The sequence below is a fragment of the Vulpes lagopus genome, chromosome 24, assembly GCF_018345385.1.
Source record: "Vulpes lagopus strain Blue_001 chromosome 24, ASM1834538v1, whole genome shotgun sequence".
Classification (NCBI taxonomy): domain Eukaryota; kingdom Metazoa; phylum Chordata; class Mammalia; order Carnivora; family Canidae; genus Vulpes; species Vulpes lagopus.
The window spans coordinates 24832313-24976491 of record NC_054847.1 but is presented as its reverse complement, the minus strand read 5'-3'; the positions used below and the strand labels follow the sequence as shown (position 1 = coordinate 24976491).

Genomic DNA, 144179 nt, shown 5'->3' with positions numbered 1-144179 from the left:
TATAATATAATATAATAAATATAGTATTCTCGATAATTTTACCCAACCTAGACAATATAAAATTCAATGAATTTACACAACTTTGTGTTTTTTAAGAAAAGATGTTATGGGCCACCTGCATGTCTCAGTGGTTGAGTTTCTGTCTTTGGCACAGGTCTGATTTTGGGGTGCTGGAATCGAGTTCTGCATCAGGATCCCCACAGGGAACCTGCTTTTCCCTCTGCCTGTGTCTCTGCCTCTCTCTGTCTCTCATAAATAAATAAATAAAATCTTTTTTAAAAATTAAAAAGGAAAGATGTTAAATGCAGTGCAAGATACATGTCACAGGGATCCCTGGGTGGCGCAGCGGTTTGGCGCCTGCCTTTGGCCCAGGGCGCGATCCTGGAGACCCGGGATCGAATCCCACATCGGGCTCCCGGTGCATGGAGCCTGCTTCTCCCTCTGCCTGTGTCTCTGCCTCTCTCTCTCTCTCTCTCTCTCTCTCTGTGACTATCATAAATAAATAAAAATTAAAAAAAAAAAAAAAGATACATGTCACAACATCAAACAAATGCATTTTTTAATTCTGATTAAGCATTTTACATTCCTTCACTTGTACCAACTTTACTGTTTTGTGACTCTTGTCTTAAAGATTTTTTTTAAATAAATTTAAGTGTCCCACTTGTTTAAATTAGTCAAATTAGTCCATCCAGTTGAATGTTCAGCTGCATTCTAAAAAGAGCTAGAAGAAAAGTAAAATACATAACATTATATCACACTAGTATTGTATAAATATGTTTTTCATTAACGATTCTTCCATTAATCTGGTACATATTTATTACAAATATATCTCTGTTAAGTTCTCAGGCTATGCAAACTCATACAAGCATAGTATGTTACTTTTAGTTAGGGTGATTTATTATTTTCTTATTTTTTTCCTTCCATATAGAACTTGTAAAATAGAAAAGACCAAGTAAAAATTTGTGTGTCAGTTACCTGAAGGTTCCTGCATTAAATCAATAATAAATATGATGAAGAAGTTTAATATGTCAGGTAAACAAGCATTCTGTGAATGTGACTCTATTCCAGATCTCTGTCCGATACTTAGTACGTGAGGACCAATACGAGGTGGATAAAAACAGGGAAATACAAAACTTCCATGGAAATACATGGGGGAAAAAAAAAAAAACCACTTAGTCTGGCTATGAGAATATTTAAATAGCTCACATAAGCCTGCCACAGGAGGAAGGATGATGCCCATTAACAAGGATTTCATTGTCAAGTCAAGCAAGACTTAACTGAGCTTGAAGGAGGAATGGAACAGGAAAGAGAAATGTCTTCTCAGCAGATAACAGCAAATATCACAAAGCAAGAGAAAACTTGGCTAATTCTGGCTGAAGAGCAGCTTGGAAGAAGAGGTGAACGTGAAATATGGCGCTTGAAAGGTTATCAGAGTTGCATGTGTACTCTGTCCCCAGATTCCTGGAAAGAAGGACAGCTTATAAAAAGGATCCAACCAGAACATATTTTCTTTTTAAAAGATATTTTTGGCTGTAGTGGAAAGGACTCAAAGGATAAGTTATGATCCAAAATAGAGAAATATGTAAAGGTCCATTTTCGTTAATCCAAGGCCAAAAAAAAAAAAATGAAATACTGACTGAACTATGATACTGATGGTAGAAATGGGAAAATTTAAAAAAAGAAAAAGAAAAAGAAAGAAGAGAAAAGAAGACACTCTAGGAGTGGTAGGAAGTAGTGTCAATAGAATTTGGTGATTGATTAGAGATGGGAGCTTAAGGGAAGAGAAGTCAATATGTGGCCATCTGGCTTAGGCAAATGAAGATAGAAGGTGATTAAATGACATAGAGGATTCAGGAAGAAAAGCAGGAGACAAGGATTATACAGGGCAGTTGGGGAAACAGTGAGTTTAATTTTAACCATGTTGAGAATGAGATGTTAGGAAAGCTCCACTGTAGACTTATTTTAAAAGAATGGGGAAGGCTGCCTCTTTCTCTCTCTCTCTCTCTCTCTCTCTCTCTCTCTCTCTCTCTCTTTGTGTTTCTCTAATGAATAAATAAATAAAATCTTTAAAAAATAAAGAAAGGGGGGCAGCCTGGGTGGCTCAGTGGTTTAGCACCACCTTCAGCCCAGGGCCTGATCCTGGAGACCTGGGATAGAGTCCCACGTCGGGCTCCCTGCATGGAACCTGCTTCTCCCTCTGCCTGTGTGTCTGTCTCTGTCTCTCTCTCTCTCTCTCTGTCTTTCTCTGTGTGTGTCTCTCATGAATAAATAAATAAAATCTTTAGAAAGTAAAAGAATGAGTAAATAAAAAAGAATAGGTAAGGTATCACAGGACAGCTCTGAGGACCCTCTGAGTGATAGAAAGGATTTACATGCTTAGAGGGTAAAGTGTGCTTAAAAGGTGGGGTGGGAAGACATTTAGATCAATTTGGTATATTTTTCATTTTCTCAAATGACTGGACCAGTCTGAAAGATCTTACATTTAAATCAATTTTGTTGAAGAATACAGGAACCTTGTTAAAAGGGTTCTATGAAGAATGTTCCGTATTGTGGTAGGAAATACTTTCATCAATAAGCAGCTTTCACTGCTTACTTTATGATCAAAAGAGAAGTTCCTGCCTTTTGTTGCTGAAATCAGACATAGTAGGCCCCAAAGTCTGGCCCTGATGCTTACTTGATTTTTATCCTTTGACAAGTTTCTTAACTTCTTTAGTGTCTCTACAGCAATGATAGTAGCAGTAATACAAATGCTCTTGGCGGGTTGTGGAAAGGCTTGAATGAAATAAAGTACGTGTATATGCCTAGTGTAGAGCAGAACAAAAATATATATATACCTATTTAAAGGGTTTATTCCCCACTGTCCCAGCTAAGTATCTCTGGGTTTAGCAGTAAATACTATAAATCTGTGTTCTTTTTGATAGTTGTTCTATTTGCCCAAGTCATTCAACAACTGCTTTTATAGCACTTACCACATGTTTGGACTCATGCTTCACGTCACGAAAGAATTCCAAACTATGTAAAACATATTCCTTATCTTGGAACAGCTTCAAATATACCTGGTAATATAAGCCCAGCAAAGATGGAAGGGTAAAACAGCAATAAAAGGGCATTTGTGGAGGTAAAAGGAAAAGGACGGTGTAAGACGTAGTGGACCCACTGTGTAACAAGATCTGAATGATCCGGTTTATACTGATCATCCTTTCCTGGTTGCCTAGGGCACTCATCCAACGCTAAAGTCAGTGCTCATATAGAATAGAGGTTGAGGGGCACCTGGGTGGCTCAGTCAGTTGAGCATCTGCCTTTGGCTCAGGTCACGATCCCAGGCTCCCAGGATCAATTCCCACATTGGGCTCCCTGCTGAGTGGTGAGTCAGCTTCTCCCTCTGCCCCTTTCCTGTTCATGCTCTCTCTCTCTCACCCTCTCTCTCAAATAAATAAATACATTTTTTTAAAAAGAAAAAAAAAGAATGTAGGTTAAAAGGGCTGCCCTTGTAGGCTATCACATCTGATTTTAAATTCTGTTCCACCAGTATTAGCAACATAACTGTAGCATAACCACAAGTTATTTCTTAGTGTCCCAAAGCCCTGGCTCCAAAGTGGGTATGAGTATCATCCAACACTTAGCATTGTTGAGAGGTTTCAGTGGATTAATATAAAGCTCCTATTGTGGTATCTGACCTTTAGTGAGAACACAGAAAAGGCTAGTTAGTAGTTGTGGTTAAAAAACAAAACACACACACACACACAAACAAACAAACAAACCAGCAGCACTAATTCTTTTACAAAAAAATTTCCAGGAGCCTAATTTAGAATTCACAACAAACATGTGAGTTGGATATTATTATTCTTATCAATACAGAAAACCTATAGTGATCCCTGAAAAACTGCTTTTCTGCTTTTTTTTTTTTTTTGTACTTTTTCCTACTTCTATTCTTTCTAGGACCTACGCCCTCACCTTTCACACACCTTATAGAACAGATAATGTAAATCCTCCTTGTAAAGTCAAGGGGTTAATGATTTTTTTTTAAGTCTCCCAGCACCAAAGGTAACATCTAAGGAGTGACAGGGGCTGGGCTGAGTCCTCTTGAACAGTTTTCAAGACCACCGACTCATCAAGACCCCAGGCTCCAGGGCGTGGTTCATCCACCTAAACACTGGATGCCTGAGAAAACATAAGCATTGACTACAATTCTCAAAAACCCAAGACCCTAGGCTAAGAAAAGACTCACTCTTCTTTCCTTTCTCCGTCTCCCAGACACTCTCTGTGTCTGTGCTCTCTCAATGTCTTCAATAAACTTACTCTCACTTCCTCTCAGCTCAAGTTTGATTTCTATCCTGTGCAAAGACAAGGACTTTCTTGGCTGATCTTGTGGGATCCTCCTCTGACTCCTCAGCCTGCATCATTATGAGGAAAATAAAACTTGAATGGGCACTGTTTTCAGAGATGAGAGGTAAGAAGTTCAAGAGTTTAAAGAGAAAGGATAGTCATAGATGACCTTGTAATTTATATAATAATATATGATTGATGTCATTTTCATATCTGCTAAAGTTATATATGATACTAAGATAAAGTGAGAATCCTTTAAGCTCATGAGTCTTCAGACCTGGAATGGAGACACCTATTCCATAGAAAGAAATGCAAAATCTAACCGAATTTAATTCCTAGTGAGGATTACAGGTTTTTGTTTCATTTCAAAATTAAACAATGATATGACTCAAATCTAAGTCCACCCATTTTAAATTAGGAAGACTCTTTGGATTCTACATATATGCTTGGGAAGTCCATTAGAATCCCAGATAAGAATCCATTGCTACTTTGTCTATATATTCTGGTCTCTGATAACCAGAAAAGTGAAAGCATTCCCAAAAACCTCATGGGAAAATAATCCCCAAACCTATTGAACATCATAATCATTTCATTATGTGTAGTTTTTTTTTTTTTTTTTTTTTTTTTTAGAATGAAAGTATGAGCGAGGTGGGGAGTGGCAGAAGGAGAGGGAGAGAATCTCAAGCAGGCTCCTTAAGCCCGGCTCAATCTCTGGACCCCGAGATCATCACCTGAGCCAAAGCCAAGAATAGGAGACTTAACCGACTGAGGCACCCAGGCACCACTAGCATTAAAAAAAAACCCAAATCCTGGAAAGATTTAGAATTAAGTATTAAAATATTTAAGAAAATCACATCTATATATATATGTTTATTTTGTTGTTAAGCCAACTATGCATTCTTGGTATTTTAAATATTTGAAATGCTCTGTAGAATTTAGCATATTAAAATAATAATAGCATAATATAATCGTGATAATAGCATATTAGAATAATTTCGCATATTAGGATAATACCTGAAGTTTGTACCTCCAGTTTAAAACGTCATTGTGAAATCAATTTCAACTTGGAATCTTAACTTGCAATCTCAGTAAGTATATATACTGTATTAGAACACCTACAGGCATATGTTTATTCTATTTTTTAATTTAATTTATTAAATTTTATAATAGTTATGTAAGTACTTGGAAAATTTTTCAGACAATGTAAATATTTAATAAATAAATTCAAGTGTTAAATTCATAACTATAGTTTAAAATGGTTAGAGAATCTTGTTTCTAAATGAGACCAAATACCAATAATATACTTTATATTTGAAAAAGGGTTTTGTCTAGGAAATTAAATTATATGCACTAATCAAATTTTATTTCCAAATTGCTGTGATCCTAAATTGGACAATTTCAAGCTTTCTCTCTCTCTCTCTCTGTCTCTCTCTCTCTCTCTCTCACACACACACACACACACACACACACACATATACACACAAGAGTGGTTAAGATTTTTTTTTTTTTTAGACTATAAGCAAAAAGGGGGAAATAAAGATGTCTGGTGAAAGATCGTTGAACTCTTAGCTATCATTCAGCTGAGTGGGATGACAACTGGTTTCCCAGAAGAGGTCTTAATATCTTTAAAAGTTTATCTGAAAATTGTCTAAGCAGTTTATCAGGAATGCTAATTTCTTCCCAGAAGGTTATTTATTGAGAATTAAAAGGTCTGTCTTACACCAGGCTAAGGACAATTTTTCTTTATAAATCTTTTAAATCATTAAACTTGTTAAATTTTTGGACTTATACATAAAAAATTAAATTTAGTGAGCTGGTTCTAGTAGTTACAAAAGCACTGTTTTTTTTTTTTTTTTCCAACAAAAGCAAATTCAGATCAGACTTCTAGTTGCTCCCAAAATCACCTTTAAGGATACTGTCTACCCCCAAAATGACACATTTATCAAGCAAGATTAGCTATTTACACAGATTTCTATGTGTGTGTGTTTAATACATATTTGTATATAGGTACACTCTCACATATATGTCATGATTCATTTATATTTTTAACATTTCTGCATTAAGTGTGGACTTGTAATGACTTGTCATAAAATACATGCATATACATGTACCTAGGCTCATTAGATTAAAGATAAAGATAAGAAACCATTCAGCAAAAGGGGGATCAACGTGGTAGGTAGTACGAATAAGATCATTACCCGTTTCCTTCCTGATAGTGGAGCCTGACATCTCACGTAGACCGGGATGTACAAACAACAGTGAGTAGAAGTGATTCTTTTAGAAAATACTAGGCTATGCCACCTTCATTTGATCCCCAAACATTGATTCTTTTTTCTGTATTTTTTTTTATTGGAGTTCAATTTGACAACATATAGCATAACACCCAGGGCTCATCCCGTCAAGTGCCTGCTTCAGTGCCCGTCACCCAGTCACCCCAACCCCCTCCCACCTCCCCTTCCACGACCCCTTGTTCATTTCCCAGAGTTAGGAGTCTCTCATGGTTTGACACCCTCTCTGATATTTCCCACTCATTTTCTCTCCTTTCCCCTTTATTCCCTTTCACTAGTTTTTATATTCCCCAAATGAATGAGACCATATAATGTTTGTTCTTCTCCGATTGACTTACTTCACTCAGCATAATAGCCTCCAGTTTTATCCACGTTGAAGCAAATGGTGGGTATTTGTCACCCAAACATTGATCTTTTCCTGACCCCAGTCTTTCACCTTGTTCTCTGACACCAGCCCAGTGAGGCTTATGCTGGAGTTCTAACCTACAGAACCGTACGATAAATGAGGTTTGTTTCTAAGCTACTACATTTGTAGTAATTTGCTACAGCAGGAACAGCAAACTACTGCAGAAACCTAGGGAGGAACTTGAAGAAAACAAAGGCCCATTGAGGAGGTGGTGAATCTCAGTCTCAGAAGCTGATAGCAACTTGAGGAAGAAGCAACAGCTTGGGGAAGGAGCTGAAGTCATTTCTCATATAAGTGACATCCTGGATATTGGAGAACATCCTGGAAATTGGATTGACATCCTGGAGATTGGAGGAGATTGAGATTCTCCTCAGCTGGCTGCTTATAAAAGATCTGAGAAGACTCTTTTACATTTCTGAGGCTGGCAGATTCTTAAAATACATGACAAGGACCTGCTTCTCCAGTTAGTGGAAAGGGTTATGTCTGGATACAATAGGCAAGCAGGTAACCCAAAGAGACTAAATAATGTACGCAGGCAAAATGAGGTCTGGAAACCCAGTGAACCCAGCCTAGCCCTGCTCTTGAAGGGTGGTTAGGTATTTCAGGGCCAGGAAACAGATGATTTTCACAAAAATTATTTTCAGTATTATTAATCACAAAATCTAAAAAGTATGTAGCTATCGAGGAGGAATTGATATCCTAGTTAAAGAAGACAAACTGCTTCTGTGAGAGTGCCAGGTAGATGGGTTAAGGGCTAAGACACTTCCTTTGTATTTTTAGTATTAATTACATTAGTTAATGACCTATTATTGTAGGGGCACCTGGGTGGTTCAATGGTTGAACATCTGCCTTTCACTCAGGGTGTGATCCTGGGGTCCCGAGATCGAGTCCCACGTCGGACTCCCTGCATGGAGCCTGCTTCTCCCTCTGCCTCTGTCTCTGCCTCTCTCTGTGTGTCTCTCATAAATAAATACATAAGATCCTTAAAAAATAAATAAAGTAAAATATATTAATGTGGATTGGATAAAAGTTTGTGGGTAGAGTGAGACCGATTTGCTTCCCCTAACTTCTCACTTACATGTTTGCTTCAAAACTGTTGGGTTAGCAGGAAAACAAAAGAAAGCAAAGTTATCCAACTGGGATAACTCCCATGGCAGTTATCTAACTGAGGGAACTTTGACTTAGTAAGCTAAGGGTCAAGGGGGTCCTGGTACTCAGAGAGTACCCCCTTGCCACAGGCTGCAGGAGGTTGAGACTACGTTAGTTTCAAGTATCTAGTGAGCGTGAGAGCAGTGCAAGCAGGTATGGAGAGAGCATAAAGTAAGTGCCCCCCAAGGGGGACCATCTCTTCCCAGCTGAGATGGAGGTTCGTTTATGCAAAAGGTTGCTCATACTTCCTGCAAATCAATGACTAGATCCTGCTTTGAATTCTCCATCTCCCATGCTTAAAATAAGTGTGTAGTGATTGCAGCCAGAAAATCCTCTGATGTACTATTCCATCTCCTGACAGCAGAGAAGTGTTTCTGTTAGCTGAAACAACTAACAGAATCATCAGCAATCCCCATGGAAAGGGACAGAATTGTGGAATCCTCACAGAAACACAGTGGAGGAGAGGGAAGGGAAAGAAGGGAAAGTAACAGGCAGAGAAGGGGAACTTGAGAGTTCTAGAGCTTGACTGTGTTTGTTCTGAGTTTCTGCATCTGTAAGTTATGGGGATATAAGATGTTTTTTAAGGTTTTTGTTGTTGTTGTTGTTTTGTTTTGTTTTTAATTCATGAGAGACACAGAGAGAGGCAGAGACATAGGCAGAGGGAGAAGCAGGAAGAAGCTCGATCAGGGACTCCATCCCAGGACCCTGGGATCATGACCTAAGCCAAAGGCAGACACTCAACCACTGAGCCACCCAGGCGTCCCATGGGGATATAAGATTTAAGGGGTCCAATGACTCTAAACAAACCACAAATCTACAAAGGAGATGACATATTGAAGACCTAGCCTCTTTTAAAAAAAGTTCAGTGTGAGTAGTTTTTCCTCTCTTATCGGAAAACAGGAAGCTTTGGTTGATTTCCAGATAAAGCATCTAGTCTGTATTTTGGGAAAAAATGTTATTTAAAAAAAAAGATATCCTCGTTAAACACTATAATCCCATGCAGTGTGGGACATGCTTGTATCCTGAGAGGCATCTGAGAAATGAGTAGGAATTTGTGTCAATCTTGTCACACTCACTTGGGTCCTCAACTCATTCGATGGAATGGAGAGCTGCGTAGGTCACACACACACAATTTAGGCTATTCTTTATTTCTAATCTTTTTTGACTGAGCACCTTTAATTGAGTTTTTGAAAGTGAAACCTGCTATATGCAGTAATGCCACTGTGCTTAGATGATACTGTTTCTTCCTTGACTCACTTACTCCTTTTCTTAAAAACAACCCACGAGGTTGGGGCTTCTGAAGATTCCTTTTCCTTTCCTTTTCTTTCCTTTTCTTTTCTTTTCTTGTCTTCTTTTCTTTTCTTTTTTCTTTCCTTTCCTTTCATTTTCTTTTCTTTCTTTTCCTTTCCATTCTTATCTTTTTTTTTAAAGGTTGATTGATTGATTGATTGATTTAAAAGAGAGAGAGAGAAGGCAGAGAGAGGGACAGAGGAAGAGGAGGAGAGAGACTCCTTGAGCAGACTCTTGGCCAAGTGTGGAGCCCAATGTGGGGCTCAAGGTGGGGGGCTTAGGCCCAGGACCCTGAGGTCATGACCTGAGTTGAATCAAGAGTTGGACGCTTAACCAACTGAAATGCCCAGGTGCCCCAGGACTTCCGTAGATTTCTAACAACTAAAAAGGAAAGTCCTCACTTATCGTCTTAGTTGGGATTACAACTCTTTTTTCTCTATATGCATAAAATGTGGTAAATATACCTGTATTTTGCTCATTCTTAAGTAGATTTAATGATACTGATGTATATTTCTGGTTCTTGTTTTTCGGGGGGGGGGCGGTAAGAATGGTGTTTTTTCTATTTTGATACCAATTTACAGTGTTGGATGTAGTGCATTCTAGGACTTAATTTTTTTTAGATTCTAAATTAGAATTTTAATGGTGGCTTAATTAAACCATTCCCTTATGGTTGTGCATTTGAGCTACCTCCAGTTTCTTACCCTTATAAATAATATTTGTTTAAGCCTTATGAATATGTTTGCATTAAATTGCTATCCTCATTTTACAGATAGGGAAATTAAGGTGCAGAGACTGAGGAACTTGACCATGATGATCTTAACTTGTAAGTGGCAAAACTGAAAAATTAAAGCCAGCAGTCTGACTCCTGAAATGACATGTGTAACTCTATAACACATAGGCTTTCACCCCTTTATTTGAAAGTTTTGGGTCCACTGTGATTTAGAATTTAGAATTTTTCTGAGTTTACAAATTAATATGATACATACATCACAGAAGAAATACCTAATAGTCCCAGTGGGGGCTAGGACAGCACTGCTTAACTGCATTAACATACCTCTAGCAAAATATACAGATAATCACATCAAATGTAATAAATAAAAGCAATAAATAGCCTTATGTAAATTCACATCAAACGTGCTTGGACCAGATCAGGTTTTCTATCAAATGAGTTAAGAATGCCTTTAATTAGCAAATTAGAGTATCCTCTCAACCCTACTCCCAGTTGCTTCATTTGGCTTTGGAGACAGAAATTTATCAGTAGTTGGGGATAAGGACATTATATTTTTGCATAATTGAGTACTAGTGTTTAAATTATACTCTTTCACTCTATCACCACATTGTACGTTACATGGCAATTTAAGGCTTTTGATATCCTCTCCATGGAGCCCACAACACTAGGGAGTGTCCCAATTGTACTGATTGGGACTTGCTGTTTAATCACCCCAAAATTTAAAGGTTCAATTCAATACACCTCATGAGTTTTGGTCCAGGATTTGGGTAAGGTTTGGCTTAGTGATTCTTCTATTTTGTGTGACATCAACTGAGGGCATTCAGTTGTATCCAGATGGCAAATGGGCTGGTCCTTGAGGGGCCAAGACTTCTTCACTCACATATCTGAATTTTAGAAGGAATCACAAGATGATTAGGTTCAACTGGGTCTGCTCATAGGACTGCCTACATGTTGTCTCCAGCACGGTGCTCTGAAGATAGTGGGGCTTTTTTCATGGCAGTCAGCTATCCCTTGAGACAGTGTTCCAAGAGATGAATATAAGTTGTAAGTCTTCTATGACAGTTTCAAAAGGCACATATCCTATTGGTCAAGCAAATCATTAAAGTCCCCTGAGATTCAAGAAAAAAAAAATTAGATTCCATTTCTTAGTTGGAATAGCAACCAAGAACTCTTAACCACCTTTATTTTTATTTTTTAGTAATTTTTTATTTATTCATTCACGAGAGAGGCAGAGACACAGGCAGAGGGAGAAGCAGGCTCCATACAGAGAGCCTGATGCAGGACTCCATCCCAGGACCCAGGATCCCGCCCTTAGCGGAAGGCAGACGCTCAGCCACTGAGCCACCCAGGCATCCCTAGCCACTTTTAATCTAATACAGTTGTTTAAGAAAAAGAAAAACAGATAATCATTTTTAGCAGTTAGTTATCAAACCTTAATGTTTCATTTCTACTTTACTCTTTATTCCTGGGGTTGAACATTACATTAAATATTTATTGAACATTGTAATACTGTTTGTGTGTATTGTTTAATCATGCTCTTTGCTCTTTGTTGGGTGTTGATTTTTCCCTTACTGATTTATAAGGGTTCAATATAGTTTTGATATCTTTAGGAATCTTTTATACTTAGATATTGCATATAGCTATGCATGCACTATAAGGAACTCAGACTAAACTATTTCAGATTTTGAAGTTATGAAATAGATTTGATCTTATTTAATCTCTGATTATTTGGGAAATTATTTGAAGCTTAGCGATACGAACACAAATAAAAGACATGAGAGACACGCACTGTAAGACACATATACACAGAGTGACAAGACTGCAGGATTTAAGTGATTAGAGAAGAGAAAGTTTCTATTTCTTGAAGGCCATATGCTAGGTCTCTTTTATAGGTTATATTAATCCACTTACTCAAAATAATTCAAAGATGAAAGAAACATAGGAGATGGTAGGAGGGAAGTGCTATCCTTTGTGGGTTGTCTATGGAGCCAGCCACTTTGAAAATTGGCTGTGGATAAGTGTTAGGGTATTTTCACAGCAACCCTGCAGAGTAGAAACTAGATAATGTACCCTTGTTACCTACAATGATATAAGTTAGAAGTTTAAGGAATAATAGTCATGATGCTGTAAATAATAAAGTTAAGGTAGGAATTCAAATTTAGTATCCTTTCCCCTTCCCTATAATGCCTCTCTAGTATTTCTCCTGCAAAGCCATCCTGCCACTAATTGGTCTTTATTTTGAAATTTCATCTAAATTATTGTAGAAGACATTGAAAAGATACTTCTTAGTACTATGCTACTACCTAGTCTCACAGACATATATAAAAATGAAACAGTAGACACCTAAAAATGATGAAGAGTTTCAAAAATTTGGTTTGTAGGTATCATAAAAAATAATTTCATTAATACACAGAAACCAAAAATAAAGGAAAGAATAAAAAGGTAGACCAAGCTTTTTAACAGGAGCTAACATTTTCTAATGCTCTCTAATAATCCAATACAGTTTTTTTCATTGCCACACACTAAATAATATGTAAAATACTGACACCTAATGTTAACTTCTTGTATTATAATTTCAGAAACTTCTTCAATATCCTAAAATAAAACTTAGGACGTTACTAAAGAATTAAGGTTAAACAACAACAAACTGATCATATCGTTTTTTGAAATAAAGTTACTGGTTGTCTGGTATGTTACTGGGATAATATTCCTGATAATTAAAGGTAGAAAAAGCAGTTCATCTACATGTCGGACTTACAATAAAAGCCATGGACATACAGTTGAATCAAATATTAGTGGCAGGAATGTGTTATTGATAATACCTCAACAAACTAATACTTTTTTATTTTAAAAATTTTATTTATTTATTCATGAGACACAGAGACATAAGCAGTGGGAGAAGCAGTCTCCTCAAAGGGAGCCCCATGCAGGACTCGACCCCCAGACCTGGGATCATGCCCTGAGCCAAAGGCAGATGCTCAACCCCTGGCCACTCAGCGTTCCCAACAAACTAATGCTTTAATGCAGGAGTCAGTAAAACGTTTTCCTTAAAAGATTAGAGACCAAATATTTTAGACTTCGAGGATGATAAGGTCTTTGTCACAACGACACAGCTCTGCCCTTGCAGCGTGAAAGTAGTCATAGATACTATGTGAACAAGTGAGCATGGCTAAGTTCTCCCCCAAAAAAGATGGCAATTTTCATGGAATTACCAAATGTCATGAAATATTATTTTTAGCCATTTGAAAATATAAAAGCCATTGTTAGTTTGCAGGATAAACAAAAAGAGATGACGGACTGGATTTGGCCTACAGGCCATCCTCTGCTGACCCTGTAGTAATGACTTAGTTGAACAGTCAGTGTAGGACAAAATGGAGAACCATTTCTTTTCCTTTGGGAAGGGAACAGATTAAATAAAAGGAACATTTAAGGATCAAACAGTTGCCTCAGTTCATTTGATTACCACTCACCTTCCACCTATGTTGCCCAGTAGGCTGTTTTATATTAACTGAACTAGCTACAGGAACTTTAAAGCTAAGTTTTAAAACAACACTTGCAAATTCTTGTTTTCTTTTATTTCATCAATTTTTTTTTTAATTTTCAAACTGAAAAGGACCTTAAGAAACTTAGTAAAAGTTTGTGAATCTTTAAATAGGAAATCTTGACTATTAATATATTTCTCAAAAATTTTTAAAGCTCCTTTCCCCATGAAGCCCTTTTACCCCCCATGGACTCTTCCCTGTGTTTAGAATACTGTTTCCCAGACCCTCTGCTTCCTATTACTCATCCTTCAGGGCTCATTTAACTACCACCTCCTCCTTGGGTCCTTCTCTGACCTTCCTATCAAAAAGTTTCCCCTGGTCAGTCTTCCTTTATGCATTCTGTTCTTTTTCTTTACAGCCCTTACCAAAACTCATTTAATATCTGCCATGTGTTTTACATTATGTCTGTCTCCCCTGGATTCTGAGCTCCTGCATCTGGGATGATGGTGCCTTTTTTGGCTTATCACTCTATTCCCTCAGCCTGCAAAGGACAGTGTTTGTAACCTGGGCTCAGTTAATATTTCTGAGGGATGAGTATGTAAATCAGATGCCATCAGATAATTTTTAGTTGAAATACTGTGATGAGGGTCCCGCACTTTTTCTGCTCTGGTTGCTGTCCTTCCCTCAGTGCTTTCAAGGAAACTGTAGAACTGTATTTTAAGATGAGGAGACCAAAGTCCAATAAATCTGTATCTATTATGCAGTTACTTAAATATCTTTCAAAATTATGTTCACTTTTCCCTTTAAGGAGGTAGAGTCTGGAAAACTTAGTTTAATTAAGACTATAGTAAGTAGGAGCACTGGGTGGCTCAGTGATTGAGCATCTGCCTTTGGCTCAGGTCGTGATCCTGGGGTCCTGGGATTGAGTCTCGCATCAGGTGCCCCAGGGAGCCTGCTTCTCCCTCTGCATGTGTCTCTGCCCCTCTCTCTCTCTGTCTCTCATGAATAACTAAATAAAATCTTAAAAAAAAAAAAAGACTATAGTAAGTAGTACAAAGAAGACAGTTGAAAAATAGTAAGACAAGGAAGTAGTAAGATGATCTAAGGACAGAAAATTAACTACTGAATATCACTAACCTGTGACAGAAGGTCTCATGCTAGAACCCCAGATTTCATAAACTACTTCTTTGTTTTTCTGAGAAACGAACCAGGTAAGGAGTATTTTAACTTAATTTACATTTGAGAAAATGCACGTACAGAGTTAACACTTGATGGGTTTACCACACACATTGTGAAAGGTGAATAATTAAAATAAATCAAATTATCTGTGTCCTACAAGAGAAGACAGATTATACATCTGCTAACCATGTGAACCCCAGAGCCAGAATGACAGTTTTGGATCCCAACTCTTCTACTTTCTAGCTTTTTGATCTTGGGAATATCACTGAAGCTCTCCTGCTTTATGTATAATATGAACACAGTAAATTATCTATCTCACAGAACTGTAAGAGATTCAATACAAAGTGTTGAGACAAATGTCCGGCACACATTTAGCAAACAGTTAACTATAGCTTTTATTGAGCCAGTATTTGCCATGATACCTGTTATATAAAACAATGATACTAACTAGAGAAACACTTGAAATTTTTAATATCTAAGAACTCAATTGAAATGATTAAAAAAGCAACAAAAATAACTCTTGGTTGCACAAGAGTTTATTTTCATTCATTCAACTTTAATTGTTTCAGATGTTCTCCACACCTCAGAGTTTGGTCATCAACCCTAAAATCATTCATTCATTCATTCATTTAATATGTTAAGCCTTGTGTTAAGCTTAAGGGATATGAAGACCAATCAGCCATGATTCAGTAGTTACAGGAATTAAATTACAAGACTGATACAAAAGCATTAATAAAGGTATTCCCAAGTGCATAAATATACTGTGGAAAAGGCTTGGCTTGGTAGAAAGGGTCAGGGAATCTTGCAGACAAAGTAAAATTCCTATTGATTTGTGAGAGTTAATTGAAATTAAAAATTAAAGTAAAAATTAATTTACAAGTTTGTATTTTAGAAATATTTCAGTTGTCTATTTCTACATGAAACATTATCCCAAATTTAGTGGCTTCAAACCATAAATTATGACTTCCATGTTTCTGCAGGTTGACTGAATAGTTCTTGCCCTCCACATTGTGGTGACTAAGATGTTAGGCTGACTAGAGGGTCCAATATGGCCTCACTGTTTGTCAGGTTTATGCTGACTTTTGTCTAGGAGCTCAACCATGGTTTTGCTATAGTCTTAGTTATCCTGGGTGGTTCCACGTGTCTGATTAGGCCTCTTCAGAAAATGGCAGTTAATTTAAAAAGGATTCCAAATGGCAAAAGCCAAGCTGCTGTTCTTTTAAGGCTCAGCCTTGAAAGTTGCCAAATGACATTTCTGATGCATTTTATAGATTAAAGAGTCTAGGATTCTCCAGATTCAATATGGAAATGGACCACACAAGAGTATCAATATCAGGATATATCATACTGAGACTAGGTATTAGAATCAATTCTCTGGTCCCCATAACTCAGGTCTCTTGCAAATGCAAAACACACTTACTTCTAAGACTTCTAAACTTACTCCATCATGGTCTCAGGCTAAAACCTAGGGTCTCATTATCCAAATCATGTCCTTATTTGGTTAATGCTCCTCAAATATGGTTCTTCTTCATCTAAAAACCTGTGAATTAAAGAGACACATACTCAACTCCACATACTCAACATAATACAGTGAGCCAGGTACAGAAAAACCACAACAGATATGCTCATTCTAAAAGGAGAGAGGAAATGATGTAGGAATCACTGGCCCATAACAATTCTCAGCTGGCATAGGCCACCAGTCCTCTATTAGGGCTCGGTTCTATTCCCCTGGAGTGGTCCTCTGTAGTTCTTGGCTTCACTTTCTGTTCTCTTGAATCTACATTCTGGGTCTTTACTTCTTTTTCATGAGAGATAGACCCTGCCTGAAGCTGAGTAGCTTTCTCAACCTCCTTCCTGTTTACATTAGTTATCTATGGCTGAGTTACAAATCACCTAAAAATGTAGTGGCTTGAACCTAAACATTTATTATCTTATAATTTCTGTGGCTCAGAAATTCAGTAACAGCTTAGCTGGCTCCTCCGAACCGGGGTTGCTTGCGCAACAGTGATCAGTGTGTTTACTGACGCTGCAGTCATCTCAAGGATGGAACAGGAGAGGCTCCTCTTCAACCTCACTCAAGGATTGTTGATAGAATTCAATACCTCATGAGCCATTGGACCAAAGGACTTCATTCCTTGTTGGCTGTTGGCCAGAAGCCTTCTAGTTCCCTGACACATGGTTCTCAGGGCAGGTAATGACATAGCATGTAACTTCCATCAAACTGAGCAAGAGAGAGAGCGCAGGATGGGGTAAGCAAAATAGAAACAGAGGGGTTTTTCTAGTCTTGTTTTGTTTTGTAACCTGATCTTTGTAGTGACATTTCATCACTTTTGCCATAATGTGGTCATTAAAAGCAAGCCACTAGGTTCAGGCAATACCCAAGAGGAGGAAATTACATAAGGGGTCATTGGGAGACGTCTTAAGAGCTGCCTGCACATTACCCACAACACTTTGGGACCCAATGGAACTATTTTCATTCTGAACTGTCTTTGTTTTGTTTTTTTCAGTCTGACTGATACAATTTTTTAGAAAGTATAGGGGTTTTTTTTTTAATCAAATTATAATGCACTCCAGTAAATAGAATTATATAATCTACTCCATTAGATAAAACACCCAAAGAGGTTACATTCTGTATTGGGCTAAGAGTTATAATGCTGTGAAAAACATTCTAAGATCTTAGAAATGATTTTGTCTAGCTGAGAGGTCTACAAAATCTCAACAAAAGGTTTAACTGCTGTACCTGGCATTGACCTTGAGCCTGAGATTAGGTTTAGTAGAGAGATTTGATATATACCACCTGGTTTAATTCTGAATATCTTCTTCAAAATGGAGAAGTCTGTAATTGAGAAACAATTTTATTTCCCAACCCTGGAAGTCCTGGTTTAAAAAATGTTTCAGCTATATTCAGATTGAAAATTGAACAGCAGTCCTTTCTTTAGTTCCTCTATCTCTGATTCTTATCATATGAAAAAAAATTCAAACTGCTAACACTTTTAATGTTCTGTCTGGAAACTTTAGCTAGATATACAGATTAATTAGATATTTTTTTTCCTACCTTTCATGTTACCTCATGGCAACCGCTTTGCCAAATGCCCTATCTCTGACTAAAATGGGTCACCTTTTCTCAAGGCTCCAAAGTCAATGTACTCTTGATACTTCCAACTTCTGTTAAGTCTTTTAAAACCCTTCCGACTCTGCTAGCTTCCTGGTCCTAAAGCCAATACCAGATGTTTTTCAGTTTTTGTTACATTAGCACCTCCCTACTAGCTACAGATTTTTGTTTCAATAATTTTTAAGGGTGTAAACTACCTACCTCAGAATGAGCCTTTTGAAACAGCAATAATTTATTTTTTTAGATTTTATTATTTATTCCTGAGAGACATAAAGAGAGAGGCAAAGACATAGGTAGGGAGAGAAACAGGCTCCCTCTGTGGAGACCAATGCGGGACTCAATCCCAGGACCCCAGGATCATGCCCTGAACCAAAGGCTGACGCTCAACCACTGAGCCACACAAACATCCCAACAATTTATTATTTTTCACAGCTCTGTGAGTTGGCTAGGTGACTCTTCTGCTTCATATGATATGAGCTAAAGTACTGGAACAAGGTAATACTCCAAAATGGTCTTACTCAGGAGACTGGTAATTGGTGCTACCTAGATGCTAGAGCTCAGCTTAAGCTGTTGGCTAGGGCTTCAGTTCACCTCCACGTAGAATTCTCCATAGGCTTCTTTGCTTTTCCACAGAGCATGGTAGCTGGCTTCAAAGAGAAACATTCAAAGTGGCAGAAGAGTGGAAGCTGAAAACCTCTTAAAATGAAACTTTGAAAGGTACATGTCACTTCTGCTACATGTTATTGATCAAAGCAAGTTACAGGACAAAGCCATTGCTTTCTCTGCCAGAAGCAAGGTCACAGGATCCCAAACACCAGGTGGCATGGCTCATTAAGGAACATCTTTGGCATCCAGCTCATGCAGAAATGTATTTCCAGTCAGTGTGGAGTGTGAATATGAAAGGGATGAGATATAAAGCAATCCAGGAGTCTAGGACCTATAGAAGTCTAGGAACTACCCTGGGCAAAAAATGTTTACAGCCCAAACTAAGGCATTTGTGAGTGGGTGGACAGAACACAGACACAGGGCCATTATGGAGGTCACCTGTGGATTGAGAGATTAGAGTAATTGAGAGAATCCTAGGATAAATTAAAAGTTTCTACTAGAGTAGTGTTAATACACTGGCCTCATTTAATGAATCGGAGGTGAGATAGCTTGACTGGATATTTAAACCAATGTAGATTTCTTATCTCTTGCTGTTCTGAATGCTCCCACTCTCTATTATTTAATGGTACCCATTCCTATGAATTGTTGTCTGTCCTACCAGCACTAATGAGACCCTGTAGTGAAGAGCATATTGAGCTACTACTTACTGTTCAATGTAAAAGACTGTCAATGACAATCTCCATTGCAATGAGCTCATATTCTCCTCAGCATCTGAACAACCAGAATCTGCTCTTCCCAACTCTATAGACAATGTATCATTATGTAATTCCACAAAGGTCTCAGAAATCTGCAATTCTCCTTTACTACTAAATCAAGAATTCAAAATGTCCTCCATCATTACAAAAGCAGGTTTAACTTGAGACAGAAACATTTGCTTCAACAGAACTCACTCACAAGAATATGTTGTACGCATATTTTATCTACCTGGAGCCCAAAGGAGGGAAACCAAGTCCCGACACTGAGGAACCTGAAAGAGACAAATAGATGGCTTCCTGCTACAACTGCAAGTCAGAAACGTACTGAGAGCCTCTCCTTCCCCCAAAGTAGGCCAAGAATTCTCTTTCCTGGCAAAGCTATGACCAGGTAATTCCTGGCCAGTACCTGAGCAGAGGTTTATGCCCTGAAGAACTGTATATATATTCTGGCCAACCAGAGCCATCACTAAACCTATCCCAGAGTTTTAAGTGGTCCCTAATACCATTTATGTGCCTGGAGACTACAATAGATAATCCATGATACTTAGGTGGGCAATTTCACATGCAAAACCCCTACCCAAAACACAGTTTGCCCAATTCACATATATTTCATTACAATTCCATACATGGCTCCAACCACTCCCTTCTTGCTGTCCAACGTACTCTAGAACTACAGAATCTTAAATTCTAACACTGACAGCCAGATCGTCAGTTTTATTACTTACAATAGTATATTGTAGGTTCTTCCCGAAGTAGGACCACATGATCATGCTAAGCAATGATATTCTGGTAAATGTTCAACAGCCACCAATCTGAGTATACTTCTAGTATGAATGTTAGTATATATTTTTATTTATAATAATGTGTAAGCTGAAGGTGGGAAAAACAAAGATGGAACTAACTCATCCTCAATGATATGGAACATTTTGCTAAAACATCATAGTTTTTGAATATTGAAAGGACATTCCTCAGTTTTTGGTTATTCACAATGTAGAACATACTGATATAATACACTGACAAATTTTGTCTGTATTATTTTCTCAAGTCTAGAAAAAAATACAACAATAAAACCAAAACCTGATTTGCAGTGTTTGCACCACTTCCCATGGTATAAATACTTGCCACCATGGCTAATTTCAACCTACCAATGTAATGTTTATTCATGAAAAATTGGAAAGAAACACCTATGCCATTATTGATATTTCTACTATTCAGAAATCAGACGCAAATAAAGTAAAAAATGTAGATAGCAGTAAAATGGGTAGGCAGTAATAAGTTTTGAATATTTATTACCATGCTTCTAAAAAAACTTTTTATTTTGGAATAAATATAGATGCACAAGAAGTTGCCAAGAGGCAACAGAGAGGTCTGGTGCCAAATCATCTACCTTCCTCCAACGTCAATATTTTGCATAATTATAGTACAATAAGAAACTGGAAAACTGACACTGACACAATCCATAGAGCCTATTCACATTTCATCAGTCATATATATATTCCTCTGTGTGTGTGTGTGTGTGTGTGTAGTTCTGTGCAATTTTATCGCATGTGTAGCATCACATAACTATCACAATAAGCAAGACGTAGGACTCCTCTATTATAAGGCTACCTCATATCTACCCTAGTTATTTCTCTTGTTATTTTTAATCCTTACCCCCATGGTAGCCACTAATCTGTTCTATCTATAAATTTGTTATTTCAAGAATGTTAAGAATTTTATATAAATTAGAACTTACAGTATGTAACTTTTTGAGACAGACTTATTTTACTCAGTATAATTAATTCCCTTGTGGCTCATCCAAGTTGCTGTAAGTATCAATAATTTATCTTCTTTTTTTTATTTTAAAGTAGTATTGCATGGTCTGAATGTACCACAGAATGCTTAAGCACTCATCCATTTATTTTTTTTTTATTTTTTTTATTTTTTTTAGCACTCATCCATTTAAAGACATTTGAGTGTTTACAGTTTTTATCTATTATGAATAAAGTGATGAATATTTGTATACATGTTTTAGCATTAAAATAAGTCTTCATTTTTCTGGTATACATTCCCCAAAGTGCCGTTACTGGATTGTGTTGTAAGCACATTTTTGGTTTTAGAAGAAACTGCTAAACTATTTTACAGAGTGCATATACCATTTTACATTATTACCAATGATGTATAGGTGATTTTATTTCTCTGCATCCTTACCAGAATTTGGCAGTAACACTATGTTTTTTTAATTTTTGCCATTCTGCACATATTTTTACATTAACAATGGCTACCCAATATACAGTGATTTTCAATACAGTGAACTTTTAAAAGTACCTACTGTATGCAGGATTCAATATTAAGAAATGATTCTTTATTAAATTCCTAAAAACTGTAAATAAAGTGAATTAAGTTTTCTTTATGATAAATATTTTAAAGGGAAAGCAGAAATGCATCATTTCAGTCTTACTAAGTCATAATTCTTTCCCTTTTTCCTGTATTATTACTATCTTTCTTCATTTTCTCTTTTGTAAAAAAATTATGATTTTAATTATGATTTTAATTATGATTTCAAAATCTTCCTAAGCTATACATAACAAAAAGCTAACTACAATATGAGTTGGATGAACAGAAGACTGTAAAGATCATTTTTTCTCTATTGTATAGTTTCCCTATATCCAAACTTAGTCCCTACTAGAAATGTTTTGAAATGCTATCATATATCTGGTAGTAATGACTGGATTAAGCTTTGTCCTTTGGATAACTTATTCTCTCTTTCAGTCATCACACACATATGTACAAACTCACTGGCTTTAATTTTTTTCAGAAGATTCAAAATTTCCAGGGTTATCTAGATTTGCAGAGATAAACAGGTCTCATTGTGATTCTTTCTTGAGTTTCTGATATTCAGAATAAAAATACTTCTGTATCTGCACTCGATGTATGGTGCTGTACATTGTCATCTGAGAGCTCTTTTCTTTTTCAGATTATGTATGTTAACTACATCAAGGGAAGAGCAGGTTTCTATTTATATGACACCATTCTTCCTCGACTTGCTCAAGCCTGGATTACAGTATGTTGTCTAGCTTCTCCAGAAATCTTCCTTTTTCATTTACAATAATAAAAATTCAATTTTTTGTCCACATGTTTAAAATGTTTTAAAGCTGCCATTCACTAACAGCCTTAGTTTAGTTACACACAAACTGTTTGAATGCCATCAGAACTTCTTAAGCTACAGCTTTCTCCCTAATTATGAGCCATACATTATTGTCTATATCATCTGTCAAATAAACAGCTTTTGTGCTTGCCAAAAGAATATCTGGAGGTGCTCTTATTTATATTGTATGTTGAAAATATAAATAAAAACACAAGCATGGTTTACTGCATGTTACAATTAATAAACCACCACAATCCAAACATTACCTGTTTTTCCCCCATATGACAGAGTTTCTTTAAACCACAGTTGATTTTTTTTTTTTTAATCTGCATCCTTAACCTCTACTAAGGGAGAAAAAGAATATTGTATATTAAACAGTGGGGACTTATGTTTAAAAAAAAAGTTGAGAATTTAGGATTTTTAATTTTTTTTTAAGATTTACTCATTTATTTTAGAGGGAGAGTATGGATGCAGTCAGTGGGGAGGGACAGAGGAAGACAGAGAATCCCAAGCAGACCCCCCACAGAACACAGAGTTGATGTGGGGCTGAGATCATGACCTGAACCAAAATCAGGAGTCAGATGCTTAATCTACTGAGCCTCCCGGGCACATCTAGGATTTTCTTAATATTAAATTGAAAATAAAGGGTGTACCTACTACCATAGGAGCATATCGAAAGCAGATATAGGGCTAATGTCCAGCAGAACAGAAGAAACACTAGCTTAAGTATTAATTAGCCTTCAGACAAACATTATCAGTTTGAAATCGATTTTGCTGTCTTCATTCCTATCAGCAAATGAGATTCCGATTTTCTAAAAGTCTATTTTAATTCCTATCTTAGACAGAATGTTTATATTCTGTTATAAGGGACACAAATTAGTCTTTCATGATTAAGCATAATTAATGAAATACTCTAGTTTAGGATTAGATAATAAGAGACATACCGTAGTAGGTAAATACAGCTTTCTTTCTTAAGTGACTATTCATCAATTTTTCGTTTATTTATTTATTTTTTTAATTTTAAGTTTTTAGATATGATTCTTCTTTCTTGACTGCTTTAAATGTACCACACAATGTGTTATGTTTTCTTTTTAATTTTTTATTAAAGTAATTCATGTTAATAGTTGGCAGTTACATCATGCTGCCAGGACTAGTAGTGTGTGCCACATATTATTTAAGTGAAATCATGTAGTTAGCCAGTTAATCTGTAGGACAGCCCTATGAGGTAGCACTATTATTATCTGGTGTTATAAACAGAAATGAAAGCATTGAACACTTAAATCACAGGATTACGTGAATGGTAGGTATACAGCCAATATTTGAACCTAGTAATTTGGTTTCAGAGGCTGTGAACTTCACACTTACAGTTCACTTTTTTGCATATTTCAACTTTTATGCCTAAAATAGTAGTCTTCTGATCCACCCACACCTACCTATAATTCTTGCAAAACAAGACCTGATGGCTTTCGACTACTTTAGCTATTTCTACTTATATTTAGCTCCATATTTTTAAATAATATGGGTTTATTGCTTTTCTGTATCTTCTGTATTTGCAGCTTTTTTTTCTACTGCAGAAATTGAGGCTTTAGTTCCTGTAGATCTCCTTCTCCCCATGCACACGAACTCATAGACGCAAATATACTTTCTCTTCACTCATCCTCCAAATATGGTACAATCATGATTTAGATTACAGCAATGCTCATTGTTTGTATGTTTACAATTGCATAAAGATTATTTACAGCTGGTGTTGTGTATGTATGCTAGAATAGGAGCATATGTTAAAAATATTGAGAATGTAGCATTTTTGTAATATTGAATTGAGACATAGAGGATATCTATTCTATTTAGCTTACTCTGATGTTTCTTTTATTTTATCATCTTATTTTTTATATAATTGCCTTCTTTAAATTTGCTCGATATTGTCTCAGTACTTTCAAATTAGTTCCGACAGAATTTAAAACTCTTCTCCAAATTCTGAACTATAACAAGTATTAGGTATTTCATCAGTTTGTGGGGAAGCGCTCTAAGCATTTGCTTTAGTCTGATGTGATTCCTCTTTATGGCTGATGGACCTATTCATGCTCATTTTGGGAATCTTGTTTTTTTTTTTTTTCTTTATTCCTTTTTGTGGCTCAGTTTTCTCAGTAAATACGGAGAAATAATACATGGAAAGAAAATATCCTAAGACCTTGCCTACCTGTAAATATATTTATCTTCACATTTAATTGATAATTAGTTTTGGAAATTGGAAATAATGTGTCATCCGAATCTGAAAAGCATCCTTCATTATTCTCTCTTTCACATTTGGTGATGAGAACCCCCCTATTATTATGATTGTTGGTATTTTAGCATAACTTAATTTTCTCTGTAAAGTTTTGGAGTATTCTTTTTATCCCCAGTGTCTTACGTTTTTCCTTGATGTGCTCTACGTGAAAAAAAAATAATTTACTATGTTTAATATTCAATGAGCATCTTTGTTCTGAAAGTCTATCTTTGTTTTGGGATGAGTTCTTGAAGAGTTTCTTCTTTTTACATAATTTCCTCTTTTTTATTCTATCTGTTCTCTTAAAGTACTCTTAAACAGGTGTTGACCTCTTGTATTGATCCTGTAATTGTATAATTTGTTTGTTCTACTTTTGAAATAGTTCCTCAGTTTCACATTCCAAAATTTCCTTTCAATTTTTGATATATTTTTAATTCTCAAAAGCTTTCCCTTGTTCTCTGCTTTCTTTAAGTACATAGTTTACTTGTTCCACAGTTTTTAAATTTTCTCCTCTAAGATATTAATTATAACTTTCCCCACTTTTTCCTCTTTCTTTTATTTTCCCATTGTATTATTTGTTTTCTGTTTGTTCTTTTGGATTCTATCCTGCATTTTAAATGTTATTGTCGAATATGTAGTGATACTTTGTGTTCATTCATTTTTAAAACTGGAACTCTAAAAACCAGGTGCAAGCATTTTGTGCAGGGGCAGAACTTTTTGATTGGTGGGCAGCATCATACTGCAATGAGACCCAATACAAGGATTTGTAGCCCTTATCATTCGGACTGGACAGTTTTCCCGGAGAGATATCTATAATCATATTTTCCGGCAGACTGGAGGAATGGTGGAAATGATCCTGAGTGCATTCATAATTTCTTAGGAGCCAAGTGGGGGAAGTGAATTAGGACTTTTATCATTTAGAATGCAAAATCTCGCTGAATCACTCCATTTTCAGTCAAATGGTTCATCCATCTCTTCAGCTGTCCTCATGTCCCTAAGCCGAGAATCACAGTAGCTCATCCTCTCTAGAAGTAAACTCTTGCCTTTGTGGGTGTGGGAAAAATGCAATCTTGTGATTGCACAGGCTGGAGGAAGGGATCTGGGGTCCAACAATGAATCTTACAGTCTTTCAACCACCTGTTTGCCATCTGGCCTTCAGAAATAACTGGTGCCTCCAATGACTTATCATTTCAACAGTTCTTTGACCTGAGTCAGACTGCTACTCTTTGATATCCTTCTCTGTCACACAAGGTATTATGTTTGAGGTTCTTGTTGAAGGTTTCCTATATTATCCAGACTTCAAAGTGTGTTGACACTTTCATGCATTCTGGTCTCTTATCATTGTGCGGGTCTTTCTATGTTTATGCCACTTATATTGATTTATCATTTTTTGAGTTAAATGTGTAATATTACCTAGAAATATGGATTAGAAATATAGAACAGTAATTTTGTTCCCTTAACTGATTATAATTTACCCAACTTTCCCAGAAGAAGTACTTGAAAACATTGAATTTTCTTATTGCCTTGTTTTTATATTTTTACACTTTATCTTTAAAGGATTTGGGATTTTCTAATAGACACTTGTCTATTATCACACAAGTACTTGCAGAAGTGCATAAACTGATTACAACGATGTGTCATCTCTGACTGAACTGAAAGCCATTCAAGGAAATATTCTAACTTCGACATGCTTTTCTTCAAATCTAAGTATTGTTGAGAGAAGGAAATATAAGAAAAAGATAACAAATACATTTAGGCTATAAAAATATATGTAGCAAGTTTGTTATGAAATTTTGTTAATATGGCCATCAATACAACCAAGTAACAGTTATAAAATAGCAATATTATTTAGAATTCAGTGAAAAATGTGACATTTGGAGTCAGTTACCAATTTCAAACAGTCTGGTTCTGTTGTTGCCTCCTAAAAAAAGACTGTCTGTGATTCTCTCTTTCTGTTCTTTTTTTTCCTCTTAATTGCCATTTTTTCCTAGACCAGCTGTAGCATCTATGTCCTGACTTTGATCCAACTACTTACTTTAACCCATAGAGAAAACGTCTCCCATAGACTCTTGCATATATCACTGCAATGTCTCCATTCTTGACAAGCTTGCTGTTTTAACACAATAGAATGCAAGGAGAGCTGCATAAAGTAAAGCTTTCACAAACTGGGGAAGAGAAAATTAAGACCTCTGTTTACTAAATACTGGCACAAAAATGCAGTTCTTTTCGCCTAAAGTAATATTGTAAATATATATGATTGGAATTTCAAGAGATACCTGTGAACTCATTGTGAGTTTGTCTTCTGTAAAGAGTCGTGCTTTAAAGTATTATTCTTATTTGATATATGACGGTGAATTCATTCTCAATGTTGGTTCTGGGTGGGGCACTGGAAGAGGTTTTTGAGGGCCTTTAAAAACAAAGGAAGGTGCAGTGTGAGAGTAAACTTAACATAACCAGTGGTGACCTCAAGGTAAAAATGGATAGCATTTAGACTTGTTATAACTGTACATTTCTCATTAATTACCTGCTTATTAGACACTAACCATATGTTCAATACAATGGTAAGTACTGAGGGGCATACGAAAACAAAATAAAAGAAAGAAAAAAAAAACAAAAAATCCCCACACAAAATATTAACCAAGTTATACTAAGGTAGGGAGAAAAGACATATACAAATATAATGTAAGATATAAGATTCCTTTCAAAATTTATCATAAGAAAATTACAGATAAATTATTTTTGACACATGGAGACAGAAGCGATTGTTTCCATCATAATTTGGGTGGAAAGCATTACATACATGATTTTGCTAAAATCATGACTTTTGAGTCGGGTATCTTGGATTCTTATCTAAGTAATCACAATTTATTGTTTCTTTGTAGATGTCAAATATTAACAAAAGCAGAGAGAATCTTAAAATTCTTTAGAATTATTAATATTGTCATACATTTTTCTCCTTTCCTTTCTTCCCATCCATCATTTCTTCCTGTGGTGTGGAGAATAATGACCCTCAAGAATGTTCGTATCTTAATACCCAGAAAATATGAATATTTTTCATTACATAGCAGAGAATTATGATTGCAGGTGGAATTGAGATTATTAATCTATTGACTTTAACAGAGAGATAATCCTGGATTATCTGGTTGTGCCCAATGTAATAACAAAAGCACTTGAAAGTAGAAGAGGGAGACAGAAGAGTTAGAGCCTATGTGATTATGAAAAAATGTATCAGAGCCATGCAACATTGCTGGCTTTGAAGATGAAGGAGATCAGAGCCAAGGAATATTGGCAACTTCTAGAAGCTGATAAAGGCAAGGAAATGGAATTTCCCCTAAAGCCTCCAGAAAGGAACCCTGCCAAAACCTTGAGTTTGGTCCAGTGAGACCTATCCTTACACTGTAACCTACAGAACTGTAAGATAATAAATGTGTGTTGATTTAAGCCACTCACTAAGTTTGTGGCAACTTGTTAGCATTCTTTTGGGGGGGAGAGAGGCCGCGGAATTTCAAAGCCAACTCCAAACTTTGTATCATCTCATTCCCATATACTGAGTATATCTATTTAGAAATATTAATATCTTCTTATATCCAAAGTACAGTTATTATAGCTAACAGGTTGAATAAAAATTCTTTCCCCATTAAAATGTCCTCAATTCTCTCAGCAGTGTACTTTTATTGATACTATACTGGTGCTATAACCATACCAAGAAGTCATGGCATTGCCTTTAAAACACAATAACTTAAGATGCCTGAACAGCTGAGTGGTTGAGCGTCTGCCTTTGGCTCAGGTCATGATTCTGGGGTTCAAGGACCAACTCCCACATGGAGCCTGCTTCTCCCTCTGCCTGTGTCTCTGCCTCTCTGTGTCTCTCATGAATAAAATATTAAAAAAAAAAAAAAGTAACTTAACTTACTATTCCTAGAGAGATGTAGTTTGTCTTTGAATCAAGATCCAAAGAAAGTCCACAAACTGTATTTGTTTATTATGTCTCTTTGGTCTCACTAGGAGAGAACAGTTCATCTCCCTCACTTCTCTCCTATTCATGTCCTTAATGTATTGGGAAACCCAATCAGCTGCCACGTAGAATGTCCCACATTTGCTTGTTTGTGGTGTCATTTAACTTGTTTCTATATGGCCCATAGTTTTTATAGACTGGAAAATAGCTCTAAAATTTATTGGATTTAGGTTTGTAAATCCTTAAGAATATTGCACAAGTGATACTGCCTATTTCACATGAGGGACACAGTTACTATCTATTTTTAGTGATACCAGTTTCATTCAGTGAGTTCAGATGGTGACAATCTGATGCTCCACTATGTAGTTTTTCATCAACTTTTCCCTTAATGTTTGGTCTTTGCCTGAATCAATTGCTATACTAAGAGTTGAAAATAATTATTGTCTAATACCATTATTCCTTCCTTACATATTAACGGTAATTTTCTGTAAAGAAATGTTTTTCCAAAGTGGAAGAACATACTTATAATATGCTACTCTATCTATGCTATCTATTTATCTGTAATTACATTATAATACATATATACTTATATCTTATATATAGATGTTATTTATATACTTATATATAGGTATATACACCTAGTGTGTGTGTGTGTATATATAGGTAATATGCACATATACTTACCCAGATTTTATCTATAGGCATGACCTCTATTGATATTTAAAGAAGGATAAACCAAAACATGAAAAAACACTATCACTAGTGGGAGGGAATAAAACGCAATCAGTAGAACAGAATCTAGACTTAGTATATCTTGCTTTGTAGATTTTAAATTTAAATTATCTAAGTATTTTACACAATTTTGAATTGTTTTAAAATTTAAAGAAAATATATAAAAAATGAAAAAAATTCCCAAGTACTAAACTTAACTATGAATGTGACTGGTGCTATAACCATATAAAGAAGAGTTATTACATTGCCTTCAAAACACAGTAATTTGACTTATTATTCCTAGTGAGATGTACTGTAAGGACATTAAAAAAAGAGCATCAAAAATTTAAAATGCTTTAATCATATTGTTCATAATATGTTGGTATTAGTTCTAAAACTATATGTACATATGATAATTGTAGTATATATTATGTAAAACCAGTCATTAATATTAGAACCAAGATTTTCTGCATAAGAGATGAAAATATAAAATTAAGTTAAATAAAAATCCTGCTGTCCTAAATTGAATTTAAAATATGAATGTGAAATACATAATTTCTTTAAAATATGTATTTCCTAACTCTGCCAACTGAAAATCCTGGAAACTATGATTAACTCAATTATAATGAGCACTCTTACTGTTAAGATTATGGTTTCTAAATATCATTTTCTCCCAAGAGGAACTGGATATTCTTAGAGAAATAAGTGATGTCAAGACTGAGGTAGGAAATATATGAAGTGAGCCTGCATCTTCTCACATGGAAAGCAATAAAAATATCAAGAAATAGTAAGGTAATATCAAAAGGACTCAGGAGCAATATTAATGAGTCAGAAATTAGAAGACTAGAGCATTAATAAAAATAATAATTAGGATAAACCAAAACACATCATAAATTCTTAAACTATTAGTTCATAATAATCCTCTTTATTATTTTGTTCTTTGAAAACATGCCTTGCTGAGATTAAAATATTACTAAAGGACGGAAAACAAATTTTATCTTTCGAAAACACATAATACAGATGCCAATGACCCACACAAGCATCAAACCCATCATCTCAGTCACAGGACACTCTAATTTGGGGATTTACAATCTTGTGCTTTGTGATATGATGCTTTCAGGGTGTTTGTAGATTTCTTTCTTAAGATGATGCAAAAATCCATTTACTTAAAAATCATGCTCTAGTAATTTGAATTTATGGGACAAAGAATAACACAATTGGAATGTAAACTGACATAGTTTTGACCTCAAAAATAAGTAGAAAGTTACCTAGCAGAAAATCATAATGACCTTGGCAAACTGGCAGAAGCAAAAATGAATACCTTTGGAAAGATATACTTTAACCCAGTTTCCAAAGAATTCCAAGAGGGTCAATAAAATGAGTGGTTTAAAGTTAAGAAGTACAGAAAAAAGTTAACAAATACAATACACAAAAGGAAACAAGCATTATTTGTGAAAACTGACAGAAACAAAACTGAAATTTATCATATACTGGATATAGAATATAAAAGGTTTATGGTTATTAACACTAGATGAAGGAATGCTATCTTAGATTGGGTTTCCTAGAAATAAAGCTTGAGACTGGGATATCTATTAATATGTTTTATTTAAAAAGGTTTATTTGAGAGAGGAGGGAGGAGCAGAGGGAGAGAATCTTCAAGCAGACTCCCTCTTGAGCTAGGAGCCCAACAGGGGGTTTGATTACACAACCCAACCCACATGATCATGACCTGAGCTGAAACCAAGAGTCTGACGCTTAACCCACTGAGCCACCCAAGTGCCCCTACATTAATATGTTGCATTGAAGGGATGCTCATCATAAAAATCTTTGGAGAATATGAGAAGGGAAAGAGCTGAGCAAGGGTAAAACTCAGATAAAATTCTAGTCTTTGCTCAATCCACAGATTAAGGATGATTTCTGAAGCCTAAACTGCAGTATGGGTGTGTATGTCTTCTTTTTGTTTCTTCTTCTACTTGTCTGGAAGTTATACATTCATTGTTATTTTAGTGGCTATTTTAGCTAGCATACATGACAAAGGCAATCAACAGCTACTATTGACAAGGATCAAGAGAACTCTTATTTCCTACTGGTTGGATTGGAAACTGGTACAACTTCTTTGGAGAAGAGTTTGATATTATATGGTGAAGTTGAACATGTCGTGTGTCCTGTGACCCAATATTTTCAGAGCTATATGTTGAGCAAACATTTGAACCTGTGTACCAAGAATGTTAATAGCAGCATTGTTGCCATACTAAAGATATTTGGAAAATTCAAGTGTTCATTAGTAATTGAATAAATGAATAACTCCAAAAATAAATAAATTAATCAATTGATAACTCCAATGATATGCTAGAACACTGAGCAGCAATGAAAATGGATAAAAATCTGTATGTAACAAACGGACGAATTTCAAAAACTTGATGTTAAGCAAAGGAAGGAGAATATATACAATCATTTACACAAAGTTCACACACAGGCAAGCTCACATATATATTTTTATGGGTACATACATAGATGTAAAATTTCAATAAAAGTAAGGGAATGATTAACACAGAATATGATTTGACGGTTAACTCTAGATTTGGGGAGGAAGGAGAGATGCAAACAAGGAGAAAGGGAATTTCTAACACTCTTTTCCTAACCTGCATGGTGAAGACGTAGTGCTGATTATTCTTTGAATAATTTGTGTACATGATTTTATATAATTTTAATGTGATTAGCATATTTTATTTTAAACTTTTTCTTAGCATATTTTAGAACTTAAACTTATAAACTAAACTGCATGTTCCCTGAGAGCTGAAACCATGTCTCTTTTGCTTATCTCTGTGAGATTCAAAATGATTTCTTCTACATGAAGTTGTATATGGATGAATTTTAGGGTTTTGAGAACTTTTCCTTCCACAAAGATGAGTTTTGGCAAAAGTTGGAGGGGGAAGCTTTGCTACAGCAGTTCTGTAACCAGTCAAATAAGTAAGATAACATCTGAATAGATCAGCACTATACATGGTACATGGTGTATTGAGTACTCAATACATATCACTAGGTGCTGGTATTGGTGTCAGTTCTGCATCTTTTGATTTAACTCTAGTGGTTGTCTAAGTTAATTTCATTCAAATTTATTTGTCATGGGCACTAATTATATTGTAGTAACTCTTTCGTGCTGCTCAGGTATATAAATGTAGACTCTTTTGCCATTTCATGAATAGTGGTTGTAACATCAACAGCTGAAAACCAGGGAAGTCCAACAGGGCTGAGTGTAACTGTAGCTTTTCCTCCTATGGAGGGAAAGGTCCATAGACTCACCTTAGAGGTTGAGAGATGAAACACTATTTGCTAATTCTCAGTTCCAAGTGTCTTGGAATGATTTGTTTTACTATTTTAGAGACAGGGTTAACATCTAAAGTTTTCTACTAGGGCAAGTCCCCATTAAAAAAATAAGAAATTATGATAACCAGATATAGGAACAGTGTAAAATGGATTAGGACCTAAAAGTTGGTGGAGAAATAAATTTAACGAGTTTTAATCAACATTTGTTGTAATGAGATAAAATGAATAAATAGCAGAGCACAGATAAATAATTTATGACTCTTCTGCTTTTGCTACATCTACGATTTTTTTAAAAATCATCTATTCATTGTGAGAAGTATGCTAATATCAGTGATGGTAACATGAAAGAATGGTCAATAGCAATTGTAAGAACTATTGATTGAGAATTTTAAAAGAATTCTTTCACATATTTTAAAATGATAAAAATGTATATATTAAGATCAATAAAATAAGACATAAACATATATAAATTCTAATCTCTGATATTAGATATATTTCTTAGTGTGGACTCTGGCCAAACATTTGAAAGCTACTGCCCTAGAAAATGTATTTTCTCTTCCTTGGATTAGAGTTGGATGGAATATTGCAAAATCATACATATATCAGGCTGTGAAATTACAGTGACTATAAGAAACTCTTTGGTAAATTAAATCTAAAGCAACATTTCTAAAATTGACACAAAAAATTGCACATATATTATGAAGTTGTCAATCAAATTATAAATTAAATCAACATAAAACATTCACTGACCATGAAATGTGACAGCTAGCTAAGACTGTGTAAATAATACTTGGACCAGTGAAAACTTTGATCCACCAGCACGGAGAAATTAGACAGACATGTGGACTCCTCAGAATCACAGACTCTTGGAAAAAATACATCATATTTTTCTGTAAAATATATAATTCATTGCCAGTTACATGTGATGGGTTTTGAAAAACTTCCAATTATTAAAATTTGAAAATAATAATAAAATAACCATAGAAGGTTTCAATATCACTTGCTTAAGCTGTTCTAGAAAACACTGCTATTTGGTTTCTGCAGAGTCAAGTGTAGAAGTGAGCAGATTGATAAATTTATAAACATCATGAAAAGAGTTGTAGAGAGGAACTGGAGCCACTCGGATGCCATTTGGTTCTCGCTTGTCACACTATGGGCGGGGAAGAGGGTGGAAATAAAGCCACAATACTGTTAAAATTAATTATTCACATAATGAAAAATATACATTTAAGATAAACTTACATAAAGCAATCATACTGATTTCCCTAAAACTTAATACGTAAGCCTTTTTTTTTTTTTTTAACTTGTCATGGATATAATTTATCAGTGGGGAGATTGGAATGACTGGAACCCTTGGGCACATTTAAATGAATGAGAACTTCACTGAGATCTGGAGAGTTTTAGCCAATTATCTTTACATTTGATCCTTTAATGTATAATGTAATAAGGAGTTGGCTGTATCCTTGGAATGTCATGAAATAGACCCAGATAATTTGGTCTAGCCTGAAGATCACTATGGCTAATCCTTAAGAAACGCCTACTATGAGTTAGAGAGTGCAGTAAATGGTTTATGTGTAACTAGACCATTTAACTCTCATAATCACTTTTGGAGGGAAATATTTTTGTTCCCAAAATCCAGATGCAAAAACTCACACCAAAAGACATGAACTATCTTTCCCAGGAGTTCATAGCTTACAAATGGTAGAACTTGATTTGGAACACTAATATACGGATTTGTGCCTCTGGAATCTGAGATAACTCTTCTCAGGTGTGAGAAGCAAATCCTAAATTACAGTCACTGGAAGTAGATACATGACCACCATTTTTCCTGAAATGACCTGATTAACACTTATTTTCTTCAAGAGATTAAACAGATCACTTAGGCCCAAGGGTTAAAAAATATATATACATACACATATATATTCCATACAATGTTAACATCCCTGAGATGTGTCTACAGTTCTTTTTTGACTAAAATGACAAGGTTGAAAATGACTTGGTTCAAACAACTAATAAGACTGACTTCTTTACTTCCTCTCCATTATGTTATGTTCTTTAATTTTGTTTATTCAATAAACATACATATTTGGGCTTTCACTAGTAAAAACTAGTGAAAACATGTCCTAATTGATTTTGATGAAACAATTTTTTTTCTGCTCAAGCTGTAATGACAAGAATGAATAAATTATGAGAGCCTGATTCCTAAATTCAAAATTTGTGGTTTCTTCTTTTTTGTCAGAAATGACAGATCTCTATGCCTTCAATTAACACGGTGATGATTATCTAGTTGGCACTTAATCTATCCTCACTAACTGCCCCATGTGAAATAACGTGCAATTAGCCAAAGAACCCAAATTTTACCCCCAACATGCAACCCAGAGAGAAAACTAGGTAGAGCAAAGCAAGAGATATACTTACAACCACTCCTCGTTTTTCTAGTTCTTGGAATACATATTTCATTGGAACAGAAAATGTGAGTGTAAGCTGGCAGCCACGCTCCTCTATGCAGGATGGAGTAATTATGTTCACAAACGGTTTCTTGGTATCTGCTGTATCTTTGTTATAGTAATGCTTGATCAAGTATTCCAGATAGCCGGTTAGCAAAATAGATTTTCTCCTCAATGCTTTCATAGTTGCTTGCTTAAAGATCTACAGAATGGGAAACAATCAGATTAACAGTGTCTCGTTGATTTACAAAGAAGCAGAAATTGACTGAAAATCATGTTAAAAAAGGAAATGCCCGATTTTGATCTTTCCAAAAACATCCCATTTTAGGTAATCCTTTGTAAAAACATGTCCTCTTTTAAATGCTTGGCTATTAGAAGCCATATGCAAAGTTTCCATACAGAAAAAAAAAAAAAAAAAAAAACAGCCTTTACAAATGTCATTTAAACAACACTTGCAAAAGAAGAAAAAAATGTTAGTATAACATTCCTTTGGAATTTTTTTAAATTGGCTTAGTATAATTAATATAAGTAAGGCATATCTTGACAAATGCACTTAAAGATCATGAAATGCAAAGCTTTTCCTCACAACCATTCTAATATAACCATAATCAAGAGGACTTTTCTATTCTGATATAGTTTTTGGTCCACACAAAAGTATAAGAGCTAGCTACTCGTGTAAATATAAAAGGCAGTGTTACCACAATTATTTATACTTGTTTTGCCAGTTCCTGAATCTTCCCAGTAACAATAAGCAAAGAAGCAGTTAAGTAACAAAATGAAGTTTTGTCAGACAGGGAAGCAAGTAATGTTATATAACATATATGTTAGTCCCGGGGCAGTTAGGCTTGTGTGTGTGTGTGTGTGTGTGTGTGTGTGTGTGTGTGTGTGTGTTTCTCTCTCTCTCTCTCTCTCTCTCTCTCTCTCCCTCCCCCTCCCCCTCTCTCTTTAGCTTTCCTTCTTCTTTCATCATCTTTTCTCCCTGCTAAACTCTCCCACTGGTGTGAAAATACTGCCATTTGCTGCCTGAGGTGTCGTATATTAAGATGAGTGACAAGTGCACACAATAACTGGTGTTGGAACATTAGAGGTCAACACAGACATGCTTTTCTAGCTTATCTCTTAAGGTCAAGTAGAGTTTAAAAATATATCCTACATATAAGAACTGAATGAACTGCAAACAGAGCATGGTGCTCTGGCGTGTCACTTAATATCCCTTTTCTGTATCGCGTTATGCCACAGAGCAAAGATAGGGTCATTCAGTGACATCTAGACTTGATGAAGCTTGTTATTTCTGTATATACATGTGGCACATGTGAACAGGCATTCTAATAGAACTCAAACCGTGTGGGCAAAGATTTTGACCTATCTTGCATGGAAGCTATGGCTTTGGCTGAAGGAGATCAACAGATTGGTATTGAAGGTAAGGATACCCCAGGAAGACCAGAGGGACAGGCTAGGATGGTATCTTTCTCTCTCCTCCACCAGACATCACTGATTAGGGAAGAGATTGGGCGCAACTGGAGTTGGATGTCTGTTTCAGAAGGTATCTGAGATGGGCGGTACCAGCAGGTAACCCTAGTTACTCAGGTAACCCCAGGTACATTGAGTTTGATGGGAACCATCTCCTCAATGGCCTGTGTAAACTAAAATGTAAGTAGAGCTAGCACAAGGTGGACTCAAGGGAACCCTGCCCACTTTTGGATCAAGAGATCCTGGATGGAGAATCAATTCTCAGAAAGGGCAGCAAGAGGGAGAGAGCAAAGCATGACCCCACCAGCGGTTTGGTTGTCAGGATAGGAATAAAAGGAGAGGAAATCTTTCCAATCTTCTCTTTGGAGATTAATAGTAATTCAAGGAATATTTAATTTATAAATAATTCTGAAACATATTCTGCTTCTGCTATAAGCCCCGTGAGATGCAGGTAAGAGCAACGTGTGAAGTACTCCTTCTAATGATATTTCATTTGTATTCACAGGTTAGTAAGACTTTGGGGAATATTACTTAAGCTTACAGGTTTTTTAAAGGAGATTTCGTTCTTGCAGGTTTCTCTGATAACTAGAAACTGATTTTTTTATGACAAATAGTCTCAATTTTAACATACTGTTACTCTTTGATAATAAAATAACTTTTAAATATGAATCCATTTTCCATCATTAAACCACAGAAAGGGCAGCTGCATTGTGAGGCGCTCAAAATCTTGTCAGAGGGTATGAAGGTCTCTTCTGAGGACTCACATGGAAATATTAAGAGGGGATAATGGGAGTTAACGGGCGAATAGAAAAAAAAAATTCTTTTCTTTTTGGCTTCTCATTATTTCTATGCTTTCAATATTGAGAAAGAATATTTTTTTTAAATTAGAAAAAATGAAAGCTGTTTGAAAATATTCAGCTTATAACAATTTTTGGCAGAGTTTCAACTACGTGGGTTATTTTTCTTACTGAGCAAAATGAATACAAAGCTAGAAAAGTTAGGGAAGTTTAAATGGGAAAAATAAGTATACTACAATGTTTCGATTGTTGCATTTTTTCTCTTAAATTCTTAAAATTGGCTGCCTAATAACTTTCTGAGAAAACACATAGTACATTTTTTCCTCCTTGCCGTATATTTTAATTGAATGTTCTAATTTTGTATCTTGGAGCTATTTATTTCATTATAAATTCATATACTGAAAAAAATCTAAACATTATCTACCTATTGCTGCATACAAGTCTGACCCTTCAAAATACAATAGATGTATTTTTTAATTTCAAGTTAGTAGTTGGCAGATTGAGATTTCTGAAGGAATTTGGTGTAAGTATATTCATTTTAAAAATGAGACAAATGAGGGACACCTGGGTGGCTCAGTGACTGGGCGTCTGCCTTTGGAGCAGGTCAGGATCCCAGGGTCCTGGGATCAAGTCCTGCATCAGGTACCCACAGGGAGCCTGCTTCTCCCTCTGCCTATGTCTCTGCCTCTCTCTGTGTCTCTCTTGTGAATAAATAAAATCTTTTAAAAAATGAGACAAAGGAGGGATGCCTGGGTGGCTCAGCGGTAAAGTGTCTGCCTTTCGCCCAGGGCATCATCCTGGAGACCCAGGATCGAGTCCCACATCGGGTTCCCTGCAGGGAGCCTGCTTCTCCCTCTGCTTGTGTCTCTGCCTCTCTCTCTGTGTCTTTCAGGAATAAGTAAATAAAATCTTTAAAAAACGAGACAAATGAACTTGAGTACATAAAGTGAAGAGACAGTTGTCACCTAAGGTCACACTTAGTGTCCCAATGAGGGAGACAGTTTATGCCTCCTAGTTTCCAACCCTAGATTCCTTTGATCCACATTTTTTTAATAATAAAATTTGTACCATAATTGTACTATATATATATTTGTATTATATGTATTTGTACTTGTACCATATTGTACCATATAAATAGGTGATAAAAATTATTAAGAGCTAATGATATAAAGAAAAGGACAGTTTGAAACTGATTATAAGGTACTATTTTTCATACTATCATTCAATTGGATTCACATGTAATTACAAACATATCAATATTTTAAAAAATCATATTGTAAAATAGATACCATATCCATGTACACTGATTCTTATGTTTAGAATCTCTCTTCCAGTTGCTATTTGACTATGTAGGACACTTTTTGAAAGAGAAGTAACTACAACAAGGAAAGGCACTTTGATTCATGTATCTGTTTCTCTTTTATTCAAGCTTCAATCACCTGACTCCTACAACGTGACAACGCAAACAGGAGAAGGAACAACATGAAGGCAGCCCTGATGCTTACTCCCATGGCCTCTGGGGAGTAGAACATTTTAATGGTTAGGTAAGGAATAAGAAGTAGTAAAATGCATTATTTTGTAATTTCAGAATTTTGCAATTTATAATGAGGAGAATTTCAAAAACACTTTCTTTAACACAACGTTGGATTGCATAAAGATATTTTGGCTAGAACAGAGCATCAGCAGCTACCAACCCCAGTAACGTGTTCCTAAGAGGCTCAAGAGAAATACTTCAGTGATAAGATGCTCCAGGGAAGTATATATCCCACTTCTTGGGGGCTTTTAGGGTCTTTTTGCTAAGTTTAAATGGTAAAGAAAAAAAATAAATCAATCCTTAGATTCCAGCTGAAAATAAGAACCTTGTCTAGGTGACTGTAATACTGTGTGATGCGGTGGTAAAAACTTCTAAGCTTTTTATTATTCAAGACTAGCCTAGAGAACTGGTGGTAGGAAAACTGAAAATGTGACTTTTTTTCATGGCAGGAGGGTTAAATACTTGAAATCAGTCAACTTGCAGAAACATACCAAAGTTAGAGTGTCTAAAATTTCCAGATCTGACTGAGAACTCATTGGCAAAGATAAGGAAAATCAGTGGAAGTGGAAGTACTAGTTCTTCCCAAAGTACACCTTGGTGCTTTTCATATTGCAATTTATCCTCTCCCTGACACAAACTTGCAAAGTGAGCAAAATTTTATTTCATTTTAAAAACATTTACAGAACTGTTTCTCTGAATAGACATCATAAAAACAATCCAAGTATCATTACCTGACTTGCTAAGCAGATTCCCTCACTACTCTCTCACCAAAAAATAAAATAAATAAATAAAAAAATCAAAAAAAAATTTTCACTGCCTGAAAAATCTTGTTACTGGGTCTATTTTCCATTTAAAAAAAGAAAGAAAAAGAAAACAAAAAACTGCCAAAAAGCGAAAACAACACAAGCTCCATCTAGTGGTCACAGTGAGTAGGTGCTCTTTAAATTGGGATGAAGTGAAACAGTGTTGATTATCACTATCTAGTGGTGAAGTTGTATAAAAAAAGAACTTTACATTGCCATCCAGTGGGCAAAATGAGAAAATGCTAGGCGTGTTCACAGAATCCTAGAATTTAGGTTTAGAAGAGATTTTGGAAGTTGTTATACAGTCATTCATTCTGGAATACTTCACAACAGGATTTCCTAAAATACCACGAACTAGATGATTTTAAAATACCTTGAATTAAAAACTTCAAATTCTCTTTTGAATTGCTATATACTTAAGATCTGTTAGAAACACATATTTACCTAAAAAAGAGAAACACTTATTTACCTAAAATATTTTACTCTGATATATTCATATAAAATATATTCACTTACTATATATAGGTATTAGTCACATGGCATATATTTACAATATATATTTACTTAAATAAATTTAGTCTCATCTTGAAATTAATGAATATCCAAATAGTTAAGTTATACATGTGAATATAATATAGATATAAATGGATAGATAAAATAGATTAGTATCTCTATATAAATAGATGAAAAGGTAGATATGCAGGTCTAGAAAACCGAATTGATTCCTTGGATATTACTATTTAGAGTGAAACTGATTTTAACTAAAAATATGAATTTACTAAAAATATATATCAAGTCAGTAATAGTAGAGATTATACAAGAATATAATGGCATGGACACTCCAGAAAAAAAAAAAATCCAAGTATCTCATGAGACAATCTTGCTCAATCATTGGTTTATCCTGATATTTTCTTTTCTTTTTCCCCTTAAGGCCTGTCTTCCTATAGTTTTGTGACATAGTTCATCAGCTCACAGAACCAAAAGAACAGAGTCCCCAGTAATCACAACAGTGTCTGGCACATAATACTTTCTTAATAGATAAATGTTGGATGAGTGAATTAATCAAGAATTAAATATTACATGCTTATTGTGTAATAGAGAAACCATAAGAAGATTCAACAACTTATTTAAGTTCATACAAATCCTAAGTGGAACTAAAAATATGTATACGCTGGTCAGTTCCCAAACATTTATGAAGTGCCAACAACATCGATGACGTGCCAAGCACAGTGCTGAGGGTGGAGATATAAATTTAAAAATGGCAATTAGCACAGTCTCTGTTCTAAAGGAGAGCACTGGCCTTTGACCATTGTTTACACACAGGGCACATTAATCATGCTGTTTAGAGGAGAAGGTCTTACAACATGTCACAGTCAGGTAAAGAAATAGGTAAAGATATGGGAAGGTCGAAGCATAGATCACTCACCTCTAAACTAGCCTGTAAGGAACAGACCAATAAAATGGGAGGATTTGAAATTCGAAATCCACTGACTCCAGGGCTTAATTGCAGTTCTGAAAAATGAACATCATGCCATTTTTATAAAACATACCTTAAAAAGAGTCCGTTATGGATTTTTTTATGACAGTAAAGTAGTAGAAAAAGAGTAAGATTTAAGAACTTTCATTCCTAAGCTTTCTGAGATATTTAAGAGAAATTGCATGTACCTAAAATACTGGCGTATTTCCCTTTCATCTACATGTCTGTCTCCCCTGCCCCCACTTTGTTAGCCCCCTACCAAAGTCTACAGCCCTCAGACACATAAAAATGGCCTCTTAGAGATTTCTGGACTTCATTCTCTGTTCTCCCATTCCCAAAACAGCATTCCTTAGCCTGCCCCATGCTTTGCTTTTCTAGTATGAAACCACATCAATGAAAGAAAAACATCAAGATTTTAATGGCTTATAACTGTAATGTTATCCAAAGGCAGAAATAAGAATGAAATCACCTGTGAAGGTGACTTTTAGCACTAGGATTATTAGGGCAAGTGGCTTCTCCTAGGGGGAAAGAAAGGCTTTTTAAAAAATGATCTGGGTATGCCTGGGTGGTTCAGTGGGTTAAGTGTCTGTCCTCTGTTCAGGTCCTGATCCCAGGGTTCTGGGATCAAGTCCCACATTGGGCTCCTTGCTTAGCGGGAAGCCCCTCCCTTTGCCTGCTGTTCCCGCTGATTGTGCTCTCTCTCTGACAAATAAATAAAATCTTTAAAAAATAAAATTAAATAATGATCTGCCTAAGAATGACATATTTAAGAGGTAAATTAATAGCAAATCTTATCCGGGACACCTAGGTAGCTCAGCAGTTGAGCATCTGCCTTCATATGCAGGGCATGATCCTGGGGACCTGGGATAGAGTCCTGTGTCAGGCTCCCATGGGGAGCCTGCTTCTCCCTCTGCCTGTGTCTCTGCCTCTCTTTCAGTGTCTTTCATTAATAAATAAATAAAATCTTTTTAAAAATATCAGATCTTACCCTACTTAGAATCAATTAGATTGAATAGTAGCAAGTCAAATCCAATAGAGAAGATCGCAGGTTGGAGATTGAATTAAAACTAAACCTGACTAAAAGAGCATCAGAATATTCCCCATCTCTAGAGATGCATCTAACCCAGGTCTCAAAAAATGATGTCCTAGGGACAAAATCTGGCCCCCAACTTGCTTTTGTAAATAAAGTTTCATTGGAACATAGACACAATCACTCATCTGTCTATGATTGCTTTAGCACTCCAAGGGAGGAATTGAATATTTGCCACAGAGAATATAGTCCCAAAAGGTTAAAATATCTCATCTCTGGCCCTTCACAGAGAAACTCTGCCCACTTCTGATCTAGTCCAATTCTTTCATTTACAGATAAGAAAACCCATCACAAAAAATTTAAGTAACTGGCATAATAACGGAGCTAATTATTCCAGCCGCCAAGATAAAATACAGATTTCTTAATTTGACTGGAACAGCCCATCTTGATCATTTGCATCTTGGTTTTTGCAAATGTAAATTTATTTAAAATAGCAACTCAGGTTGGTAGCAGTCTGAAGGATCAAGCTGAACTGAAACTCTCAAAAAATGTATGAAGCTTTCTATATTCCATGTGATTGAAGAATAGAATCACTCAAGAAAAAGAAACAAGACAGTTTGGGAGTATTTTGCACAGGTTGCACTCTCATTTCTACCTGCTGGGGTTCAACTTCTATTGTTTTATGTGTGGCAAAAGCCACAAAAGGGAAAACTGAAAAAAGAGAGATAAAAACGAACATTTATAAAATAGCACTGCTGTGTGCTACTAGTTTACAGCTTTGAACTTCTCACTCTCAAATCAAACCCTGACATAGATTTTATTATTCACATTAGATATGCAAGAAGGAAAACAAAACAGAAAACAAAAAAAACCCAAGATGATATAATTTGTGCAGCATCACAAAACTATTAAGCAGCAAAGTGGAATTGACACCGAAGTCTCTTTGGGTCTAACTACAAGCCAGAAATATCTTTCTGTCCTCACTGCCTGATGTTTTGGGTACTCAATATTGATGAGATCTGAATCCTGTACATTACATTTCACTTCCACTTATCTCCCTACAAAGGGACAGACTCAAATTCATGTTAAAATCTACAAACACTTAGTCTTACACTCTGGAAATGTCATTTCTTATTTTAAGAATTCTCAGTGGCATTTTCAAAGTGCACTCTCCATGAGGCATGTATATTACATATCATACAAAGACAGATGAAAATTGAAATAAAGGTAGAATAAAATGACTTGGGAAGGGAAATTGAATACACTTACTGTTATCCATCTTAAATCGGCTGCTGAGTTCATGGCCAAACCACCCCACTAACCTAAAACATAAATAAAGACATTAGATATTTTGACCTACAAAAGTAACTGCAATTAATATAGAGATCTGGGGCTTATATATCAAAACCATTTGTGATGTGAGTTATTAAATATCTAAGCATATATGTTATATAATAAGGCAATTCATATTTATAACCTTATCAAGAATGAAGCTTAAAAAATCATTTCATTCATATTGTTTTTTGTGATGTTAAATCATATATATTCAAGAATCTTTTCCCTTATTTAAAATAAAATGAACAAAAATATTGAGGTTTTTTTTTTTTTTTAGATTTTAAAACAAATGTATAAGCTCAAAAAGAAAAAGCAATTAATGCCATAATATACTTTTCACAGTAGGCTCCCCTAATGAGAAAGTGTTAGAATAACCTATATAATTGTTGAAAATTTTGAATAATTTCCAAATAGAATTGATTATTTTCATCCTTTAGTGAGATTATACATAAATAGGAAAAGTCATAAATGTATGTATGTGTGTACATATTAGAGGAAAACAATTATAAAATAAAGAAAAAAATTTGAGAAATAGGAATTCAATATTCCTGATAATATGTTATTCCTTTTTTTTTTAATATGTTATTCCTAAATAAATTTTTAGTTTCAATGCTGCCAAAATAAAAAATTCCAAGGCACTTCATTAGAACTGGGCAAAATATTCTTTAGTTTACACAGAATATATGAGTGAAAATAATAAATTTTGAAATAGAAGGTTATAACGATGAGTATGCTGTATCTTACAGTTTCTGCATGTTATAAAATTAATGAAATGAATATGCGTAAGACTGATGAATGAAGCATCAGGGGGACAAATGGAACAGAAAATATAAAAACAAGGGTGCCTGGGTGACTCAATCAGTGACTCACAGTTTCAGCTCAGGTCATGATCTCAGGATCTCAGGATGATGAGATCAAGCCCCAGTTGGGCTTTAAGCTCAATGTGGAATTGGCTTGAGCTTCTCTGCCTTTCCTTCTCCCTCTGCCACTCTCCCTACTTGTGGGCATGCTCTCCCTCTCTTAAATAAATATATAAACAAATAAATAAAAATTAAAAAAAAAATAAAAATAGTCCTCAGATCATGTAACAATTTAATGTGATAATTGTCACATTTTGAAAACTCAAAGATAAAAGATACGCATATATTTAAGGTTTTGGAAAGAAAAAAATCCTTTGTTTTTAAGATTTTGTCTACTATTCATGAGAGACACACACAGAGAGAGAGGCAGAGACATAGGCAGAGGCAGAAGCAGGCTCCATACAGGGAGCCCCTTGTGGGACTCCATCCAGAGACTCCAGGATCGCACCCTGAGTCAAAGGCAGACACTCAATTGCTGAGCAACCCAGGTGTCCCAGAAAGAAAAAATTCTGACTATAAAAACGAAAGGAAATACAGAAGCAAATATCAATAGATCCATAAACATTTAAAATTCTGTATTAAAAAGACAGATAAAATGAAAAAGCAAACCAATGATGGGGTGAAGGCTGTTACTTGCCACCTATGAGTTTTCATCATGTTTTTTCACCAGAGAAAGGATAATGCCCCTGAAGCTACCCAGCCATCAAACATGGACATGGGCATCATTATAAAAGGATAAATGCAAATGTCCCACAAATTCAGGAGGAAGAAAATACATGGGATTCCAAGCAAAAATGGTGAGGACAGAATAAAGGAAAAAAATATTAGATTTGTTTCAAATTTGGCAAATGCAATCACTCAATGAAGAAATATCTATATACTATCCTCCCACCAAAGAAAGGAAACATACTGCATGAATATTATGTGTAGCTAAGTCAAATAGTATAAAGATTACTAGTGTTGATCAAGCAAGAGATCAGCTAATATTTGTCATGAATTCTTTTTCTTTTTTTTTGTTTTAAATTTTTAAATTCTAGTAAGTTAACATACAGTGTAAAATTGGTTTCAGTCAAATTTAGTGATGATTCATCACTTATATATAACACCCAGCGCTCATCATAACAAGTGCTTTCCTTGATGTTCATCATCCATTTAGCCCATCCCCCACCCACTTCCCCTTCTGCAGCCCTCAGTTTGTTCTCTTACTGTTAAGAGTACCTTATGGTTTGCTTCCCTCTCTTTTTTTTTTCCTTCCTATATGTTCATCTATTTTGCTTCTTAAATTCCACATGAGTGAAATTATATGGTATTTGTCTCTGACTGACTTATTTTGCTTAGCATAATGCACCCTAGTTCCATGTACGTTGTTGTAAATGGCAAGACTTCATTCTTTTGGATGGTTGAGTAGTATTCCATTATATGTAGATATCTATATCTGTGTGTGTGTGTGTGTGTGTGTGTGTGTGTGTGTGTGTATCTTTATCCAGTCACCAGTCAATAGACATTTGGGCTCTTCCCATAGTTTGTCTATTGTTGACAATGCTGCTATAAACATCAGGATGCATTTGCCTCTTTGATCCCATTAATTCTTCATGAAAATATACCTGAAGGTAAAGTTAAGTCAACCAAGAGATGCCTGAGGACATTATGACAGAAAGATATATGGTGACTATTGAATATATTTAATTATAGGACCAGGATTAAACAAATGTGGGGATGAAGGTGACAGAACAAAATGAAAGAGAATGTTATATGACAGTGTGAAAATGCATAACTGGCAAAATGAAGAGAAATGAAATAATTTCATTGAGTGTATTTAAACTTGATGAATCAAGTAACAAAATATAATCAGATCTAAGATTATGCACTAAACACCAAGAAAGTCAAAATTGACTAAGTCACAGGGTGAAGGGAATTTGGTCAGAAGGGAAAGGACACCTGCTAAATCTTCCATTGCTCATGAAAGGAAACTAATAGAAGAAAATAAGAAAGATTAAAATTCTAAATTAAAATATGAAATATCAGAACTATTTGCTAATAAATAATGAACAAAAAAGCAAAACATATCTAGTGTTGAAAGACTAAAAGGATCTAGAAACAGAAAATATGACACTGAATGGCATTGAATTAAGACCAGAAGTAGCAAGGCAATAAAATTTAATGGGTTTAATTCAAATACTGAAAGACAAAGTGATCAGATTGTACCCATAAATCAAAGAGAATCAGTTAAAATGAGTGTTTCAGAAAGAAACAGACAAAACAGTTATGAATTTCTAGACATCACAAAACAGGACAGCAACATTTATAAAGCAGATGTTACAGAAATAGAAATATCCTGTGGTTTCAGCATAGTTTCAGTGACCTCATTGAGTCTATGATGGATCAAATAAACAAAATACTAATTAAGAGGTAAATCTAAGTGACAATTGTTTAATGCTTTGTCCCGAAAAAAAGATTATAGGTTCTTTAGAAGTGCTCATAAAATACTGACTAAAACTAACTACAAAATAATGTGATATTTCCAGTCAATATATTGCTGTGTCTTCTGATTACAATCCAATAAAATAAGCAACTAAAAGAAACTAAAAACAAAACAAGAGGATTCAATTACTTGGGAAGTTGAAATAAAATTTATTTCAAATTACTTTTCTGATCAAGTTGAAATAGTAGATTTTCTTTAAAACATAATGAAACATTATAGATCAATGTCTTTGGGATATTGCTAGAATAGTGCACAGAGAAAATTTCCTAGCTTTAGATATCAGATCAATAGAAACATTTTTTTAAAGAAAAGGAAGTAAATCAATAATAAGATCAAAAAGTCACAGAGAACAAGAAAATAAACTGACATAAAGTTGTAATATACATTAATTAAGATAAAAGCTAGAATTAATTATTAGAAAGCATAAAATAAGTAACAATGATATATAAATTAAAAAATCAATTTTGGTGAGAGTGAGAGATATCAGTGAATTGATAAAACACAAAACAAGTGTAGCTATAAAAAATAATATGGGGAGGAATAATAACAAAATAGAAAAAAATAAGATCATCATAAGACAAATTACTAAAATTAGTTTATTTTTTAAGATTGATTGAGTGATTGATTTGAGAGAGTGACACATAGAGGGAGAGACAGAGAAAGAGAGAGCAAAGCAGGGGGAAGGGCAGAGGGAGAAGCAGGCTCCCCACTGAGGCTCCCTACCAGGACTCCAGGATTAAGACCTGAACCCAAGGCAGACACTTAAGGGAATGAGCCACCCAGGCACCTCTAAAATCAGTTTTAAAACTTACATCAAAATGTATAATTTTCTAGGACAATTTATAATCCAAAGGAATTCCAGAAAAGAGAATCAAAACCTGTAGATTTTAATAGAAGAAATAAACATCTCAAATACCTAAAGCTCCTAAAAGAAGGTGATAGCATAGAGAAATTCTGCAACACTTTTCAGAGTAGATAACTCCAAGGCTATTTAAACTATTCAGGGGCATAAAAACAAACAAACCTGACAAAAAAAAAAAAAAACTAACAAAACAACAACAAAAAAAGAGTATGGGAAAACTTCACACTTTTGGGGGAACAAATATAACATTAATATCAAAACAAAAAAAAAAAAACAAAAAAAAACTAACAAAACAACAACAAAAAAAGAGTATGGGAAAACTTCACACTTTTGGGGGAACAAATATAACATTAATATCAAACCAGATTAGAAGTGCACACATCTGACTTAAGAATATTATTGACTTAAAAATATTTCAAAAACCATAAATAGATTCAAATACCACATAAAAATATGTTATGAACAGTCTAGTTCATTTAAGAAATGCAAAAATGGCTTTATATTAGCAAATTTATTATATACAATTTATTCTATTAATAAAGCTAAAAAAAGAATCATAGGATGATCTCTATAGACCCTATAAAAACATTTTCAACATTCTGCAACTGTTGTTAATTAAAGAAAATCAAAATGAAGCAAAATAATAATAAGAAGATACTTATTGCAATGGAATATATCTTTGTCATCCTAAGAGTCAAATTTGCACTTAATGGAAAACACTAAACATGACTGCAATTAATACTAAAACTTCGCAGCTATACAAATTGAAAATGAGGAAGTATCACTACTTTAAAATTATAGATTTTATGCTGGTATGAACAAAAAGATTATTAAGCATGGTAGTCTGGCACAAAGTTAATATGAGAAATAAATATCCAAAATTTTAAACAAATGAATATAGCACCAAGAAATGTTCCAGACCTACATAAAGTAAATTTTTAAAACACTCTTGAATCTGAAAAAAAAGATTTGAATAATATTCAACAACATTAAAAAAATCAATTCTCCTCAAGGTACTGTGCAAATTTAGTATGATCCCAGCAAAAAATACAAAGGATTTATTTTATTTTTAAATGGGTACTAGACAGGCTGATTTTAATGCTAAATGGAAAAACACATCATACTAAGAAATAAGAGCAATGAAGTTGAATATTTCTATAAAATATTACTATATTACAAAACCTCAGAATGAAAACAACGTGGTACGGTGTCAACAAATTAATTCGCTACATTTAAAAAGCTAAAGAGAAAGTCATAGGATTATCCTCATAGATTAATGAATCATAAGAGAAAGTTCTATCAAACAACAATCTATTTTTAAAAATCATTTACAACCCATGTCACAGGAGGTTACTTAATCCTCTTAGTATAAAAATATCTAGAGATCAATAATCTAAAAATAACCCAAGAAAAAATTACCAGAAGATGTGGATTGATCACATAGACAAGGAAAAATGCCTCTTAAGTGTTAAAAAGAATTCCTCTCCATTTACTAAAGATAAGAAAAATAAAAAACTAAAACTCTTGAGATACCACTGTTCACCTCTTAGATTGGCAAAAATTTTAAACTTAGATTATACATTCTCTTGGTATTAACATGGGTGATGAATAACTCATGTATTATTGTGGGAGTATAAACTGGCCTCACTGGAGAACAAGTGAATAATGTCTATAAAAGTTAGAAATATATATACTCTTCAACCGTACAAATTCACTTTTGGGAATTTATTCACCAGAGTTTGTACAAATATGGAGTGAATTGTGTAATAGTCATTGCATCCTCTTAGTTTAAAAGAACCTACAATTCCTCCCCCCCCCAAAAAAATAAATAAATAAATAAATAAATAAATAAATAAATAACCTACAATTCCTTCAACAGAAAGTTGGTTTCCTGATTCTTGGTAAATCTATATAATAAAATGCCATATAATTGTTAAATTAAAAGTGAATGAGGAAGATGTCTATGTCCTGAAGATGATTATGAGACATGAAACAAACAAGTAAAAGACGTAGAATAGAATGTAGATTGTCTTTTGTGCGTACTAAATACTTGCTTATTTTTGCTTTTCTCCCCCAACTAGAGCATAAGCTGATAAGCTCAGGTATTGCCTCTTTCTGCTTATAGAAGTGTGTTTGCAGCGTGGGTGATGTGATGTGCGATAAGCAGCCAATAAGTGAAGCATTGGTTAAGGCAGCTGAACCAGCATGGTGGTGGTCAGGTGAGACTCTGCAGAGGAAGCCGAGTACAAGAATGAGCCTATTTTGGCAAAGAGGAAGGAAAGACTCTTCCAGATGGTCAAAGCAGCATATGCAAAGATGAGAGCTGAGAAATGACAAGGTTCCTTGGGAGTTAAGTGGCTTTCCAAAGCCAGACTCCTCCATGTTCTACAGTGGACATCATCCCCACCATGAGATGTGACCGGTGTGCATTGAAGAGGTACTATCTGAAATTTAGTCATCATTTTAAAAACTTGATTTCTTCCCACTTTTAAAATTTCTCATTTAAACTAGAACCAAACTGTAACAGGATACTTATCAGAAGTTATTATTTTTTAATGGTTAGAATACAAGGCAGAACTTTCAAATCTAATGTAAATACTAGCTCATGTAACAGTTTTAACTCCATCTGTGGGATAAATGGAGAGAAAATAAATTTTATGATATAGCTGTTTATAGGAGATTCTGAATTTATCGTAATGGATATTTACTTTTGGAAGCATTACGCATTGATTGAAAAGACAGTTATAACAAAATACCTGAGACTTTTCTGGAAATGATTTATAAAACCCATATAGGCTGAGAAAATTCTCAACTTATGTTGCACAGAAGAAAGGAATGATTTAATAATCTTATTAAATATAAGCAGATATTTTTCTAAATGGTATATTCACATATTGAAAGATGTATCTGGGGAGATGGGGGAGTTGGGGTGATGGGCACTGAGGGGGGCACTTGGCAGGAGGAGCACTGGGTGTTATGCTATATGTTGGCAAATTGAACTCCAATAAAAAAATTAAAATAAAAAAAGAAAATAATAAAGATGTATCTATGAAACAATAGAATTTTAATTTTGGCTGCAGCTGAGAGGCTGAGCCTCTGTTGTGAAGAACATATCTTGTTTCAACTGAAATAATCATTAACTCTGAAATTTTATATAAAGGTAATGAACCTAATACTTTAACTACATAAGATGCCTACTTTTACTTTTAAAAGCCTCAGGGCAAGCTTTATTTTAAAAGTTCACTTGCCAAGAGCATGTGGATGGTTCAGTCAGTTAAGTGGCCAACTCTTGATTTTGGCTCAGGTCATGCTCTCAGGGTCCCGAGAGCAGGCCCCATGGCAGGCGCCAGACGCAGCGGGGAATTGGCTTGAGATTCTCCTTCTCCCTCTCCATCTGCCCCTCCCCACCCCATGCTCCCTTGCTCACTCTCTCTCTTTCAAATATTTTTTTTTTAATTAACTTGCCAAAATATTTCAACAAAGTAAATTTTGATAGCAAAATATATTCCAGAATAGGATGGTGTTTAGACTGATAGCTGAATGATAGATTTTTGAATGGTCTGAAGGGAAAAAAGCAAAGAAGCCAGGATTTATTTCACAGTGCAGAAAATAGGAAAGGCAATTCCTCAGTTTTCACAAACCATTGATTGGACATTACGCTAAATTCAACTCAAGCCACTGAGTTTAATTCAGAGTCCAATGATGAATTTCTCATCCTCTGAAGTTGGCATTCTATCTAAAATGACACTATTCACTACTAGTAAAATCCGAATCTCCAATTTTATATGACATATTCTTGTCCATCCCAAAAATATATCTTGTTGTGAGGGGAAATGTTTTAAATGGTCTCATTTGTGTGCTCAAAAATCTATGATTATATTTCAGTGATACTACATTTTGCCAATTCTCATCTCCATAAACAAACAAACAAATAAATAAATAAATAACAACAGGAGGAATCTACTTAGGAAATAAGCAGGAAAATTCAATAAATAAATAAATAAATAAATAAATAAATAAATAAATAAATATCTAAGCTTACATTTATTTAGTATGTCATCGTGTCTCTGGGAACATGAGAAAGTCTGAGCATTAAGAGGTCACTGTTTGTTCTTTATCTAGTCACTGGTCATGAAATCTCTGCACTGGAAAACCGGTCAGATTTTCAGCTGCCTCCATTGACACTGTGGATAATCATCACATACAGATTCAGTCTTTTGGTCCCACTGAAACTTTTGCATGATGTTCCTGGCATATCCTCCACCTCTAGCACACACACATAGATTATATGGGCTCATTTCCCCCTACCTCCCTTATCCACCCCTATTTTTCTTTTTTGTACTATGTTGTTTAATCTTAGATGAATATTTATTTATTTATTTATTTATTTATTTATTTATTTATGATTATTTATTTGAGATAGAGTACAAGTCAGGGGGAAGGGATAGAGGGAGAGGGAGCAGCAGACTACTCACTGAGCAGGGAGCCCAACGAAGAGCTCCATCCTAGGACCCTGGGATCATGACCTGAGCGGAAGATAGACTCTTAACTGACTGAGCCATCCAGACCCCCCTGAATTATTATTTTTTAAAATAAGTTTACCAAATTTCTAGATGTGCACTTAATATTTAATTTCAGTATTATTGTCAATGATTTTTTCCAGAATGAAGTACTAAATCTGTTGGGAAAACTGATTGTCCAGTTTGGGTTTTCTTCCCTCTACCAATGATATTTTTAATCATATATTAATTGCCAATTTCCCTGACATGAAAAATCTATAGATTGTGGAACTACTAATAATGCATTATTGCTTGGAAAAAAATGTTCAAGGTGGTAAACCTTTGCAGAAAATAAAAATTTGTCTCATCATTTTCAAATAGTCACCTATAACTTTCTTCTCCATGGACGATCAATAAATTTTATTGTTTTAGGATCGCTTGTTTAGTGGAGAGCACCAAATGATATATATAGTACTAAAACATCTTTTAGTTTTGAGTTCCAAAATGAGCTTTTTAAACTTATAATAGAGATATAGTAGTCTTTAAAGGTCAAGACTTCTGGTTTGCAATAGATAGACATTTTAGAATTCTAGTCACAATGTGTCTCATATAGCCTAGCATAAAGTCTATACCGTAAACAGCAAAGAGAAAAGAGAATCGAGGAAACAATGAACCTAACTCATGAATAAAATAGTTTGATCATGCTAAAGAAGGAGAAGCTTCGGAAAGGGAAAGGAAAAGATTGGATTCAGATTCCTAATACGGAGCCCTGATGGACTCTTACCCCTTGTTAAGTTCAAGGGGATGGCTGTTGGGGTGTTGTGAGGTCAGTGGGAACTCGATACATTTGGAAAAAAGTGATGATAAGAATTGCCTGAACAACGTTCTCTTAGCTTTAGAAGGCAATTTAGAGGGTTTGTATAGAATTGCTCCATGCCAGCTTGGTGCCATAGTCTTCGTGTAAAAATGTTAACAGAATGGAACCATGATAACACATACAACTGAGATCATACCAGTCCAAGAGATCCAAGACAGAATCCTAAAATTCCTGTGCCTCCAGAGAAGAGAATAGAAATGACAGAGAGATTCAATATCCCCATTGGTCTAGAGGATTCAGGTAAAGGGTATGGGGCCATTGTGGTTCCACAGACAACTTGGAGGATGTAGCAGCAAAGGAAGCAGATGACCAAGGGGTGTTGGGTGCATTTTAGTGGATTCCAAGAGATGGCTGTGAGCCAGATGCTTCTCCTTTAACAATGTCTGAGTGTCTGGACGTTACCCAACCCCACAATCTCAGATGCCGTCTGAGATGCTAATGAGAAAAAAACAAGAAAAACACTCTGTGCTGACAGAGCTCAACCTCTGGATTTACTGAGAAAAATCACAAAGTCACCAAACTTACCTAGAACTGACAAGATTGAATTTTCTGCATCAAATAAGTTGATAAAAATGGAAACTAATAATAATAACTAATAACTAAAAATTAGTTATCCAAGGGCTTATGACTTGATGATATTTACATATAACTTTTTAAATTATCATATTTCTGATAACTGTAATCGATAATAAAATTAAAAGTATAGCTATCCAAGTTCTGAAATATTTTTATTTTAATATCAGAATCGGAACCCAATTTAAGTCAATTTGAACACATAATTGAGCTAGGAGTTAAACTGATTGGGAAAGCAAAACCACTATACAAAGCAATTGCTTATTTGAGGTCCTTATGTTTTTTGTGATGTATATTTATTGAATGTGCATTCTTTCAGCAGCATAGAACTATGGTAGATTCTTAGGAGATTCACTCTCATTGAGGCTCAGATTATATTTACATAAAAAGAAGTAATTAGAGAAGGAGTTCTAGCCTGAATGAATTAGATCCATTTACCATCCTTTAGAACAGAGGCACTATTATTTTATCTTTTATCTTTTGAAAGAGAAGAGAAATACTACAGTTTGTTAAAGAGAATTATTTCTTCTGTAGTTATATATCAAGAAATAACATATTGCACATAATGCTTTCTATGGATGGAAACATTCAAACTTTACCTCTTGGCATTTTCTTTTTTAAAAAATCTGAGGCAAATTTAGTGTCTGTGAGACAGATCATGAAAATAATGGCAACATGTTTTGGTTTTTTCTTCCCCATTACTTTTCGATGAGATCAAAATAAAAATTGGGAGAACATTTCAATATGTTTTTCCTATTTAGGAACTTTTCTTTCATTCTTGTGTGTTTGCTAAAGGACTAAGTATTTGTCATTTCTGTTTGCAGAGTGATATTAAAAATTCAAGAGCATGAGTTATGATGGTTGCTGGCAATATCTGACAGAAACATCAAAGACCTAGTGTGTGAACATGGTATCACAGGAGGAATAATAGCTCGTGCTTGAAAGTACTGATGATATGTTCATAATCTAAATGTGAAAGAAACAGGTGACTACATGAAAGGAAAAATGTGTTCTTCTTGGAAAAAAAAATTCTGAACTGATTCCATAACTGAGGTCAAGACATCATATTTTACGCTGTATTTACTGAATCTAAAACAAGTACTTTAACTTCCTATCTAAAAAAGTACAAATATGGTATTATGATTGTTTCTAAGTTGTCTATCTCATTATTTGATGATGATAAACGTCTTTTGCATTTATTTACTGAAGAAATTATATTTTACTATCCAAGGGCTTAGTTTGAAGGGAACCAGCCCCTACACCCCATTGGAGATTCTAATTGTTCACTATTCACCACCCTCCGCCACTCCATCCACATCACTTCTGGGTGGAAGTTATATAATCCTATAGTACATTTAAGAGTGGTATAGTTAGTCAAATTATTGGTTCTTATGGCAATAGGAAATCTTATTCAAAAAGTACGTTTTGGGATCCCTGGGTGGCGCAGCGGTTTGGCGCTTGTCTTTGGCCCAGGGCGCGATCCTGGAGACCCGGGATCGAATCCCACATCAGGCTCCCGGTGCATGGAGCCTGCTTCTCCCTCTGCCTGTGTCTCTGCCTCTCTCTCTCTCTCTCTGTGACTATCATAAATAAATAAAAATTTAAAAAAAAATTCAAAAAGTACGTTTTAGCAAAGCTTTGCACAGCAAGCTGCCAAGGAAAAAAGGACCAAAACCAAGACACGTTTGCTGGGATATGGGCAAGATAGTTTCATGTCACTTCACTTAATCTTTACAATAACACTCTGAGGTAGGTATTATTTCCACCCTTTTAGATTTGAGAAAATTAAGGTTTACAGAGGTTGGGTGATTATCTAAAGGCACATAACTAAGCCCATATCCTGCTCAGTATACAAGTAGGAACACTGACCCAAAACAAGAAGCTGTGGTTGAGATGGCTCATTGGAAGGAAGATGAGGGACACCTCAGTGGCTCAGTGGTTGAGCATCAACCTTCTGCTCAGGGTATGATCCAGGGGTCCTGGGATGGGGTCCTGCATCAGGCTCCTGGCAGGGAGCCTGCCTCTCCCTTTGCCTATGTCTCTCATGAATAAATGAATAAAATCTTTTTTTTTTTTTTTTAAAGGAAGGAAGTTGAAAAACAGAGTTCAGAACCAGTACCTTCACAAGCTGATAAGCAAGTAGAAGCTGAGATGCTCAGCCTCTGGAAGCTGAATGGAAGAGCAGGAGATAAAAACAGATGTAAGTAAAGTAAATGGCTTATTGGAAGTTAAAGTTGACACTTGTTATTAGTGAGTTTGTTTCTATTGTTTTTGGTTCTAATTAAATTACTTTTCTTTTTGAGGCTAGTCTATCTATTTTCATTTTTTTTTTTTTTCGGCATTCCCCTACCAGCTCCACTGCCCATCCCTGCCCCTGTGGGAGTACCCCCTCTGGAGAGGAGGGACAGCAAGTTTCTCTATATTTCATTCATTAATTCTTCAGATGTAGTTAATGAGACACTTCGCTAGAAGCTACAGATTAGAGAGAATACAGTGAGCTAGAACAGAAGTGGTCCTGTCCACAGAGTTTAGTTGAAAGTCTATTGGGTGTGGCTGGGGGGTAGGAACTAATTAAATAGTTATTAATTCAACAAAACAGTGGGTGGGTTCCCCCATCCCCGCTTCCTGGTGTTCATGCCTTTGTGTCACCTCTTCCCTTGTAACTCTGGGTAGACCTGTGAGTCTTCACTGAGAAGCAAGCATCCAGGGGACATAATGAGGTGGGAGGAAAGACAGAAGGGAAATCGACTGGCACCTAGGTGTTTGATATTAACCAACAGCTTAAGGAAGACAGTGTTGCTGACATATCACATTAGGAGTGAGATATTGAGTGGATTGAAAGAAATGAAACTGCAGGCTCAGGAAGGTAAGCTCTGCCTCATCAACATGAATTTTGGTATTATTAAAAGAAAGAAAGAAGAGTAATAGAAAAAGAAAAATGAAAATAATAGCTTTTCATGGAGGCTATTTAAACCATAACTCCCCAACAGTTAGCAGTAAATGGGGTTAGAGTACACCAGAGGAAGGAGATAACATAACTTTCTACATAAGATGGCACTACAGTCTGGTAGCTGGATGTGACAGTAGGTCATTAAACTCAGTGATTAGAGCAATTACTTGATGAAGATATTCATGAAAACAACTCAACAAATCATTAATACAAACTCCCTTAGTTTTGTGCCATGTAGCCATAAAAAAAAAAAAAAAAAATGGCAGAAGGAGTCATTCCATGTTGTATGTGCTTCAAAGTCCTGGAGCCAGTAGTTGTGAATAGTTTCAAACTATCACAGGTTTTTCATGTGATGTTTTTCTTCTTTGCATCTTCATTCTGATATAAATTATTAATAATTACATGTTCTTTTAATCATGGGGGGTATCTATCTTCAATCTTAATTAAATTCTAAATGCTATTTCTTTGGGAAATGATTGCAATTGCCTAAAATTAATTGCTCTACACTTTCACTTGATAAAAAGAAACTTAACCATTTAAATGGGATATTATAACAAGAGATAACATTTTTATCTTATTAAAACTTACTTTTACCCATAACCCCCTTGTGAAGTAAAAGAGTATTGAGATTTCCTCCTTAATGTCTGGCATTTTTCAGGTTATTCTGAATATTTTCATGAAAAACAACATCAATGATGTTTTTATTATAAGAGCCTATCTACTATAACTCTTATCCTACTAACTAGATTAAACTTTTGAAAAAATTGTTAATATAAATAAGATGACAAAAGAAAAAAAAATTATTTTCCCCATATTATCTTCCAACTGCGCAATGTGAACAATGTGAACCCAGGTGACTGGTTTCTCAGTTTTGTAAAGGTCTTGTAAAAACAGTCCAACAAGTTTAACTGAGGGATGCACGTATTTTTCCTGATTTAAGCTCTTGTCATTATTTAATACTTTTTTTGTAATTGTTTAAGACTTTTGAAAGCAACAAAAACAAATGTTAATTGAGCTTAATTAGCTTAATTAGATTAAGCAATAGCTTAATCTTTAAAATAATCCAATGACCTAGATATTATGTTATCTTCACTACACAGATGAAGATATTGCAGTTCCAAGACTCTCAATAAATAGTCTAAAATAACACAAGTGTTGGTTGTTGAAACCTAAATGTAGATATAGACTATTACGATCAAGAATATTCACAAGCAAATGCAAAATCATCTGGGGCAGATTTTTTTTGTAAGTGAATCAGAAATTCTATAGAAGCAGTATTCCCCAGATTACTTAAAAGATGCGCTTAGGGTTCTGAGTTGACAGAAATATACAATTTTTTCTTGAAATCTCTTTTTTCTCTTGTTCCTTTTTTTTCTTTTACTTTCTCTGTTCTTTTTTAATCTCTATAATCAATTCCTCTTCTTCAAAGGGCACTTAGTGAGGCATCTAATATAGTAAACTTGGACAAGCAGATTGGTCATATTGCTCACACCCTGAAGTCTTTACAGTAATGGGGATTGTTTAAAGTCAAATAAAGAAATGGTGATTTAAAAAAAAATATTCATTCTAACACAAAATACATCACAAAAAAAACCTGAGGGAAAGTTAAATTCATTCTAAGACTCCACCATTTGGAACATAAGAAAGGCAAAATGAAATACAAAAGAAATATAATCTAAATGAAATCTTGACATGAATTCTAAAAAGGATATATTCTAAAGCTAATGAAGTAAAATTAAAAACTATTAAATTAGTCTATAAGTAGCAATTATCACAGCGAGCTCATAAATCATTTCTATAAATCTAATATGAACAATAATAATTAAGATGCAGTCTCATCTCACTTGGACTAGAAATTTGAATCTTTTGCCACCAGAAATTAATAATCAAGCAGGGAGTTCATTTACTTAGAATGAAGATATTAACAGAATTTTAAGAGGAGTTGGAAGACATCTGATAAATAATAAAAAGTAAAGATTTTAATATGCTTTGTGTTCTTTGAACATCATAAATTTCCTAAAAGGAGTTTCAAGTAACTATTATCATATGGAAAGCATCGCTTATTATAAAGACATCTTTGAGGCATGATATTCAAATTTAGTAAGAGAAAGCCACCAGGGATCCACTGAATATGATTTTGGATGCTAAGAGTTATGAAATGAAATACTCAACTCTCCTTGATCTCTTTAGCAAGACTTTAATGGCAGAAATTCCAGTATGAATCCCTGAATATTTCATACCCTGAATTAATTTAACTTACTCTGCAAACCCCCTACCTCTTCTTATCCCGTATCTCACCAAAACATAACAACTTTTCCCAGTTTTCTTAATCTATGTGAAAAGCAAAGTTCATCACTGGAGCAGTTCAGCAAATAAAGAAATCAGATCACAATCTGTTCTAAGAAAGTACATTTACATAAAAGATTGCTTATATAATGTCCTTTAATTTGACAATTTATTACCATATATTTAATAATTTTAGTCTGTATTTAGGAATATGAACCTGGCTGCAATAAGTTTTTTTCTTTTCCTTTTGCTCATCTTCTTCCCCAACTTTCCTTTCCTTCCCCTCTCCTTACCCCCCATCCAATCCCTTCGTCTCCCATTGTCTTTACCCTTCCTCTTTCTTTCTCCCACTCAAGGTCACAGCTAAAAATTCAATATACTTGTCTTACTGCTTTCATGGCTTCAAAAATTGTGTTGAATCAGACAAATTGTTGCAGCATTGCCAAAAATCACAGAGCTTTTGAGGTACAGCATAATTGTTTATTCTTAGAATTGGGGAAAAGTTTGAATGCTTGTCATCTCATATCCTAATGTCCTCTAAAACCCAACTTCAAGTGAAAGTATATCATCTAAAATTCTCATCAAATAATTATGTTTCACAGAATCAGAAAGTTCCACAAAGATTGTTTTATTCAGAAAGTAATGAGAAATGTATTCATTCAAATAGCTTTTACATATTCTTAATTTCCATAATAAAATTTTGGCAGCTGAACTTTAAGAAATATGCATATAGTACTCTTTTATACTTGAGAAATGGAAAAAAAGATGAGAAGGTTATGGTAACATTTGTTACAAATTTGTCCCGACTTTATTGCATCCCCCTACTACAAAAAAGGTAGAGGGGGAAAAAGGTCACTAAAGTCTTCAATACTGTTGATGACGCACAGATTTCCATCAAGCTGGTTTTAGTTTCTAAACTATCCCTAGAGGCAGTTCACCTTATTCTGATGTTTCATTTTTATTGTTTCATAATCAGAGTTTAAAGGCCAGAAGAAATCTCAGCCGATCCCCTAGACCTAATTATTTATTTTTCCCAGGAGGAAACCAATACCTGGAGAGCTGAAGAGACCTGAATTTGTAATCTTGTTCCATGTGAACAGTCAATGGCTTCCCATCATCTCAAAGATAAAAATTGAAATTCCTCACTTGGAATGCAAGGACCTCCATCTTCTGGTCCCTGACTGGGATGCTTGTAAAACCACCCTGCCTGGAACCCCCCACCATTGCCTGTTCCTCTCTAGTCTCAATAACAGTTGGGAGAATTTCTCCAGTCGGCTCAAATATCCCCTCTTCAACAAAGGTTTCTCCAACATCTCTCTTTCCTTTTTCTGCTCACACAGAAAGGACAGTGGGAGCTCATTCATGTCTGTATCTCCTATGCTCTGCAGGCTGTTCTGCCTACAGTAGATCAAGAAATACTTTTTTGGTTGATAAATGAAATAACTACATGACATTTAATTAATGATTTAACATCCTTTTGCCCAAACATCAAATTAATCTTTTCCCTCTATCCAAACTTTTCTCACTGTCCTGTTGCTTCACCTTTCTAATAACTTTTAACTATATTCTGCTTTTTACATCCGATTAGCCACGACCATATTTTAGGTAGTGAGCAGTAAAATCAATCAGTATGCATCATACTGCAATCAGTATGATCGCAAACATCTTTTAATTGACATATATATTTCTGTTCTTGACCTCCGTCAGACTGCTGCCACCTATCTTTTATAATAGATCCTTAATCATACAGGTTCTCATCAATTCCTCCATTACTCTTCTGCATTGAATTGTGGTCACTTCCTGCCTGCTTTCTGTAATGGTTCCCCAACTGGTCTTCCAAAGCCTACCTTCCTGTATGTCCTACAGCCTATTCCCAACAAAGCCACCAGAAGTCATTTTGCAAGTTGCTATGTCATATCACATTTCTGGCAAAATGGGAATGAATCCTGTGTCTTTATATCACCTTATAAGGGCCTATTATTTTATGGACTCCTTTATCTGTCTAATTTCATCTACTAATCTCCAGTCTATTCCAGCCATGCTAGCTTTCTTTGTTATTCCTCAAAATATTTAAGACACATTCCTTAAAAGTTGCACTTAGGGTTCTGAGTGGGCAGAAAAATGAAATGTGTTTTTTTTTTCTTCAAAAACTCTTTTTCTCTTTTGTTACTTTTTCTGTTCTTTTTTAATCTCTATAATCAATTCCTCTTCTTCAAAGGGCACTTAATGAGTCATCTAATATAGTAAACTTGGACAAACATATTGCTCATATTGCTCACACCTCAAAGTCTTTACAGCGGTAATGACAATCATTTAAAAATACTCTCTCTGAGAGTATCTATCTCTGAGAGCAAAGATACTCTCTCCATCATATAACTGCCTGACCCATCCTCCATCTCTTTCACCTCTTCATCCACATCTCGTTTTCCCAGTATGGGCCTTCCTGAATGCCTTTCAAATACTGCATGTTGCCAAGGATCGTGCATAAAGTATCTATAGGACTTTTTTCATAATTGGAAACTTCAAACATATTACATAATTAGCTATATATATATGTATATATATAGTATATCAAGAAATACTATATATAGTTTGTCTTGTCTTGATGGAATACAAGCTCTATGAGGACAGGGATCTTTGTTTTGTTTGGCCATATATCCCAAACACTTTAAAAATTGCCTGGTATATGTATATAATTGCAATACATACATATATATATTCCAGGTAATATACATATATATACAATGCATAAATATATATGCATATATATACAATGCTCAATAAATATATATTTAATGACTGTGAAAGTACTGTAGAAGCATTATACAATTATAAGTCAAAATTCTTCCACAATGTTCAGTGAAGATACTAACTTATTTTCATGAACAATTAGACTTTTGTCTTTTCATTTTTGGTTGTTCCAAGCTCTATTCATCTGTCATCAGCCAAAGTGTTTCTTCCAGCCTCCACTGGCAGTATCTTCTAGCCAATCAATCCAACATGGATGACCAAATGCAAACAAGGAAGGGTTTGAATATACTAAAACTCTGCCCTCAGGGCAGATCTGTTTGGTAGGATTTAGACACGGTTGCATGGTACCCAATCTCCCAATCACAGTCTTAGGACATTCCTCATAGCAGTGCACTAACACTGTTAGCTGCTAAACCACCTTGCAGAATGAGAAGACACGGAAATAAATAGAAGCACGATTGCTATATTTCAAGGAGATATTGGCAACCAGAAGTAACAGTGATTGAGATACATAGAAGGAAGGTGGAGCTAGTGCATAGGAATAAGGACCAGGGAAAGCAGTAGAATAAGAGATTTAAAAAAAAAAAAAACAAAAAAAACACTGAGAGAAAAAGCAAGGAGGGTCTAATTCCAGGCAGTTGGTGACCACCACATTTGTAGGAAAAGTAAAAGCATAGCTAAGTGACAGAAGATTCAAAGATGTTAACGACAAACAAAAATATCAAAAACTGACAAAATTGGTTGCTTTAGTTCATAAATTGTACATTCATCCCTTGATGCCAGCAATCAGTTGCCAAGCATGATTATTATAAGTCTTGACATGTCCATGACATTAAGTAAAATATTACCAACTCGCTCTTAGTGAGTAAAAAAGATCTCTATCAAATCTTATTTTCTAAAAAATATTCATCTGTTCACAATCGCTCTGTACTATTCTAAGACTACTGACTTAATGCTGCTCTGAAAAATAGTATGAGAAGATATCACAAAACCCAATTTCTTTTCCTCCTCTCATTTGTTCATTCATCTGTAAATTTTTTTAGAGTGCTTCACTTGGTTCTGTTATATATTCATTACATATTCAACAGGAGTTCAAGTATGTCCAGTGATCTAACAACATGACAAGTGTAGTTAAAAAATAAAAAAGCACTTCCTGATATCATGAGTTTTGGTTAATGAAAATTATTTCTTGAAGTTTCAGAATAATATGGTGTCCTTAAAAGAGCCAAATCAATATTTTCTTGGTGTGAAAGCTTTATTAACAAATAAATCCTCTGAAAATTCTCTGTATATACTTTATTAAGTATACTATTGAAATATATTACTTTAAATTTATAATCTTTGGAGGTAATATCGATATTAAAATCATAAAAACTGTGAGAAGATTTCTGAATTTAGGACTTTTGAAAGGACTAGTTGCAATGTTGATTAAAATACTCATGAAGGATTTTTTTTTAATTGTCTGTAGCTAGTTTTCCTGGATATATTTGGTCTTTGTAGAAGCATATGGAAATGCATATTTAATTTGACAGTATTTTGCAAATCATGCCCCCTTCAGAATAACTTGCAAAGAAGAAATGCTTCCATATGCTAGAAGATGGTTTGTCTATTATGCTGAGAGTAAAGAAAGACATGTATTCAACAACAAAATTTTTAAAAGTGTTTTTTGGGGCATGGCAGATTATGAAAGTAAAGAAAGATCACATGGACAATGTTGCTATACTCAAAAAATTTAGAATTAATTTATAATCAGTTTTCAAGCAATCGTATTGAATGTGTAAAGATGAATTCTCAGAAGGATCACAGGCTTTTTAAAAGAAAGAAAGAAAGAAAGAAAGAAAGAAAGAAAGAAAGAAAGAAAGAAAGAAAGAAGAAAGAAAGAAAGAAAGAAAGAAAAGGACATTTTCTGGCTAAGTTTCCCTGGCTTATAGCAGACTTGTAACAAATCTTCCGAGATCTTGGCCAAAGCCGATTGGAGCAGAGATTGGAACAAGGTGAACTATCTATACATGAACTAGTCATGACAAAGACAGACCTCAACTCTGGAGAAAAGGATCATTTCCTGCCAATCAAATCTTCTCCTTTGGCATTGAGTAAAAACATATAAACAAAGAAAAAAACAAAGAAAACAGATTGCATGAGTTCAGATCTTTGTTCTGGACAATGTATTATAAGAGTTCTTATCATCTGTAGTTAGCCCAGCCCAGTCTTGGAAGCACCAGGACTCAGTGGGTCTGATATGTGACCAACAAGGTCCCCATGCTGCTCCATACAGCAGGTATACTGTATCGTGGCTGCTTTGGCAATCTTCAAGAGCCAGATAGCTACATACATGTTTCTCTGTTTCTCAATAAGATCAGACAAAAGTTTAGCAATGGTTCTTCATAGCTAATATTAAAAAACAACAATGACAACAAAAAAAACCTTGCAGATTCCAAAGGTCACTTGAGGGGCAAAAATTGAAGTGATTAAAACAAGAGTTTATTCTCTTTGACAAGTTTTACTTTTGGTGTCTGAAAGGTTCATTGGCCTCATATATCTTCAGAGACATGAGACTGCAATTTTAGAAGAGAAAATAAATTTTGAGGTTTCAAAGGACTCCAATTTTCCCAAATTAATGATATTGTCATCATTATCTGAGAGCAGTGATTTGCAAGGAACAATGGCTTTAATATATCTCTTTATACTGAAAATTACTATTTTGGCTTTCCTTTAAGAGCCAGGATTACTTTATCTCCTGAGTTGAAAAGAAATCAGATTATTTACTGAATTTATTTTTAATCATGATCACACTTCAGAGTATAAAAGTTATTTTTATGATCACAGCTTAAATTCACAACGCAGAAAAATCATCTAGATGATTTTGCATAGTAAAAATTGTCAAGCTAAAAAAACGAGGGATCCTTTTAGAGCTACTAATCTAAAATGGTTTCTGGGGGCACTTGGGTGGCTCAATGGTTGAGCGTCTGCTTTTGGCTCAGGTCGTGATCCCAGGGTCCTTGGATTGAGTCCCATATCAGGCTCCCCGTGGGAAACCTGCTTCTCCTCTGCCTAGGTTTCTGCCCCTCTCTCTGTTGTCTCTCATGAATAAATAAAATCTTAAAAAAATAAAATAAAATAGTTTCTGAATTAAGAGAGGTGTAGGTTATATGCTGTGATTTCATAGATGAGATTTCTTCTTCAATCAATGTGCCATTTTTGGATGTGCCATCCTCACAGTGAGGATTTGGGGACTGGGACTTAGGACAGGTATTACCTATTCCGTGAGTATGAGGGTGCAACAAACTCGATTTCACTACTGTTTATAATTTCTAAAATATTGTAGAATAGGGATAAAGAGCAATTTTATGATAATAGGCAGACTTTTAAATGTTAATTCAATAACTCTGATTCCATAAAAATTCTAGTAAAAAATATAAAAAGGAAATGATCACTTGACATATCCCTTTAAGAAATGTAATTTAAGTAATTCTTTCTTCTTCTTTATACTTCTTAAATTTACGAAACTAACCAAGTGAAATCCTTCTCATAGGCAACAATTTCATCTTTCAAAGTAACAGTAAATTTATTCACTTAGTTAACATAGCCTTCCATTGAGCAGAGGATTTGTAACTGCAAATTTCCCCACCACCTTGCTCAAGCTTTTCCAAAGCACCAAGTTAAAGACATTTATCCCTCTACTGCTTCTATGGCTATGTTTGAGAAGTCATCTAGCAATTATTAAGAAGTTACCTTGTGGCATATATTCTGACCTTGGGTTACCTGTCACCTAAATCATTTATTCAGTTACTAAAATAATCTCTCCAAGACTATAAATTAAAATCACAGGCAATATCTTATATTCACTTCCATCTGTAGAAGTTACTTGCACAAAAATATGTGTTGGTTATATTTATTCATATCTTCTTAATGGACTCAGGATCATTCTCTTTACATGACAAAGAAATGAGTTCCTTAGGAAGGATACTTTTGTGGAATAAGATAAAATGGAAGTTTCACTATATTTAATTCCTGAGCTTAGAAAGATATGAGTATATTGGAAGTCTTCATTATTTGATGACCAATGGAATATTGGGAAAAGTCCATTTAAAATAAAATCCAATTTAAACCAATAACCATATTTTTATAGTAATTAATGGAAAAAATTTAAATTTGAGATCCTCTTAAAAAGTAAATTTAGTTATATAAAAATTAACTTGTAATTTGGCTCGTATTACGTGCTAATCATTAGAAAGAATAAATAATAGTCAAGTATTGATTTTTTTGGTGTATTTTTAAAAATGTTAAGATAGTAAAATACAATCCCTTTCATATTACATTTAACTTTTTCAGCATGACCATAGAAATGATCATTTCTATAAAAATTTTTGAAGCATTCATCATTTCCTTTTAATCTCTGATATTCAAGTCATTTGCTTTTGAAGTACCGTGTCTAATTTCCTCTACTTCATCTGTTCTTGGTTCTAACTCTGCCAGATTCTCATTGTCCATAATTTTGTGATTCAGCAGTTCTTCAGTATCACTTGCAGTGGGAAATCCTGAATCTCTTGAAAAATTTCACTTTACAATCCATTTTCAGTATATTTTCACTGTGTTATCAGATATTTTTAATATTCTATAATCAGCAAAAGACCAAGACTTGTTATAATAATTCATAGAGATAGATGCTAATGCTAATTGGGAAAGGGTATTCAGTAAGAGCTAAGTTTAAAATGTGTAGTTCATTCGGGAATATTTCCTATTATTACAATCTTTGCTTTCCTACTTTATCTTCAGGAACTGGTTTAATGCTTTAGTAATCAGAGACTCTTGTAATTTGCAATCATTAAAATAAGGGCTAAAATATAAGGAAGTGGTAAAGCTGGAAGTGCAAATCAGTGTCCTCTACAAGTATCTATTGTTGGAATCATGTCTATGGATAAGGTATTTCTGGGCTCGGGAACCAAGGGTTGAGGCATTGAGAGAATCAATGAAAAAGTGAAAGAGTAAACTTTGTAAAATATAGAAGAATCATCACATAAATTGGAGCAGAAGCAGGAGAAAATGGTGCACTGGAAGCTTGGAGCTGTGGAATGGAAACTTCAAAGACAAAGGAGATGGCCAAGGGTATCTATCTAATATGGCTGAGAGGTCAAAAAGTTGTGGCTGACAAGTCATCCATGTTAATACTAAACACTGAACATAAGAAACAGGCTGAATGGGTAGAACAGATGCCTGGGAGGTGGAGGTCACATTTCAACTAGAAATCCTGTGAAAAGTCTGAGAAATCCATTGATATTGGTCTATCACATTGTAAAGGACCTGGAGCCTTACACTGTACTGGTGTGACTTACTTTTCCTTATTCTTTAGGCTTTCACAAGGAGACTTTATGCAGATACTAGACAAGGATGTGATAAGTAACAAGTCTGAAAGGATCACTAAGAAACCAAAACAAGGTTTAAATTATAGATAAGCTTTGGATGATGGGATCCTTCAACATTGCCTGGAAAAGTATGGAGAATCAATATATCAAGTCAGCATTTCCCGGAACAAATGTGCATTAGACGATCTCCCCGCATAACATTAATTGTACAGTTGGGCCAAGCATGGCATGAGCTTATAATTTTTGAGTTGTTTTACTAAATTTTCTTCAGACCTTTTTTTATCCTTAGACTTTCCTGAATATTGTTTGGCATGTCTTCTTCTTTAAGTTGCCAATTAAAATAAAATAATAATTTACATTTCTGAGTTCTAAAATTTGTCTAACCATGCATTGAAGTTGACTAGCCTTCTTGGCTGGTTCTTTTTAACCTGTAGATTACTTATTACAATAAAGGAAATGATTCAAGCCCTTAATAAGGCCTTAAAAATGACATCTCTATCTATAGGTTTTTATCAAGCACCTCAAACTGATTATGGAAATCTATTGACATGATATGAAATTCTAGCATTTTCATCAAAATTTTCAGCAGGCCTCATTCTTGGTCACTCAAAATATTTAAAACATTTCAAGGGATCAAATACATTGGGGTATCTGGAAGTTTATTATGCCAGCATGGAAGGTGAAAAATAGCAATTTTCTAGTTCGTATGGTTTCACTGGATGGGGTAAAAAAGTAAGGGACAGAAGGAATCATAATAACTCATATAATTCACTCCTGCTCTTATCCTAGAGTCTCTCAAAAGAAAAATAAAGTGTGTGTGTGAGTGTGTGTGTGTGTGTGTGTGTGTGTGTCAGGGGGTGTTGAATTACAGTCTATGAGCTCTTATAGAAGAATCATTTCATGAGCTTCAGATATTTTTGAATCCCATAAAATCAAAAGTTAAGTATTTATCTAAAGTATACCAGAAAGATCAACATTTATAAGGTTTTAAAAAATCAAAGTATTCAAGCAATATTTTTAGTGATACATTTCTGATCTTCAAATGCTTACAATTAAAAATATTTCCTTTTTTATCTCAGACCAATAATTATTTGTTTTATAGACTCAATTGAAGTCAGGCCTGAAGAAAAAACAACAACAACAACAAATGGCATTTAGTCACAACCAGTTCTAATTTAGAATAATTCTTAGGTACAGACAAAGTTTAGAATATGACACTGGAATGAGAAAAGGTGATGATAAACTAGGACAAGGTCAAATTCTAGTTGAGAATAACAGCTTGAGTTATGATGCTTAATGCAGTGGATCGACTATGGCCTGTACCCTTTCTCTTTATTGGCAAAAGTTTCCTGGAAAAAGTCTTAGGTCATCTGTTTGAACAATGGCCAAAATGCCTATTTAAACAAAAAAAAAAAAAAAAAGAGAGAGAGAGAAGAAGAAGTGAAATTCTTGATACAGATATAATATACCAGTTGCCAATGGAAACATAAAAGATACTTCAAAGTTACACACTGAATACTAAATTTAGAATGCAAGGCTGCATTTCCTGGGATCCACTCTCTACACCTGGTGGGTCACTCACTCCCATAATGCCCTTCTTCCCCACCCTTGATGAACATTTAAGCATTCTGTTTAACCACACAGCTAGAATGCCCCTAATCTTAACTTTGACCTTCATCCTGTTTTAATTCCTTACTGAAGGCTTTGACTACACAATTATTGCACTATAAACATATAGTCAAATAACATAAAAGAAAAACTAATATAAATATGTGTAATATAAAAACTCTTAAGAAAGAATAAACTGGACCATGAAAAGAAATGCCATTTGTATACTATTTATTTGAAATAACAGGCTTAGCCACTAGATGTCACCCTTTTAAAAAGCAACAGAGTTTACTTTGCAGTTTGTTACATCAACAGTAGTTACGTTCCCCTATTGAGTAGAAGTTGGCACCATTGGAATCAGTCACTCCGACATGATATAAAAAGAATCTTTAACAACAAGCAAACAAACAACACCAACTGGTGTTTCCTGTAAAGGGGGCTTCTTGAGTCAAAGCTGATTGGAGTCCTGTCAGTCTCCAAAGCCAGATGGTTAAAATACAACAACAGATAATAACATGTAATTTTTCAAAAAAGTTAAAAGCACGGCTCTGGTACAAATATGAAATGAAGATCCATAAAGATCTCACTCAATTCAATTGATGAGGAACCGGGAAGATGGTAAAGGTTGTACAAGAGAGAATTCAAGAAATGGGGACTTGCATGGCCTGTTTCTCAAAGGCCTGCTGAAATGCACTTGGTAGTGGATACTAAACTGTTCAATGTCCTCAAGGTCCCAAACCATAACCTCTGAGGTTATGTTTCCTCCTTGACAGAAATATCTCTATGAGTCAAAAGTCTCCCAGTTAAAGTACAACTCTACAGTGAAGCAACACAGCATTCAGCCTACGTGGATGGCCCACATATGATGCTTCTGTTACTGTGCTTAGTACTCTATGTGCACCATCCATCCTGTCTTATTCTCAGAATCATTGCCTATGAGGTAGATGCTGCCATATCTATATTTCAAGGCTAGAACATTGAGAGATCAAGGAACATTCTTCAGGGTATAGACCAGCAAGTGATCAAGTAGTAATGTGATGCTATAGAGTCTTTCTCCCGGGACCAAGGATTTAACACATACGATGTCCTGGAAGATGTTGAGATTCTACAGGATGAAGCACACATGAGCTCACGACAACCCTTTCACCCTCTCCTGTGCTTCATCCATGAAGGATAAGTAATGACAAAAGAAGTCTCAAGTGCAATAAACATAGGCTGTGAGATCAGAGCTTAATGGCTAATGCTTACATTCTCAAAAATTTGTGTAGATTACTTACATATCCCCCTACCACTCCACTGGCCTGTCTTTGGGTTGATATAATACATCAGATCCTCTATTACAATATAAACAAGTGAAGAGCGGGAAGTGGTCAGTAGGGAGTCTTCACACAAAAGCGAGCAGTATCTTATGTACTGTCTACACGGAAAACAATTACACTAGGTAAAGCACTGTCAGCGGGGTTGGCTAAAAATGAAAAAGAGAGCTTTTAAAATATGCGTGGTATTCCTATAACATAATAATGCTTTATATTATTTTCAGAGATCTGGGGACACGGGGAGAAATGTAATGTACTGACAGTAGATTTGTGGAAGACGTCTGCCCAACCCAATACCCGTCTAAAGAAAATGGTCTATTTAATTTTAAAACTTTAAAATCTTGAAGAAATTTTAGACATGATTAAATGAACTGTAGAAAATCTTCTTAAATTTCTTGGATTTATATGCGTAGAATCTCAGAAATGGGAGGTGCTCCAAGTTTTATTACTAATTCAGCTTCAATTCTTGTAAAGATTACACCACTCAGCCAGTGGCTGAGAAGATTCAGAAAACTAATCAAACATTATTATATTACCTATTATGAGTCTAGACAGTCTCCTCATCACACATACTCTGATATAACAACTATGAAAGGACCTTTTTCAGAATATTACTTTTGTATCTCCATACCAGATAAAAACAAACTTACAAGTTCCCCAGTCAAATAAAAATGTACAAATTTGTTAATATATCACATTTGCATTTATACTTCCTCTGAAAAATGAAAAAGTTATATAAAGTAGAAAAGTATTGCTTTTTATGCAGTCACTCCGTGTTGTTCAGTGTTCAGCTTCTTCAGTTTTCATGGATTATAAAATCTTTGAGGACAGAAGATAATCTTTACAAGACCATCATATAGTGTTTCTAGCTTTAAAGGTAGATGTAATTTTAATAATAACATACCACATTTAAGGCTCTATTAGGCACAGCTCTGGTTGCCTTTGATTTATTCATCAATGTGAGGAATCTGAAATTTTCTGAAGTCTAATTTTTGAACAAAAATAAGTCATCTCTTTGCATTAAACCATCTGCTCTACATGATTACAGTGACTCATTTTTAGCATTGAAGCTTTCCTTTTTGTGATTAAATTTCTCGTTCAACCAATTGAACTCTTTGAAAGGCATTTCTTTTTTTTTTTTTTTGAAAGGCATTTCTTTCTGAGAAAGTACATCATTGTTAATAGAATAGTGATATAATTATAATCAATCCAGATCCTTATTGGCTGGCACCTTAATGAACTCATGTAAATTTAGAATTAATGCACATTAATTTATTCATCACCAAAGAAGAATCTGAAGATGGTACTCACGCAGGTTTAATTCTATAGGCATGCTTTTCATGGACAAAGGCACCAGCAAGACCTCCTGCCCCTGAGTTTAAATACTGAATTGAAAAGAAATTAAGTTGTCTGAGCATATGACAAAAATAAACAATGAAATCATTTGACTTTTTTTTGTCATGAAACCAACTTTTGACCAGTCCCAAATATGTGATTATGTGAGCTTTTATAATAAAACAGAATTTTGCATTACCTTTTTCAACAAAAAACAAAAACAAAAACAAATAAGCATAGCATTATTAACTGAGACTAAATACCCAAATACATACTACTTTTTTGGCCCGATTTTGCCCCAACTAATAGATAACAGTTCCAATGAAGTCTAGCTAACTTTAAAGCTTATTCATAAAAAATATTTAAATAATAGTAAAGTATCATATTTTAAAAACACCTAAGTTAAAATAAAATTGGTTTCATTTTCATGATCTCTGTCAATTAAAATGTCTTCAAACGACAATATCAAGTTGATTCCATAAGAATTATCTTTACAAAGAAGAAATTTCACAATATAGCAACAAAATACTAAGAACCTAATCAATTTGAATTAAGTTCTAAGGGTAGAACTTTGTCCCCAAACTTCCCAACTTTTCTATAGCAGCCAGGTAATTCAAGAAATAAATACTCTATTGTAAATGGAAATATCTGACTTTAAGTAATTATTATACTATTCTATCATATGACTTTATAATTAACTAAAATCAGAAAAAGCAGTAATAAAAGATATGGAGGAAAGTAACTCCAATAGTTAAAACCGGCCACTGATCCAGTTTTTCACTTGAATCAATGTCAATGTGTGATAAAGGTTGTAAATATATTAAGTAATTTGTACCTTGTAGGAGCACCAGCAGGCAAAATCAACTCCCCAGTCATGTAAGTGGAGTTCAACATTTCCAACTGCATGTGCGAGATCAAAGCCAACGAAACAACCCTGGGGAAGAACATGAGAACAAGTTTTGAATTTGCTTAATGATTAGAAATAGTAAGTATAAATATCTCTGAGAAAATCTTTGACAAACTGCTGAACTATAAATATAGTTTATTTACCCTTTGGTGCCGTGGTTCACAATGTGTGAACCACAAAACACTGGGCATTCCCAGGATCCTTTCAGGTTGAATTAATTTTCATACTATGAAGACATTCTTTGCCTTCTTCACTGTGTTGACATTTGCACTGATAATGCAAAAGCAGTTATGGGAAAACTGCTGGCATGTTAGTGCAATTCAAGGCAGTGGCACCAAATTACACCAGCAGTCATTGCAGGTCAAAACCATTTAGTTACAGGGGGAAATAAGACAATTTTACTTAAGAATCTCCTTGAGAAAGCTGTAAAAATGCTAAATTTGTTTTAAATCTCAATGCTTGAATTCTCATATTTTTAAAGTTTAATGTGGGAAGCATGCAAAAGACATCTGACCATATTCTTAAGTGAGATGGTTCCCTCAAAATAATGCACTCATGAAATTAAGTTGCAAGCTGAACTAACCACTTTTACTGCATAGAGAGCCATTTTTGCATCAAAGAAGAACTGAAAGAGGACAGTTAACTCATACTTTGGGTGTTTGACATTCTTTTGAAAATGAATGAAGTGAGTCTGTCAATTCAAGGAAAACAATCCACAATATTTGTTGCCTATGAAAAAAGAAGTTTCCAAGAGCAATTAGGATTTTGCAAATTTGCACCCGCTTTTATGAGTATGGCCATTTCCCAACATTTAGAGATATTTCTGATCATTTAGTAATAATATATAATTTTTTAAATAGTCTATAATGAAATACATAGATATATTTGGAAAATATGTGCTAATATTTTTCAAACAACCAATGTTTGATGTTATATATCAAGCATGGATTAAAGATCTATTCAAAGTTCAAAACCAAAAAAAAAATAAAATAAAATAAAATAAAACAACAAAGTGCAAAATTAAACAATATATTTTAATAGAACAAAGTATAGAAAGCTCAGTAATTTGGTTTCACATTGCATACCACAATTTGTCAATTATTCATACGGTATCAAACAATATTCACAATAAACTGAAAAGCCAATAAACTACTCCTGTGTTTTCTATCTTCATGAGGAGTGATTTTCTTCATATGCTTCATGAAGAAAAAAAAAAAGCAAGAGATTGAATACAAAAGCAGATATGAAAAACCAGCTGTCTTCTATTAAGCCAAACAATGCAGAGATTTGCCAAACATACAACATTCTTTTTGTTTTAGAAAATATAGCTTTGTTTCCTTAACAGCATATGATTTATGTTAATATGTAATGTGTTTGTTGATGCTCTAAATAAGTGAACGAATGAATAAGTAAATAAACATCTTTAATTACAAGTAGAGTAAATATAAACACAGGATCAAAGCCTCTATGAGGTCCTCAATGATTTTTTAGAGTAAAAGATTTTCCTTGGCAAAAAGTTTGAGAACCCCTGCTTTTGTGTATCCTACTAACCTGATGGAGTTAATAGTAGTTTTTACTTTTGCACTAAACTCCACATCATGCCCATATTTAATGTAATTAACTCAAGTAAATACATGCTATGATAAATTGCCTTAATGATTCCCATTCTTTGTTTCTCCTTGTACCCATTTCCATTGCCATGTAATTTTTCCATTCTTCCCACTGTGGATATGGTACAATTCTCTGTCCCTGGGATTAGCCAGGTGACTTATTTTGACCAAAGGAATGTTAGCACATGTAATACAAGTAGAGACTCTAAAGGACTCGAGTGATTAGACTAGGCCTGCTCTCTTGCCCTCTTCCATCTCTGTGACACGGACCTGCTTAGCCAATCTGCTGGCTCAGATGAAGGATGGAGGAAATGTGGATCAAAGGCATCCTCACCTAGGCTCAGCTTGGATCAGCTACTCTCTCCATCTCTCTTTAGTTGGCCAATGATGCATGAGAGAGTTCAGTTGAGACTAGCAGGATCTCTACAACTAAGTATTGCCTGGATCAGCTGCCACAAAGATGATCAAATAAAAATGATGCTATTTATGACCCTACACTGTGTTCTCCCTATACATTGACTTGAGATCCTAATAGCCTCTTGACTGTCTGACTCTATTCTCTCTTATTTACTTGTTCATATGGTCCAAGTGTTTTGCATGTCTGCCTAGTAGAATTCACTATTTTAGAAACCAATCCTTTGTTTCCATCAAGTTCCCACAAGGACGACCTGAAGGAATAAATGATGTTATCCAAATTATACCCAAGTCGTAACTTTTCACTTTAAAGGCTTATCATCAAAACCTTTACTTTTCTGTAAATCAAAATGTTACAAATTTTACTTCAAGAATATAATGATTCATTCCATATTAAGACAACTTTGCATATAAACATGAATTAAAAAAAAAATCCCTGATCATTAAATAGGGGTGATAGTTGACTCTGCAAAAATGCTTTACCTGTGAGCTCTTCTATCTTTAGTTTTCTAAGTGCATAAATTATAATTACAGGTTTAAAACTTTAGATTTCTTGCAACATTGAAGAAACACATCTATTGATTGAAATTTTTGAAGTAAATAATTGCAGAGGGACCTATTTTAGATTGTTCTAACACCTCTTAAGAATAATTAACCTCTGGGCAGCCCAGGTGGCTCAGCAGTTTAGTGAGGCCTTCAGCCCAGGGCCTGATCCTGGAGACCCGGGATTGAGTCCCATGTCAGGCTCCCTGCATGGAGCCTGCTTCTTCCTCTGCCTGTATCTCTGCCTCTCTCTCTTTCTGTGTCTCTCATGAATAAATAAGTAAAATCTTAAAAAAAAAAAAAAAAAAAAAGAATAACTAACCTCAAATTGCTATTATAGGTACTTTCCCTAAACAAAGGGATGCAAACTAAGACCTGTTTTTAATAAAGTTGTATTTAAACAAAACTAGTCTCATTTGCTTAAATATTGTCTATGACAACAGCTGCAAGCAAAATTGAGTAGTTTCAACAGAGACTGTATGGGTCACAAAATCAAAAATAACTATCTTGCCCATTACAGAAAAGATTTGCTGGCCCCTAACCTATAGCATTAGTCTCATAAAGAAAACTCAATATATTAAAGAGTCAATTAGAAACCTTACCCATTATAATGTGGCCAGAACTAGTATCTCATAGAAAAAAAGTTCTTACCAGTATTATATACCTGATTCTTATTTTGGGGGGGAGAGGGAAGTTGGATTCATATTTTGTCTCTCACAGGAAAAAAGAAGAGCAATACATGTCATAAAAATATGACAGATGCTCCATGCTAACAGAAGTTTTAAGAGTGATAAAAAAGAAAGACAATTAATCTCTATCAAGATTTAGAGATTATCCAATCCCAGGTTTGAAGACTAGTGTTTAGGTTCAGTACACACACACACACACACACACACACACACACATACAGATTTGTTTGTATTTTAAGATATTTTAATATTGAAATTCAATTTGGAAAACATATAAAGGTTCTGATTTTAAATCCTGCCTTGAGGTCTTGCCAACATTTCTAATAAAGGCAATGATTTATTTTTTGCAAAAAAATATTTACAACTCAATATTTCTCTGTTTTTATTTTTTTTTTTTTTTTTTTTTTTTTTAAAATAGGTGAAGGGATTAGGAGTACACCTTTTGGTTTTTTTTTTTTTTTTAATTATTTATTTATTTATTTATGATAGTCACACAGAGAGAGAGGCAGAGACACAGGCAGAGAGAGAAGCAGGCTCCATGCACCGGGAGCCCGACGTGGGATTCGATCCCGGGTCTCCAGGATCGCGCCCTGGGCCAAAGGCAGGCGCCAAACCGCTGCGCCACCCAGGGATCCCTATTTCTCTGTTTTTAAAACTCAACTTAGAAATCTTAAGGACTAGAAAAGTCACCATTTTTATTTTATTATCAATTATTTATAAAGAATGGCACAATGAAGAAACCATGAAACTTCAACCTATCATATCCCATTATTAAAAGTCCTGTAGTCACATCTGTGTTACCACATAAATCACTTGAGGCTCTTACAATATGTTTTAATGTATGTACAATTATTTCCCCATGGGTGACAGAAACATAAATTATTAAAATGTAACTGCTTTGAGGAAAGGACCAGAAGTTATAAACTTGAATGAGAATGAGATCTCCACAAAGTGATTTTACAAAAGTTTCACTAGATGGCAGCATCTTAAAAATAAAGGAAAAACTAACAACTCTCCCAAACCTCTCTACAGTCATCCAGTTAATATTTTCATTATTTTACCTCTTCAGAGTAAGTAGAAAAACAATATGAATAGGCAAAAACAGAAACTCCACATCTGGGATCTACTTTATGTAATTTTTAAGATAAAAATCAAATATTTTTCAACAGATTTTTATTAACAGTACCCATAAGAGCTCATAAGCATATTGACACAACCACATACAAGCACAGCAATGGGCCACCACCTGGTCACCTCGCTTTGTAGTCAATCCCGAGACCACTGTGCTAATCTTCTAACCACCCTGAATACTTACTCCCAGCCTGCCTTCTTCCAATGAGATTGTTAAATCATACTTTTTAATATAACTTCCTGCTGGGATCCCTGGGTGGCGCAGAGGTTTGGCGCCTGCCTTTGGCCCAGGGCGCGATCCTGGAGACCGGGGATCGAATCCCACGTCGGGCTCCCGGTGCATGGAGCCTGCTTCTCCCTCTGCCTATGTCTCTGCCTCTCTCTCTTTCTCTCTCTCTCTCTATCAGAAAAAAATAATAAAAACTGAGCTGCTTTAAAAAAGAAAAAAAAAGACTCCCGGCTTCCATTTAAAGAACCCCTTTAGCTTCAGAATGTACCTCACTTTCCTTGGTACAGCTTTTAAAGACCTTTATGACCTGGTCCTTGGCAGTTTTCATGTCTCAGGTGCCCCTTACCTTCCTTCCTTTATCTGCACAAACGTTTCTCTGTCTCAGGTATTCTTTCCCTCCTCATTTTGCATGGGTAGCTCAGGTTTTGAAACTAAGGTAACTACCATGAAATATTCTTTTGTCAAACTGTTTTTCTATTTCATCAATAGCCTTATTTGCATAGATCTCTTGTGGCGATTTTCCAATCTTACTATCTTCTACTTTTACATAATATGAACTTAAATAGTTGTTAAATTAAGAAGTAAATGAATAAAAGTCATACAATTATCAATAAATATTCTCTAAACTAATATTAAATTTTAAAAGAATATTATTTGAGGGCCTTTGTTCCTGTTGCAGTTTTATGGCATAAGCAATTTGTTCAGACTTGGCATCTTTTAAAATGAAGTTTCTTAGACAATTAATAGTAGTTAAAAATATGTTCAAAATCCCTCTCAATAAAATAAGGAATGTCATGTGTTTTTCCCTCACCATCTTCACTTGCACAATACTAACATTTTTTTTAACTGGTAGAATAATATGCACAGGGTCTGTTCTGAGATTTCCAGGTGAAAGGGTAGCTTACTGTCTCTCAGGTTTGATTCATTACATGTCTATTTATTAAGATGAAACATGGAATAATACAGCTTAGTTTTTTTCCTGATAACCTTAATTGATCCATTCTAATGGGTTGGCTTTAGACTGATTTAAGTTTGCTTCTTCTTCACCAAAAAAAAAAAAAAAAAAAAATCTTATCAATTATGAAGACCATCAGTAAGTAGCAGATTTGGTAATTATATAAGATAAGGTATTTGAGGATATACATAGAGTTGATAGTCAACTGGTATGCATTGGTAGGCTCATATAATTGCTAAAGTAATAAGAAACTTTAGGTAAGTAATAACATTTATCTTGAGCTACTTGAATGATCACTCGTGGTTGTAGGTTCCATGATCCCTGAGAGATCCCTGTAGGAGGTGCTTGAGAGCCAGCTTGTGGCCATTCATCCATACCAGTTTCTGCATGTTCCCTGTACAGTGCATGTCCAAACACCAGTGGATGCCCTTAGCAGTGGCACTGGCTTCATGGTGGGTAAATAACAGATGCCTATAGGTACCTTCAAGGCTATAATGGATACTAGTAATGAGAATGTGACCCTCCAATGGCTGTTTGTGGGAACTACAGCTTTCACACCATACCAATCAGGTCTTTAAGTATTGTGAGTATCATTCCTGGTTTGGTATAAAAGTCATAGGAAACAGAGAACTGCAGTGCTATGAATTTGGACAGTATTACCTTAAAAAGAAGAACTGATGGGAAACTTGGAGGAAAGTGAACAAAGAAAAAATTATAGGAATGTATGTGAGTGTGTATGTATTATTTGTGTGTGCGTGTGTGTGTTGGTCAACTGCATACAGACAGTAAGAACAAATGGTGGATTAACAATAATAGGTTAGCCAGTTATCTCTGACCTTGGGATTCCCCAAAAAAGTTCCCCAAAGAAGTGGGGGAAGGTGGGGATGAAGAGGAAGATGAAAACTGGTTGGTTTTCCTGTCATAGTCTTGAAGCACTTAATTTTCCAAAATCCATTCAAGTGCTATGATTCTAAAGCATGCACAGATGAGTTAAAATCATAATCATAATCTTCAGTAAAGATCTCTGTAGAGGAGTCTCTACTATCCCTCTAAATGTTTCAGTGTGAATTTTTACTCTGAAAGTCTTTCATCCAGCCTAAATTTATTACTTACTCCAAATATCCTTTTCATTGCTTTTCATATAAAAGAGTTCAGAGTATGTGCCCCTGAATTGTGCCACTTTGCTGTGTGGATTATTTTGAGCCAAAGGCAATCAACGCTCTGAAAGTTTAAGAGGAATTTTTACCCCTCTCTTAACTACCTAGGAGAATCTAAATTGGGGGTGTTTTTTTAGAATAGGAGTTCTTACCAGAGATAAATTTTATCTGAATGACTCGTCTGTATGGCAGGCAGGGCAAACATTTAAATATCAAACATCTGTTCTGCCTATTGTGCTATGAATTGCCCTCCTCCCCTTTGAAGCTCCAGGCTTGTACCCAATTCCATATATACATCAGTTTATTTTTCTCTTTGAACCTCTCATGCATGTAAGGTTCCCATATGTACAACATCCAATTTTCTTCTGTTAACCTGTCTCATGCTAACTTAACTACTCACTACTTCTTCACCAGCCAGAAGAATCTTTAAGAGGAAAGGAATTTTTCCTTCCCAACAGTACCTATTATTATTCACATTTGTATAAAGCGCTATTGTAGAAACTTAAGATTCATCCTTTTAACAGGACTTTCTTAAAGTAGATATTGATGCAACCCACAAATCCACAGATGAGAAATAGGAAGTGGAGAGCATAAGAGCACTTTGTTAATGAAATTTAAGAATAACACGTTAGGTAAGAAGGTATGAGACAGAGCCAACAGCTATGTGGAGAGAAAGAGTGAAAGATTAAGGAGAGAGAAAAGGCAAAAAGATCTTGAGACTCCAAAGTGTTGTGTAATTTGCAGGTGAAAAGGTCTTACTATAACAAAGACTGTGCTTTCAAGAGTAAATTTCAGCTATTTCTTTTACTGGAAAAAAACAGTGATCATTGTCTCTATTTATTGTCACAAGTAAGTATAAAACTGAAGGGAAAAAATAAAACAAATTGAGTGGTACTGTTCTCTTCTGGAGTCTTTCTCCAGCTGGCAAGGACCTCACGCAAAATAGTTTGTTTGATTTATTTCAGATACCTAAGATGGTAAAAAAAAAGCTCAAGGTAATTTTTCAAGCTTAATTTAGTTCATTTAATATTTAATGACTTAATGGAGCAGTCTGCATGTCCTAAGTGTGTCAAAGAATAGAAATGGAATTTGAAAAAGAACCCAAAATTTACAAAACGTGTTTTGATTTTTAGAGTAAGTATCCTTTATAAATAACTCTCACACTTTTCTGATTCTATTTAAATGAGAATACAGTTGTGCTTTTTAAAGCAGTATGTGATCCATAAAATTAGCCTGATCCATTCTTGCTGATGTGCACACACTTATTCATTCACTGGCAAAACAGGTATGTATTTAAAGATAACTGATAACGTGCAAAGTGCTAGCATGTGTCTGTGAAGTTTATAGGGTCCACCCTCAATAAGTCATTGAGCACTCTGCTGACATAAGCTTCCTAAATTTGAGACTTAAGATAGGCATAGAAATAATTATAAGATAGTGCAAAAGGTGGCCAATAATACATTTTCCATCATGCTACAAAAATACAACAGAAAGACAGATTTAGCCTGACAGAGGAGCAAGAAAATCTGGATAATGGAGGGCAAGGTTTGCACACTCATTTTTTTTTTTTCTACAGGAGTTAGTCAAGAAGTATATGAGTTGGGCCTATAAGAAATATTTCATTTTACTCTTTCTTGTAATATAAGCATAAATATATATGCCAACTGTCACTGCTTCAGCGCCAGGGTCAATAGGTACAGATGGGAGCTTGTTGAAGAGCTCAAATCCCATTTAATGGGCAGCACTGTTAGCCAGCCTTGCCACTCATTCTACAGAAAGGATGATCCAGTATTTTCAATCCTCTAATTTTTCAGAAGTTAGTTGAAACTAGGAATTTTTATATAAAACCTCTTCATTTTTCATTGTGGCATGTGATAATTTTATTTTTAAATATACCACATTTTCAAAAAATATATATAAAACACATTTTCACATAGAAAGACAGCTAGATTAAGCAAATATCTTATCACAGGTTGTAACCTGTGAAGCAGGTAGTGGTTAAGCTGCAGGAACAGAATCTTCACATGTGGGATTTTAAAAAAAAATTATTTAAATTCAATTTGTCAACATGTAGTATAACACCCAGTGCTCATCCTGTCTTGCACCCTCCTTAACGCCCATCACCCAGTTACCCAACACCTCCCCAACACACACACACACACACACACACACACACACACACACACACATACACTCGTGGGAATTCTAAGAAGAGGGAAGCTAAGAATAAGGGCCATGGAGACAGGACATTTGGTTTAGCTGACACTAGTTATGTGAAGGAGAAGGAGGTAAACATGATACTGATAATTTAGGTATATATGTAAAATCATAAAGGCTCAAGTGATTTGGATTTTATTCCACAAATGTTAGAAGAGCAGTGGTTATCTAGTGTGATAAATATGAGGCAGGGCATCTAATAGGAAATACATGGATGCAATCACAGCATTACCAAGCATGGGTGGTTGACTTTTTGGATATCTGATGACTTTTAACATTTGCTTATCTCAAATTTTATGTACCTGTCCTGTTACAAAGTTAATTTAGAACAACTCTTTATTTTATCCATCCCAAAGTAATATCTATATTAAGAGAGAGCCCTCGGGACACCTGGGTGGCTCAGTGGTTGAGCATCTGCCTTTGGCTCAGGGTATGATCCTGGGATCCCAGGATCGAATCCCACATCCAGCTCCCTTATAGGGAGCTGGATGCTTCGCCCTCTGCCTATGTCTCTGCCTCTCTCTGTATCACTCATGAGTAAATAAATAAAATCTTAAAAAAAAAAAAAAGTCCCATTTAGATGTGAAATCAAAGTGCAATTTTTCATGAGATATGTTCTAGTGATTACTGTATCAATTTAAATGGCAAATTTCTCAATCAGGTTTATTTGTATATTTAAACTTACATACATCCTGAACTTAATAATATTGCAAACAAGTCTATCGGATAATTCTTGAAGACATCATTCTTAAATTTCTTCTCTTAAAGCTTATTATTCACACAATATGAAAGTAATCTTATGTGTTCACCACTTTACTTAAGATAGATATTTTGCTAAGAAAATAAGCATTTTCCCTTGACCTCAACTGAGGTCTGATATTCCTAATGTTGTTTGTATAAATAATTAATTGATTAAAGAAGGGAATCGTGAAAGAAGATATTAAGAGAAATCTCTCACATTTTTTTTTCTTTTTCTGCTTAAGGATATTTTGAAATTCCATTCATTGCTGTGAAGCACAAAACTGCCTTTCCATTCTTACAGTGATTACTGAATAAATTAGAATGATTCTATATATTTCATGTTGGAATACTTTCATTTTTCAGTTTAACAAAGACACATTACCCTTCCTTTTACTAATCAAGTGGTATGAAAAATGGGATATTGGAGAAAGTAGTTTCGGTCTTAGATGACTGAAGTATTTTATAAAATGCATATCATCTACAAAATAAGAAAAAACCAAAAACCTAAGTGTAATATTTCTTGGTGGGGGACGGGGGGTGTAGGTTTGGATGGAGCTAGATCCAGAGAAATAGTTATATACTGTGGCCCTGATGAGAGTGATTGTAAGAGCAAAAATCCTGATTGCAAGGAGGCTTGCTTTTTCCAGATTTGTAATTCTAAAATAATATCTTGAGTCCAAAATTCCTCTTTTATTAAGAATTAATCATTCTTTCTCATATGGTTCACCTAATGAAAAGCTTAAATTAAATAAAACATCTGATGAAAATGCCTTAGAAACAGCTCAAAATTTTTACATTCTTGGGTACTGATCCTTACCAACATTTTGGACTTTCTAATTCCTGGATCCAACTTGGATGAATTTAAGACTACAGATAAAGTTTACTGTATATTTTTCAAAGGAATAATCTTTTATTATTCCCAAAATAAAGGATGTTTAGTTAATGGGACATTTCATCTAAATTCTAGGTCATTTTTCCCCTTTTCACTATCTCTGTGTCTGTATCTATCTGCACCTATGGTCTTCTACCTTTGGATTCTGTGAATAGTTAAATCTGCATGGAAAAGCAGGAACTCAATATAGACACTTAATTTCTGATGTTTACATAAAAATCTGTCTTTAACATTACTGAGAGAATAAAATTAAATAAAAATGACTTCTATGAAAGATCAGAAAAAAATCTTTCATGTAATATGAGATAAATCTGTTACATGGTATCCTCATGTTGAACTGTATTATGACAGAGATTTTTCAAATCTTGCATAGCAACTGCAATTGCCTCTTTTATCCCATCTCTACCCATTCCTGTAGGCAGAAAATTTCCTTTTAAAGTTAAAACAAAATGCGGTTTCTTCACTGTCTACAAGCTTTCAATGGTTCTCTGTAGGTCTTTAGGGAGGAGTTCAAGATGCATAATATAGCTTAGTAAACCCTTCTTTACCTTTATCTGCCTTACAGATTCATTTCTTGTCATACCTTTTCTACTGTCAAATTAGTTTTTTCTACAAATTATACTAAAATATTTGCTTTCTTGTAACCTGATTAATTTTTTTTAAGCTGTCTAGAATGGCCCTACCACACAGCTAGGTACCTGGAGGGGATATTACCCACACATAATTCTAGAATTGGTCAGGTTTCATCTTCTCTAAAAAGGTCACCTTGACATTCTAGGCTAAATTGGTTGTTCCTATTTGGACCTCCATTATTATAATTCACTAAAATATTTACTTATTAAAAGAATGAATAAAAGATCCAAATGCATGTAATTCTACTATAGAAAGTATAGAGACACGTATATTCTAATACGCTAATGAGAAGAACCTATTGCATGAACTGACAGTGACTTTAATGCAATAACTGTACCTACTACAATTTCTAGTAAAGATTACTTTATACTGAACATTCTAATATTAACCTTTTTGGAAAAGGTTCATTTTTATGTATAAAAATTCTACAACATGCCAATTTATAATATAGTCATATACAAACATATTTGATACTAATTTTTCCCAGCTGATGTATTGCTCAATTCCTATGCAAGTATTGTTTATATATATATATATTTTTTTTTTTTTTAATTTATCTGAGAGAGGTAGAGAGCATGAGCAGTGGGGAGGGGCAGAGGGAAAGGAGAAGCAGACTCCCTGCTGAGTGTGGAGCCCACAGAGCTCTTTCCCAGAAGCTGAGATCCTGACCTGAGCTGAAGGCAGAGGCTTAACCAACTGAGCCACACCCAGGTGCCTCTTGTATTGTGGATAGTACTCTATTGTGATCGTACTTTACAGAGTTGACTCCTGATCTCCAATACTAGAAACATCTCAGCAAAGATCTCTGTAGAATTTTGAGGCTTGATCAATCATTTGTCTCCTACAAGCATCTCAAAATTATTTTAACAAGAATTTAGGCCTTCCCTAATGATAAATGGATGGTTTGGTGAGGTGACCATTTATATGTAAGTGTTCTTTAGATACTTCAGATTTTACAAATGATGTCAAAACTACAATAGGTCTTTCTTTTTCATAATGTTTTTACTTATATTCCTGTTTTTGTCTTACACTATTCTGGATCCAGAATTAGTTCCTTTTTATTTAAATTGTTTGAGCTATAATTGTGATTATTATTTATTAATAATTTAGGTAGTTTATGGTTGGGCCTAAGAAATGCTTGCTTGTACTCATACTCAGCGGAGAGTGACACATGACAAGGTAGAGGCTAATAAAACAAAATGCAGGTTTGCAAAATTTAGTCTTTTTTTAGACATTATTTGCATTGCCATATTTAGTAAGCTAAAAGAAAACTAACATGCCAGTGTGTATATAAGTACAGTATAGTAGTATAAACAATGTGATAAGTTAAGGGATCAATCATTCATTGATTCAACCAATATTTATTTGTCACTCACTGTCTGCCAGGCACAAGTTCCAATATGTTGTAGGCCATTTTCTATGGCATTGAAGAAGGAAGGGAGAGTATAACCAGTTGGCACTGAGTTCTTTTAGTGATAAATTCTTAAAATTTATTAGTCCATTACCCAACCTTTAAAAGTTCAATCTAATTCAATCTAATCTCTTGAGTCTTGGCCATGCTGCTTAGGTTATTGTTTTCTTTTATATTCTAGTATGGAAGCATCCAGTGAAGAGTCTTTAGTTTACAATTCTCAATACTTCACTTTCTGTCTAAGGATACATTATTTCTTTTTCTGGTAGACTGGATATTCCAATATGTCTTTTCTCATATATTGATAATTGCTAACATTTACTGAATACTTCCCATGTACTAAATACTAAGTGTTTCAGGAATAGTATCTTGTTTGTTCTCCTAGGAGACAAGCACTCTTATCTTCCCTAATTATTTGTGGAGAAATGAAATCACACTGGTAAGTGAATTAAGCTAGTCAAACTATGCTAGAAACTAAAGGAGAGACAATGGACTCAAGATCATGTCAGACCCCACCTCCACTATCTAAAATTTTTATTAATGCAAATGCTACACTGCATCTCAGAATAACTATCCTACTCCAACAGCAAGACAAAACATCTGAGTTCCAGGTGTGGAAAACTAATACTGTTATTCTTAAGTGCACAAATATACTTCATTTCCCAGAAATGTCCATGTGTTAGTCAGTGGAATGAGGAGAAGTAAATTTTGCCATGATTAAGTTAATGCTTTTAAGTAGTTGGTATGCCACATTCCCATCCTTCTATCCCGTTCCTGTGGCTGAATCCAGACAAAGGATTCAGGATATGAAAGCCTTAGGACACAATCTTGAGTCACTGGAAATCTGGATCATTTCATGTGAGAAAGCTGATTACTGGCTGCTGCACGAACAATAAATAAACATCTATCACAATAAAAGCATTTATGGCTTTATTTATCTGTTACCAAAACCTAATCTACCTAATACACTAAAGAGTTTCTAATGAAAATAATTTCTATTTGTTATCTATTTCTTATCTTAATCCAAGTTGAGAAATTATAATTTATGGGGGGTCTATTAAATAGACCCCCCCATAGGATTTTCCCTTTATTCTCTCCCCTTATATTTCATTATGTTGCCTAATCAGTTTCCTGTGAATTGTTTTCAAATGATTTGTGAAATGAGGTGGAAAATAAAATGCAGACTAAGAAAGAAATAGGGAAGAAAGGAAAAAAAGGGAGAAAATGAAAAATTAGGAAGAGATGGAAGAGGAAAGAGGAAAAAAGTTAGAAACAATGATTTTTCATTTGAGTAAAAATGGGAAATGTAAAAAATACTGTGGGTTGGTGAACCTAAACTTGTCTCTACTATAAGACCATAAAGGTTAAAAATTTCTTTACTCATGCTCTTTTGAAGCTACCACTTCAGAAGGCAATGAATCATAAGCAGGAATCTGCTAGCTTTTTCTGGGAATAATTTTGCACTTTGGATGAAAGGGACAGATGAAGCGGCTCTGCTACTTCTCCCTCCTTCCTTCTCTTTGCCTTAAATAGAATTGTGATATCTGGATTTGGGACAACTGTCTTGTGACCGCGATGTGAGAAGCCTGAGAAAAAAACCAAAAGAACCGTGGAGATGCCACTCAGATATTACTCAACTTCTTACTGCATCCCAGCAGCCTCCTAACTCAAATCTTATAAAGGAAAAAAGAAACCCCTAATCTTTGGCTACTTTCTCACTGGGATTTTGTTTTTAAAGCTTAACAACTTCATAATTGATTTAGGAATATTAAGAATAGACCAAATCCGGGAGGGTGGAATTAAGAAGTGACTCGTTGAAAAGGCAAAGGAAAAGAAAGTGTCAGAATTGAGTCAAAAGATCCAAAAAGGTGGTGGCATGAAATATTAGGGTCACTTTAATGGGGAGACAAAACTAGAGCATACTGATTTCAGAATGGATGTAGGATTTCCAGTTGTAATAGGATGAGCGTAAATAATTTTTGAGGGTGGGAGTACCCTGTAGCTTTCACTTGGCAATGAGAAAAAAATCTTGGCAGTGAGTGATTAGTACAAACAAGTAATAGAATATGAAAAATTTAGAAATAGGGAAGTAAGGCAGAATGGGTTGGCCAATAATCTAAAATACAGTAAATGGCTTCAAAGACAAAAAATGAAAATGTGTCCTCAAACTAATGTGTCTTTTCATATGCTGGCCTTCCCTTATAATCTGATGCTATGGTCAATTTTCGTTGGCCTACTGCACATATCACTGTCTTAGGCCTTCTCATCTAAGAAAAGCCTCAGTATCAGAGATTCATTATCTGTATCAAAACTGTTCTTCTAATTAATTTTTCTTTTAGATGATCACTGGAAATCTTGTCATTTTTCTATGCCTCAGAATCCATTTCTATATCACCTACAACCAAATAATGAAACACAGAAAACCAAATGCAAATTGGGCAAGACATGTGAACAAGCATTTCATGAAAGAAGATATTCAGAAGGCAATAACACATTTGAAAGATGCCAACTTCATCAGTAGTCAGGGAAATGCAAATTAAAACTACAATGCATTAAATTATAAAATCAGTGAGGACATAGAGCAACAGACATTCTCATATATGCTGATGGGAAGTATATACCAAATTGGCACAACCTTTCGGAAAGTTGGTATTATTGATTAGGATTAAGCATACATATGTATACCTTATCTCCAAGATTTCCAATCCAAAGTATACACTTACAGAAATCGGTGTGAATGCTTACTTTAAAAATGTATGAGAGTGTTTAGAGTAGCATTTATTGCAATAGCCCTCAAATAGAAATAAAGCCCAAATATCTATCCTGATGAGAATGGAAAACGAAAATAAATTGTAGTCTATTTCATACACTGAAACAATACACTGAAATGAAAAGAAAAACAAAACTGCTACCAAAAAAGCCCCCACAAAACTACTGCTAGAATACATATTAACACATTTATAGATGGACAAAGTTATATATATGGCTACAGGTCAGCAGTGGTACATTTGAGGGGAGGTAACAGTATTTGAGAGAAGGCACAATTAAGGATTCTGAGTGGTATAAATGTTCTAGAAGTTTCTTGATGTGGATGATGGTTATAAGGGCTCAAAATAATTCACCAAACCACTTACTGATTATTTGTGTTCTTTTCGGTATGTGTGCATTTCTTTAATTAATATATTTTTCAGAATTCCTGTTCCCACTTGCCTCTCACATGATTATGAAATAAAAATTCTTCTTATTGACTTCCATTGCTCCATCCCAATATCATTTTCATTCCTGCCATACTTCATTCCTGGAAACTTTCCTTTTTTTTTTAAATCTTTTTTTTTAGCCATTTCTAACAGTGATTTTTTATGCCTCTTTTTCCTAGAATTTCCTAACTCTTTTTTGATTGACACCTTTAATTTTCTCTCTGCCTTTCTCTTCAGTTTTATCTTTATAGACCACCCAAGAGAGCTATGTAAGTCTACATTTTAAATAACTTTTCAACCTCCATTGGGAGTGGGAGAAATTGTCTAGCAAGAGTATAAATGAATGTTAGAATAATTTTGATAATGGATAAATTGAAGTCTACTCAATCACCATTTCACTCCCATGGTATCCGTCACATCTGTGCAGTTACATTGAGATGGAACTGCTCTTTCCTGCCTTCATTTGACTGAAAGGTCAATGAGAGTTTCACATGGTAGGCATTTATTTTACTTTTTAAGTAAAAGAAAGCCTGCAAAATACGGAGAGAATGCTTTAGCAAACAAAGTAGCTAAGAATGAGAATCACATACAGCACTTAAGTAAACAAATTTATTTTGCTTTTCAGTAGGCAATGAGAGAAAATGGGTACCTGAACCACTTTCCATGGCTTCGTATTTGCTGAGGACGGTAAAGTTGTGAGGAATCCCTCACTAAATGGCAGAATGTGTGCAAGATTGTGGATATTTTATATTCTTTCTCCTCTACACGGAATTTATGAAGTGGGCCCTGCTATCCCAAATTAACACTTGTGAAAAGAGGCCCAGAAAAGTCAAGTAACTTGCCCGAGATCATATAACAATTAAATGACCTAGCCAAGATTTAAACCAGACTGTGATCCAAAAGCCCATGGTCTTTCTTCTCTATCTTCCTGCCTCATTTCAATGAGAGTTAATGAGACATGCACATATACTACGGGGATCGGAGACTGTTGATTACTTGCATAACATTTTAAAATATAATTTTTTATTGACCTCCCCTTTATTTTGGCATTTAACACTTAATGCCTAAATTAAGAAGACATTATCTTTATATCTTTTGTAATGCACCACTTTCACAGTTATCCATCAAACCAGTTGGAAGTCGTGGTTGAAAATTCCTAGAGACTGCTGATAACGGTGCTAAATTTCTTTTCATTAGTTCTATTCATTAGCTTCAATAACTGAATATATTAACTAGACTTCACACATATATTAATCCCATAACTTATTAATGTTCAGAATAAAATTTGATTGTCACCTTTTTAAATACATAATTTCATTGCTGAATCAAATAGAACTGTTATTTAAGGATTTTGAATACAAATGGTAGCCGTTGAACATTGTTTCTCTGATTTCTTTTTTCAGGCATTTAAACACTAAAAACACTTTTTTTTTTTTAACGAACATATATAAACAGACATGATTTCAAAATAGTAAACAACGTAAGTGTGAGTTAGTAATATATAGGGAAAAACTCTCGTTATTGACAGCATCATAATTTCTCAAGTCTTAAAAACAAAGTGGCTTTTTAAAGTACACTGTAAAACTCGATCTACTGTTTACTTTTATTTCTGCATCTCCCTTTCTTCAGGCACCTAAGGTTAAGTGACAACTGAATTACATTCAGAATGAGTTATATATAAAATGACAAAGTACCAGAGTTGTGTTTCTAACAGTCTTAGCATATGCAGTTATTATCTGACATATTCTGCTGACAGACTAACCCAGTACCAATGACATCACCTGCAGGAAGCTCACCTGTCCTGCTGATTAGAGGCAAACTTTGGGACAGCAGAGCAGACAGAAGTGAGGAAGTGAAACAGAAGCGGCAAAAAGAGGTTTAAATAGAGATGCCTAAAGCAAAACAGATTATTATTTTTTTAATGTAAGGCTTGCTTTTTTTTTTTTTTTTTTGTAACTCTTTAAATAATTTTACACAGACACACACAAAGGTATTTCACTAGAAATGCAATTAGAATACTCCAGTAAAGTGATGCTTTGGGCAAGATGGGAAGGAAAAAATGACATGCATACCTTTGCTTGTCCAGCTCTTGTGATGGCAGGTATATTAAAGAGCTGTCCAGTGTAAAAATGCAGCCCACCGAACAGGATCACTGCAATCGAGTCTCCTTCCTCCTCAATTACTTCAAGGATATCTTCCGTTCTCAATGTTTCTTCCCCCTAAAGTTGAGTTAGACACAAGTTACATCCAATCCACAATGACAAATTTGTCACTTCATATTTCCCTGTCTAAAATTCACCTTGAGCTCTTTCTCACATAGAACATTCCAAGATAATGTTTTTTTTTTTTTTTCAGATTAATGGTCTTAAAAAATCTGGCAAGAGAGCAGGATTTCAGCATGCTTTTGTTATTATAAGAAATGATAGCAAAATTGCTTTTTATTATAAGAAATGATAAAATTGTTTTTAAAAAAGTTTTAAAAAGTTGTCTTTGTAAAACCCTTACTTGCTTGATTTATTCCTGTTTTTTCAATTAATCTTTACTATTTGCATACCTACAAATTGTTTTCTCCTTATTTCCATGTAATAAAATACCAGAAAGTACAAAGAAGTCCATGAAATACTAAATGGCAAAATTTTCTTGGAAATTATTTCATTTATCCATCTATCACATTATGTTTTCCAGGATGAAAAACTTAACACATTTTTCACCTGAGTATGACCTAACCAATATTTTCTGTTATCTTAAGAGTAAACTCTCCTCCACACTGATCTAAAGATCAAGCTCCAAAAAAATGAAGAGAAAAATCAATAAAACTCAATTTATTATCAAAGTTACTTTTGCCCACTTCTCCCCAGCTAAGACTAATGATTGGTTACTTAGTGAAAATTCTAAGTAATTTTGATTTGGTCTTGTGAACTACTTGAGCCAAAGGATATCAGCTAAACACAAAGTATCTACTTGTATCCTAATCATTGTTATCCATTTATAAAGTTTTTATTATTTTTCCCCACTGCTAAATCTGACAATTTTGAGGTCAAAGCATCATTAACTGCATTAATATTGAAGGGAAGTTCATTAAGGTATTCATAAATCTTCCTTCAGTTATTTTTAGTTATTGGTAATTCTTGCTACTTATCAGTTACTGTGTCCCATGGTAGGCACATGTATATCACAAATATAGCACGTACTATATAGTTTCGACTAGAAGCTTGGAGCTTATTTATAAAATTGAAATCTGTAAAAATAGTACTGACACTGAAATCTCTATATAAACTATTAACTGATGTGTATTTTATATATAAAAGAGAAGAATTCAGTAATTCGAAGACAAATTCTAAGTAAAATTAATAATGTGGTAATCCAAAACTCTTTTTTTCTTAAAAGAATATAAAATGATTTGTCCATCATAATCCTCTAAACATAAGATAAAGAAAAGTAATATATATACTAATTACTTATTTAAAGAATCAGTATAAAGCGAATAAGAAATGTATTTCTTAATAGTAGAATACGGTTCTCTCTGATATTGACCTGCTCTAACCTAGTAATGCTAAAGAATGCTCCGCCCCCCCCAAAAAAAGAATGCTCCCAAGATTATGATTAACTCATAAAGTTCCACAACACTTATCTCTTTTAACATTAAAACTTCTGATAAATTAGTGGGTATATTCATTTTAGCTGGAAATCAGCAAATTATATATGACATATGAAATAGATATCCTGTCACAGGTATGAGAACTTTCTATTCAATTAATTGATTGCATGTTGGCAAATAGAACTAAATGGAATAGATTTTAATTTCTCAACGTATTCTGGGTTGAAAGAAATAATTGTTCAAATATTGGCTTAACGGCCTGGGAGCATCACTTGTGAAACCTACAATTTATTCTGCATGGATCTTTTGGTGCCAAATTATACAGAGTTTATATGTCAAAGACTGTACAACTTAATCTTATATCTCTATTAACGTAAGGTGCACAGTATGTTAGATCTTGAACATATGTCAAGCATGATTAGGTGTTTCCTTTGTTATCTATTTAAATATGATGAAATCTCAGAGAAATGAAGTAACTTTCTCAAAGTCCCTTACCCAGTAAGCTGGTGGGTCTGCGATTTCTGTGGAGTGTATTAGCCAGGTTGTAAAATCCAAGCTCTTTCTGCGACACCACATCCTTTTCTATTCCCCCACCCCATCCAAGCACAAAGGAAAACATTGACACTCAGATTAAAAAGAGATATAAAAGATAGGCATACTTCAATTTCAAAAAATACCATTTTAAAAGCATCCACAGGCAATGAATTGAAATTGAAAATGATACATGCAATTTGCTACCCCTTTCCATCCCACTGAAGAATATGGTAAACTCCAGTGGCACTCATAGGAAAATAGTTTGCTTATAATATGACTATCCCTTGAAAAATGAAAATAAATATAATTCTGAGCTAATTCTCCATTTTAGGCAAAACGAGCTAACAGTAACAGAAGTCTAGGTCTTTTATACTTTCTTGAAAGGTCCATTAAAGTAATGAAGACAAGAGACTTTTGAGGAAAATGAAGAAAAAAATCGATACTAAATAGAAACATAATGAATATTTATTTCTTTTGCTCATATACCTCTCTTGGCTTTATAATCCGCATACTTTTCTCAACGTTAAGTCCATGAAGTTGAAGCTGTGATTCAATAGCATACTGGAAAAGAAGGATGATTTATTAAATCAAGTCCAATGCACAGAAATACATTGAAATAACTCCAAAAAGAGATAATAAAATAATAATAAAAGCATATCATCATATTAAATGTAAGGTCAAGGTTAAAAGGCACTGAACAGAACACACCAGAAAAGAATAGCTTAATATAATTTATATGCAGCAATCTGAACATTCCTTGAAGCACTATATTTTAGAAATGGATGGATGCATAAGGATCATCTAGACTTTAGGGAGTTCCAAGAGACTTACAGAAGATTTTAAATCACCTTTGACTTAAGTCAAAACTGGAGTTTCCAGAATAACCATAGTGAGTGGTGTGGACTTGGTACACTTGAGCTAGCTCATAGGAAGGGCTTACCCTTAAAAAATTAAGCTAGTAATAAAAGGAAAGGACATCAGAAAGTTCCTTTCACTGAGACTATAAGATATGAATGGGAACGGGAAATTATAGGGAGCCTGAATTTTTTCTCAATATTAGGGTTTTGATCCTTTTTAGGAAAGTAATGGCTAGTAAAGTAATGGCTATTAATTTAGACATAATCGAATGACTTAAACTTACAAGATGTGAGTCAGAATAGTTAACAATGATAATAGAAAGACAGAAATCAATTTTCTCTCTAACACTAAAACTGAAACACACAATATGCTTTTATCCATGTCTATCTGGAACAAGCAAATTTCTTAAAGAAGCAACATTTAATGAACCAGAAGAAGTATCTTTAATTTTTAATTAATGGTTTTTTCAATAATGAAGCACCGATAACTACGCTAACATGCTAGAGACAAATAAAAGTTTTCTCCCTATTTTATGTAGCTAAAGGGTTAAGCACTGGGGTATGTATTGATTTGATTTCGTAAAATAAAACAGCAACAAGAATTAATAAAATATTTATAACTGCACTTGATTTAAACCAGCGGTTCGCTCAATGTTTTTAAAAAGACTAATAAATCAATGTTCCTATTCAATCCTTTCCTCCCCGAACACATGTTTTACTTGAACAAAAGAAATGAAGCTACAATCTATATTTTTAAAATGCCTAATCAGAAGCATTTGACAGATCTTTTTGTTGTAAGGTTACTTGAAAAAAGACTAGAGAATATACTCTTCAACACAGGCAAATGGTACACTCCTCTAGGAAGAGTCGAAAGAATAGAAATATAATTTGAAGCGTCCTTACATGATCTGAAGGGAAGGCTTTGGCTTCCAGAAGAATTTTATACCTTTCTGGTGTAGGCTTAAAAAAGGATAACTGCAATGAAATGGATTTATTGAGAAAAGCATTAATGCGCAATTTAAAACGTTTGTTCATTTTATATCATACTCTCATTTTATAATCTCCGGCATTTTAAAGGCATGACTTAATTACACATCTAGATGTCTGTCAAGGGTTCCTTTTCTAATTAATTAGCCTTATTTCTAATGAACTATAAAATAGAAGAAGGTATAGGCTCCTTACATTTATCAATGGCAAAGCAAATTTGGGAGACAACATGAATGAGATAAAAACAAATTCTCAAACTTCCCTTAAATTTTAATTGAAAAATTATCTCCCCAATGATTTTAATGGTAATTGCTCTATTATAAGACTGAAATATGTTCTGTATGAATCTTATTTATATTGATTTATCTTAGGCTGCCGATTTGGTTTCTAGCACATCGTAATTCCACTGTCTCATTACTCTGTGTGATTTTATTTTAGGTCCAACTGGAAGTGCCCCAGCCCTAACATGAAACATTTGACATTTCTAGAAGCACCAGGGAGAAGCAGTTCATTTGTTCAGGGGAGCCCTCTCCCTGCCTCCGACCCCCCCACCCTTTACCTGGTGAATACACCTTGACTGACAATAGCAACAAAGAAAGGATGGCTACTGTGGATTCAGTGTTGATCACTGCTCAGGGTGCTAAAGTAATTTTCACACATTATCATATTCCACCCTTGTACATACCTAGCAGTTAGGTATGCTTGTCCTCATTTTCACAAGGGAGAAAATGAAGATTTAGACATCACCAAAAATTTGTCCAAAGTTAGACATTAAGTAACTTAGCCAGAAATCAAACCCTGAAGTGTCTGAACTTAAAACTACGCTATTTACCATCATGTTCAATATACTCTGTGACATGTTCCTTTAGGGGTATTTAACAGTCATTTCATTTTTCTTAACATAAAATATCGGTATATTCATTATGAGCTTTGGTCATGTAGACATGTTTCTAAAAACTCACTTAAAAATGAAATAAAACTTTTTCAAAGCATCAAGCAATTACCACAGGCACCATATTCCAAATCAAGAATATATTTGACATTTTAAGGTATATATATATATATATACATATATATATATATATACACACACACACACACACACACACACACCTTATATATATATATATATATGCCATATATATACACACACACACACACACACACACACTTAGGAAGTAGGAAGTACTTTAAATACAGTAACTCATTTAAGATACTTAGATGCCTTTTCTCTAATTTAGTTCTATGTTCTAATTCTTTTTTAACCTACTCCCCAAAAATTAGTCTATAAAAGCATAACTGACCCATGATCCCACCCTGCTAAGGTCCAGCATACTGGAAAATTATCTTTCTGAAAAGCTCAGTGTTTGCTAGCATTTGTACATCATTGTTTTGTTTTTTGTTTTTTAATTTTTTATTTATTTATGATAGTCACAGAGAGAGAGAGAGAGAGAGAGAGAGAGAGAGAGAGGCAGAGACCCAGGCAAGAGGGAGAAACAGGCTCCATGCACCGGGAGCCCGACATGGGATTCGATCCCAGGTCTCCAGGATCGCGCCCTGGGCCAAAGGCAGGCACTAAACTGCTGCGCCACCCAGGGATCCCTACATCATTGTTTTGTATGCTTGCAAGCAGTTTTGCTTTTAACCCACTGCGACTTTTATTCCTTATGTTCTGAGATAAGAACTGTTCATTATTCTAAAGCTCTTTGCAAGAGTCAACTCTCCCATGATTATGAAGAAGCCTTTCTATCATAGTCCAGCATTTCCTGGTAAAAATGAAAATAACCTCACAACATATTTTTAAATAAGTAAACCACCAGATGCTCATGAATTAAAGATAGAAAAATGTCAGATTCTACAAATGAGTGTACACTAAACATTGGTGGGAAAGGATACTTACCAGTAGAAGATGTAAATTAACAGTCAAACCATTCATTAGGGCGATTTCTTTCTCATTGGCTCCTGCGAAGTAAACATATCATAATTTAGGTTTTTCTATTAGGGCTGAAGTTACTTGGAAAAACAGAGTAGGGAGGCTTCGTTCCTTCATCCCTAATGCTTTTAGAGATAAGGACATATTTGATGTGTCATCACAAAGAAATGGAAGTTTTCCCACTTGACTCATTTTATCAACGATACCTGGACTCAGATGCACATAGCTAAAATTATACTTGCTTTTCGTTATAGTAAATAATAGCTACAAAATAATGAAGCATTTCCTTTTTCCCGTAAACTAAAAATTATTTATCCTATTATCAGATAGTTTGCAAAATTCCCACAGAGTACATTTTTGTGGTAAATGTATCTCAAAAGAAATCAGGACCATCACATTTTTAAAACTGGTTGTTTCTAACGTCCAATTAAAACGTACTTTTAACAAAAGAGAGCTAGTTTGCCAAACATACTTCACTGTTATTACAGTGAGATATATAATAGTTTATAAGACAAAAGAGCTGGAAAGCCAAACACAAAAACCTAAATAGCTCTGGGATTTATTCATACACACTGAGATACAAGATAATTAATACAGATAGGTATTATCTGATGGAGAACACATGCAAAATTAAGATATCCACTACACAGTCATAATCTGATCTAATTCTTAGTAATGAGGGCTTGAGCACTTAGAAATAGACCGAGACAAAGCATGCATTGGGTACTTAAGAACTCAGAGTATAATAACAACAATAATACTTTCATATTTTTAGTTCTTACAATGCCTCTTAAAAGCAATTAGGCCTGTATAATAGGAAAATCTCTTAACTATCACTGATAAAAATGGGTTTTGGGCCTTTGTTTGTAAAGCTGTATGAAGTGTTAAGAGAAAATGTATAATACAAATCCTATATTTCATATCCAAAGAGGTGCTTCTGTTAGAGTTCCATGTTACAAGAGACAGCAAGTAAAATAACTAATTTACAGATAGATTTCAGGATAAGTTCACTCGAGGGGAGGCCACTAGAGATAAGTGTGTAATTTAGGATTTTATATTTCATCACAGTCATCTAGTCGAGAAAAACATCATGTTGCATTTAACAGATGGATTTCTCCATTTGATGTGCAATGTTGGTAAACAGTTGGTTAGAGGATGTATCTCTGGTCTTTGTAAGGTGGACAGTGTCTGAAGTCAAGGGACAGTGAGACCAGTGTCATTCTGCATTTTGAGCACCAAATAAAATTTGTCAAAGACTTACGAGATAGATATGAATATGATAACCTTATGTTGCATACAGTGGCATATGTCTTCTCCGACAATATGAAAATCTTCTGGAAATATGTAAAAGAAATACTGCCAGTTTTCTATATTTGTTTCTTTGCATTATGCTATGAATTTTTACTGTTATTTCTAAAACAAAATATTATCTGAGGTATCTAATCTAATACTATGCTTAACTCCCTGTTAGCTATTTACATGCATCTTTTCTGAGAACCACGTATTTCCAAAAATATTTTAGGAGGGAAAGTGAAAGGAGAAAAGGGAGGACAGTAATTTCATAAAGAGAGCAGAATTCATAGAGAGGCATTTGAAAGTATGTAATGAGAAGAAAAAAGAATTCATACGTTTGTTGCCACAGAACAAAAAACAAAGAAATTGGTAAGGCAGGAAGGGAAGGAGACTTTGTAATGAAGGTTAGACTTCCTATTTAGCTTAGCAATTGCATTCTGATTAAAATAATTGTAGATTCCTTGAGAATTTTAGTTCTCTGAACAATATAGTGTTCATTTTGGATCACCTAAAATTTTTCTTGCAAAGAAGGCAATGAACCAGTTATGTTAGGCTCAATTAATGTAGACATGCACTTGACCCTGTGCTACCTACTTTCTCACTTTCAGTAGTATATTCACACTTGGATCAATTCTTGGTAAATAACCCTTCACTGACTTGAATAATTTATCTGCCACCATGCACAAAAATTATCTCATCTTAGAACACTCCAAATTCAACCAAGCACATCATGAAATGCTTTCCTCACCTGCTACTGAACTTTGTGAAGGAGACGGTCAGTCTATTTAATGTGTGTTCATGTGTACACAGGTATATCTGAGAATGATGTAAATATTAAAGTTTCAGAACATTAACAGAATTGTTTATTTCATCTATAACTACTTCAGGCACTAAAAAATCAAGGGTTCCTAACACTAAAGCACCACAAATCAGTCTGATTTTTAGAATATTTTTAAAGAAAAATGTACTCATCTGACCTATCTCTTTTGGTTCAAATTGCATTTCTGAAACCAATACCTGTTCTTCTAAGATATTTCTATATCATCAGCATTCCATAAGAAAATTTAAAAAATAATTAAGTAAACTGAAATTCTTTCGAGTTGCATTCCTTTGTTTTTTTTTCTTCTAAGATTTTTTTATTTGTTTTTTCTTTTCTTTTTTTAATTACTGTTGAAACATCAAGAACTACAAGTATGCAGGCAAAAGTTTTTAAAAACTTCCTGAAAGCAGGCAGCCTGGGTGGCTCAGTGGTTTAGTGTTGCCTTCAGCCCAGGGTCTGATCCTGGAGACCTGGGATCGAGTCCCACATCGGGCTCCCTGCATGGAGCCTGCTTCTCCCTCTGCCTGTGTCTGTGCCTCTCTCTCTCTCTCTCTCTCTCAAATAAATAAATAAAATCTTAAAAAAACAAAAACAAAAACAAAAAACTTCCTGAAAGTTTATCAGGATTTGAAAGAATATTTACTTTAGAGGATCATCTACAACTCACTGCAATAAATGTCAAGATTTGAATCACTTCATCCAAGATGAGTATGAGCCAGGGTTCTCATCTGAAGAAGAGTGTGTGCATTCCTGCTTGTTTTATTTTATTTATTGAACATAATTTTTTGCTTTACCAGAAGATGTAACCTAGTTAAATGCAAGCACTGCTTTCTTACCTCAATGCCTGGCTAGCTAACATTTATTGAGTCCTTATTATGTTCTAGTACTTCTAAATATGTGACTTGCATTTTTTCACATATTCTTCACAGTAAGCAATAAAATTTTACTTTAATTGTCCATATTTATCAATGAGGAAACTAACATCCAAAGAGATGAACTAACTCACCTAAAGTCTCATAGATAGGAAGTAAGACAAAATCTTAACCTTCTCTTAGAAAAAAAAAAAAAAAGATTAAAATCTTTGTTCCAGATTACATTGGGAAACTGTCTACATTATCCACTCCCTGTAAATCAAATATAGGAAACCCATGTTCATTACCAACATTCCTCAGCATCTTTCTAATTTTAATTTAATTTCAAATATTTTGCCAAGAGAAGATGACAGGGCCCCAAGCTGCTTAGTGTTTAATAAGAGGATTTGTGATGGATCTCCTAACTGCCACCCATGTTCTGTATAATTAATTAAGCAGATGCAAATGTTACTGTGGATTTGCAGTCAGGCTAAGTCTGAGAACTTCTCACTCTGTCTCTCAAGTAGTACATTCCTATGGCCTCCAGAGGTGGCTAGTGCATGCTTGAGGATTCCTAACTGGAGACAGCTTCTAGGATTATTACTTCTTGGAGGGTCAACCACAAGTTTCATAAAGCAAATTTATGTCCACATTACAACATTTTATAAGCTGAAGTGCATGTATCCAGCCCTTTGTGATTTTTACATACCCAGGGAGAAGTAGGCTTAATAATAATACTAATAATATTCTTCAGCAATTCTATTTCTAGCTTCTTGATAATGACATTAATTATCAGAGAAAGTTATTCCACATTTTGCAGAATTGTTGGCTCTATATAAAATGTTTTATTAACAGTTTTTCTTCTCATCTGAAATTGAAATTCTTTTCAGTGTCTATGAAAAAATACAGTTGCTCATTGTCTCCTCCTCCTCCTCCTATCCACTCTATCAATTTGTACACATAATAATTTTTATTATCCTTCTGTTACTTCTTTTTTGGGAAATTTTATGGGGGAAATAAAGGCTGTGGTTTTAAGAACCTGGAAGATTCAATCATTTCCCCAAATAAATGTGTCTGTTTATGACACAGTAGGTAGCTTGCAGGTAGCAAAAATAAATTTGACTTCTGCTGCTTTTTACTGTACTTACCACGTAATTATTTTAATTATTTCATGATTTATGCAGCATCTACTTCCAAGGAAGATTTAAGGTTTCTGGGGTTACAAAGTGAGTAAGAATGATAAAAAAATAACAATAGGGTACAATGTATACAGATGGGAAACAAATAAAAGCTGTTACAAGTTTTTGCTACTTCCAATTCAATCAAATTTCCTCAGAATTTCCTAGTGACCCAGGCAAAAAGGGAACCTGAGTGGGATCTGCAACAAACAAGATAAACACAAATACATGTAAAAACACTTTCTAAAATAATCTATTCCTAATAAAAGAGATCTTATTAATTTTTTAACTTGACCTAAGAACCATTTCTCTAATATACACAATTTTTAAAAATGAAGAAATTTGGAGGATAATAAATACTGAAATTTTTCTTAAAGAGTACCAAGTTTTTAAAATAGTTTCTGATACACTTTTGTAGACACTGTCAATTCACATTCTTTGTCAACAAAAAATAGCAGAAATATTTCTCATGATAAAATATGAATTATAAAGAACAAAACAGGCATTTAATAAAATCACAAACTAAAAATCACCTTCATTCACTGACAATATTTCAAATGAAATATTACAATGTATTTATCATAAATGGCTTGAGATTCTGGAAAGACTATCATCTACCTACCTTAAATAATTTATTACATATGCATATTGTTACTTATGATATATAATAAACAAAATATATATTGTTTCTTGGGCTTCATTACCACAAGTGACTGTACTCATTTCAATAAGTAATTGTTATCTTTTATATCCCATATCATCAGGATCAAAAGTCTGTAATTTCATTAATACAGTATTCAGTACAAACCCACAAAAAACAATGAAGTTTACCCATCCCGTGTGTGATAACTTTGTATGGTATTTCAAAGACACAGAAAAATCCCAAAAGCTAGAGTAGATAAATATATATATTTTTTAATTCTTTACTAAATTCATTCCTTTTACTTCTCTAAATAAATCTGACTAGTAGGTTTTTCTTTTTTTTATTTTCCTTAGTAGTTATAATGAGAGATGTCTCATTTGAAATTTTAGTAATCGTTGTGATTTATTTGCCAGGCAAACAAAATACTTGCATATTTAATAAGTTGTGACAGAGCTATAAACTTTTAAATGGTCAAAGGAAATATTTTTGCAGGGTTTATTGGCTTCATAAATAAATCTCACAAAATAATATCACCTTCCCACTTCCCTGGCCTGTATATAAACATCCTAACTCCTCTTTTAGAGGATGATAAATATTAAGCACAAAATAACAGGATTAGAATGCAGTTTATGTTCTGAAAGCAAACCTAGTAAAGAAAAAAACAACCCACAGCTAAGGAAAACATACATGCTTAGGTCAAATTAATCCAGGATGTCTTCAGGTTTTTGACTTATATGTTAGACATTTGAATGAATATAATTGGCTCCTAAAAATGAACACAAATTGAACCATTATCAAACAGCTATTTAACACAGTTTTAAATACAACTGAGGATGCTTCAGCTGGTAGCTTCCTCCATCAGAACGCACACTGCTGTAGGTAATGCTGACACCTGATCAAGTGCTCCGTGTTCCCAAGAGCCTGACTGGCCTGGTGGGAGATGGAAGGTTTTTGTCTTTATTGGCCCTGGCTGTCCAATATTCTGGGCCTGGGTCCCAGCCTCAGGTATTCAGAGTTGTGCAGATTCACCCTGGAGCTCCTTGGGAGGGTCTGGATTCAGACCTGCACATTCAGCCTGGCTTCACGTGCTGCCCTGTAAAAAATGTGCTTCCAGGCTGCCAAGTGCTTGCTCCTCTCTTTAGCAATGGTGCTATTTCTGGTTTGTAGAGATTTTTGTATTATTTTATTATTATTGTTTTTTTATCTTTAGTGTTCCTATATGTTTGTTAATCTAATGTTTTTCCTATCATCTCTCTGTGTTTGAAACAGAAGGGATCACTTTCAGTAAGTACTTAAATCTGTTATTTTAAATGAGAAGTCAATATTCTGATCCTGTAATATAACCTCATAAAACAAACTTATATAGTATAATGATTACTCAGTATTAGCTAGCAAGAAATGGAACTTGCTTTTGCTTCCAATCCTTCTATTTTCTTCTTTCTATTCTTCTTTTCCTTTCTATTCTTTCTGAATAGGTAACACATCCATACAGTTCATAAGCTAAAAATAGATTTTCCTTAAAAGTCTGGTAATTTAGGTTGTATCACACATGAGTGTTTTTCACTGTGCGTGTCATGAGACTTGTTGCAAGGTGACCCTGCTGAGCCATTGTACTGGGAAAACTCATGTCAGAACCTTTAGGTTATCCAAATATCAAAAGAGAAGACTTTTATAGTTTCCTGCATAAGTTAAAACAGAGTAGATAAACACTTATTTAATTCTTTTATTCTCCCTAAGAAATATATTATAGACTAAAGTGTGTCCTGGTTGTCCTAACTCCCAATGTGACTATATTTGGAGAGAGAGTCTATAGAAGGTAATAAAGGTTAAATGAAATCATAAGTGAGGTCTTTATCTAATAGGACTAATGCCCTTCTAAGAAGAGAGACATCAGAGTTCTCTTTGACTCTGAGTATGCACAGAGGAAAGGCTAGGTGGACACTTAACCCAGGAAAAGAGTCCAACCAGAAAACAACCTTTGGATCTTGGACTTCTCGCCTCCATCCAGAACTGTGAGAAAACATCCATTGTTGAAGTCACCCAGTCTGTGGTATTCTGTTATGACAGCCTGAGCAGACTAATATAGTATTCATATCCTCCCTTGAGAGCCTTCTTCTCCCTTCTCCAGAGACTTGTCCGGGGAGAAGGATTCACCTGGCAGCATGGAATGGGCAAAGGGAGTTGGAATTCTAACTAATTTTTATTTTATTCATTTATTATCTTTTAAAAATATTTTATTTCTTCATTTGAGCAAGAGAGAGTGAGAAAGATAGATACAGCATGAATGAGGGGAGGAGCAGAGGGAGAGGGAGAAGCAAACTCCCCTCTGAGAAGGGAGCCCAAAGCAGGGCTCAGTCCTGAGACTTCAGGATTCTGACCTGAGCAAAAGGTGGGTGCTCAACCACCTGAGCCACCCAGGTGCCCCCTAACTGAATTTTAAACAGACTTTCAATACATCTCTTTTTATTCCTATTTCACTCCCACTTGTAGAGACGCTTATTGCAATTCCCAAATTTTTGAAGGATCCATGGTGTAAAGCAGGGTGGCCTTCCATTTTTTGCCATTGGGAGATTAAGTTTTGGTTTGTGCTTTTTAAAAAGATTTTATTATTATTATTATTATTATTATTTTTAACAAAGGCAATTACCACTTGTCCGCTTGCTATCCAATTCCCAAAATATTGCTATCATCTCTTTCACTATTCTATTTCTTCTTTGAGATTCACGTTTTTTTTTTTTAATTTTTATTTTTTAAATTTCACTAAGTGTTGTTTAGTGAGAATTCAGAAAAAAAGAATACTTAAATGCTTGTGTTCTGGCCTCCATCATTAACTTGAAATCACTTCCCCTTTGAAGCACTAATCCCAAAGGTTGGTTGGTTGGTTGGTTTTGTATCTTTGTGTTATATGGTTATGTGTCTATATTAATATAACTTTTTTTTTGTATCCTCCTGTAATGGGAGTCCCTTAAGGATACCCCATGGGATACAGATGGTGAAGATTTTTACTCAATATTTTACTTCCTCACCACAAGTCTTGACAGACACACAGTAGAGGTTCAATAATCATTTCTGAATAAACAAGGTAGTCCTCAGGTTTTTAAGTTTGTTAATTGGTATAATTCTTTCTGGATGTAAGTCCTACTGTCCTCACTGTAATTCCACTTTCTCCCAGCTCATACTGATTTTTGTCTTCTGATCACTGAAAAAGATGCAACTGGGACAAAGCAATAAAGATATTTTTAGACTTGCCTATAAAGGGATGAGGTTTGAAAAGGCATTATTAAACTTGGGATTTCCCTAAGTCCTCTAAATATTTCCAAGTAACACCACTCCAGTTGCTTAAATATCATTATTTTTTTTTGTTCAATTCCCTAAATATCATTAAAGATTTCAAGGAATGCTCAACATTCAACCCGATTAAATAATTTTTTCAAAATGTTAACACATTTGCCATCTACAACTATCTTGAGTACTACCCAGAGTATATAACTCACTTTAGGAAACACATTATAAAACAAAGAACAACATCAACCATATTATTTCCAACAATTCTTGGCTTAATTTTAAATTAGTCACAGTGGATTAAATTGAAATGAGCCAAAACCTGATTGGTGTTTTAAGCTTTTAACATGTAAAGGTTAATGTTTATTTTATCATATAATGAAGTGTTAGAAAATTCATTTAGGTAGATTTTTATGAAATTAGTTTAATTATAAATAAATTCAATGCGTGTGCTTTTTAATGGGGAGTAAATATTAGTCTTAAACATACATGGAAACCTAATTAAATATTTATTTTTGTACCAAATACCCAATTATGCTCTCTATAGCCTTCAAGTCTCAATTAACTGTATGCTCACTCTTCACTGTTATGGGTTAAAATAGAAAACCAGGATGTTCTTCAATAAGACTTTGACTTTATAATCTACTTTTATATCTAAATGATAATGCCTTCATGATTTTTTTGGGAAAAATCCATTTTGTACTTACCTACAATGTCATTCATTAAGCCTAAAAGAGTCTCATCTCCTGTAATCCAAGGACGCTTTCCTACTTCATGACCATAGACTCCCCTGAAATTGAAAAGGGACATAAACACTATTAGGTTTGTGTGTGTATCTGTGTGTGTGTAAATTTTCATGTATCAGCATTAGCAACGAGACATTTTTAAATGAGTTTTGTAATATTTCAGTAATTTCATTGAAGTGAGAGAGCTAGGTTCTTGTCTCACAGAGTCAAAGGATGAATCTTGAGGACAAAGAAGAGTGAGTTTAAAGTGAGAGAAATTTATGAAGCAGGGGTACAGGAAAAAGCCCTCAGGAGTGAGAAGGGTCCCAACAGGGTTACCACTGAAGGCTTTGGGGTTGGTCTTTTGGAAGAAACTTAAATCTTTTTGACTTCTCTATTGGCAGCACCATTGATCAAGGACTAGTGATAACAACTTTAATGGCTTACTTCTTTTTAGGGTTTGGTTATTTTCTGTTGACCAGAGGAGACTGTCATAAATAATATTTCCCCCTTGGACACCTAGGGCCTGTCTAGAGTGTTTCCTTATCTCTGGCTTCCTTACACTTCTGCATTTGGGGGATTTCTGTGAGCCTGATCACATAGCCCCTTCTCCTTCCTACCTGTGCCTGTCCCTTACTCATTCCTCCCCGTGGAATGGTAACCCTAACTGCCCTTAGGGAATGGGGTGATAATCTGTCTGGCAGCTTCCTGCTAAAATGGGGCAGTGGGCTTTGTGGCAGTTAGAATCTATCCAGAGGTCAGTCCAAGGCCACACAATATCCCTCCGGGGGTCATGATGAACAGCAAATGGTGCATGCATCAGCACATGCAAAAGGATAAATATAAAACAAGTATTAGGCCGAAAATTATGAACATATCCCTTAGATAAGATTCCCAATGACCAATTCTGTCAAATAGATCAGTGGATATCCGGATCCTATTTGATCAAAAATGTCCCCTATTAATTGGGACACCTTGTGGGAGTTAACTGTAACGTTAAAACAGCACGTGTGAGGAAACTCCTCACACCCTAAATGGAATAGCAATAATAGTCAATAGTGGTGCAGTTTGTGAGATGTCCTTCTCTGACTTCACTTAATTCTTGGTTGAATGTATCTAGTGCCTGGGAAGTCTCATTTAGAGTCCTGCTCAGCAACCATACTGTTTTGCTTATTTTATGTTGCAGTCCTATCATAAGTCTTGGATGTCCCATAGTGAGGCCCTTTTTTACCAGGAGGGCTATTGTATGCTTGGCTAAAGCCTTTGTTTGCAATTTTATCTCAGTGGAGGTGGCTTCTAGAATAAATATTGAATTTGCGACAAACAGGATTAGTCAGGGCTAGAATAGGGGACCACAGAATCAGACTCACAGAAATCCCAAAATGAGGTATAAGGAAACTAGAGATAAGGGAACAAGCCAGACCACCCTGCCCTAGGTGTGGGCAGGGAGGGCGTCTTTTTTATGACAGTAATCTGTGACCAACAAAGAATAATCAGACCCCAAAGAAGTGAGCCATTAAAGATGTTATCACTAGTTCTTATTCAATGGTGGTATCAATAGATAATGTTAAAAAGATTTAGGTTCCCTGATTAGGTTCTCAATTAAAGACCAACACTACAAGCCCTCAGTAGCAACCCTGGCAGGACCCCTCTCACTCCTGAGAGCTTTCTCTGTATATTTACTTAATAAACTTCTATCCCTTTACTCACTCTCCTGTGTTCACGAGATTCATTATTCGACTCTGTGAGACAAGAACCAAGTTCTCCCATATCAAAATGACTAAGAGATAAAACAATCAAGAAGCCCTCTTTGTGGGATGCCTGGATGGTTCAGTAGTTGAGCATCTGCCTTTGGCTCAAAGGGTGACCCCGGGGTCCCGGGATCAAGTCCCACATAGGGCTCCTAGCATGGAGCCTGCTTCTCCCTCTGCCTGTGTCTCTGCCTCTCTCTCTCTCTCTCTCTCTCTCTCTCATAAATAAATAAAATCTTAGCCTTCTTTGTTTGAAGTCCAGCCTTAACAATATCCTAATTATAAGGAATCACTCACAAGTGGGAGAAAACTTGTCTCAAGAGATAAAGGCATCCCTAAGTGCATCATCCCATTCAATTATAAATAAAGTGTGGTCATCCATTATCTCCATAAGTCCATAGTCAACCCCATACAGTGGGGTATGCTGTGGCTTTAAAGGAACGATTTTGTCATCCAGCCACGCAGAATTGGTCAAGGTGCTAGTCGAGGAATTAATCCCATTTCTAGCTGTTTGTTTACACATGAGCTATTGTGGCTATTTCTCTGAAGTTGATCTCAAGTTTGGTTTAGGCAAACAACATTTAAAGACAATCAGAACTAGAATTAAACATCTGCAAAGGTGTGTTATTGGGACAATTTTTCTTCCTAAAATCACCCGTATTTTATTTTTTTTAAGATTTTATTTATTTATTCATGAGACACAGAGAGGCAGAGACATAGGTAGGGGGAGGAGAAGCAGGCTCCATTCAGGGAGCCCGATGAGGGAATCCAGGGTCATGCCCTGAGCCAAAGGCAGAGGCTCAACTGCTGAGCCACCCAGGTGTCCCAAATCATGTGTATTTTATTTTATTTTTTTAAGATTATTTATTTATTTATGTATTTATGTATTTATGTATTTATTTATTTATGAGAGACACAGAGAGAGACACAGAGACACAGGCAGAGGGAAAAGCAGGCTCCATGCAGGGGGCCTGACATGGGACTCGATCCTGGGTCTCCAGGATCAGGCCCTGGACTGAAGGCAGTGCCAAACCACTGAGCCACCCGGGCTGCCCTCAAATCACCTGTATTTTAAATCCAAATAACCAACTCAACTCAAGACTAATTTGTTTGCAAAAACAATCCAATTTTGACAAACGTGGCCTAATTATTTACATAACCTCAGCAAGAATAATGATTATCATATAGACCTTTTAGAATCTGCTTTGCTGGAACTTTTTATAAAGAATCTCTAGGTTGAACTTTTAGTAGCCTCTCCACACCAAGCCAAGTACTTGCCATCAGATGAGCCTGTAATACCTATACATGTGGGCAGATTTGTCTTGATGAAGTCCGTAATATACCTTGAGGTTCCTGCACTTGCCAGGATGTGACATTCTTTACTCATCTAGTAAGGCTGCTGGGAACTCTGTAAGCAAGGTATCAGACCACCATTTCCAAGGGGCTTTATGGCTCCAAGTTTCATAAAGTTAACCTTGGTTAACTCTGCTCATATCTGAGTCTATGCATGTCTCTCACATATGACATTATAGTCAAAGTCTTGGTAAAATAACCAATGTTTCCAATGGTGTCTTGTTTCAAGGAGAACAGATTCTTTCTTTTAGATTTTATTTATTTTTTAGTGAGAGAAGCCTTCTCACTAAAGAGAGGGAGGGAGCACAAGCAGAGGGAACTGCAGACAGAGGGAGAAGGTTGAGCAAGGAGCCAGATGTGGGACTGGATCCCAGGGTCCTGGGATCATGACCAGAGGTGAAGGCAGATGCTTAACCAACTGAGCCACTCAGGTGCCCAGGAAAATAGATTCTTATTGAGCTTATGCAAATAACTATGATTGCCATGGAAGGAAGAACACTTATTAAGACTTTTTGAATTTCAGAGGGTCAGGTAGAGAGAAAAGTTAAATGCTCAATTTGTTCACAAATGAATACTTTATCACATCTCTGTAAAGTCACAGATACCTTAAGAGAAAGTTTCCTGAATCTGAGAGAGCAAACATTAGAGAACCAGCAGAGTTTCAAACGAGAGTCACAAAACTATAAAATGAGTCTTTTTAGTTCAATTAATCCCACAGTGCTATACTGGTTTAATTTGACTGCAACCTTAGTTGAGGAAGTTCTTACCCATTTCAGTTTTGATCTTAATGATCTCAAAAATCTGTATTTGTCCTAAAGTCCTTTTTATGAACCTCCTTGAAGATGAAACTCATTTTGCAAGACAATAAGAACAATTATAAGTGACAAAAAACTCAGAAATGGACATTTCTGTTAATGACCTGATGAGATGACAATTTACACTATATCTGACAAGGAAATCAGGTTATTTCTGTGGCACGTAACACTTCAATGATCAAAATATCAAGTGATGACATTGTATTAAAACATATTGAAACTTCAGGAATTGCATATCATCTAGAATAATTACAGCATTTACACAAATGTAAGTTATCATTTGTTTAACAGTGTCTCCAGAGTAACTTAACATATCAAATAAAAAGACCTAATGAGTCATTTACAATTTAAATCTTGAGAAGTTTGTTAAAACCTTAGAACGTTTTAAAGCACTTGCCTAGATAGAATTACAGATCATTACAAAACTTTACCTATTTAACCAAAGTGACAATAAGAGATTCCAAAGGCAAAAAGATAGGCTTACGTAGTTGTTGGAAAAATTTAGCTTCTTTAACACTGAGAAGTTTTAACTACGTGATCAAAGACCTGATAAAGACAAAACATAAAAACTAGTTCTCTGGGCAGACAACAGAGAAAGTGCCTTTGTTTACATTTTCTTATCAAGAGCAGACCAACAATCCAAAACAACTTGTCTTTTGAATAGAAAGAAAAGCATAATTCCAATCTTATATCCATGTACTTTGAAAATCCCTTAATTTAAATTTAGTCCATTCTGACCACATGTAAAATTCCTTTCCAAAGATGTCCCTACCACAAACCTTCTGCAGCTGAGTAAGGGACAAATGGGGTTAGGAGAGAAATAGATACAGGGCTATGGGATCAGGCTCACAGAAATCCCCAAAATACTGAGGTGTAAAGAAACCAGAGATAAGAGAACAAACCAGACCAGACCCTACTGCCCTAGGTGTAGGCGGGGAGGGTGTCCTTTTGATGACAGCCATCTGTGACCAACAAAGAATAACGAGACCCTAAAGAGAAGTAAGCCATTAAAGATTTGAGTAAGGACTGGCGATAACATTAAGACATTACAAGAATGATAAGGCCACAAGCTCCCTGGTCAGTTCTAAATAAGACTGTTGGTGGAGGCCCACATTGGCAACCCTATTAGGACCCTCACGCTCCTGAGAGACTTTTCTGTATTCTCACTTAATAAAACTCCCATCATTTTATTCACTCTATTTCGTCTGCAAGATTCATTCTTCAACTCCATGAGACAAGAACCTGGCTCTCCTGCTTCACAGCTTTCCTTTACAGTAAGATGCTGCAGTCCCAAGCTATCTCTCCAAACAACCAGTCTTGTTTAGGGCAAAATTATTATTATTTTTTTTTGCCTTCAACAAAAATGTATTTCCATTCCTTGGATTTTTCTTGCATATATGTTGCTTCCCTTATTTTATCAGTCTTAATTACATTTAGCAGAATTTCAACTCTTAGAAACCTTAGTCTCCCAAGACTAAATAGTAATCAGTTGTGAATCGTCACACCAGAATTCTTTAGATGGCAAATTTATGAGTAAGTACAGAACATGTTAACCAACAGATTTACATATCCTTAGTTTCTCTGCAATAACTCAAAAAGCACAAACCTAAATCCAGTAATCAATGCTGTAGCACTTTAACCTATTTGGAAAAGACCTAGATGTCCAATGAATTGAATCCTACTTACCATCCAAGCAAGACTTTAAAGTTTCAGTTTAATGAAGACTTTGAAAGCTATCTTAACAATTACTCATGAAAACTTTGAGACAATCATCATTTTAAAACATCTTTTTGCTAACAAATTACAATGGATATCACCCGAGCTTATTTGATCTTTAGCAAACCTTGATAGAATTAAAAGTTTCATATTTAACGCTGGTAACTTTAAAGACATTAAACCACCAAACTTAACTTAGTTTAAATATCGAATTATGTTCCACCTGGGTCCACTTTTAGAAGTCAATCGGTTTGTTCTCCATTGTCAATTTTTACCTGACACACTGGTGGGGAAATCTGAAGTGACTGGTGTATGGAGATTGCACCCGAGGTGGTGGTGGCGTAGAAGCAGGAGGAGGGGAGGGGGGGGATAGAAGAGGCAAAGTGCAGCCAGACAGAGAAAAAGGTTCCTGGTTCTAACACTCATCCACTGCAAAGACCATGTTTTTCCACCAAGTGTAATTAGGCAGTCTTCGGAGAAGACAGGGAACTTTCCAGAAATGAAGGGAGTTTCAACAGCTGCTAGGGAATATTCCTTGAAGTCCCCATTCTTCTATAGACTAATCATAGTTGGGCTCCAATTATAGCCATTAACATGGGAAATGAATGAGGGAGAAGCCCTCACTCCTCACCTTGTCCATTATGAAGAACAAAGACAGGTTGAGAAAATCAGCATCCCCCTTGCTAGGCACGCCTGTGTTTCTTCCAGGGCCCTGGGTTTATTCAGAAGAGGCCTCATTATCATCCAGTTTGTCAGAAGAGAGTTTACCAGCCAAACACGTTTGGGGAAACACATTCTGTAAGAGGCCTCTAGGTCTGGGTTCTGATTTAGAGACCCCAAAGCCTGGATGGACATAAGGTACTTCTGTCTGCCCTGTTTCCTGCAGAAGAGATCTGACTAGTAAATCTCACCGAGCCATGCGGTGTCACAGGAGATCAGTCCTTTTCTAAATTTTGTAATCCAAATTGTTTCCAGAGGGTTAAAAGGCATCCCAAGGAAGAGTTTTTGGGAACTGAAAAAGAGACCTCGCTTTGCCATGAAGGTCATATTCTTATTTTACCTTGCCTTGATGAACCCGCCATTTTTAACCCATGGAAAACACCAGAAAAGTTTTACACGGGGAAATTATCCAATTTTGCTGTACCCAGTCCAGGAGTCCTCACAGAGAATGGTTTGTTTCTCATTTCACAATCCTGGTAGGAGTCAGTTGCCCCATACCTACTACAGAGAGGTGACTATGCAGGTGTCCCTGCATCTCACTCCCCTGTGAATCAAGGCACCTCCTGGTTTCCCTTCCTAAGGTGAAAGAGTGGCCTAACATCTTGGGTTGAGGAGGGATTGGGCCGGGGGAGTAGCCACTCTTACTCGTCATCACCCTGACCCTCCTTGTCTCTTGGATTTTCCAAAAAATCCGGGTGTGTGTGACCCCCGCCCCCCCAGGGCCGGTCTCTATCCTTTTATGCATGTAGGAGACCCCTAGGTCACTAATGGTAACCAAAGGGCAGGTTCAGAGGCTGTGCACTCCCCAGATGAACCTTAAAAGAAGCAGGAAATCTTTCCAATGACTTCATTCTTCAGAGCTCTCTTGATTTGAGCTCTCATCGTTTGGTCCTATAAATTCGCTCACATTCCTAGCCCTGATCAGTCCAAACAATTATAAGCAAATTGCAATTATGCTTCCTTGCCTTACCCCTGGGCTTTTTTCTGTCCACATACCTTACCTCCCATATGCAAGCATGGCCCGGTTGAGGGGTGCAGACCCGCTCATCATAATTTCGTATTTTTGTTCTTGGAACAAGAAAGCCACAACTATATGACCCATTAAAGTCCCAGGTGCTAATGCCACCAGTCAAAGAATTGGCTGAGGGTTTGTTAATTCCCTCCTTAATGCCACAAGTATTCTAAAGGGAATAAATAGTCCAGGAAACGCTGGGCTCCCTCCAACTTATCATATAAAGAAATAGCTCCACCCCTGCTTTCCGATAACTTGGGTTTTAATTCCTGGCTGTGATTAAGCCTAAATTGTACCTAACAGAATAACATATGTCTTACCAGGCAGCAAAAATAAAAGATTTTCCTCCTGAACTAAGTTCTCACAAAAGACACATTCAAATGAAAAAGTCTTATGTTTACGTGGGCAACGTTCTTCCTGAAATGAATCCCTGATTAAAAGGGCATACTGGTCCTCGGAGATTGGAAGGGCCCTACTATAGGTAAATCCCTGAGGCGAGAGAAAGCCATTTAAAAAAAGTCAATGAACAGACAATAGATCTGGGTAGGGTGAGGCCAACATTCCCTTCTTTTTGGGAAGGCCAATTGACCAAACCCTCTTCCAGAAACCTGTCTCCTGAGACAGGTGGCCACACTATCGCCTTTAACTGGCTAAGAGGTGCCTGTTTGTTCTGTTTGTTAAAAGAAGAGGTTAACCAAGGGTGAGACCTCTCACATAATAAAGAAAAGAAGAAAGAAGAAAGAAGAAAGAAAGAAAGAAAGAAAGAAAGAAAGAAAGAAAGAAAGAAAGAAAGAAAGAAGAAAGAAAGAAAAAAAAGAAAGAAAGAAAGAAAAGAAAGAAAGAGAAAGAAAGAAAGAAAGAAAGAAAGAAAGAAAGAAAGAAAGAAAGAAAGAAAGAAAGAAAGAAAGAGAAGAAAGAAAGAGTCCCCTTTTATTCAGCCTTCCATGGGAGTGATCTTGGGTTTCAGAACCAAAATGAAGTGGGAGAGCCAGGTTCTTGTCTCACCAAGAAAGATGAATCTCACACAGGAAAGCCAGTAAAGTGATAGAGAAGTTGATGAGGCAGGGATACAGAAAAAGCTCTCAGGGGTGACAGGAGTCCCAACAGGGTTGCCACTGATGAGGGCCTTTAGGGTTGGTCTTTTATCGAAAGCTAACCAGAGAACTTAAATCTTTTTGAATTCTCTACTGGTGGCACCATTGATCAAGGACTAGTGATAAGCTTACTTCTCTTCTGTTGACCACAGGAGACTGTCATAAATAAGACTCCCCCCTGGGACACCTAGGGCAGGGTGGTCTGGAGTGTTCCCTTATCGATGGTTTCCTTATACCTCCACATTTTGGGGATTTCTGTGAGGCTGATCTCACAGCCCCTTACCTCTCTCTCTCCCTATCTAGCCCCTCCTGTGTCTTAATATAAAATCATGCTTCTTTAAAACCAAAAGTAATACTTGAAAACTCTATTTTTTTTGAAAACTCTATTTTTTTTAAACTTCCAAGACTAAACAGTCCACTTGTATACCTGTAACACATAGTAGTATCGCTACTAAAATGTAGCTATTTTTTGAGGCTAGAAATTAAAATGATTATAAATTCAGTTTTTAAATACTACAAGCTGTAAACTAAATAGAAGTGTATAAAACATTGAGTATACTCATGATGACATTTTAATAGATAAATAAACTTGTGAAGAAACCTCCCCCCTTGTAAGTAGGGCCAGCCCTAATCCAGAGGCAGCCCATCCAGGTGTCTTCCTGAAATTTTAGCAACTAAAAGCATTCTGTTTACAATAAGAAAACCATTTCCCCCCACACCCTGATTGGAATGTCCCTGAATAGGTTCATGCTGACCCTCTGTGAAATCAATAACCTGAATGCTATGCAACTCCCGAGGTTCTTTTGTCTTTAAGCAGTTTTTTTTTTCCTTTTGCCTTTAAAAGATGCCTGTAATTGCTAATCGGGGCTCTCTTCCTCTTCGGAGGCGGAGAGCCCGTTTGCGCAAACGTCCAATAAACCCTCTTGCTAATTGCATCTGCCTGTCTGGGGTCTGAGTCTCTGGGGCGTCCGCCGGGACACGTTGGCACCCGTGAGCCAGGGTCCAACACTTGGCAATCATGAAAGCCAACATTACATCTTGACCTATTTTCTAGCAATTTCATCTACCATATTCTAGCTCAATTTTATTATTCTAGTAAATATCCCAGTAAGCTAAGGCAAAACACAAAATAGGTGAGAGAACTTCAACTCAAGAAGTTTCCATTAAATGAGGAAGGCAAATACATTTGAAATATGGAAGAAACTGAAACGAAGAATCAAGGGGGGAGTGACAAAGTGTGCTGTGGCAAACTTGTGGCAGGAAGCTCTGAACCAGATTGTTCTTAATTCTTTAGAATTACCCCAGAGATGGAGGAAAGGATTGACCATGTATTTTTTGTATAGTGCAAACTGTGCTTGAGTGTACACTCTGAAATTCAGTAAGCAGGCAGTAGGGACTGGAAAACCTGCTTTCAGAGGTGAAGGGTAGCAGAACATGTCACCCTGAAATATGTCCCCGTAGTATATTGATTCTCTTGAGCTGTAGACCCTTGAAAACCAGCAAGTGCAGCAAGAAGCTGCCTTTGAATTCTGCTATCTGCCTGAAGACAGATCTTTCAAAAGGAACTCAATTGCCATTAATCACCTCCCCAGGAATTTCATCAACCAGGGAAGATTGAGTCTTCACAGGAGAGGAGACTACAAGTCAACACCACACCCAGATGGGCTTTTCACAATCTATCCTATCTTCGGTCTTCTAAAGGCTCTTTCTTCTTTCCAAAAAATCATTTATTCTCCCCTAAGTGGCCCACATCCTCCTCACCCTTCCTTATTAAGATAGGATTTAAGCCTGAATTCTAAGTCATTGTGGGGAATTCCTTTGTCCCTGATGTGTCTCCCGTGTGTATAAGAGCTATATATGCTAATAAGCCCGTGCATTTTTTTTCTTTTGCTAATCTGTTTTTTATCACAGGGGTCTCAGTTAAGAACTCAAAAGAGTGTGGGGAAAATGATTTTTTTCTCCCTAAGAGAGCACTGGGGTAACAGAAGGAATGGATGCCTATTTTTAGCTTTTGTTGATTTTCATGATGTGAATATTCCCTGTGGTCCATTTCCTGGCATCAACCAAAATCTTTAATATTTAATGACTGGCTTTCATTGCTTGCTCTGTGCCAATTCCAGGTCACCGTTGGTTATGAGACTACATGTATTATAAGCTGATAAAGCCTATAAAAGTAAAAGTAAATGGGTGGCAATATGTACCTTAGGATGGCTGTGAAAAATAACTAAGAAAACATGTGAAAGAGATTGGCCCATAGCACCCCTTTTCTGACTCTTCCCTAAATCTAATACTAAAACTCCCTGCATAGGCATGTGGGGTACAATGCAACTTTTGAACTAATATTTTGATTACCGTATGAACTGAGATGAGGGAAGAGGACTTTCTTGGAGAATAAATAGAGACTGTAAGAGCTAAGGAGGAAGAGAAGGGCAATTGCTAGTTATTATTATTCATATTATTATTAGATAGCCTGCAGCTTGCCTGTTTCTTGACTTCCAATATAAATGCTAAAGACAAAAATCATTATCATTAAATGGTAGTTAAAGGCAGATACTTGGATCCTTTTTTTATTTTAATCACATAGAGCTCCATGGCCTTGCTGATAGCACAATACATCTTATTACATTTAGGTAGTAAAATTCTATGTTCTGCCTCAGAGAATTTATATCTTAGAATATTAGGCCACCTACTTCTCACTCTGGTAGACACCGTGGTAATAATATTTAAGATTATGTTTCTTCCTGCAATGCTTTTGGCATCTCCCCCACCTTTAAAATATCACACACAGAGTCTGCTTCTTTCTTTTTTTGTCAGTCCACTAGCCTGGGGTGGTGAAATGTATTTAGGAAGTTGTTACCCCAATAAACTCAAACTAAAGTGGCCTGTCTTTATAAAGAGTGGATTACAGCACAGTTTTAAGCATATGTATCAAAGTTAAGAAAAAGATTACATTGCTCTCATTCAAAACTGCCTAAAATACTCGCTGCATAGTTGCAATCTTCTTTTACAAGTGCTGGAAAGGAATAGGGCATGGCAGACAGTTCTCAGGACCCCGGCATAAATCATTCCCCTAGAGAGGTGTTCTCGGAGATGCCTATGGAGTGCTAGCTGCTCACGAAATTAGATTTCAGGATGTAAAATCTAATTAGGAAGTTAATGGAGGATCCTCTTTGAGACAGGACTTTGCTGTAACCATCCTACAACATATGAAGTAGCCAGAATTATAAAGATCCCCCCTGCAACACTCATAGGGAAATACATGAGACATCATAGTCTTCCTTAATGTCACCATTTTTAAAGAAATCTGTGACCCATAAGGAAATAAATAAGACATCACAATCTTCCTCGAGCTGAAGGACCTGAAAAACAGCAAGTGTAGGGACAAGCTTCCTCTGAACTTCCTCATCAGCCTGAAGACAGATCCTCCAAAGGAACTCAACTATCATCAATCCCTCCCCAGGAATTTCAACAACCAGAAAAGGTTGACACCTCATCCAGAAGACTTTGTCACAACCTATCACATCTCCTACCTGTTTGTCCAAGTGCCTCTTATCCTTCCTAAAAATCTTTTATTCTCCTGGAAATGGCCTACAGGATCCTCCCCTTCCCCTACCAGGATGACCCAACAGCTCTCAAATCTCACCGATCTTTTCGGCATTTCCTGTTTTTCCCACTTGGGATGCCCTCACGCCCATAATATTAATAATGAGTACACCTTTTTTTTTTTTTTTTTTTTAATAAGAAACACAGGAACTGAATGAGACTGCAGTGTCTGCGGGACCAGCACCCTCTCTGCACACATTGCCCTGTCAAGTCACTCACCATCCACAAACCACAGTTTGCTCCTAATATGTAATTCAGTGGACTCTTTTCTTTCTTTCTTTTTTTAAGGTTTTATTGATTTAGTTGAGAGACAGAGACAAAGATAGCAAGAGAGAGCACAAGCAGGGAGGAGAGGGAGAAGCAGGCTCCACACTGAGCAGGGAGCCCAATGCTGGGCTTCATCCAAGAACCCTGAAATCGTGACCTGAGCAGAAGGCAGTCACTTAACTGACTGAGCCACCCAGGAGCCCCTAGACTATTTTCTTCTTAAATAAGCCTCCCGAAAGTGTCACACTGGTCTTAGAAGAATCCCTATAAAGATATAACTGGGTCAAGTTTTGGCTCCTTATGAAAAAGAAAGAAAGCCATTTATCTGATATATATGACAACACAGAAGACTTAAAATATTGTGATTATATCTTAGGGATATAATATACATTTCTCAACTTACAGTGTGCTCTTCGGGATGGATGGATATATCTTTCTCTTCTAGCTGAACTTTCCCCACTGTGATTATTAACCCATGTTATTTTCCTTTAAATAATCTGGGCCATTAATGAATCTATAACATATAAATGTGCAATATTAAATGTTCTAAAAAAATTCTGGCAGACCCACAGACCCCATATTAATGCTGTTTATTATTGTTATAGCCCAATTTGGCTGGTAATTAATTATCATACATCAAATGAGTCAAGTCACCATAAAATTTTTCTACTTCAGAATGTTAAAAATATCTAAATATTGTTATTTCACAAAACAAATATAATTATCCCAAGTAAACCAAACTACTTTAGAAATTAAATACAGTCAAAAATAACAATAAGCACTTAAAACCCACAGTACTTTATTTTCATTGCTTTGTGTTGAATAACTTAAAGTCTAAGAAGAAATCATTTAGGTCCAAAAATATTTCTAAGTATGCCTCTACTCTTGACTTTTCCTTTAGCATAAGTAATCAAAGGTGGTAGCTGTATGAATCAAAAAATTGGGCTCCCCGATGAATAGTAATGGTTTATTTTGTAGATAGGTAAGTAGCATGTCTGTGATAGGACATTGAAGACAGAGACATGGCCAATAACAGCCATGAGCCAAGTGCTATTTCCTATCTTATATGGTATGAATGGCCATTGAGACTTGGTATCAATATCCCAGAACAATATCTATCTCACTTAGTCAAAAGTACTGTGATTTTTATGTTACTGTTAAGATCATAAATTTCTAATATTTTTTTCCTGTTGAGTGAATAATTTCAGTTTGCATGAGAGTACTTAGTACTGTGTAGCTCTCTTGGACTCAGTCCTTCTTGAAAGCGACTGGTCAAAAAGAGGAAGGCACTGGTCTGATTTGGGTATCAGCTAAGAAGCAGGGCAGAAGTAGCACCAGAGAAGGTGAACAGGAGCAGGTAATCAGAAAAGCTCACCACAATAATGGGAGGCCCTGGATCTAGAAGCAAACCAAACATATGCAAGGATATTTAGTACAAAAACAAAAGCAATAGTCAGAAACAGAAATAAAGGGACCAACAGCCCACCATAGTGGCAAGATTACCTCAACCTGAAAGCATCTGAGCAAAGTACAGCCTAAGAGAGACATGCTCCTTAACTTAAGGAGAGTCTCCTGAAGATCCAGCCTCCATTAATCCACTCACAGATAGAAGGTGACTCAACACCAGGAGGTGCAAATTCAGATGCCATCAAGCTCCCACTCAGGGAGCTTCCAGCCAGGACGGATATGCCCATTATCAGAATTAAAAGGTCCAATAGAACATTCTATACTTCCTAATGAAGCCCTAAAACTGCCCCCTCTAGTTAAATTGGTATATAAACTCTTCCCCTAGCTATTCAGTGAATTCAGCGCCCATGAGAGAAATTTCTGTTAATCTCTCTCTTAGCAATTAATCCATAGGCCTTCAACAAATAGGAAAAGTTTTCCTCACAACATAACCTTAGCTGAAAAAGGCCAGGGTAAAATTTTAAGCTAAATATTTAGAACCAAGGAAATAATGAACAAGCGCTTTGAGATCAAAGATGGGCAGTGGAATAGGACACAACACGATTTTGACTATGCCCCTTAAACACCAATGATGTCACCAGAGAGACAGGGGGCATGACAGTGACTGGGCCACCATGACTGAAAGCAAGAAGACTAAATAAAACAAAGCAAAGACAAAATAAAGCTAGCTAGCTACCTAGCTACCTAACCTTTTTCTCAGAAGTCTTTTAAATGTAGTTTACATTGCTTGAAGCATTAATATGCACCTCTTTTCTGAATCATCTGTCTAGTGGAAAAATAGGCAGAAGGGCTTAAGATTATGTGATTTTCCATTGTCACAAGGTAAAACATAAAATTCAAAGTTAACAACAATAGAAAGGTGTTATGACAGAAAGGCACTTTCCTGGAATATAACTTTAAAGTCTTGAAAATAATCAACCAGTCTCCTAATAAAGTAGGGTAATCACAAAGAGATGAATAGGAGGAGAGCAGGGCAGCATCTTTTTTTAAATGCCTAAAGGATAAAAATGCACAGTCTTGCTGAATGAATATCCAAGAGGCAAGGACATTCTCTAAAGTTCAAATTCAATCTAATTCTCTGCTCTCTTTTATATTAAGGCCAAAATGAATATTAACCATTTTTATTAAGTATGACCCTCATTTTTTAAGTACTAAAACCTGCTAGTGCAAAATGCTTCCAAATGTGGTGATATTTATTTTTCAATTTATGCATACAAGTTATGCAGATACAGTTATAACAGGCTTAATAAATTATATAGACCTGTAGGATTTTTGCATTGAGTTGTGAATTTATATTCTTAACCACTGAAATTAAGAACTTTGCAGTGTTATCCAATGCCTGCGGTAGTAATCATTAGCACAGTCAGTGTAAAATAAACTTTTAAAAAGAGGTACTCTGCCCAATAGGAAAGAACAGTGGCATGAAAACTGAAGAAAGAAGACATTAGAGTTTGTATGAGAGCCAAGTGTCTGGTCAGAGTTCTGATTTAGTTTCATTTCCCTGCATTTTTTTTTTCTCACCTTCAAGTTTGACTTCCTCCTCATATCTATTTTCAGATTTTAATAATCAGAAATTCAAGCAAGGATTCAAGTATTAACATACAGAGTATGTTAATTCAAGTATTAACATAAGAGTTCATTTGCTTCAGGTGTACAATGCAGGGACTCAACAATTCTATACATTACTCAGTGCTCATCCTGGTAAGTGTACTATTAATCCCCTCTACTTATCTCACTCATCCCCCCCACCCCACCTCCCTTCTGGTAACCATCAGTTTATTCTCTTCGGTTAAGAGTCTGTTTTTTTGGTCTTTGTTCCTTTGTTTCTTAAATACCACAAATGAGTGAAATCATATGGTATTTCTCTGATGGACTTCTTTCACTTTTAGCATTATACTATCTAGATTCATCCACGTTGTTGCAAATGGCAAGATTTCCTTCTTTCTTTACGGCTGAGTAATATACATATATATGCACCACATCTTCTCTATCCATTCCTCTATGGATAGACACATGGGTTGCTTCCATATCTTAGCTATTGTATACAGTGCTGCAATAAACTGAGCCGTGCATACAGCTTTTCAAATTAATGCTTTTGTTTTGTCTGGGCAAATATCCAAGTGGAATTACTGGATCATATGGTAATTCTATTTTTAATTTTTTGAGGAACGTACGTACTGTTTTCCACAATGGCTACACGTGTCTGCATTCCCATCAGCAGTGCACAAGGGTCTTTTTTCTCCACATCCTTGCCAACCCTTGTTATCTCTTGTGTTTTTATTTTTGCAATTCGAACAGGTCTGAGGTAGTATCTCACTATGGTTTTGATTTGCATCTCCCTGATGATTAGTGTTGTTGAGCACCTTTTTATCTGTCTTATTTTTAAAATTTTAAATATTAATTTTTTAAATAGCTAAAGTATTTTCAAAATATTTGTAGTTTCAGTTTTATTAGTAACTACAGAGGAAGGGGAAAGAACATAAGATTAGGTTATGTTCCTAAAGGGATTTATAATATGAAGTTAATGAAAATAGATACCTCTAAACTGCCTACCCTGCAGCAGTGATTATTAATACAATGGGCAGTTGGGGAGAGATCACCTGCATGGTTGAGAAGGTTGAGATTAAGGAAGGTAACCATCCTGGGAAGCAGCAAGTGTGGGGGTTTTCTTAGGCAGAAGAGTAAATGTAGAACAGAAGAGATGGAGAAGAAAACAGATTAAGATTTCAGATTCTTGCATGCTTGGAGCAAACCTGTTCAGCTAAGGCCAAATGAAGCATGTTCTCAGCACACTCGGTTTGGGGAGGGCAGTACCTTCTACTCCACCAACCTTTTTTGCCCCCCATCAACAATTTTTATTTTCTTATTTATAAAAATTAGTGTGATAAAGTTTAGCAAAAACTACTCATGAAACACCGAATTAAATTCTAAATATTAACTCCCTTATTAGTCATTAAATAAATAAAATGAAATGATTACATATGATTTAGATGTACCAACTTGGGAGAGGAAATTATTTTTTTCTAATATTGTAAAGGTTTTACTTTTGACTGTCACTAACTTTCCATATGACCTTATTTACTGATCCTCAATTATTGTCATCAGTAAAATGAGAGTATTGAATGATGTGATTCCTAAGGTTCCTCTGTATCCGAAACTCCAAGGAGTCTATTGTACACCTTTCCAAATATTAGATAACCTGGTGTGATTTTTAAAGTTCTTAATTATTTGAAGGGATACGTGTTCATAACAGCATTAGCAACAGTAGCCAAATTATGGAAAGAACAGAAATGTCCATTGACTGATGCATGAATAAAGAAGATGTGATATATATATATATATATATATATATATTACATATTCCATTTTATATATGTATATATATATAATGAATAAAAGGAATGAAAAGGATGAAATCTTGCCATTTGCAAAGAAGTGGATGGAACTAGAGAGCATTATGCTAAACAAAATAAGTCAGAGAAAGAAAATTCCGTACAATTTTATTCATATGTGGAATTTAAGAAACAAAACAAATGAAGAAGAGAGGAAAGAAAAAGAGAGGCAAACCAAGAAACAGACTCTTAACTGTAGAGAACAAATCAATGGTTGATCAAGGGAGGTGGGCAGGGGATGGGCTAGATGGGTGATGGGTATTAAGGAGTGCATTTTTGTGATGAGCATTGGGTGCTGAATGTAAGTGATGAATCATTAAATTCTATACCAGAAACCAATATCACACCGTATGTTAACTAACTGAAATTTAAATAAAAAGTTGGAGAAAAAAAAGAAAGTTTTGTATGAGATGTCAAATGATAGCTTTTGAAATAATACTTACATTTTGGCCCACTTATTGAGTTCCTCTTCCAGATATGTTTTAACCAGTTTTGGTTGAAGGCCAAGAGAATTTCCCGAGAAATAGATGGCATTTTCATCCTTATTCACTAAAGATAAATCAACTGAAACAGAGAGAAATGAAATGCTTATTCAATTAATTAATCTTCTTCCATTTGGCATTGTTAATTCAGTACAAATAATTAATATAATTAACTCCAATAAGGATAATAAATAACATAATTCTTCCCAGGGATAATATCAAGTTCTCAGAAAAATAATTAATCTTTCACATTTATATTTTAAAATACAATTTACATTTATAAAGACTATTGTTGAAATCTCTTATTTATTGTGCTCCATAAGGAAATCTAAATTAGCATCTATTCCCAATCATAAATAGATAAGGGCAATAGAAAAAAGTTAAAAATAGAATTTTTATAGGAAATGTATCATCAGCCCATCCAGAGATACTAGGTTACAAGAGTCTTGGCACAAACTAACCTTCTGCAATAAGTGGTGGTGTAGAACAGGCAAATAAAAAATATCTAAATGAGTATTTACATATCTGAAGTAGAGATATTAGATGTATACATTTTTTTCACTCTACATATCTATATCCATATCTATCTATATCTATATCTATCTATATCTATATATAGACAGGCAAATTGTTCTCTATATCTATGTCTTATTCAAATAAATTGGGATTTTAGTAATTTGTCTACCTCACAACTCTCCCTTGATAGCAACAAATGCAGTTTTATTAGCAATCCAATCCATGTTTGAAGACTAAACATGTTCTGTGCATGTCAGCCCCATCAATGACCCAGCATGAGGAGCCAATCAGCCATATCTCTGCTCCCATTGTCTCGTCTTGTTCTTTCATTGCTGATGCTTTTATAAATACACAGTGAGCTGCTTGTACTTAGTCTTTTTAAAAGTGTGTTTAATGTGAGAGAAAAGCAAAGTTGTAAACTAAATTATCTTGTCTCAGGCCAAGCAAAAGTATGGTTCCCCGTCTCCATTCACTACATTCCTCTTACTTGGTTGAGTTGAATGTTTAAAAAGTCTCAATGCACATCAAATGGCATTAGAAGAGAATTCAATTAGCATTATGTCACATGGCACAATAGAGTATCCAGAAAATGTATTTTATAAAACCCCACAAGAATAAAGAGATAGCCTACCACACTCCAACTCAGTCACATTGGATCTATACAACATGAAAGTCTTTGGGAGTAGGCTTCTCTTGTGCCAGACAAATAAATAAATTTGTTATTAAAAACTAATGTTCTTGGCAGTGATGGGATGCAGGACTACACTGACAACACCAAAATGTGGCACCTTGGCATATCTTAAGCTGAGGGAATTTGAGAAATATCATGTGCAAGAACTTTCTGACTGTCCTGTAAGCAGGACTGTTTGTTGTTGACCAGTACTTCTTTCCCTGTTTCCTATGTGACAAGGATGGAAAAGTAAGTTGGACATGGCATCCGCAAATTGTGATCAGCTTCTGGATCTTCTTCAGTTACAGGATTCTTTATGTATTCCCTGAATATCTAGGAGTTATTCTGTATTTGTGCCAAGAGGACCCCATTGGTTAAGATAGCCAGTATTTGCTGGACCTTGGGGTCAGGCAGGACTCATCCTGAAAATTGTCATGTCAATTGTTATTGATTATTACATCAAGTATTACTGATCATCATCTATCCGCTGCTTCTTTAGAGCTAGAGTCCAAGTCTACAGTCTTCTGGAATATACCCATGACAATGGGTAGACTCTGGATAAAACATACTTTCTAGTCTTTCAATGCCTGGCTTGGCTGTTATACATTTTGTGGATTCTGGTATTAATATTTCATCAGAAAGTTTCATGACCTTTCTGAAAACATTCATTGTCTTCCAAAGTCTAGTCAAGATTGATATAAACCATGGCACCTGGGTGGCTCAGTGGTTGAGCATCTGTCTTTGGCTCAGGTAATGATCCTGGGGTCCTAGGACTAAGTCCCACATCAGACTCCCCACAGGAAGCCTGCTTCTCCCTCTGCCTATGTCTCTGCCTCTTTCTGTGTTTCTTATGAATAAATAAATAAAATCTTTTAAAAAAAATCAACATAAACCATTCATTCTTGTTCCTTGGAACATTCTTTTTTTTTTTTTTTTTTAAGATTTTATTCATTTATTTGAGAGAGAGAGAGAGAGGGAGAGAGAGCACAAGCTGGGGGAAGGACAGAGGCAGAGAGAGAAGCAGACTCCCCACTGAGCAGGGAGCCTGGACCAGGGGTCCATCCCAGGACCTTGGGATCATGACCTGAGCCAAAGGCAGATGCTTAACTGACTGAGCCATCCAGGTGCCTCAGGACATTCTCTGTCTTTTGAGATTTTCTAGCATATTGAGGATTTGATGTTTTGCCAAAATATATATGCTTTAGGAGCTTAGTGTAACCTCTCCCTTTTCAAAATAAACTTTTGTTTTATTAACACATGTCATTTTTTTTTTAACACATGTCATTTTGATGGATCCCAAATCTTGGTCATGTCACAATGCCTCAAGACTGTAACCAACTTTTTTTTTTTTTTTTTCAAGTTTTCGTCTTTTAGTGTTTGTGGTTTTTTTTTTGTTTTGTTTTGTTTTATTTTGTTTTTTTTTCAGGAAGATCTTCCTCCATTAGATTTGGCTCCATCCTATTTTAGGGATGAAAATGTAAATAAAGTGTCTCAGTGTCTTCCTCTTGATCCATAGTCTCCTAGTCTACTATTCTGAGAAAACACTGAGGTGTCATGATAGAGGCATCCTGTGATTTTGTGTCCAGACCAAACTATTTGTTGCATTTGCTCAATTGGTCCCCTTGTAGGCAGCACCCAGAAACAATGATTTTTTTCTAGTCACAGGGCAAGGCAAGGTTTTTCTGCAAAAAGCTTGAAAGTAAATATTTGTGGGCTGTACAATCTGTTGCAATGACCCATTTCTGTCACTAAAGCATAAAAACAGCCCTTGCCGACATGTAAACAAATAAACATGACTGTGTTCTCACAGAACGTTATTGCAAAAAATGTTTTCTGATCCTGGTCCTAAGGTCATTCTCCAAATTCTAGCATGGATTGGGCATGTTGAAAGAGTACATGAATTTCCTTTATCAGTCAAGTCTCCATGTTCTGTAAATACCTTTTGAGTTGGGAATATTTGCTTCCTGTTGAGACAGGGCCACCGAAGAACTCCATAAAAAAAGTTACTTTTTTCCTTTCTCAGGCAGCTAGGGCCTGCACCCCCACCCCCCCTAGACACATGCCTTGTAATGCAAATGGATGCGTCCTCCTCATAAGGGACAAAGAGATAATGCTATCTTTGGATAGTTGACATCTAGGGAGTGACCGGGCAGGACTCATCATAAATGTTCTCCAAGACCACTGACCAACACCTTGACACCAAAACCCCCGGCTCAGGGAATGAGTGACTAAGGAAAGACACCTGGACCCTGTCTTTGCTCTGACCAGTTTCTGGATGCCTAAGAGGACATGTGCATCAGACCACAATCCCCAGTAAAAACCCCAGACCTGAAGCAAAGATAAAACTCATGCTCTTTTCCTTTCTGAGTCTCCAGGGTACTCCATCCCTACCTCTCTCTATATATGTCTTCGGTAAACTCTGCTTTCACTTCCTGCTGGCTCATGTTTGATTTCCACTCTGCCTAAAATCAAGACCCGCTTGGCTAGTCCTGAGGGACCCCTTCTCAGGGTCCTCTGACCAGCCTGCCTGCATCAATGTTATTATAAATCCTTTGTATTAGTTTGCTAGGGCTTCTGTAACAAAGTCCCAGACTGAGTGGTTAAGTCATGGAAATATATGATTCCCAGTGTTGGAGGCTAGACATCCAAATCTAGGTGTTGGCAGAGTTTGTTCCAGGCTATGAGAGGAGGCTATGAGAGAGGTTTCTCTATCTGACATGTCAAAGCTCCTCTTCATGTTAACAGGTGTTCTCCATGTATGACACCTGTGTATCTTTCTGTCACCAAATTTCCCCTTCTTATAATTCATATTGTATTAAGGTTTACCCTATGACTTCAGTTAACCTGGCTACATCTTTTAAAGACTCCATCTCCAAAATAAGGTCACATTCTGTGGTACTAGGAGTTAGAATTTCAATATCTTCACTTTTAGGAGACACAATTCAACCCCTAACATCCTCCTTAAAGGTACACTTGTTTTCAAGTAGTCAAAAAGCTCGAGAGTTTCAGCATTCTACAAACAGGCCTCACCTCAAGTGGTCATTAAGTCAATAGTTTTAGGGCCATTTGTCTGGAAGTTTTGTTTTGTCACAAAGATTGCTGCTCTAGAGCTCATGATTCTGGAAATTCACTTGGTTGCTTCTTTTTTTTTTAATATTACATTTACATTTTTATTTGCTTTTTTATTTTTTTTTAAGGTTTTACTTATTCATGAAAGAGGGAGAGAGTGAGGCAGAGACATAGGCAGAGGGAGAAGCAGGCTCCATGCAAGCAACCCAATGTGGGACTTGATCCTGGGACTCCAGGATCATGCCCGGAGCCAAAGGCAAACGCTCAACCACTGAGCCACCCAGGTGTCCCTCTCTTGATTGCTTCTGAGTAACACTTTATTGCATCAAAAATGTCCATCACTCTAGACCTTACTTTCTTACTCTTTTAGTTTATTTATACACATTCCAAGACTAATCCAGGAATAGTTTCGTTTTTGCTTCTTACATATAAATCAAAATTTCAACATTACTTCAGATTTAAAGTTTCTCCCCATCCTCAGCTTAGGGCTGTTCTAATTTAAAAAAAAACAAAAAAAAAAAAAAACAAAACATAGTTTGGAACAAAGGGATATGTCTACTGTAGTTTGTTTTGTTTTCTTCTTGTTACTCACTGCTGCTACCTTTAATCTCTCCAATGGAGTGAGGAAATAAATAATATAGGCAAGAAAACATTAATCTGGCTTTGGCATCTTTATGTTATTAGTAGCTCTTTTGCCTTAGAACATACTTTTTATGGATCCTTTAGAAGTTCCTCCTGACTGGAGTCCTCCAACCTCCAGGTGCCTAAAGTACTTCATGCACTCCAGTTGATAACCTTCATCCTACCCGCCACCAATACCTCCCACCTCTTGACAATGTATGTCAAGATTCTTTCTGCTGATGTTACCATGAACCAGCAAGCAGTTTTCTCAGATAGGGTCCTTTTGAAGTGTTTTAAATTCTGCTACTTTTTAGTGGGGTTCACTGAACTGAAAAGAAATATGTCCCCTTAATATAGTAATTGCTAATGAAGCTATTTTAAATTTCGAGTTGTAACTACTCTAAAGGCTTGAGTAAAGTTTTATGCCTTCCCCCCAAAAATATACTCGATATGTTTGAAGCATCCAATTGATGTCATCAAAGTTGGCTAAATATTAACCAAATTGCAAATACATTGTTGGATACCAGTACCAGCTGTTTTCTTTAAAGAGATAAACCATTACTTATTTTATTTTTTTTTTAATTTTTTTTTTTTTTTTTTTTTTATTTATGATAGTCACAGAGAGAGAGAGAGAGGCAGAGACATAGGCAGAGGGAGAAGCAGGCTCCATGCACCGGGAGCCTGATGTGGGATTCGATCCCGGGTCTCCAGGATCGCGCCCTGGGCCAAAGGCAAGCGCCAAACCACTGCGCCACCCAGGGATCCCCATTACTTATTTTAAAATCATACATATGTAGGTATAGTATTTTTTAAACTAGTTATGATCATCTACTCATGAAATGATAATTAAAAAAAAATATATATATATATATAAATATTTATGACCTTTGTATATTTTATTCGGATTTATGTACTAGTTTATCATATCAGGAGCTTTACAAAAATACAGTGCCTAGGTTTGATTCAGAGACTCCAATTTAACTGGTCTGGAGTGGGCCTGGTTATAGACGTTATTTTAAAATCTTTCCAAATAATTCCTTATATGGCCACATTTCAGAAGGCCTGGCACTGGCCTCCATATTAAAACCAAAACAAAACTGAGATTTCTCAAGTTTAACTGAATTACTGAAGGTCACAGAAGAGACCTTGCTTTTAACTTAATATAGCAACTAGTTATTATAATTTATAATTTAATTAGTCCATTTAAGGTATTTTAAGACTGAAGAATAAAGCACATGTGAAATCATTCAGAAAAAAGGTTAGTAGAGTCATTATAAAGCAATTCAATTTTTCCCTTATTATAAATTAAAGAGAAAAACTATGGGGTGTCTGCGTGGCTCTGTTGGTTAAGCATCTGCCTTCAGCTCCAGTCATGACCCCAGAGTCCTAGGACCATCCTGCATCAGGCTTTCTTGCTTCTCCCTCTCCTTCCCACTGGGACTCTCTCTTGCTATCTCTGTCTTTCTCAAATAAATAAATAAAATCTGAACAAAAATTTAAAGAAGGAAAGAAGAAAGAAAGAAAGAAAGAAAGAAAGAAAGAAAGAAAGAAAGAAAGAAGAAAGAAAACTTAGAAGTTACTCTACCATTTGACTGAAAACAAAGGTAAATTCCAAAGATTTTAAAAATGACTGGTTTATGTAAATATTTTCTAACTAAATTTGTTTATTATTATTATTTTTTAAAAGATTTTATTTATTTATCTGAGAGACAGCAAGCACAAGTGGGGGTGAAGGGCAGGGCTAGAAGGACAAGCAGACTTCCCACTGAGCAGAGAGCTCAACACGGGGTTTGATCCCAGGACCCCAACATCATGACCTGAGCCAAACCCAATGAGCTACCCAGGTGATCCCCTAAAATGAACTTTAAAAAAAAGAAGTCAATTGTTAATGGTTTTGTTTATAATGGCAATGCATACCTTTGTTATGTATGCCATAGGGGTACTATATGCACATAAAACAACATTAAATAGGAGTGTCAGTATGTAAAGTAATTGTAAACATTTCCTTTCACCATTGCAAATTTCTTTTTAGATTGTTCTGTGTAATTTTAATGTTTATTATCAGATTAATAAATATTTGTTCATCAGAATAAAAAAACTAGTTTGCTAACATATTCTCTTCTAATTAAAAAAAAAAATCCTTCATTTTAAATGTAGTTAGTTTTAATTGATGTTTTTCTCTTGAACAAGAAAATTCCACTTCCCCTCCTGTTTTTCTTAAGAAGTGGCTAAAATTTTAACATACTATGACTGTCCATTTGATAAATCTGAGGTGAGTTTTTTGTTTATTTATTTTATACAAGGAATTTTGTTCTCAAATTTAAAGAAAAGAAAGGAAAAATTTTAAAAAGATCCTCCTCAAAGATATACAGTGTTTTCACAGATTGGTGAACTTGGAATTGTTGCTGATTTTATTACATTAGTAATGGAAAGCACAGAGATTCAAGCTGTGTTTGTTTCATTTGTGTTTTGATTATTTGGAACCCTGATAATACCAAGAAGATTATAAGCATATCATATGAATTTAGTGGATTAAAACAGTCTAATTGTAAAATTGTCTCAATCTAAACACTTGTGGCACTATTGTGTTGGGTTTTAGTTGTTATTCTTGCTGGCTGGCAATACTGAATTGAATCATGGCAATTGGGATGCTTAATTGGGATTGATGCTTAAGTCTATAAATCTCTGAGATCATACTCCTCTGGGGAACTAGGTCAAAATTTTATCAATAAACAATCTCCAAGGGTGCCTGGGTGGCTCAGTGAGTTAAGCCTCTGATTCTTGATTTTGTTCAGATTGTGATCTCAGGGTCTTGGGATTGAGCCGCACTTTGGGCTCTGTGTCCAGCATGAATCTGTTTGAGATTCTCTTTTCCCCCTCCTTCTCCCCCTGCCCCTCCCCCACTCACATACGTGTGTGTTCTCTCAAATAAATAATAAATAAATCTTTAAAAAATAATAAAGAATTAATCTCCAGATGCAAACTAATGGGAGCCAAGACTTAGTACTTTTATTATATGACACAGAGTACTGCATTTCAAAATTCCCAAGGACTAGTTCTGGTTCTGGTCATCAGAATGAAAAACTAGCTTGCTAACAAACTTAAAAAAAAAAGAAGTTCTTTTTAAATAAATATTCTTTCTTTTAAGTATAGTTTAGATTTAGTGTTTTTTCTTGAACCACAGAAAAACATTTCTTGCCTTCTATTTTAGAGAAACTAAGATAAAATTTGACATAGAGAAGTACATTCTGACACATTGAATGTAAGTAAAATGTATTGAGTAGCATTTTAGAATCTGAGGATTTTGAAAAATAAATGATAATAAGTATACTGGGTAGTACTTTGAAACCAGAATTTGAAATATTACCAAACTGGCATTAGTTTATTTTCCTTCTACTTCTGAGGAATCTCTTAGGGCTTGCTTTCAAAGAGAGCCAGAAACTCCAAACTACCTAGTGAGTGTGAATTATAAGAATTCCAAGAGAAGCCCACTATCCTTATTTCTCTTCAGAGTTGTCGAGAGAATCACTAAGATCCTGAGAGAGAGAGAGAGAGAGAGAGAGAGAGAGAGAGAAAGAGAAAGAGAAAGAGAAAGAAAGAGAAAGAGAGAGAAAGAGAAATCTTTTTGGTTTTCCATTTTCTTTCATTTTTGTTCTCTTTCATGGTAACCACTGGTCAATCCTGTGACAGTGGTGGAAGTTATAGTTAGAGTGGCTGCATAAGCACCCAAATCATGAAGACAGGAAAACCTTCTCTAACCAGAGGATGAATGGCTTTAAGACTGTTGGATAACTCTAATGGATTTATTCTCCCTCTGTCCTCATGCTTCTGGGCGCTGAAGGCAAGCATAGTCACAGAAAGTGCATAAAAAAGGATGAATTAAAGTCGCAGTTTTCTAGCCAGAAGAAAATAAAGATGGGCTCCTGGGAGCAGGAAATTCTTAGACCTTATTGAGAGCTTAGAGAATGATTATATAAAGTTGTGCATGAACTTTTGAGCTCAGCCCTGCCTCAATGGACCTAACACTAAACAGTATAACAAAATTGCAAGAACTGAACCTAGATCCCAGTTGGTGGTTTATTCAATGAATAATGAATTGAGGTTTATTCAATGACTACTGAAAATATTTCTTGAATCTTCTCTCTTTTTTCACCTCCAATGCATTTACTCAGATTTTTACAATTCCTTTTAGATTTCTGCAAAAATATATTAATCATTTCCTTAATTCTATTTTTGTCCTCTTCAGTATGATTCTACATTGTTGATGAAATTAGTGACATTAATATACAAATTTGTGGTTCCAAACTATTTTCCACAACTATGTTTAAATGCAGCAGAAATTACAGCATCCTGCAAAAAAACAAAAAATACATGTGCACACACACAGATTTTCTAATTCTTCAGCAACTATGCTTTCTTTTGTTCTGTCTTTGCAAATGCTGTTCTTTCTGAGAGATAAGACCTTACTGGCCACCTCCACCATAGGGTCTGCCTATATGACTCCCACTCATACACTGAGAAATATGACAGTCCCTGCTTTTAGGGAGCAAATAGTCAAATACAAAAGGAAAGACAAGGTGAGAAGTCCATGAGATTGCAGTATACAAGTACAATGAGGAGTTCAAAGTATCTATAAAATTAAACTTTTTTTTTTAAAGATTGTCTTAAATTTTTTTTAAGATTTTATTTATCTATTCTTGAGAGAGAGAGAGAGACAGAGACAGAGACACAGCAGAGGGAGAAGCATTGGAATATGCGTATGTATGTGTGTGTGAGTTATTTTGGGGGTATGGTCTTTAGAACAATGTTGAACATAAGTGCAATACCAGCTGAATACAAATAATCTTGATCCTTTTCTTTAACAACATCTCAAAACTATCTAGGCGTAGGAAAAAAAAAAAAAAAACAAGACTTATTTTGCTAGAACTTTCTCTTAGAAACCCCGAGAAAACATTATATTTAATGATAGAATACCGGAAATGCACAAGCTGTGCCTACAGCCTTCCCTTGGAATCTTTAAAGCCTATATTGGGAGTCATGATCCTTTCATTTGTTCAAAACTTGTTTATTTATGCTCTTTGCTTTTCATTATTCAGAGTTACCAAGAACATTTGTCCTTAGCGTTATGTTAGTCTCTTGCATTAATTTGAGAGGCAATACCATTTTTGGATGTTCCTGGAAGGTTTTATTGTTAATTATTTATATATTTATAATAATAAATAATAATGTATTACACATATTATTTATTTATTATTTATATATTGATGATGATGATGATCATGATGATGGATTCTTATCTGTCAAAAAGAAAGGGGGAGAAAATTTGCACACCACCTGCCTCTGAGCCTGGTGAACTTTGTCCCCCCCGGGGTTGTTTTCACCTCTGTAATCATGAGGTTCACTTCCTCACCTCATTCTTGTCTCTGCTCAGGTGTCAGCTCATCAGGGTTTCCTTCCCAGATGGCCCTGAGTAAAAGAACATTACTCACACCCTGGCAGGCCTCACAGCACTTAGAGCACTGCCTGAGAATAGAGTATACATCACATTGTTTTTATTTTCTGTCTCCTTATACTAGAATAAAAACTCAAATATGTGATAACTTTGCTCTTTAGTTCACTGATAAACTGTTCTGAGAATAGTGTCTTGAAGAGAGTTAAGTGCTTAATAAATACTTGTTGAAAGAATGGATCCTTGCAAAGTAAAAATCACCTAGAGGGAGTGTCGTGAGAATAAGAATTAACTAATTATCTCTCTGTAGCATCATCCTAAGTGATCTAAAACATATGAGTGGGGTCCCCTCAGAGTCCCTGATTTAGTTATTCTGGTTTGGGACCCAAGAACTTGCACATTCCAGTAAATTCCCTGGTAATCCTCTTTGGGTTGCTCAGGAACCCACAGACTTTGACAATAATGAATTTAGAAGAACTCCTGGGGTTAAAGACATCTATTTTGACATCATTCAAAACTATATTTTTTAAACAGATAAATTGGGGGATCCCTGGGTGGCGCAGCGGTTTGGCGCCTGCCTTTGGCCCAGGGCGCGATCCTGGAGACCCGGGATCGAGTCCCACGTCGGGCTCCCGGTGCATGGAGCCTGCTTCTCCCTCCGCCTGTGTCTCTGCCTCTCTCTCTCTCTCTCTCTGTGACTATCATAAAAAATTAAAAAAAAAAAAATAGCAAAAAAAAAAAAACATATTTTGGGATCCCTGGGTGGCACAGAGGTTTGGCGCCTGCCTTTGGCCCAGGGCGCGATCCTGGAGACCCGGGATCGAATCCCACGTCGGGCTCCCTGCATGGAGCCTGCTTCTCCCTCTCCCTCTACCTATGTCTCTGCCTCTCTCTCTCTGTGTGACTATCATGAATAAATAAATAAAATCTTTAAAAAATAAATAAAAAAAATAAATAAATAAATAAATAAATAAATAAATAAATAAATTCCTGGAGGCGAAAAAAAAAAAAAAAAAACAGATAAATTGTTCAGATTTTTTATTATTTTATTTTATTTTTAAATTTTTATTTATTTTATGATAGTCACACACAGAGAAAGAGAGAGAGAGGCAGAGACACAGGCAGAGGGAGAAGCAGGCTCCATGCATCGGGAGCCCATGTGGGATTTGATCCCAGGTCTCCAGGATCGCGCCCTGGGCCAAAGGCAGGCGCCAAACCGCTGTGCCACCCAGGGATCCCCCAGATTTTTTATTAAATCAATTCATTTTCCTTCTCTTTACATTGCATTAAGAATCAGGAATAATTTGGGGCACTGAGTGTCTCAGTCGGTTAAGTATCTGCCTTCAGCTCAGGTCATAATCCCAGGGTTCTGCTAAGCAAGGAGTCTGCTTCTCCCTCTGCCCCTCCCCCCTGCTAGTGCTTTGTCTCACTATCTCAAATAAATAAATAAAATCTTAAAAAAAAAAAAAGAATCAGGAAAATTTATCCTAGATTGTAATTTTTGTACTTCCTATTAAATATCTAATTAAACAAGTATTTTAATGGTAATCAGGACACTAGGGTCAACTCTTAAGTCTAATGAAGCCATTATATATATAATGCTATTTTTACCTGTGTTCTGATTAAATTATCTTAACTCTTGGTAAAAAGAGTCCTGTCTTGAACCAGTATTAAAAATCTCTATTGAAGTCAAAGTCTGTATTAAAGAGGCAAGGAAACTAAACCTGCTGGCCTTTTCTTAGGCTCACTTAACATAATCTCATTTTCATGCTCAGCACATCCCTATAGGTTTTGGAGCAGTGTTTGAGGTTTCCACATGGAGGAACTTTGGTTCTGAGAGGCTGCTTGCTTCTTAAACTCACACAGCTAGAGTTAGAGCAAGAAGTCACAGCAATCTCAGACAACAGTGCCTCCCTGGACAAACATGATGGGTTTTGTTAATTGTGTTTCAAATCCATTGAGCCATGGAGAGATGGGACAGAAAGGAAGTTCCAAGACAGAGAGGAATGTGAAAAGGTAACTAATAAATATTTTGTTGCATGCAAGTAACTCAGCATGAGAATGAAGTCATGTTAGTCAATAAGTCTTAGGTTCAGTAACAGAAAAAGTGATAAATTCAAATAGGGTTTTAACTTTCCTTGTACCCCTTCAACAGTCTTGAAATTCAGGGCTGAGCCCTCCTTCCTTCTATTATATAGAAGAAAGGCACCTTAAGAAAAGTAAGACAGACAAAGAAACCAAAACCCCCAAGTACATCACCTCTCATGTGCAGAAGTAGTCATTGTTCGGGTGTATCTGGATGTGCCCATTATTCAACCTCATTTCCCAAAACAGCCCAAGCTGCAGCCACACTAGACCACCGGCCACTTTCTCTCCCCGGTGCTGGTGTCATGTTTTTCTTTCCCCCTGTAATACCATCATCTGTCCTCACTGGATAGGTCTTGTTAGTATTTTTGTTTGCTTACTTTGCTACGTCTGCTTTTCCTATCATTCATGAAAAGGAATATAATTATTATTATTTTTTTAAATCTTGAGGCAATTACAACTTCCAATAAATCTCATAAAGTTGTAGTGTCCTAATTCTTGATTTATAGTTCTTGTTGCATGTTCTGAAGGCCACCTAAAGCTCTGTGATACTCCAGGCTTCTGCTGTCGCCTCCAGGCTAGGAACCCATCTAATCTCCCAGGCAGCCCATGGGCTGGAGAACATATTGGGGCAGGGTCACCAGAGCTGACTGGTCTCAAGAGGGCCGTGGGTATTTCAGGGGACTTCCACCCTGTGTGCTGCATGTCACCAAGCAACCTTCTCTCATATCATTGAAACAGTATCCCTAGACTTACCGTCTTCATTTTTCACATATAAAGTTCTTTTAATCCCTTAAGATTTAAATCAAAGTGTCCTTTCATTCTAGATTCTAGAAAGACCTAGATTTTTTTTTTTCTGTAGATGTAAGTTCCTTTTACTTACCCCATTTTATTAGGTCATAGAGCTGTCATTTATATCAATGTCTACCTCAGTTGATATTAAGAAACTTTAAATCAGATATAGGTCTATCTCTTATTTTATCCTTTTATAATTTCACAGAGCAACTTCCTGGGTTACATAATAACATATACACCAAATAGGACAGATGTGTGACCCAATCTCATTCTAAAATTATATTAGCTGATGCTTTTGGATTATGAGTATCCAAAATTATATCTGCCTCACTTAATCTAAAGAAAACTGAAAGTTAAACTGTATTATAAAGTATCTGAAAATCATTTTGGTGGATCAATTCTATTCAATCTGATGTAAAATGGAGCAAAGTCAAATATTTAAAAAGTCATTATTTTTTATATCTGTACTATTTTTTTAAAGTAGGACATCCCCCAAACTAGGAACAGAGTCAGCTTCTGACATTATTTAAAAGACAACAATGCAGTATTGCCTTTCTTAGCTATTTATTGTTTCTTTCTTTTTCTTTCTTTTTTTGTCTTATACTTGCCATCTTTACTTACAGCACAAAGATGGTTATTCACATAACATCTTAATATAACCAAATCCCGAAATAATATTGCCTCTAAGACACATATCATATTATAATAAACTAAGTGCCACAAAATAAGAGATATTCTAATACTGTATTGAAAAGAAATTGTTTTGAGCTCTAAGTTCTTAAAGAACAAGTAAATGTGTCTGCCTATAATTTTCAATCAGTCACTCTATTGTTCAAAGAGGTAGATGACAGTATAAAAACCCTGTACGTATTTTATTCAGAAGAAGAAAAGGAACATAAAGAATCTGAAGCTAAGGTAGGCTGACAGGTTGGTTTAGTAACACCAAGGAACTCACTGTTTTTCAGTCATAATTACAATAGCTCTATTATATAACAGAACAATGATTTCAAAGATTCATGATAAACGTGTGTGAGCAAAAATGAACTAATAAATTAATTAAGAAAAATAAAATCCTTTTCAGTGTTCTTACTTGCAGGTAGATCTTGCATTTTGGGGATATGAAAATGCTCCTTGAAGTGCCTCAGCTTATCTTCTTCATCAAGGCGGAGGGCTACCCTCTCATCTGTTGGGTGACATCTAAGTTCAGATGCAATGCGTTGCACTGTGTCAGCTGGTAACTCAAGTGGTAAAGGCTCCATTACAAGTTGTTTCTCTAAAAATGAAAAAAATTAAAAATAATTTAGTCACCATCCTTTTTTCTGTAGAAAATTAACCTTTTAGGTAAAGAACCTTTTGTCTTAAATAAGAGTCTCATCTTCCCAACCTCAGAAATAATATAATTAATCAAATAGCACTAAACTTCAGGTTTGAGTTTTACTCATGTTTGAAATAAAGAAAATGATAGTAACTTAGAGATGTTGAAAGGAATAAATTAGGTAATGGTTGTCAGGACAGAGTAAGATCATAATAAATGTTAGCTCTTTTCATTTTTATTTTTTGGAAAATCGATCAAATTAGTGACTTTCAAACACATATAAGTTCATCACCTTTTCCTCTAGATGTCTTACGAGGGGGAAAAATAAAGATGCTTTTGTGAAAAGTGCCCCACTAACTTGTCCTTCTCGCTGTTCTATTTCCACTCCACTCTTTTAATCCCAGTGGTTCTTGGATCATTGTTTTAGAATTAAGGAGATATATATACAATAGAACCTTAATAAAGTCTTTATTGTGAATGAAAACAGTTTTGATAAAAAAGTAACTTTACCTTAAATAATGTTAATAATTTTTGCCATATGAAGACCAAAGAGCTCTTCCTGTTACTGATAATGAAAAACTTATCTTTCAAAACTATACATTCCATCTTAGAACAAAGCAGGACCCTGTAATATTCTCTGAAACTACATTTTGCTTTGTTTAATCATCATTTAAATTTTTTCACAAATTTGGAAAGAAAACTTAATTTTCTGGAGGGAAAAAGTAACAACAGAAATTTAACTACACATTCTTAAACTTTACCCAAGCTTTCTTTATATTGATTTATTTCTATTTTCCAAAGTTTTAGTTTTTTTTGAAATTGAGAAAGAGTAGTATTAGAGAAGAAAAATTTTCTCAGGTAGCTTGATCTACAAATTCATACTTTTGTGGCTCCACTTACACACCCCTCCATTACTCCAAGTACTTGTTGAACACCAACCATGTAGCTCTAAGCACTGATGGAAGAGCAGTGTAAAAGATGGAGTATAAGTAATAATTTTTTAGAGTTTAATTTTTAGTGGAAAATGTAAAATATGATTAAACAACATAATTTCAGAGTTTCAAGAGCTGTGAGTAAAAAAGACAAAAAAAGCAGAATAACAGTACAGTCAAGAGGATATGGAATGACTTCCATGGCAAGGGCAAGGGCTCCTCTCTGAGGCAGGGTTACCATGCATATCTGAATCATATTATGGATCAAACATGTGAAGACCAGGAAGAGATGACAGAAAGTAGAGAGATCCTGAGGTGGGGATCGGCTTGGCCTGATCAGCTAAGGCACTAGGGAAGTATGAGGCAGGGGCAGAATTATGAAGAACTTTGAAGCCAGAAAGGAATTTGGATATTTTTCCAAGTTTAATGGAAATTGTTGGAGTATCTTGAGTAGCAAAGTGATAGGATGTAATTTTACATGAAATAAAAATCACTTTTTCTACTCTCTGATGAGTTAGAAGGACTTGAAAAAGATAGGCAAATTCAGGCTATTTTAGTAGTCCAGGGAAAAATGATGGTGAATTAAATATGATGAGGAGAAAAGCAGAGAAGTGTGTGAATTCATTATATGTTTTGGGGGAAAGGTAGATAGATTTTCTCTGGTGAGGGGTCTGTGGAAATAGGTTCAAAGTAGTGAAATAAGAAATACTTAGAGAAGAAACATTTTAAGGGGGGGAATCAAAGTTCTATTTAGGACACAAAGTTTGAGGGAGAAATAAACTGGCTATTGGATGTTTAGATTATGTAGCTCAGAAGAAAATTAGATCATAAGATATAAGCTCGATATTTTCCAACTCGTAGACTATACTTAAAGCCTAGAAATCCTGAGAACCAACTAAAACTAACAGAGATGAGGCTCTCAAACCTCAGTTCAATCATCTACCTCTACTTACCACCCTCCTGGCTCTCACTCTGACCATCACACTTTAGGCAATAAAGAGTTGCACATACAATGCCAGTAAAACAAGCATACTTCCCATTCTCTAAACTTGAATTCTACTTATACATCTGACCTCTGTACAAAAGTCAATGATTTCAACATTGACGTTGGTTGTTCTTTCAGTTTCTGACCTTACTAAACTATCTGCCTCTTTCATGAAACTTTCTATCTCTGATTTTTCTCATGTCATTTCCTTTGCCTAAAATGTTCTACTTCCCTTTCTACATATTTACATCCTAGTCCCCTTCAAAGCCCTAGTTCAAAGGCGACTTTTCCCCCCTCTCCCCTGAGGCCTTCATGTGTCTCAACTAAAAGTAGTTTTTCCTCCTCTGGATACCTGTAACAGTTAAGAGCACACCTTTACTCATAAGTAATGAATCCTGCCAGACACTATTATTTTTTTAGATGCCTCTATGGTTGGGAAAGGTGAAATATGTTGCCATGCCTACAACTTGATTCTGCCTAGGTTCCCACCTATTGCCTTCTGATGAAATAATCTGCCTTTTGAATAGAGATGACTATGTCTCTGCCACCTGACATCATCAATTGCCTGGTTACAAATCATTAGATGTCTCTTAGATACTTGACCCACTGGAGACAATGCACTGTGTTGTCAATGGTCTGTGAGTGACTTGCTGTGAATGCTTTAGCCAAACAATCATAATGGTATTTAGCTAAGCATCTAATCAAATTCTTCCAGGAATCTGAGCTATGAGGTACAGATATTCATTCAATTTGAAACAAGAGCAAAAATTTTTAAACATCGTGGAAAGCAATGATAAAATGGTTGGGTCTAGAGGGAGTATTGTCACAAGTGACTCATTTTTTTCAAAGTCAAACAGAACCACTGATTGTTAATATGAAGTGCTTTCAGCAAAATTAAGAATCAACTTAGTTATGCAACGGCAGGGGATGAAACAGCTGTCTCCTGAAAGGTGACGGGAGCAGCCAGTCTGGAGAGTCACTGAATCCTTCCATGCAACAAAGTGTGTGTAAGGTGGAAGGCCACCTACGGAATTGGCTGTCCTGAGAATCCCATGAGTTGTCTTCTGCTATAAACCCATTACTTATGGTGGCTTAATTGAGTTGCTAGTCTACCCTACTGAACTATATATATTCTACCTGGAGACCTAAATCTTGTTTATCTTTGTAGCCATTCCATTTCTGAGCAGTGGCTTTTAGGGAGAGTGTTCCCCTAAAACATCAACTTAATAAGAATGCACAAAACAGCTTGATTTCACACAATTGATGACTATTCATAGAGGGATACCCTTCTTACGCCAATCACATGAAAATTAATTCGAAAAACATTTTCAATGAGACTAAGAATCAAGAGATCTTGCCTTATATCTAGGAATGTCTCTTGAGAGTCAGAACTTTGAGGGTTCATTGATCTTAACTGTAAACTCTGAATGGGTTCCCTACTTAAATATACAAATTAGTTTGCTACCATCATATTTCCAATAAAGTCCAATCTTCTTTACTTAAAAAAAGTTATTCATGGGATCCCTGGGTGGCGCAGTGGTTTGGCGCCTGCCTTTGGCCCAGGGCGCGATCCTGGAGACCCAGGATATAATCCCACATTGGGCTCCCTGCATGGAGCCTGCTTCTCCCTCTGCCTATGGCTCTGCCTCTCTCTCTCTCTGTTTGACTATCATGAATAAATAAATAAAATCTTAAAAAAAAAAGTTATTCATATTAATTCTTTACCTTTTCTGTATTTGTTTCTTATTTAATCCGTATAGCAATCTTGTAGGATCGGAATAATTTTCTTCCACTTCCAGAATAAACTCTGGAATCAACAGTGTAGAACAAAAAGATAAGAGAAGGATAAGAAAGTCCACTGTTTGGGATTGCACTTCACTTGAGGAACTGAGTCAACCATGCTCATCTTTGGCACGGCATGTAGGTAGAATGTACAAACAGAATTCCTGGACCTCTTATTTTATTTTTCCTTTTATCTTTCCTCATGATTTTTAAAAAATATTTCTTTGGCTCATTATCTCTTTTTTTCCCTAACTTCCTTCTTTATTTTTCAGCCTTGTACTCCATCTGCAAAATACAGCAGGCATGAATCTATCTACTCTTAGTAATCAATCCTTCCAATTCAGTCCCAGCCAGGCAAAGGTTAAAGAGACTGCTCCCACTTGTGGGCCTGTCACACACAGCTCAGAGGTCACAACTCACCTGCACTGATAGTGAGATATCTGCTGGTGAAATAGTCTTTTGGGGCAAACACACCTGGTTTCACCTGCCAAACTGCACAACAGAGACCAGAAGTGAATACAGTCCTCAGTGCCCACAATACCAGAGTGCTCTCACTCCAGGGAAGCAATGTATTAACTCATAGTAATTGCTGCTTCATTCTGCACTCACCCTTCCAGCTAAGACAATCAATGTTCCACAAGCCATAATTCTATTCCTTGTGTAGGTTTCCCATTTCCAAATAAATTGGCATGCTTTTGGGCACCTGAGTGGCTCAGTAGGTTGAGCATCTGCCTTCCGCTCAGATCATGATCCCAGTGTCCTGGGATGGAGCCCCACATGGGGCTCCCTGCTCAGTGGGGAGTCTTCTTCTCCCTTTTCCTCTACTCCTCTTCCCTGCTTATGCTCTCTCTCTCTCAAACACATTTTTTAAAGAATTGACATGCCTTTATTTTGAAATAAAAAAAAAGCAATCCAAATTTTAAAAACTCCAAAGTTTATATTTCACATATTTAGTTTTAATTTTGTTAAAAAGATGGGTATATATACACATTTGTTCTTAGGCAAGTCACCTAACTTCTCTCTGCTGCATATTATATAAAACTAAGTTCTACTTTCTTCAGAGGATCATGGTTAGAATCAAATGAAATTAATTAGGTAAACTCCTTTATAAAGAGATAAAAGATATGCTTATAATACCTTTTAATATTAATGCCTTGTAGTGGTAATTGCCATTTTTACCCTAAATTGCTTTTGGCATTTTTGTAAATTGTGTCTGTCAGTCTTATTGGCAGCTGTAACTTTAAAGCTAAAACTTTTATTAAAAAATTGGAATTCAGGATCTTCTAGTCACCTGTGGGTCTAAGTTTAAATAGTTAAATAAATGACTGAACACTCAGTGGTTAATGTTTACACAGTTTCACGTTTCATGCCTGAAATGAGCAGATTATATACAAGTTCAAAGTTTAGAACCTGGCAAGGCAAACTATAAAGAAAATGCAAAGCTTTTCACTGAGAAAGGAAACATCACTTAATACATGCACACTGAGCAGTATTATTTACATTATTGTTCACTGTGGCAACTGTATATTTCATATCAAGGATTATATGAATTACATGTTGAGCAGCACATTAACACGTTTGCTCTGTCACTACCTAAAACACCCCACCCTCCTCAAAACAAAAGCAGAAAAGGAAAAAAAAATTTTTTTCAGCTATTTAAAAAAGTATATCAACTTTCCATTCTTAGGCAAATATTTCATAAAAAGAAAGAGAAAGAAGCTCTGCTTAGGAAATAGACATTTTCACTTCTCAAAATATTGAAGGTGACTAATAGTATCATACGACAATGAATGGCCAGAAAACATAGGACCTAATACTCATGTAGAGATCTGAATTTTTTCTGATCTTACCATTTAACCTCAAGTGACTAAGAATTAACTTTAGTCAGATGTAACCATCTTTTACTAAATGAATTGCATAATGCTATTGACAGCAGTTCTTCTTCACTACATTGGTCAAGTTCTCTTTATTTAACCCAACATGTTAAAGAGCGGGGAGGCATTAGGAGATTGTGACATTTCTATGAAGACAATTTGGAGAAATAAAAAGAGAAGAAACTGGTAGAAGAAACCTCTAAAACATTATAACAAGGATTCTAGCAGAGAGAACTTTCCTTTGGAAAAATCACAGACTGTATATCGGTGTACAGAGTGTATTGTCAACGTCTCTGTGCTTACCAGCTAGGTTTCTGATGATGTGGTCCACAGCTTCCAGTCTCCTTTAAAGAAGAGAAATCTCTTAGGATTTCTTTAAAAACTTATAGGTCAGAATTCAGTGTGAGAAATTCAGGGTACTTCTAGTCAGACTCCACCCAGTGGGGAATTTTTAAGCTAACTTTAGTTCCGCCCATCTCTTTAAACTGATAGTGAACCTCCAGTCACTGACAAGTATCTAAACAAAGTGCTGCTCTTACTCTCTCTTTCAAACACGTGGGGCTCCTTTGGTAAGCTGACTTCTAAGAAGCTCTGCCCTTTAGACTCTATAAATATTTCCTTGCCTTCCAACTGCTTAGAACTTTGGGCACCTGAGCATATACCCTATAATGATCCTACTGAGTAAATACAACATCCTTGTTTGTGTGTGAGCTGAACCAATGAGTTTGCCCAGAAGCCCAATTCCAAAGTTTGACTGTCTTCTTGCTTTAAATTTTTTTTTTAATTTTTTATTTATTTATGATAGTCACAGAGAGAGAGAGAGAGGCAGAGACACAGGCGGAGGGAGAAGCAGGCTCCATGCACCGGGAGCCTGATGTGGGATTCGATCCCGGGTCTCCAGGATCGCGCCCTGGGCCAAAGGCAGGCGCCAAACCGCTGCGCCACCCAGGGATCCCTGTCTTCTTGCTTTAGCCTCTGGAACACACTAAGGACTTGAAAAGTTTTTTCTCAACTCTGGAAATAAGTGAATCTTGGATTTTGAGGTTATGCCCTGTGGTCAAATGCATTGTGAGTTTCTAGTCCAGAGGCAGAGTTTGATGTTTAACAGACGAACATTTATGTTTGTTTTATTTTTTGAAAGATTTTATTAATTTATTCATGAGAGATGTATGTCTCTCATACATGTGAGAGAGGCAGAAGCATAGGCAGAGGGATCATGCCCTTGAGCTTCCTTGAGCCAAAGGCTGATGCTCACTACTGAGCCACCCAGGTGCCCCAACGGATGAACATTTTAGTCAACAGTTTTAAAATAGGTTCTCAATTCTAGAATATACTTTATTGCCCAATGGGTATATTTGAAAAACTTCTACTTTATCAATTTAGCCATTTACAAGACAATCAAGGAAGAAAGAGAGTTTGACCATAAAGTGGAAAGTAGCCTGGAAATTTCATGAATGCAAATTATTCCTTTAGAATAATGGTCTATTGTTCCACTTCTGTTATCTTTCTATGCTTATCGCAAAGGGCTTGGATCTTTGGGTGAATATATTCTTTTAGGTATAAAATCAAAGAGTAAAGAGTTTCAGAGATTGGGCCTGAATAATTGAATCCCTTTTGTATGCATGC

The 144179-nt window shown here is 35.4% G+C and overlaps 1 protein-coding gene across 1 annotated transcript; it reads right to left on the bottom strand.

The window, feature by feature from the left end:
• Positions 1-31861: 31861 nt before the first annotated feature.
• Positions 31862-142999, bottom strand: KYNU (kynureninase). The gene is made up of 14 exons (XM_041739268.1): positions 142857-142999; positions 136756-136938; positions 122422-122542; positions 104771-104853; positions 95964-96025; positions 93980-94051; positions 92706-92780; positions 90160-90306; positions 72197-72295; positions 71338-71411; positions 43534-43586; positions 41184-41269; positions 35125-35355; positions 31862-33856 (listed from the first exon to the last, which is right to left on the bottom strand). The coding sequence occupies exons 2-14, from the start codon at positions 136922-136924 to the stop codon at positions 33734-33736; spliced, it is 1395 nt and encodes a 464-aa protein (XP_041595202.1). The 5' UTR covers positions 136925-136938; positions 142857-142999; the 3' UTR covers positions 31862-33733.
• Positions 143000-144179: the final 1180 nt, after the last annotated feature.

Coding starts and splice junctions, on each gene's coding strand:
- KYNU (XM_041739268.1), bottom strand. CDS start 136,924: ATGGAGCCTTTACCACTTGAGTTACCAGCTGACACAGTGCAACGCATT. Junction 92,781..93,979: donor AAGCCTTCCCTTCAGATCAT/GTAAGGACGCTT, acceptor CTTCTTTTCCAG/TATGCTATTGAATCACAGCT. Junction 43,587..71,337: donor GCCTATAGAATTAAACCTGC/GTGAGTACCATC, acceptor TTTATGTTTTAG/GTTAGTGGGGTGGTTTGGCC.